Source organism: Vulpes lagopus, chromosome 5 (assembly GCF_018345385.1).
Source record: "Vulpes lagopus strain Blue_001 chromosome 5, ASM1834538v1, whole genome shotgun sequence".
Lineage (NCBI taxonomy): Eukaryota > Metazoa > Chordata > Mammalia > Carnivora > Canidae > Vulpes > Vulpes lagopus.
In genome coordinates this window covers 80291389-80435567 of record NC_054828.1, presented here as the reverse complement: position 1 = coordinate 80435567, position 144179 = coordinate 80291389, and the positions used below count along the sequence as shown (strand labels likewise).

Below are 144179 nucleotides of genomic sequence, written 5' to 3'. Positions count from 1 at the left end.
AGCAGAGTGACTTTTTTCTGTCAAAAAAAAAAAAAAAAAAAAGAAAAGAAAACCAAACAAACAAAAAATAACACACTCAAGCACAAGGACTTCACTTCTCGCAAAGATCTTTTTTTTGGGGGGGGACCCCAGAAGAACCCCTCACCCAAACCTCCGTATACACAGAGTATCACTTTGTTTTCTTTTCCCTTTCAAAGTTTGGACATTAAGTAATTCTAATGAGTTGTTATTCTTCCAGCAAATCACAGAGTAGTTGTACAACTAATAATTGACAACTATTTGCTTTAGAGAAAAGGAATAGGTACCCCTAGGACTACCCACACTTACTTGAACCTTTGATCAGGATCGGTGGTAATGTTTTTGTGACTTGTTCTTTGGCCAAGAATCATTGTAAGACAGGAAGCCATCGTTCCCATGCAGAGTGGGGCACATATGATGAAATGTAAACAAAAAGAACCCTTCCTGACACAAAAAGGTGCCAGGGCATGTCTGCATCTATAATGCTTTAGTGCACAAGGGTGTCCAGTAGGGCAGAGATGTACCCGGCCCTTAGAATACGGTGGCGTCGACAGCCCAGGTCTGGTTGAAAAAGACAGTAGACACGTCTTGATAACAAGGATATAAATATAACTAATGGAACATGCGCTAGATTTGGGGAGAAACTCAGAGAACTAAGAAAACAAGCAATCTGCATATCATTAAGTAAGGGTAAACCCGCAAATAGAATCCTTTGATTTATTCACACACCTTTAATGTCAGGCACGGATGACTTGGGGCTATAGGCTGTTTTACTTCCTCTCCTGGTAATATTTCATGCTTCGTAATGATTATTAGAAATCCTGTTCTTTTTGCCTTTGTCAGGCAAAGAACCAAGCTTAAAATTATGGCACAGGTAGAGGGCTTAGAAGTAAGTGATTCTTTTTCATTTAAGAAAGCGTGTCACCCCAAAGATGGGCAGTACCTCTTTCTGCTTTCCTTCCTTTGTCTCTGACGTTCCCTCAGACCTCCTCCACCACCTTCTGTACAGTATCTTAGTAAGATTCAGATATATTCATCCGCAGTGCCTTTGGCCGTTGAGCAAATATCACACTGATATTTGAAATAGAAATGATGCCATCAATTGGAGGAGAGACTTTAATATAAAGGGAGAATAATTTCTCATGAACATGAACCCTCTTATTCACTTTGCACCTCTGCATCTTCGCTAATGCCCGTCTCTCCCCTCCCTCCAGGCACCCCCTCCCACCCTCCCCTCTTTCCTGAAGATCTGCGGAGCAGGGCCAGGGAACCGCTTTGACTGCAAGTCCCACCTCCTCAGAAAAGCTCCCCCACCTCTCACTCCCCATTACACAGAGCCCGCCCCCACCCCCAGCCTAATGGTGAATGGTCTACCCTCTTTCAGGTCTTAGCTGTGCTGCTGCACCTTTGCTGATATATTTGTTATGTGTGTCTCCTGCCTCTCATTTCAGTGCAAGCTGCAGAAGGGAGAGACTGTGTCCCCTACATCCAGGCTTGTCTCTAACTTTCCATCCACCTAGTCAGCCCCCACTGAATGTTTAAGAAAGGTGGGAGCAGCCTGCGGTGCCTACAGTAGCTGGCTTTTCCTTCTTCAGGATTTGGTTCTTTGCAGGTCTGGACCTGCAGTGATGCTACTTTGTGTCTCCCCTACTCTTGTACCCAAGCGAGCTTTGCAGAGAAGGTGGGTTCCACCTTGGAATGAAATGAGTCATTTGTTCCCATCAGGACAACTGCCACAGCATGGTGTCAACTCACTCTTGCCTTTGGTAAATTGAGTTTGTCAGTGCTCAGCCACACAGCTGAGTGAAGTGTTGTGTGATGCGGGCTGTCTCCTGGGAGAGACAAACTGGCATAAACCACATCCTAATGGGATCCAGAAACAAAGAAGCGTGAATGAAGTGTTAATTGCATTCATAAAGACATTAACAAAGGAATTAAAATGGCAGGAGCTTCCGTCCCCCAACTCAAGATTCAGAGAAAAACATGTTATCCAAAGAATGTTTTAACAATAATCATCAAAGTTTGCTTGCCCACTACAGAGAGAACTCTCAATAAATATTAACTTCTCAAAGGACAAACATTTTTTTTTTGTTCATTATCTTGAGTACATTAACTAGCAGACAGTTTATTCTAGCCCACCTCCAGTTCTTTTCTGGGTCCTTGCTGCCTTTGTATGATTTACGTTTCCGGAGAATCAAGAGGCATTTTCAATGCTGCTTCATTAACCATAAGGATGTCTGTTAACAGTTTAAACCTAATCAATCCTACAGTTCTTATTGGAGCAAAATACTCATTATCTGGAAGCTCTTTTGCTTTCTGAAGTAAAATTATAAGAGTAGGGGTTTATTCACAGTCCTTCTCAAATAGTCCTGAGATATTCTGCAATGTTGGCGACCTGGTGCTACCGCCCTTGGCAGGGCCCCCAGCTGCAGACCAGAGGGCTAAGCTGGCAAAAGGTCAGAGGGCTGCGTTCGACTGAAGATGGGTCACATTGATGAATATCACGCCTGCCTGATGAAGTCAAGGCCACGGATTTGGGGTGTTGATGGTTCTTCTCATTTCACTCAATTTCACCTTCACAGACAGCTCCGCTAATCCCAGCCAATCACTTTGCATCTATGTGCAACCAGTGACCGAGGGACAAGGTAAGAATCAATGACTGTCATCTGGAAAACAGTGACCGGAAATCTCTATACAGAATGGGAATGACGGAGTGTGCTCCCCGAGAGTGCCTCCTGGAATTCACGCGGCAACTGCATGGGACACACGGAGCAGACACTCCCACCCTCATTCTGCAGATAAGAAAATGAAAACTCAAATTCACTCAAACCCCGGGATTAGGATCCAGGTGTTTTTGATCATCAGACTGCTCTTTCTATACTGCAGGCGTCTAACTCTCCCGGGAGGTCATTTGATTCTTGCAAGAATCCTGTGAAGTAAGGCAGGCTGTATAAACAAGTGGGTTGATTTGCCAGGAGCCATAGCCATGCAACCAGAGGAGCAGGTGCTCTCAAGCTCATGCCCGGAATTTGGCGGAAGCCACTGGTTCCCTAAAAAAACTGCACTTTTTTTCAGTTTTGTCTAAACCATATTCATGGATAGCAGTAGGTTTAAAAGTGACAAAATGTTAGTGTGTTGTGTGGGGAGACTGACTGACATGGCTCAGTCCCAGGAGGGGGGCTCAGAGGTGCAGGTGGCCCCTCAGGAGTGCTTACATCCTGTCTTCATGATCAGACCCACTGAGTCTCCGGTGGCTTCTACTTCTGCTGCAGATGTTGGGAGCATTTTTTTCCCAGACACATGTGCATTATATTTAGGGATATCATAAAACCTAAAATAAAAATTTTTTGATTCAGTGCTGTTTTGTCTTTAGTTGTGCCTAGTGTCCTACTGATCACCATACACTCAAGAGGCGGTTGTCTTTACTTCTCATTAGAACACATCGTCTCTGTACTTGATTCTCTAATTTTCAAGTAATGGCAGATTTAGCTTCAGGGTAGACATGTTACCAAGTTGTTTAAGAGTCTGCTCCAAACAGCACTTAGAGCTAATTAGCTAGAGGTTTTATTAATATTACTTGTATTTACTATGTATCTATTTTCATAGTTTTTTTGGTCCTGGTTGGAGGACCTTAATGTTGCTTCTAAGATGGGAGACTAGTGGGGTGCCTGGGTGGCTCAGTAGGTTAAGCACTGGCGTTCGGCTCAGGTTATGATCCCAGGGTCCTGGGGTAGAGCCCTAGATGGAGCTCCCTGCTCAGTGGGATCCTACTTCTCCCCCTCCCTCTGCCTGCTGCCCCCCCTGCTGTGTTCTCTCTGTGTCAAATAAATGAATAAAAATCTTAAAATAAGATGAGAGACTAGTAAATTGTAGTCTTACTTGTCCATGGCTGGGAGTGGGAGGCAAAGATGGCAAAGACGCACAACGGGAAAAAAAATCAAAGCTTCTAGTTGGTCAGTTACATATTCAATCTAGATAGCTGAGGTTAAAGCTTTACTTTTTTTTATCCATATCAGAAAGGCTGAATATTTTTCCTCTGAATTCCCTTGATCAGAATACATAACTTTCAATTGCTTACAAATGCTGACCAGGGACATGAAGAAGTCTGATGCTATAATTATCTACTGATATTCCAAACACCTAGGTAACCATGAGATAAAAAATCTAGTCTCCTAAATTATCTTCTTTTTATCTTGACATTTGGGTATTGAGACATAGCCTGAGATGCCATCTGAATACTGGGGACAAAAAAATCTTTCAGACACTAGTTCATTCTATTCATGTAAAAAATAAGAGAATTAGTTCACATTCCTAAGTCAAAATTGTGTCATTGTCATAGGGTGATCATTTATTCACTTCTACTCAAGGCTACCCAAGTGGATGAAGTCCTCTTAGAGGGCTGTACTGGTCATTATGGTGGTTACTAGCCATAGCTGGCTATTTCAATTAAAATTAATTAAAAATAAATAAAATTAAGAGCCGCCTGGGTGGCTCAATTGGTGAAGCATCTGCCTTCAGCTCAAATTATGACCCTGGGGTCCTGGGATCAAGTTCTGCATTAGGCTCTCTGCTCAGCAGAGTCTGCTTCTCCCTCTACCCCTCCACACTGCTTGTGATCTCTCTCCCTCTCTCTCATTCTCTCTCTCAAATAAATAAAAATCTTAAAAAAAAAAGAAAAGAAACCAGACCTTTAAAAATAAATAAAATTAAGAATTCAGTTCCACATTCCAAGCACTCCATTGCCACAAGTGGTTAGTGGCTACTGTATCAGAGACTGCAGATTTATAGGTTTGCCATTTTTGCCACTGCAGAAAGTTCCATTGAACAGAGCTGTTCTAGGACGAACGATCTGAATTCACACAGACCACAGAGAGACGTCCTATATCTAATCATATAGTTATTTGTAAAACAATAAAGTTTCAGTCGCAGTGACTTGTGAGACCAGGTTGCTGGTGCCTGGGCATCAGGGAGGGGGTGGCCTGCAGCCTTCTTTCTGAGTGCAAACGGGCCTTGTGTGTCATGGGAGACGATGAGCCAAATCTCTGGAGAAAGGGCAGGTGCAGATGAGCCATTTCCATTTTCCACTCCTGCACTCCCAGAACCTCGAGTCTAGACCTGCCGCCAAGTCACACTTGCACGGAAGCCCAAACCAAAGCTCGTTTTAGATTAATTTTCTGGCGGTTATTTCCTTGCAAAATCTATCTTGTGCCTTTGATTAAGGGCTTTCTTTCTTTTTGCCATGAATTTCAATGCATCTGAACCTAGCAGTGTTTTCCGCCAGCCACGATATTTAGCATAGGCACTGACCAAAAGAAATAAGGCTTTGGACAAGCCAGAATTATAACAGAGACTGAATTATACAATTCAGAGCTCCTGGACTGGCCGTCTTTAGGTGAATGCCATTCGTGGGCTGATCATCATTGCTAGTCGGCAAATAAACATCCATCAGCTGGAGAAAAGTCTCTTCCTAAGATGGAGAAAGTGAGAACAATCTCTAGTGTTCACTGCCTTAGCCACTTTAAACTTAAAAGTACTGGGGCACCTGGGGGCGTCTGCCTTTGGCTCAGGTCATGACCCCAGGGTCCTGGGATTGAGTCCCTCTTGGGGGGGGGGGCTGCTCAGTGGGGAGCCTGCTTCTCCCTCTCCCTCTGCCTGCCACTTTCCCTGCTTGTGCTCTCCCTCTCTCCCTTCCTCCTCTCTCTCTTCACCCCATCAGATAAATAAAATCTTAAAAACAAAAACAAACTTGAAAGTACTAAATCACCAAAGATATCCTTGTCTCCTGTGTATCTCTCTCTCTCTCTGCTATACATATTCAGAGATCAAGTCATGGTGTTTCTATAAGATTGTTCAGTCTTGGGATCCCTGGGTGGCCCAGCGGTTTAGCGCCGCCTTCGGCCCAGGTGTGATCCTGAGACCTGGGATCGAGTCCTGAATTGCGCTCCCTGCATGGAGCCTGCTTCTCCCTCTGCCTGTGTCTGCCTCTCTCTGTGTCTCTCATGAATAGATAAATAAAATATTTTTAAAAAAAGATTGTTCAGTCATTTGCAGCAAGCACATGAGAAATACATAATTATTTTATCACATAACTCATCTTATTCAGGCTTATTGGGAACAGGTTTTATTTTCTCAATAGACTGTAAGCCCCCTGAGGCTGCCGATCATACATGTTTGCATCCCATAAGCCCCTGATATGGTAGGAGGTGCTCAGCACCTAGGTTCAAACCCATCAGTAAGTAACTGTTGAACAAATTAATGAATAAGTGAGATTCCTGGTAACAAATTTGTCCTGCCTGCGTTAGGGTAACCTTCTGCTGACAGCTATAGAAAAGGGGGCAGGGTACCTGGGTGGCTCAGTCAGTGAAGCATCCAACTCTTGATCTCAGCTCAGCGCTTGATCTCAGTGTTCTGAGTTCAAGCCCCACAATGGGCTCCATGCTGGGCATGGAGCCTGCTTTAAAAAAAAGTGGGGTGGGGGGTCAGGAAGCAGAGATGCAAAACTTGAGGAGAAACGCAGATTGTGAGCTGATTGAAAGTGTATCACTTCAAAGCTTCCTTTGAATCTCCATAGGGTTGTTGTGGGACAGAAAACATCTTTTTAAGGGCAACTATGTGTTTCAGTTGTGCATTTGGCCTATCTCGTTTCCAGAACTTCTTCTCCGACTTTCCATCCAAAAGAAGGGAACCTAAAGGTATCCTGTTAACTTGTATTGTATTGTTTTGTATTAACAGCTGAACGGCACAATCTTGGAGCTAGCAGATGCTGAAGATGATTGACACCGTTGAGCCCAAACCCATGCACCTCCAGACAAATGGAAGGAAAATTAATCCTAAAACAGAAGTGACCACAGGAAAATCTTGTAATCCACCTCCGTATTTCAAATCATCCCTGAAAATCCAGGTCCAACTCAATCGTCAACATTTCCAGGAAAAGAGAATCTGAGTAGTATGTGCAAGGCCATCAAGGGGAGTTTTAAAAGATGTACGTTAAAACCTCTTTCGGGTTCTAACAATGCCGGTTGCTAACAAATTTTGTGATGTAGCTTTTTAGGTCATGCATCTTTAAATCACTGAGACTCCTATTTGTCTCTTGTTCCAACTGTTTCCTGGTGTCTCTCTTGCCGAAATGGTTTCAATTAGAGCCTGGAAAGGCTTGATATCGAACTCTTGCATGGTGCTTGCCAACATGGGAATTGGTTTTAAACATTGCTGTTTTTCATCCAAAAATAAAAATCCCCCCTTCTTGCTTTTGAGTTAGAAGAGATTATTCTCAGACAGGCGTTTAGCTGATTTTTAATGTCAAAGAAACTTAATTTGCAAACTCGTTAGAAACTCTTTAGTAAAAGCTGCCTAGTAAAACAGATGATTAATACTGGTAAGCTCTTCATTTGCATATTAATTAGTCTCCATACTCAACTAATTAAAACTGCACTGCCTGTTGGAGGACTTTTCTCTAGACTGGTGGTCTTGTTTCTATGTACAAGCTTGTCTTTTAAATAAAGGTACTAATTATGTCTGTCCTTTCCTAATGTACTCATTTCCCCTCTGTGGCACTTAGGACTCCTCGGGAGGTCATAGAACCTTCTGAATCAGCCATTTCATTGGCCCAAAGATGACTTATGTCCTAGAATGTGTGTATTTCTTTAGGTTGTGATGGGAAGAAAACAGTTGGATTATCCATGACTGGTAATAATTGAAGATAAATAAGAAAGACACTAAATTGTGTCTCAATATTTGTTTTCTTAAATCCTGCTCTGTAAAGGTAGCTGTCCAGTGTAACTTTTTTTTGATATTTAATCTTAGCTACCCTAATAATTTATTCTACTTTTTAATTTTTAATAAAGAATTATTGGGTGGGGGGGTCACCTGGGTGCCTCAGTTGATTAAGGGTCTAACACTGGCTCAGGTCGTGATCTCAAGGTCCTGGGATGAAGTCCCGCATTGGTTGGGATCCCGGTTCAGAGTTCAGAGGGGAGTTTGCTTGTTCCTCTCCTTCTGCCCCTCTCTCAACTCATGCTCTCTCTCCCTCCCTCCCTCTCTCTCTCTCAAATAAGTAAAAGAAATAGTCATAAATAAAAAGAATTATTGGATGGGTAAATAGGCTAATCTGTTTTAGAAAATTATGCCTGTAGAAAGCTCAGTTATTGGAAACACAAGACCCTTGTTCTTACTGGAAAGAATGCATTTCCATTGTAGGCAAAACAAAACCAACTAAACAAACAAAATACCTATGTAAGTGAACAACCTTTGAGTAGAATGCCCTCAAATGAGAGTCAGGAGAAATTATATTAGTCCCAATAATCAAGAGACATTGGTCAAATAGCTGAACTTCTCTCTCATCTACAACAACCAAAAACTAAATACTCATCGAATGTCTACATCAGGCATTGTCCTGTGACATTCTGTCCCCAAATTGAGTTATGTGTCACTCCTAGGTTCTTCCATAACACCCAGACTTTATCCTTTGGATAGCCCATATCTGGCAGTACTATAATCAGATCTTTATTTTTTCAAACCCCTTACTGGATGTTTCTCTACGGCAAGGCCTTTGTCTTGTTCATTATTATATCTCCCTGTGCTTATCACAGAGTCTATGCTATAGCATGTGGTAATTAAATCATTGCTGAATAAATGAATAAACAAGTAATACATAGCTACAATAATAAATAAGTTATGCTTCAGTATCTATTATTACATAACAAACAGCCTCAGGACTTAGAGACTAAAAACAATAATTTATTATTTCTTATGACTCTGTGAGTTGACTGGAAAGTTCTTCTGCTCTTTTACATGAGCCCAATCATGAGTTGGGGGTCCCTAAGGGTTGGGCTTGGTGGGGATAGCAGAGAGTTTAGAATTTTCTCTCACTCTCAAATTTTGGCTCCTTGGACTTTCTAATATGGTGGTAGCAGTGTTCCCATTAACAAATCCTCGCTGAGCTTGCATCAAGTGTGCAGACATCTCATTGGCCAAAGAAAATCATGTGGCCAAGGCCAGAGTCCGGTGTGGGTGGGGACTGCACAAGGGCATGAGTACTTGGGAGGCCCTGAATGTAATGATCAACCACGACATGTCTCTACCTTAAGGGAGCTCCTAATCAAGGGAAATGATTGAGCATATAACTTACCCAATGTGGTAAATGATGTACCAGAGATATCAACATACTGTTAAGGACATAAGTACAGACAGCATTAGGGACAGAAGATCTTAATTTTGGTACACAACTGGTACACAACCTCTCTTAGGTAAGCTATTTACCTCCTAAAAGATCGGTTTTATAAAAATGGTTATTGGCCTTCTTGACATTTGTTGCAACCAACTTACAATATGGCTTCCTCATCTGCAAAATCTTAAAAAGCACAAAACTATATTTATTAGACTTCTTGCAGCTGAAGATCTTTATGTGACTTGGCTGCAACCAATCAGATTCACACCATGCAAGCCCATGTTGGGAATTGTGGGAAAATAGGCTTGAAGGGCATCCACTGTTGACTGCCATGATCTAGCAGCTCCAGCATAGCTGTGGGGCCAACAGTCCTCATTGGAGTCATGTCCTGGCTGCACAGCTTTGATGGAAGGCTCTCAAAGTCTACAGCAGGGTGGGGTGGGGGCAATGTCCAGAATCCTAGTACAGTCGAGGGTGCAGTTCCCATGGCAGCTTGGTTCCATGGTGGTGTTTGGGGCGCCATTATTCTTGAGGTCTTGTCTGAAGCTTGCTCACTGAGGCCTTTCAGTACTTTTGTAGGTACCAGATTCCCTTTCTGTTTAAAATAGCCCAAGTAGTTTTTGTTTTCTTCACTGAACCCTGATGGATATATCTCCTTCCAGGATTATTATGGAGTTTATGCAAGATATTTTATATGAAAGTGGATGGCACTTAGTGTGTACTTAGTAAATACTAATTTTGTTTCTCTTATAATTTGTATACAAAAAAGCACAGATGAATCATCCAGATGTTTGAAATCATCCAGATTCTGATCACTCTCTCTTTCTCTTAGCTTTTCAGATGACATGCAACACAATCTTTAACCAAAACCTAGTGTCAGAGCACCTGGGGAGCTCAGTCAATTGTGCGTCTGACTCTTGATTTGAGCTTGGGTCATGATCTCAGGGTCATAGGATTAAGCCCCATGCATCCGGCTCTGCCCTCAGCATGGAGTCTGTTTGAGATTCTCTCTCTCTGCCCCTCCCCACCGACCCCCCCCCAGCCTCTCTCTCTCAAATAAATAAATAAAATCTTAAAAAAAAAAAAAACCCTAGAGTCACACCAATACACAAACATAAAAATAGAAATGCAAACTATATCATTCTTTTATTCATTCTTCTAACCAAGTCTAATGGACTATGTATTAAAATTAAGTACCTGATCTTAACCTTGAGCAAATCATTTTATCTTCCTAGGCCTCAGTTTCCTCACTTAAAAAAATGAAAGATTTAGAATGTATAATTTCTAATGTTTCTTCCTTCCTTGCTTTAAAATCGTATATTCTTTATATTAGTAAACAATCAACTCCCAATTCTGAGCTATACACATGCAGCTCCAGTTTGTGTCAGGACAAGAGCCTTCTATGGAGATTTGAGATTGGATGAGAAGAATTGATATGTTTTTATCTACTCGTTATGTCTCAGATCAACTAGGACTGCTGCTCCCTTATCAATAATAATATGCTTTCTTGACCAAATGGATCATGGATCTGACCTTTCTAAACACAATTCCTCCCTGTCTTCCGCTTTTAAGAAAGCACTACCATCATTATCATCATTGATAACATTTATTCAACAATTACTATTCATCAGGCACTTTATATTTTCTAATACACATGATTTATTGACCATGTAACATCCACTGTGCTTTATGTATTTTTTTGATATCATGAAACTGAGGCTAACAGTATTTAAACAAGTTGCCTGGAATCACGGAACTAGTAAGTGGCAGATTTAGACTTGACCAGGTTTATTTGAACTGAAACATTCTTTCTTAACCACTGCATTAGATGGCCTTTCAGTAATAATAATAATAGTAGTAGTAGTAGTAATCACAATAGCAGTAGTAGTGGTTTTGAAAATAGTGTTATTTTTGCTCAACTTTTTTTGAATATTTATTATATGCCAAGTACTCTGCTCTTTTATTCATATTCTGAATTCTCGTAATTTGCAACCAAAATTTTTTATAACCTAAATAGTTTACAATCCTATCATAAACCTCATTTTATAAATGAAGAATGGAAGCTTATTAATTTCAATTGTCTTGACTAAAGTTTTTCAACTTGTCCTTGGTGTAGCTTAGCTGAGAGCTTAGGGAGTATGGAACCAGAGTGTTTTTATGTGTCATGCCTTATTGCCTCCTGTTTCCTCTTGTGACGGTATTCAGGAAAAAAAGCCTTGACTCTACCTTAATTTAGGGAAAACGTAAATTGTCTACATATTTAAAAGCCTTATAAGTACATACTTGTATTTATAGGCAACAAGTAAATGTGATGCTCCCCATAACTGACTCTGCCCAAAAGCATGCATAGACACCATGATGCCATAGCTGGGAAACACAAATAGTGAGACTTGTTGGAGGGAATGAACAGCACAGATGGAGGGAATGAATCAGTGATCTATATATGTGAAAAGAGCTGTAGTCTGGATACATTCTCCTTTTTCTCACATTGGTATGAAGAACTATAACAACCCTCTTCATTATCCTCCCAGAGCTGGAGTTTCTAACCCTGTTTCTAACAGGGTGGTGGTGATTATATTTCTGTTTGATTTTTTAAAAAGATTTTATTTATTTACTTGAGATAGAGAGCTAGAGAGTAAGAGAGAGGGAGAGCATGAGTGGGGGCAGAGGGAGAGGGAGAAGCAAGCTCCCCACCAAGCAAGGAGCCTGATATAGGGCTTAATTCCAGACCCCAGGATCATGACCTGAGCCAAAGGCAAACGTTTACCTGACTGAGCCACCCAGGTGCCCCTATATTCTGTTTTAAACATAATTTCTAATGTTATATAGATTGTGTGTTTAAAACTCTTTTAGGGCAGGAGGGAAGGCATGGTCATTTTAAAATCCGAATCAATCTTTCAAGTGCCTACTAGATTTAATAAGGAGAAAAACTGTAAAACCAGGTAATTAATTATTAAACACCTAACAGACAAATATAGTACCTGTGGGCAGAGAGGTCCTCTCCTTTGAGGAGGTAAAAACTAATTGCAAAAACAGAGTTGCTGAGAAGTCACACTGGGAAGCATGGGGTGCACATAGCAGTTGTCGCTTTCTGTGTGTTGAGCCACATTAAAAGAAAGGTGGAGATCTAAGAAAAAATATTTAAAACCCCTTGGCGAATTTATTCAATAACTACACATGAAAAAGAATAGGTGATAATGAGAGCCAATGAGAAAGGCAGTAAGAGGATGTCTGTTCTGGGTTGCAGGGAGCTCTGTGAGTCGTGAAGTTTTCAATCCCTGAAAGATCAGAGGTCTGGCACTTAGTACATCCTCAAAAATAAAATTAAAATAACCAGCTAGAGGATCCTTGGGTGGCTTAGCAGTTTAGCGTCTGCCTTTGGCCCAGAGAGTGATGCTGGAGTTCCCGGATGGAGTCCCACATTGGGCTCCCTGCATAGAGCCTACTTCTCCCTCTGCCGGTGTCTCTGCCTCTCTCTCTCTCTCTCTCTCTCTCTCTCTCTGTCTCTCATGAATACATAAACAAAATCTTTTTAAAAAATAAAAAATAAAAAAAATAAAATGAAATAACCAGCTAATCAATGATGGATGCATGACTTTTCCCCCCAAGTTTGAGAAAAGAGAAATAATGTTTATATTCTTAAACATTATTGACAATTGTGCCTGTTATGTTTATGTCTCCTGCCCCCAGAATCACTGTTGAGGTCCTAACCCCCAAAGTCATGGGATTTGAAGATGTGACCTTCAGGAGGTCATCGGGGTTAGAAGAGGTCATGAGCATGGGGCCCTGGTCTAATGGGATTAGTGCTCTTGTAAGAAGAGACACCAGAGAGCTAGGGCTCTCTTGCTGGCTGCACAAATAAGAAGTCAGGTGAGGACATAGCCAGAAGTGGGTCATCTGCAAGCCAGGACAAGTGTTCTCATCAGGAGCCAGAAAGGTTATCACCTTGATTTTGGACTTAGCCTCTGAATTGTTAGAAAATGTTGTTTAAACACTTAGTCTGTGATATTTTGTTATGGGAACTCAGCACTTAACACCAAAGTCCTTAGATATCTTTAAGTCTTGCTCTACTTGGGAACACATATAATTATACCATAGTGTGTATATAAACATGAAGACCTATCCATCTATCAATGTACAGACATACTATGTATGTCTATATCGATATATTTATATATATATATACACATATATACACTATATATTGTAAACTGTGTATACACATAATATAGAGTGTATTTATATAATATATATACATTTATATATAAATATTGGTCATTTTAATGTTTTATTTTTTAATAAGTAGTTAACTTTCAATGTAAAATAACTTCCTAATTGAATGAAAATCGCACTATTTTCTGACTTGGGGTCACGTCTGAGAAGTTGGCATTTAAGTCATAGGGCCATAACCAGGCCCTACAGTCAATGTGGTTGTACAATACCCAACATGTAAGCAGCATATCAAGTAAGAAATTCAAATTTCTATAATACGGGTTAGGCACAAATCCACATATTACAGCTCACTTTTTCTTGCTTTCTCTATTTTTTTTCTCTCACTTTTTCTTTTATCTTTGTATTGGGCCTTTGGGATATATAATAGATAGAAAAAACAAAACCCACAGACCAGGTGGTCCCAAGATGGGATGTGCTGAATGCACTATGGGGCCGCCATAGCAAGAGCTTGCAGAGGAGGCTCAAAGCCCTTGGGCCTGCTTCCCGAGGTTAAGTTTCTGAGACTAGAGAGCATCAGAAGATGTAATTCTCTCTCTCAGTGTCAGTGTTCCTCACAATGAATACAAACCACTTCTGAATGTCACATAGAGTACCAACAAACCCCCAGGTAGGAGAGCTCTCCCTTCACCTGCAGAGGCAGCCCATTCCTTGGGTATATACATAGCCAAGAGTTGAGAGATTTTTCTAAAATTTGTTGTACAAATGAGTACCTGGGAGCATGGAAAATAAAAGATTAGCAGATTCTGGAGACTAGGGTCCGTTCTCAACTGTAATTATCACCTGTGATCCTGAGTACATTTCTTGATCCTTCTGAGACTTTCTTCTTCTCTGTAAAATGGGGCAAATCATTTCTTCTCTACCTACTTCAGTGAGTTGACCTGAGAAACAAGTGAGGTACATTTGGGTATATGAAATCCTTTTGTGAAATATAACATCCTACACCGGGGGAGGCAACCACTGGCCCACAAGCCAAATCCATCCCACTGTATATTTTTGTATGACCTGCAAACTAAGAGTGGTCTTTACATTTTTAAATGGCTGAGAAAGAGAATAACATTTTATGACGTGAAAATTATATATGATTCAAATTTCAGTGTCCATACAAATGAGTGTAAATGCATATTATCTGTGGCTACTTTAACACTATCATGTCAAAGTGGAGTATGGCCCACAAATCCAAAATATTTATTCTCTGGCCCTTGACAGGAAACCTTTGCCAGCCCCTGCTGTATACAATTCAAGGGATTATTCTCTTTTTATGAAATGGGTGCACTTTTATTTACAAGGTTTTCCCAAACAACCTGGCCTGCCCTCATTGAAAGGTGAGCGCTGACCCTTTTCTAGCCATAAAGTTGGGCATGCCCAGCAGTTTCATAACATCAGGAGAAGTGGTGCAGTAGGGCACCATCAAGAGAAGTGGTGTACAGGGCAGGATGAAAGACCCTAAAGATACCATAGTCATAGGAGCAGAACCTTCTCCATGGCAGGTCTTTATAAATCCATAACTGTGGTCTTGGATGATGGGGGGAAGATGTTGAGAGATGACTCTGCATGATACAATGACATCAGTGAAAATGGATGGCACAGCATCATAGCCCTACTCAGGGTGGTCCTGAAGGATAATCAGGAAAGAAAATCACTGCAGAAGGCAGAATTTCAAGAGGGACACCAGTGCATTTTTCTCAGAAGGAGACGTGGCCTGAGGTCAGGATCTATTCTGTTTCACAAACAGTAGCCAGTGATGATATGGTTGGATGGTCTGGGACTAAGAAAGCACAAGATTGGAGGATTGATTGCAAGAAAGTTTGGAGGAGTGGATGGTAGATCCCTGAGAATGGTCCAGAAATGTGAGACTATCAGTGTTCCATGTAAATGTTTACCCAAAAGTCCCTTCCAAAGTGGAAGATTTTAATCAGGTGGCCGAAATTATTTATTTTCTCTGCAAGTTAGTCACCCTCCTCCCCCAGGTACGCTAGGGCTTGTTCAGCAGGATTCTGAACCACCATCACTGGCTATGATGGTAGAATCAGAAATATTCCTAGGGATAAAATCATGAACTGTCCTTCTCTCCTGCCATTGGCTCTTGCCACTTCTGAGTGCCAAACTTGCTCTCAGGTCTGCCAACATGGGAATATGATGTGGTGCCATATTCCTCAGAAGCCCATCTGATATATCCCTGTTCCCCACTGGTAACATTGAACTCCAGCCTTCAAGTAGGGAGTCAGAAATCTGTCCTCTCTGGAGTAGATCTATGCTCTGAATTCAGAATTATTTTCCCTGTCCACCAGGATTCTGCCCCTTTATTAGACAGAAAGATGCCTGATGTATCGCCATGGCATCCCACAGAGCATCGGTTCTGACCAAGGAATTTGCTATTCTCTGAAAGAAATAAAGCAATGAGACTCGCGGGATTTATTTCTCATTACCCAGAAGCAGCTGGCCTTATAGAATAGTAATGACAGCTAACATTTACAGATCTTCCTTGACTTAGAGTGGGGTTATGTCCCAATAAATGTATCGTAAGTTGAAAATATCGTAAGTCAAAAATGCATTCAATACACCTACCCTTTCAAACACCATAGCTTAGCCTCGCCTACCCGAGGCATGCTCAGAACACTTATATTAGTGTACCCCTGAGCAAAAGCAGCTAACACACAGCCTATTTTATAGTTAAGTGTTGTCTATCTCATGTAATTTATTGACTACTGAAAGTGAGAAACAGAAGCGCCGCATGGGACAGAATGGTTGTCAGTGTACCAGTTGTTCACCTTCATGATCACGAGGATGACTGGGAGCTGCTGTTGCCCAGCATCACGAGAGGGGACCATACTGCATGTCCTTAGCCCAGAAAACGATCAAAACTCAAATTTCAGAGTATGGTCTCTACCAAACGCATATCGCTTTTGTACCATTGTAAAGTCTAAAAATTGTTCAGTAGAAGCATCATAAATCAGAGACCATCTGTATATTCCAGGGAATGTTCTAAGAACCTCACATGTGCCAACTCATCTAACCCTTATAACAGCCCTGTGTAGCAATTACATCATTATACCAATTTCTCAGAATGGTCAATAAATTGCTTCTGGTCACCCAGTTAGTAAGGGGGGACTGAGATTTGAATCCAGATAGTGCAGCTACAGAGCCTGTGCTCAAAAACACTACTATATACAGCCTACAACAGAGGAGTGGAAGGGTACATCAAAGGCCCAGTTATGGAACCTCAGTAGAAACTGCAGCAGGTGAGGTTGCAGTGTGGCCTTGGGAGACAAAGTTTATTTTCTGAACCAGCAGCCGATATATGGTGCCATTTCAGCCCTGGAGGAGATGACCCTATCTGGGAATCAGGAGGGTAGAAGCAGGAGTTATGCCTCACTACTACTTGTAAAATTCCACTTATGCTCCCCATAACTCAGTGCCCCACTGATGTAGAGAACTTAGAATCCAAAGAAGGAACAGTCCTGGGGGAGCAAGCAATAGTCCCACTGAATCAGAAGCTGAGACTGTTTCCAGGCCATTTTAAGCTCCTCATGACGATGGTGAACAGTCAAAAAAGGGAGCTCTGCTGTAGGTCAGGGTGCTTGAGCCCCACTATTTAAGGGGAATATATCAGGGTTCATTTGGCCTTAAGTGGCAACGACAGCAATACATTAAAAGTGATCTAAATCTTAACCACGTAAGTCATGGGAAGGCTGATGGGAGGCATCCAAGGGTGGATCAATGGCTCAGCAATGTCATGCGAGAAGCAGGCTCTCTCCAGGCGGCCACTCCTCCATCCTCAACGCTTGGCCACATCTCTCCGTGGCGCCAAGATGGCTGAGGCCCAGCCTGGAGGGAGGAAGCGGGGGAAGCAGAGCCAGACACAAGTGGGCAAAATACAGGGGGGCTTTTAGGACAGTGAAAATACCATGGGATTCTCTAATGGTGGATACACATCATTATACATTTGTCCAAACCCATAGAACGTGAATCCCCAAGAATGAGCCCTCGGGTAAAGCGGGGACTCTGGGTGATAATGGTGTGTCAGTGGAGGTCATCACACGCAACCAGTGCCCCACTCTGGTGGGGTGTTGGTAACAGGGGAGGCTGTGCAGGTACCGGGCAGATGGGGAATCTTTGTACCTTCTTCTCAATTTTCCTATAAACCTAAAACTGCTCTAAATAATAATAATGATAATAATAAAGTCTTTAAAAAAAAAAAAAGCCAAGGGATGGCAGAAAATGTATTTTGCAGCTGGCCCCAGCGGTTTCCAGGCCAGCAGTGCTTTGTGGCAGCATCAAGGTCCAGTGCTGGTGGGGTGCTGGCCCAGGCACCCTCTCAGCTGTGCAGGCAGCCCCACAGGCTGTGGCTGTCCCTTCCCGCCTCCGTTCATTCCAGATCCTTTTCTGGCCCTGATTCTCCAGCTGTCCCAGTGAGTCAGTGAGCTACCAACACCTCTGCAGCATACCTTTTTCCTGCTTCTATCCGCAAGAACCAATTTCTGTGGTGTGTAGCTAAGAAGTCTGACTGATAACACAGCTAATCAGTTTGTTGAAAACGAAGAGGGGTTTTCTCTTTTTGTTGCGGTTCTTTTTGGCATTCCCCAGAGTTTTTAAAAGATGGCTCGAGAATAAATATACTTTACTGAAAGTTGTAGACTTTACCAAGTCTCTACGGTAATGGGCCCTCTGCAGTCAGAGATTCAGTTTCAGTTTCAGGAGAATTCAGTTTCAGAATTCAGGCCAAAACCATGTCCTGGGAAAGGGGTACAGCTGCTGATAAATACCACATGTACTTCATATGAGTACTTACTATGAGCCAGGTACTATGAAAAGTACTTAAGTATATAAAAGTACTTTACTTATAAAAAAAGTATTTTGAAGAAAAGGATTCCTATCAGCCCTATGAAGAAGATATTCCTGTGCTGTCTATGTCTGCAGTTAGGCAAGCTGGTTTGGAGACTGGTCACACTTGGTACACCCGGCAAGTGACCCAGGTCTGTCTAACCCCAAAGGCCCCAGACTCTCTCCCGTGTACCAACCATTATTTTCATTTCTTTATGCGATCAGAGGGCAAGACCAGAACTTTTACCCTACCAATCCACAGAAGACTGCTCAGCCATAATTGAAGTTAATGCTAAAAGCAGCTATTTTGGAGTCCATCCAAAGGTTTTTGCTCTGGAAGGACCATAAAGGCATTGGTCACTGTTTAATGTAGAACATAGTCCTTGGCCCAGACACTGAGGTTTACCTGGAAAGTGTGGCTGCAGGCCATGTGCTCATTTTAACTCACTTCACCTGCCGTGTCTCCACTCCTTCATGGAGCATGTCCACCCACGGGCCCTGGAAGAGAACTTCCCACCCCCATCGTCCCTGCAGCCGAAGCAGACGTGCTTACTACTAACCGCTACCACCGATGGGCGATGGACAGCTTGCCCAAAGGCCCGATTTTTTTTTTTTTTAATTCATGAGAGACAGAGAGAGGCAGACACACAGGCAGAGGGAAAAGCAGGCTCCAGGCAGGGAGCCTGATGCGGGACTCGATGCGGGGACCCCAGGATCATGCCCTGGGCTGAAGGCGGCGCTAAACCGCTGAGTCACCAGGCTGCCCAAGGCCACCAATTTTGAGACAGACCAGCCTGTGGCTCATGTGGCCTGTGTTGAAAAGATGGGCCTCTCAGAGAGCTGTCGTAGGAATCAGGAATTGGGAAACGGGAACAAGGAATGAGTTAGAAGCGGAGCTGAGGGTGAAGGGCGCCTGATGCCAAAAGGATGAGAAAACTCACACAGAAGCTGATGTTACAGATAGACTAGACAGATAGAATCTATGCTCTGGAAAACCGAGGGTCGGGAGGCTGGTTGGTGGAGAGAAGATTACCAAGCAGATGGGCAGAGAGACACTCAGAAGCTCTGAGGGAGGACGAGGAAGGGGAGAGAAGTGGGAGAAAGCAGAGATGCCGAAAGAGAGACCTGGCCTCAGGCTTCTGGGACTTTCTGCATTTCCCAGGAAGTTTTGGGGGAGATCTGTTGTTTACAATCACATGATCCTGTTGGAAACTCTGCCTACTATTGAAAAAGGAAGCTTGCAAACTAATTTGTCTTTCATCATTTTGGTTTTACTCCATTCTTCCTCCTGTGACCTGATGAATGGTTCCAAAGGCCGGAACCCCGAATGTGATGAAATGGAAGCAAGCCCCTGGGATCCTCCACAGACTTCAGAAGCAGACTCTGAGGGATAGAACCTGATTACGTGGTGCTGACACGGGGCCTCCGATAACCCCTCTGCTCCTCTCTGGGGATTAAAGGCAGAACTGAGAGCGTTTTATGTTCTTTATAGTCTAAAAGCAGAAGCAAAATGGAATTCTTTCTTTCTCTTTCCATTTCAGGACTATGAACTCAACGTGTAGGTCCATTTCCTTAGAAAAGGTATCGTTTTCTGATTCAATAACCTGCTATACTTAGGCTAAGGTGGTCCAGACACACACATCTGGATCATTCGTCTGCCATGCCAGGCAGGTGGTGGGTGAGAAAAGATGCAGCGGGCTGTCCTTTTGCTATGGGCTACCTGGAAGACTAACATGTTCCTCCTTCACATGATGTTGCTGCAGACCCCAGGCATCAGCTAACAAAGCTGAGGGCCTCTCTTGATTTCTGAGCCCACAATACTGACCTTCTGGAACAGCTCAGAAGCTGATGGAGACACAGAGGGTAGGTAGTTCCATCTTGGGCTGTGTGGCTTTCAAAGCTTCTTCAACCAGTCCACAGAGCCACGTCTCCCACCTCTTCCCTGTTTCTTTCCCCTCTTATCTGCTACTGTCTTACTTTGCCTCCATAACACAGAACGTGAGTTGCAAAGAAGGAAATTGGGGCAGTGGGGAAAGCCCCGGACACAAACTTCTTGTGCTCAAATCTTGCCTGTGCCACTTACGAATAGATCTCTCTCAACCTCAGTCTCTTCACCTGGAAGATGTGGATACTAGAGAGTTCGTATTTGTAAAGGGTCTTGGAAAGTTCCCAGTATATAACACACCCTAGAAGCATTTGCTAAATCAGTAAACAAACCTGCTCCACCGAAAGGAGACGCCTCCCCTACAGAATAGCCAGGCTGGCAGAAACAGAGCTTGGCTTCAAAAGACCTGAATTGTGTTTCTTATTATCAAGTGATTTTTTTCCTTGCAGGAAATTTCCATTTGCTAATTAATCTTCACTAGGCCAGTGACTATTCTAAAGTAAGAGAGTGTTTCAAATTATTGGTAACTTGTTTTTAGAAAAAAAAAAGGAAATTAAATACAGAAATGCACCATTTAGGTCAAGGTTAATTAATTGGCAATTGAGAGCATAGAAATCAGTGACAATGCAGAATGGAGGACTTGAGGGAGTTTGCGCCAAAAGACCTGGGCTGAATCCCAGCTCTGCAACCTTTCAGGGGACCTTTGGCAAGGCCTTGTCCTTCCCCAAGCTTCAGCATCTGCAAAATGGGGACACTAGTACCCAACTTACAGGGTGGCCCTGCGGATGTAGCATAGTGCAGGCCACAGAGTATGGCACTTACTGACTCAGCCGTTTGGGGGATTTTTTTTTTTAACATTTTATTTATTTATTCATGAGAGACACACACAGAGAGGCAGAGACACAGACAGAGGGAGAAGCAGGCTCCATGCAGGGAGCCCAATGGGGGACTCGATCCCAGGACCCTAGGATCACAACCTGAGCCCAAGGCAGACACTCAACCACTGAGCCACTCAGGTGCCCTCTGTGGTGTTTGGGTTTAAACCCCTTCAAACTTTCACTCAAAATGCATTTTTTTTTTTTTTTTTGCTGAGCAATATTTCATCTTGGTCATGGGCACAAGTTTCCAAGAGGCATGTACTCAGGAATAGGTACATGCCTCTTCCTTGAATGTCGACCCCCTGTGCACATATTTGTCTGTGTGCTGGCAGCATGTGAGTCCTTTGGTTTCCTCATACTTTTGTCAATGCTCAGTGTCAGCAGACTTTTAATTTTTGCCAGGTGATAGGTGAAAAGCCACATCTTAATTTTCGTTTCTGCATAAACTGAGATTGAGCATGTCTTTGTATACTTGTTAGCTATTCTAATGTCCTATTCTGAGAATTGTCTAGACATATGTTTTGCCCATTTTCCTGTTGGGTTTCCTGTTTTTGTTGTTGCTTTGGAGTTGTTTCTGGTCTATTTTAGATATGGTGGACATTGGAAATATCTTCTTCCAATTTATCATCTTTTAATTACTTTTGTTTAGATTTTCCTTATTGAACAGAAATCCTGTGGTGTACTGAAGGTACCAAACTCAACTCAACTCCTGGGTATATTGACTTAACCCTCCGTCTCTATGGCCAGTCAGAAAAAAGCAGCATACCTATTTTTGGACATAAATGCTATTTATCTCAGTCGTGACTGTGTTTTTACATACAATGAGCAGCATTCAATAAAAAATTAGAAGACACACAAATATCAAAGGTTAACAATATTACTAAGACAAAGCAATCAAAGATCTTGACTCAGAGATAACCTAGATGGTCCAACTATCAGGCGAGGATCCTAAAGAACTATAATTAGTGCGCTTAAGGATCTAGTGGGAAAGGAGGACAAGAAGTAGGAAGGAATTTCAGCAGAGATAGAAATCATAATAATCCAAAGTCACACACATTCTATCTTTACTCTTCTATTTTCTTAAATTACTAAGACTTTTTCTTATGTTTATTTTTTTTCTCCTCTCTCAATATTTTTGTTTTGTTTCTCTCTTGATTTGTTTTGATATTGTGGTCGGTTTGTCAACCTCTTTCTCACTTTTTTGGCATCCCTAGGGCTGAGATTAAGAGATGAAACAAAGTTTACCCTCTTGTCAGGAATCAGAAACCTCCTCCCATGCCTCAGCTGTGATATTCAAACTGTGAGAAAGGTGGTTTCAGTGAAAATATCAAGAAATTACCCCAGAGCTTGAATGGAGGACCTATATGATTTTTTGAAAAGGGTTAATTTGTTTTTTATTCAAGTAGAATATCTCATTCTCTCAAAGGGCCACAAAATGGAATACTGGTTACATGTAGAATAATATTACTAACAGGCAGTCAGATTGGAAAAACAAAACAAAATAAAAGCAGTTCATCAGCCAATAATTACTTGGCCTATAATTAAGTCCATTTTTTTCTCTCAGTAATATCAGACACTATGTGTTATGTCCATAGCCATGTACCCTGAAATACTCAGATTTGGATCACATATTTTAACATTTACCAAGCTTTGGTTCTACTGCAACTTTTACATAGCTTATATTTCCCTCCATTCATTTTGTTAATGGTTTTGATATATCCTAGATTAGGCTAAAGAATGATTGCCAGAAGAAATGGAGGGTTGGGCACCTTAGTCAGTTCTACTCCATCTTGTTTCATCACTGGAAATCAAGAAAGTTGGACCCTTGGAGACAGGACACTGAGACACCTTCCTGCAGGCTATTTTTCCATCACATACTGAAGGCATGGTGCCATCAGCCTCTCAGTTTTTAAAGACTTTCAGAAATGTTTGAGGCCAGAAAAAAATTCCTCTAATACCAAAAGAAACTTGTATGTTTGATACACTAGGATGGGGTAATGGGACTCCAAAGGAAAAGTGCTTAGGCTTTGCAAATCCTAAGGCAGCCTTGGACACTCATAGTCATGATCTACCACCCACTTTGTTGTTTATCTACTGTGTTCTTTTTCTTGTTAGTTGAGAGCATTGGTTGATAAAGTACAATGGAGAAAAACAGAGAATGCTAATGTTTAATTCTGGAATCTATGGTGGAGACCATCTAGTCAGAGTTTCAAACTGTGCCTAAGACGCAAAGGATGGTTGAGGCACGGGGCTCTGGTCCATCCTGCTCCCATATATACCCCTCATCTCCTTTCACTCTCTGTTCTTCCTGCCATCAGAGTAGCTACTCTTGGATATATTTTTTAAAACATTTTATTTATTTATTCATGAGAGAGACACACACACACACACAGAGAGAGGCAGAGACACAGGCAGAGGGAGAAGCAGGCTCCACGCAGGGAGCCTGATGTGGGATTCGATCTTGGGTCTCCAGGATCACGCCCTGGGCTGAAGGCGGCACCAAAATGCTGAGCCACCAGGGCTGCCTCTCTTGGATATATTTAATGTATTGAGACTCTCCATAAAGTTTTGTTTGGAAACAAGAGTTCAGGGGCACCTGAGTGGCTCAGTTGGTTAAGTGTCTGACTGTTGATTTCAGCTCAGGTCTTGGTCTCAGGGTTGTGAGTTCAAGCCCCATGTTGAGCCCCACCTGGGATGTGGAGCCTACTTTAAAAAAAAAATACACTTCTGGAAAGAGAGTTCACTGCTGAGCATGAAAAAAACCACTGGCCTATCTGACTTCATCATTTTACTGATGAGTGCTCTGAGGTTCACACAATTTCAATAAGTTACCCAAGACCTCCCAACCAGCTATGTAAGCCAGGTTTTCTGACTCCTAGTTCAGGACTCTTTCTTTAGGCAGAGCAAGTTTATTCCAGAATCTGACCTATTCTGAGAGGGTGTGACTGCTGCCTTTGGGGAGCATGTGGTTTTTCACTGGAGTCCTCATGAGGTGGTTCTATCACCCTTCCAATACTGAACACCTGCCCATTGCAACTGAGCCGAGAAGGCTGGAGTTCTTTCTAGAAGCAGCTTCCTCTCTGAGGGCATGAGACTAGGGTCTCCTTCGAAGAGCAGCTCCAAGCTTCCGGATTCAGGCACTCTCAAATGATGTGCCTCCAGGAAGTGACCATTAAAGTTAAGGATAATTTGACTTTCACCTGAGGATTTGTAGCTGAGCAGGTTTTCAGGGGCTGCAGATAATGGCCTCAAGGGCCAACTCATTTCCTTGATTTTCAATCATCAGTTGAGCCAAGTGAACAGCCGAAAGCTAAAGCACAAGACCCTAAGCAGTGAATTCCTCCCTCCCCTAGGTAGGAGGGGACTGGGTCTGCTAGGATCAGAAACATGAAAATGTGTCCATCAGCACTTTGCCGACTAGAAACCTCTGGGTATTTTATTTTCTACACCTCTAAAACAAACCTTTAATCAAATAAATATTTATTTAAGTTTTGTCCCACTAGAGGTAGCTTTCAAAAGAGACACCTGATATAAAACAAAACTGCTGTTATGTTGTTGGTATCATAATACATTTGCTCCTCCTTATAAAAATAAAGTTTTGGTCAATGAGAAATGAGAGGCAACTGCCACTTTAGAACCAAAGTATGGGGATGGCTGGATGGCTCAGCGGTTGAGCGTCTGCCTTCGGCTCAGGGCATGATCTCACAGTCCTGGGATCCACCCTCATTGGGCTCCCTGCAAGGAGCCTGCTTTTCCCTCTGCCTGGGTCTCTGCCTCTCTCTGTGTCTCTCATGAATAAATAAATACTTTTTAAAAAGTGAACCAAAGTTTGATAAACATTGATAATTGCTGGAGTTCTGAAGAATAAAGAAACTGCTGAGCTCTCAAACCCCAAACCAAGCAAATAGAGCACCTGCTTTTTAAAAGAAGCAATCCAAGAGAAATTCAAATTTCAGATGGGCCCGAGGTAGGCTGAGTGATGGGCCCTCAAAGATCCATATCCACACCCTAATCCCTGGAAGCTGTGACTGCTACTTTATATCAAAAAGGGGACTTTTGCAGATGTGATTAAATTAAGGATCTTTCTAGAGAAAGATTATCTGTGGTATAGGAAGAGGATCCTGGGTTATCCAGGTAGGCCCTAAATATAACCACATTTGTCCTTGCAAGAGGAAGGTAGAGGGAGACTTGACCACAGAAGAGAAGGCAAGGTGAACAGGAAGCCGAGATAGGAGTGATGTATCACAAGCCACGTTTTGTGGCAGCCACTGGGACCTGGAAGCGGCTGGGAACAGATTCTCCCCTGAAGCACCCAAGAAAGAGGCTGCTGACAGCTTGAGTTTAGCCCCGTAAGACTCTTTCAGACTTCTGGCCTCTAGGACGGTAAGAGAGTAAATTGCTGTTGTTTTCAGCCACTACGTTGGTGGCAATTTGTAACAGCAGCAATAGGAAACTAAAATAGGACTCCAGTGACTTCACAAAATTAACCTAGAGGCTGAATATTTTTCCTCTTCAATCACATTAGTTTTTGCAAGCTTAAACCATGGAACGTAGAAATATCTAAGGGAAAGGTCTTGGAAGAACACAAATCAAAGAGTAAATGTTCCAAATGGTATTTGCTCCCTCAGCTTTTCTATCATCCCATTCTCCAGCCCTCCCCCTCCCAACACTCTCCATCCTGAGTTCAGGGAATCATCCAGATGCACCCTCCAGGTGACTTCTACGTGTCTGACTCGCCAAACCTCCATAGTTTAACAAAAACATCCCGATGGTCCTTGTCAAGCTACATATGGTCTGATCGTTAATAACTATATAACTGTCAGCTCATAGATTTTTATACACATCCGTTCTTTTATTCAACAAATACCGACTGAGTGCCTACTCTGCCCGAGGCACTGTGCTAGATCCTGGCACACAATAAACGAGGTACATGTGCTCACACACACACCCCGTCTTCTCACAGATTAGTAAAGAACCTGGGTTGAAGCAAGGAAACCACAAACTCATAGAAGTACTGCCTTCGGTCAAATGCTGTGGCAGAGACAGGGAAGAGGGGAGCCTGCCTCTCTTTGGAAGTGGCATTGGGGTTGTAAAATGAGCTCACCTCCTAAAAACCAAGTGGGGGTGAAGGGAGCATCCCGCAGACAGCATTCAAGGACCCAGGTGGGGGGAGAGCTTTGTCTGTTTCAGGGACAGAAACAAAACCCCTCTGGGCAGAGCAGGGTGGGAGGGGAGGTCGGTTGGAGAGGCAGGCAGCCCCCTCACCCTCGATGATATGGGGGTTGGGGGTAATGGCAGAGTGCCTGGTGCCTTTTCTCCTAGCAAACAGCCTGGAAATGTCAGGAGCTGAAAAGTGTCTACCTCAGCAATATGCCAATAGTTGAGGCTTTACCAAGAGAGATGCGCTCTTTAAATTTATCAGAACATCCTCTAGACAAGCACTTGAACACATTATCAGTTAACGCTTCAGTGCAAATTTGCTTTCTGGACTCCTTTCCTTCATCCAGCACATTTTGCAGTCCCTCTTGTGTCAGATGACCCCATTTGGGGTGCAGTGTGTGCCCTGGGTACCGGGGCTAGTAGGCCCTGGCCCTGCCCTTGTGGAGCACGGTGGAGGTAACACACTGTGAGGGCAAAACAGCAGAGAGCAGAGGCAAGTGGCTCAAGGAGCCCCCAGACAGATCTGGGTGAAGGAAGAAGGTTCCTAAGAGGGGTGGCCCTTGAGCCAGGAACTGAAGGATGTATGGGAGTTGGCCAGGTTGGGGTACCTGTGGAGGGGACCCAGGAGCCACATTCCAGGCAGAGGGAGGCCTGTGGAATTAGCACCCCGGGGAGCAGGGGAAGCCCAGTGCTTAAGAATGAAGGATATAAGAGAGGGTGACAGAACCTGAGAGACTCCTAACTCTGGGACATGAACAAGTGTTGTTGGAAAGGGAAGTGAGCGGGGGATGGGGTGACTGGGTGACGGGCACTGAGGGGGGCACTTGACAGGGTGAGCACTGGGTGTTATGCTATATGTTGCCAAATCGAACTCCAATAAAAAGACATACAAAAAAAAAAAAAAAAGAGAGAGAGAAAGGGAGAGAGAGAGGCCCGGATGGGTAAGCCCAGTAGGGACCTCACTCTAAGAACAAAGAGAAGCTGTTAGGGTTATAAGCAGAGGGGCATGGCGTTAGGTTTGCATACCAAAAAGAGCACTCCTATTTTGGTACAGAGAATGAGATCAGAGGGAAACAAGATTTTAGGTGAGAGAATATCAAGGAGGTGATTATTGGCATTCAGGCAAGAGATGACAGGTGGCTTGGGTGAGGATGGTGGCAATGAGGACTGCCTGACTGCAGAGCCCCTTCATCTTTGCATTTACACTTACAATTTAGCTTAAACATCAAGTCTTATCAGTGACATTGTTCATATGCTGGGTATGATTTTTATTCTTTTGCAAAGGAGGAGCATATTGTTTTGTATATATGTGAAATTAATTTCAGTTTCAAGCTCTCACTCGTCTGGAAGTTGGCAATCTAATTTTAGTCAATTGGGGGGGGGGGTTTCCACCTCCTTGGTGTTGACCTGAATTTAGGGGTCAAGGTATGCTGAGATTCTGTACAAGGCTGGTGTAGGGTGAACAATCTGGTCTCCTTGATCACTTTTTACAGCAGAGTCCTTGGTCCCATCTGACCTATGGTCAGAGGTTCACCCGGGCTTCTGCTGTACCCTTTTTGTACCATCTTGAAACCTACTTGTGTCCCCTCTTCCCTACACCATGTCTGATCTGTTCTCTAACAGAAAATGTTCTGCGTCTTCCAAAACAATCTGGCTGTGGACAACACTCTAAAGCTGTTTCAATCTTGCCATCCATATTAACATTCCACACGTCTCTCTTCTGCTCTAGAACCACACGTGGTGTATAGGACCAACAGATTCTTATTGGATCTCCGAGACAGAGTCAACAGATATCTACCTAGAAGGAAAAAATGATTGTATTTGCTATTCATATACATCAAGGGTGAGGCTACAAGCATGACTCAGATTTTTTTGTATGAGACAGAATATGGGAAGAGAAGCAGGTGTAGGGCAGTGGGCTGGATTCATGAAGTCACTTTAGTGCATGATGTGTTGTACATACTCAAGAAGAGATATTGAGGATGGGGTTGGTAATGGGAAGTCCAAAGTGTGGAAAAAGCCCAGGATTGAGAACACACACACCTACACACACATTGAGAACACACACCTCTCTTACAATGAAAAAAAAAAAAAAACACCTTTTTATAGATGGGCATGGAAGCCACAGCACAGCATGAGCTCCCCTGGAGAACGAGAGAGAGTGTAGAGTGAAATGGGAAGAGGGCTTCAGGAAAACAGTGAGGAATATTGAAAAATTAGATAGGAGAACCAGCAAAATTGCCATGGAGGTGAGAGCAAAACAGGGAGAATGGCATGAAACCAAAGTCTCAAGAAGAGACTGTTTCAAGTAGGTGGGAGTGGTTAACAGCCTTAAGTGCTACCACCAAGAGGTCAAGTAAGATGAAAACTGGAAAGTTTCCTTTGGATGTCAAAGTTATTGGTGTTCCCATAAAGAGCCATTTGGTACAGAAAAGGCAAAAGACAAACTGGTGCGAAGCGACTACCATGAACACCTGGGGTTGCCACTAGACACAGCAGAGGAATCATGCTTTTGTTGGAGGACTAAATTAGCCCTGTGGTAAGGCTACTCCAAACCCACTCCAGCAAAGCCTAAGGAAAAGCTTCAAAAGGTCAAGCTGATGCACAAATAGATTAACTGCCTGCTAGAATAAAATCTAATATGCTTTAGCTAAGACAAACTCCAGTGCTCAATAACCAAACTTCACAATTTCCAGCATTAAAAAAAAAAAAAAAGTATATAAGAGAAAACAGGAAATTGGGACTTAATCAGGAGAAAAATCAATCAATACAAAAAATCTACAAAAGGAAGAGATAACGGAATTAGATTGGCAGACAAGGACTTCAAAAGTTATCATAAAAATGTCCATGTATTTGAGGGAAAACATAAATATAATGAGAAGCAGAAGCTGTAAAAAATGAAAATCTAATCAATCATATGAAGATTTCTTTTTCAGTAAACCTCCCCCTCCCACACTCCCCAAAACCTGTAACTAAGTAAGCCCTGCAGCTTCTTTCTATGAAAGATACTATTTCAGGTAAGTTTCTCCTTTGGTTTCCCCATATGGAAGAATTTTTAAATGATCTTGGGGATATCATCTATATCCTGAAGGAATAAAGTGACCTTACAGGAGCTGGGGTATCAGAGAGATGGGTAGGACTGCCAGAGAGTTCCAGCGCACTCCTGCCCAGAACTGACATTGTAGCAAATACAGGACCTGGAGGTCTGTCTCTGTGCACCTGCATCGTGGTCCATCTGAACTTGAGGTCTAACAGTTCCGAGCCTCTTACAGACAGGCTCTATCTTTTTTGTAAAGATTTATTTATTTATTTGAGGGGTTGGGGAGTACAAGGGGAGGAGCAGAGAAAGAGAAAGTGGAAGAGTTGACTCTGCGGATCACGGAGCCAGACGTAAGCCAGATCTCAGGGTCCTGAGATCATGACCATGACCTGAGCCAAAATCAAGTGTCAGTCTCTTAACCCACTGAGCCACCCAGTACCCCCAGAGCTCTTTAACTGCTGGCCATTTTATCTTTTTTTCCCTCCTTTTAACTATCTTTTGAGAGCTTTAAAGGCATTTTTTAAGGTACCCTTAACATTAAAAGAGAAACATTAATGAAAGGGAAAGCATTAACATTCAAGAGCTCATTTGAGATATTTTTGAGTCTTTAGCATGGCTATGCTGATTAGAGGTCAAATGGAGCATTTTAGGGGTAAAAGCAGAGGGCTGAACCTTCTCACCTAGCTCTGCATCCCCATCAAGGAGGTGTAGGTCAACTAGAAAGATATTCATCCCATAAACATTGCCCTCAAAGCTGAATTTTTCAGATGTGAAATCTCTCATATCATCAGCCTTTTCAAGTTTGTCCCTATGATGGAGAATGCATGGGGTTCACATTGCATTGGTTCAAAGATCACTCTGTTCCTAAAACACGACTACCAAGTGTCAGCTTTACAACTGTAACTGCTTGGACATATTTTTATTTAGAATCTTCAACTGAAAGCTCATTTATTTCTGCACTGCCCCGTGCCAGTAAGGGAATTAGAGATCCTGTTTTTAGCTATTCCCTGGATGAAGGAAAATAGAAACGTGGGTCTCAGTTGAGTGCACCAAGCTGCCATGCTTATATTTGGTGCCAGCTGGTCACCTGTTGGCAGGGCCAGAGAAGAGCCCCAGGACGAAATCCATCCTTGCCTTCTACATCCAGCTTCCAATAGAACATCTCCATCAGAATGCCCACTCCCCCTGCAAGCCACTCCACAGAAGAGGAAACCTCTCTGCTTAAGTGATGTCTAGTTATCAGCTTGTATTTTAATAAACAACAAATTAAAAACTTAAATGAACTTTAAGGCAATATCTTCTCATTATATGTTGTTCAAAGAGACACCCATCTCCTTGCAACAGAGCATGTTTTTATCTCACAGACATACAGCTGGGAAAAGCCAGGATAAGAGTGAAGACACAAACTCCAAATGATGGGGATCTTTATTCAAATACCTCCATTATCATTTCTATGGGTTTATTTTTATGCCTCAGCCATTGCACTCCTAACATCCTGCCTTCTTTTACCTACCTTAGTTCTTCCTTTGACCCTCCACAGACAGGCGAGGGAGGAAGATGGAAAGGAGAGGAAAGCTGGTCACCCGGACACTGTCATGATGATGACACATCATTAGGAACACAGCCATTTGACAGACCAGGCTGAGAATACGTCACTGATGACCTGGACAGAAGATTGTCATCTCCCATTATCATCTGAAATTTAAAAGTACCTCCTAAAAAACCGTTTGCTGCTTTGTCTGCAAAAGGTGCTCTGAACAGTAAACCAGAGACAAAACAGCCTTCAGTGGGTTGGTAGAGGACTTAAGGAGGTGTGAATTGTAATTAGCCATATGCTAGACGTTCACAGCCCAACACGAAATATGCCTGATGGTGCGGGATCTCTGTGGCCCAGTTTTATCAGGTCAAAAGCAGAATGGCTGTTGGGTGAGGAATCATCCACAAAGGAAAGTGACAACACTATTCCATTCTTCAGCTTCAAACACAACAAATGGGAGCTTGTTCTGCGTGTGCTTGTGATTGCAGCCACGTTGCTGAGTTATTACATAGACCCAACTAGAGCCCCTGGCTTGGGAGACAGGCAGGGAAGGTCTACTGAACTAATGCCCTAATCTTAACATCATTGTGGATTTGGGGACATGTTTACTCTGTTTACAGAGGAATCAGAGCACAGATGTGTTACAAAGATAATATTGTTCTGTATTAATATTTCCATGTGAGAAAAAATGCTCAGAGATGGGACCTACCATCTGAGAGTGGTCTCTGGTAGTTTTAAAAACCAAAAAGGCACAAATTTTTGAGAACTGGGTTTTCATGTACTCTCTACCAACCCTGTGACTTTTGTGATGTTCCTTTATCATCTTAAACATATGACCTAGGGGGCGCCCGGATGGCTCAGTGGTTGAGCATCTGCCTTTGACTCAGAGCGTGATCCCAGGGTCCTGGAATCAAGTCCTGAATTGGGCTCCCCACAAGAAGCCTGCTTCTCCCTCTGCCTGTGTCTCTCTTGAATAAATAAATAAAATCTTAAGAAAATATATGGCCTAATCTCTGATAGCCTTACATTCATCATTTCTATCATGTCGGGGCTGGACTTGGTGATTTTGAAAAAATAGTATTCCAAATGTGTGTATGAGTATACCCTGTCCTGTACCCTCATTTTCCTGAGAAAAACCATTCACTTGCATTAGATTTGCAAAAGGTCATGTGACTACAAAAAGGGTGATGGAAGCATCTCAGTCCTGGTAGGAGTGGAAAATGAAACTGAGAATATTCAAAATCCTGTGCTGGAATAGAAGATTGACAGGAAGATCTGATTCGCTGTGTTTGGCTGTGAATAGGACATTCTCCTCATGCAAATGAAGGCTGATGAAGAGGAGTTTATATTAAAATACATTATAATCTTTTGGCTCAAATAGCTGTATGCCAGTAAACGAGGGATTCATTTGGTTCTGATGATCATGCAGATTCTTTTTGTGAATTTATGTATTACTGTAACTTTCTACTAAATGACTTTCACTACCGGGAGATAAAAGACATTTGGCTACCTTCTTCTTAAAGGAGATAAACACAGGGACAAGAGCTCTTAGACTAAAGATTGACTGGATTGCAAAACCCCCTTTATGATTCACTTAGTCCACATTGTTAGTTTGGATTTGGGGTTGATTTCATGATCAGATATATAGAGCAAGTGTGCAATTTCCATAGTTTCCAACTCCTCCTCCCTCTCCACCCAGGCCATCCAGAATTGCAGCTAAGAAGGAAGTCTTCCCTGGAAAGCAAGTGCCCAGGCAGAGGGAGAGGGAGAGGCTCTCCTGGTTTAATGCCATATTCCTCACACCCAGAACACCACCCAGTACAGAGGAGTTGCTCAGCAAGCGTTTGTCAAATGAATCTAATGCTTGCATTTTCGGAGTTTAGGATTGGCGACCTCTCTTCTCTGAGATTGAGTAGATCAAGGATCTCACCCTTGATTCTCTGAAGTCTACTTTGGCTTCCTATTTTCTGCAAGCAGCATCAATTGTTGGTTTCAACTGGAAGATCCAGTTGTGATTAACTCTCGATATGCAGGTTATCTTCCACTTTGGGCAATACTCACCAGCTAAAGTGTGTAGGCAGTTTCAACAGCAGCCAGATTTTAATCCTGGGCACCTTGGAAGCCTTTGTCCTTGTATGGGGTAAATGTTCATCCATCCTACTGCACTGTTGTCCCAGTTTATCAACCCCATGGGTAAAGCAAATTCATCATTTCGGGCTGTACTCCCTTGTTGGCTAACTTCCATGTAAGAAATAGTAGCAGCAACCCCAGAAACAGCAACATGGACATTTGCATTAAAGTTGAGCACTTAGGAATGAATTTGTTGAATTAAATGAACGTCCTATTATCTAAGCTCAGTGCCTCTTGGGACAGACAGCATGTAAAATTGGACTCTCAGCAAGCAAAACACTCTACTATCTAAATTCAAAGACAACTAATGGCAAATTTCCCTCATATTTCATATTCTACCATAACCTCCTGAATTTTAGACTTAACTCTATTCATCCTCTTTTCTTGTTTTATTTTATTTTTTTTAAGATTTTTAAAAATTTATTTATTCATGAGAGACAGAGAGAGGGGGAGACACAGGCAGAGGGAGAAGCAGGCTCCATGCAGGGAGCCAGATGCAGACTCGATCTGGGGTCTCCAGGATCACGCTGAAGGCGTGCGCTAAACCACTGAGCCACCCAGGCTGCCCTCTTGTTTTATTTTTAATTTAAATTCAATTAGCCAACATATAGTACATCATTAGTTTCAGTTGTAGAGTTCAATAATTCATCAGTTGCATATAACACTCAGTGCTCATCACATTAGGTGCCCTCTTTAATGCCCATCCTCTCTCTCTCTCTCTCTTTTTTAATTGCAAAGGTTTAAGACATGGGAATGGCCAATTTCTCCCCATTCATTTAGGTTTATTTTAGTATACGTTTGTCATCCACTCAAAGATGGTTTTAAATGACAGTTGTTGGTTTGGGAGGCTAGTTGACCGAGACATGTTCATCCCCCTGCCAATTCCATCTGCTTTTTGCTTCTCCTCCCTCAGTCCTCTTGCTCCTTCCACCCAGGAGGGAGGCTTTCTTGTGATCCGTTTATTCCCATCATATTTGCTGTGTTTATATCATCTTAATGTTGACAGAGGTATTTGTCCTTTGGTTATCTTTATGAAGGTACGTTGCTGTGAAGTACTAACAATGAAGGATTATCACAGCATGAAGGTTTATGCAGAAGGAAAAATGTTCTTCAGATTTTTAGAGAAGATAGTAATTCTCAGTACATTTAGGTGGGTCTAAACACTGATTCCCGAGGACTTAAACAACACTGGACATGCATGACCCTTGTTACCTTGCAAATTTCAGTGGCCTTTTGGGACACCAAATTACCAACAGAGCAGAAGACAGGATACAGTGGTTAGGTGCGCAGCTTTTAGAATAATAACTTTAAAAAGATTATAATGATTGATTCTATTCGCCTCAGAGCTTTATATAATTTACCAAATTAAGTTTACCGTTTTTCTTCTCAGATCCCAAAAAGTATGTATTTGATAACCTATTCTAAACATTATTTTAATTTTTATTATCTAAAAAAAAAAAAAAAAAAAAAAAAGAACCTCGCGATGCTCATTACTCCTGCGTGATAAAGGATAGATTCAGATTCAGGTACTATAAAAGTACGGATGGAAAGGGCTTAAGAAAAAGAAAAATGAGAAAAAAAAACAGTCAGATGGGGAAAACAGGCTCTCAAAAAGGAACTCTTTGCTAAGAGCCACAGATGCAATACCTGGAGCCTCAGGAGAGCTTTAATTAGTCCTGCTCTTTCTTCCGCGCATGCCCAGAAGCTCGGCGCGGACTGTAAATTAGGGCAAGGAAATCCAGCAGGGGCCTCGGTGGGTTAAGGGGGGAGGGCAGGATCTTAAAGGGGCAACGGCCATTTAAAAGAGCAATGCCTCTCAACAGGACCATTCCGGTCGGTCGGAGGCCCTGCAGCCCACCTCTACCAACCTACCCCACCCTCCGCGTTCCCTACCTCAGTTAATAGTACCTCCGTTTTCTCAGTCATCAAGGTCAGAAATACAGGCGTCATTCCTGATTTCCCTCTCTTTTGCCTGTGCAAAATGCAGTCACTATCAATTTTTGAAATTTTACTTTAAATCTGACTTCACTTCTCCATTTCTATTATTACTGTTCCGGCTTGAGCCCTCAGGTCCTCATTGGTTTTTGCCTGGATCATTACAGCAGTGTTTCAACTGGTATTACATGCTCTTAACACTGCTGTCAAATCATCTTTTAAAAATCATACCACTCCAGCTTAAAACACTTCAGTGGTTCCCCATTCCTTGTGGGAGAAAGTTTAAGCTCCTTAGCACTGCATGCATACCTGGCCTCTATCAACCCATCAGGCCTCATTTCTGACAATCCACAGGTTGCACTTTCCGCTCTCATACTAGCCAACTGCTTTTAGCATATATGTCTGATGTAAGATGAATTAATATATAAATTTTTAGGAAGTAAGATGAAATACCCAAATTTCTACTCATATATCATACGAATATATAATGTTTTCATTCCCCATACATCATGATGTCAAAGAAAATTTTCAAGAGTTAAAAATATGACTCCCTTACCAATAGAGAATGAACCCATGTCAAAGATTTTAATTGATGAAAGAACCAGTATTATGGTAAAGCTGGTGCCAAGAGCAGTTGAGAAACTGGTAATTTCTAGGGAAAAAAAAAGCATGTTAAAATAGGATTTCTAGATTTGTACAAAACAAATGAATGTTTTATAGGGTAATGAAATAATAGATTATCTTTTCTATCGAACATAATCATTTACATCTCCACTGAACAGAAATCTACAAACTTATATGGAGCTGCACAGTATCTAGAATCCAACTTGTAGTAAATACAAAGTTAAATGGAGATAAATTCTCTTACAGAATTAACTAATCCTGGGATACCTGGGTCGCTCAGTAATTGAGTATCTGCCTTCCGTGTCTACCTTCTGCTCAGGGCCTGATCCTGGGGTACCAGATACAGTCCAGCATTGGGCTCCCCGCAGGGAGTCTGCTTCTCCCTCTGCTTGTGTCTCTGCCTCTTTGTGTCTTTCATGAATAAATAAAATCTTTAAAAAAAATCAAATAATCCTAGGGTGGGCCTGTTAAACAATGCTTCATTACTACATTGAAAGGATACATAGTCCTCCTCTTGCTTTCTTATTATTTCCACGTGCAGGTTAATTTTTCTTAACAACAGTTAAGCTTTTTTTTTTTTTTTTTTAAGATTTTATTTATTTATTCATGAGAGACACAGAGAGAGGCAGAGACCCAGGCAGAGGGAGAAGCAGGCTCCATGCAGAGAGCCTGATGTGGGACTTGATCCCTGAATTGGGATCATGCCCTGAGCCAAAGGCAGATGCTCAACAACTGAGCCACCCAGGCATCCCAACAGTTAAGTTTTTTAAATAAAACATTTCACATGACTTTTCTCCACCAATGTTTTATTTATTTTTTATTTTTAAAAAAAATTTTTAAAATTTTTATTTATTTATTAGATATATATATATAGAGAGAGAGAGAGGCAGAGACACAGGCAGAGGGAGAAGCAGGCTCCATGCAGGGAGCCTGACGTGGGACTCGATCCCGGGTCTCCAGGATCCCGCCCTGGACCAAAAGTGGCGCCAAACTGCTGAGCCACCCGGGCTGCCCTCCACCAATGTTTTAGCACCACATCAGTAATTTCTTGAGTCACCTTATGAAATATTCTGGAATATAACATCTTTATGTCCTCCTATGTTTTCTCAGATAAAGCATTCTTAGAATTGTTGGGGAGAAAACATTTTCCTCTTACCATTTGAGGTTCTTTGGCTCGTTTAATAATAACAAAGCTAGATTAACAGGAGAAAAACATTTAATTTCATGCATACAGGGAATATGATATCCAAGGACAAGTGGGGCACTTGAGGCCTATATGCTATCCTGAAATAAGGAATGGAATAGGGGCTTGGAGTAAAAGGTGAAGGGTGATTCATAGGACAGTAAGAAGAGCAGATAGTTGGTAATTACGTTTGTCTTGCCATTCAGATAAGTCTTTCAGATAAAAAAAAGTTATCTCTTAGTAATCATTCTCTTTCTGGGTTAGGCCTCCTATCTAAATTCTTTTAGGTAACTTAAGGAGAAAAAAATGTTTCTTGAGTCCACTGTACCTCTATGGCCTTCTGCTAAAAATAGTCAACATGCTGAAGTGACACATTTTGGGGAAACTTGTTCTGTATACCTTCAGAATCTTGTGTTGGTAGGTTCCTATAAGTTTGAAAAGAGAATAGGTGTATTAAGTACCTATGAACATTAGAGAAGAGTGTGTAGTTATGTAGATGCTAATAATATAGGAGTAACTACCAAAATAATAATTAATAATAATAATAATAATAATAATAATGCAATCTGTAGGTCCCCAAAAGAGCAAAAAGAGAAGGGCAGGATAAAAATGGCTTTTAGAGCCCAACAGATGGCCAAAAAGGAAAAGAAGGAAAAAGATGGCAAACAGAAAACAAAATGAAATGGTAGAAATAATTCTAAATATATCACTCACAATAAATATAAATGGATTTAATTCACATGTTAAAAGATAAAGACTATCAAATTGGATGGACAAAAAGATCCTCCTTCCATAACTATGCCTAGAACATAATGAACACAAAGGTATGAAAATAAAGATTACAAGGAAAATAATACCAAAAGAATCTCTGATGCAGCAATATTAACATTAGACAAAATAAAAATCAAGACAAAAAGCATTAAAGGGGAAAAGAAGTATTTGATCATGATAAAAGAAATGATTCAATTGGTAATTTTACAAACCTACAAAAATAAAAAGAACGTGATAAAAACTGCATAATGATAAACATTTTGGAAGATTTTGACACAGTTATTAAAAACTGATATATCCAGTGGAAACAAACATTACTTGAATACAATTAACAAGCTTGATCTAATATATAGAGAACCTTACACCCAAACAAATGGAGAATATTTGCTATACATTCAGTCCATTTTTCTAAAATGACCGCATACTTGGTCCCAAGAAACCTCAAACAATATCCAAGATTTAATTATCATCTCTGTTCCCAAAACATTTAAATATTTAAAGTACCATTCAAAAATAAAAGGATGGTTAAAAACAGCAATAACATTTAACTTGGAAAAAGAAAGAAAGAAAAGAGAGAAGGAAAGCAAGCAAGCAAGCAAGCCTTAACAAACAGTTCATTGGTTTAAAGAGGACATTATGTCATGGAATATTTCAAACTAAAGGCAACAAAAGCCACATGACCAAAGTTGTAGGACAGAGCAAGGAGAAATGCATAGCCTGAAATGTAATTATTCTTTAAAAAGTAGAATGAAAAGCAATTAAGCTAAACTTTCAAGTCATGCAGCTAATAAAACAATCACACAGTAATAAAAGTAAGGAGGAATTCACATAATCCATAAAATAGAAAGCAAAGAAACACAGGAGAAAAGCCACAAAATAAAAATGGGTCTTTAAGAAAAAAAGAGAAACCTCTAGCACGACTGGTACGAGTGAAGAATAAACAATATTAACAATGAAAAATACGGCATAAACAGAGAGAGAGCATGATTTTATAAACCCTAAGAGAACAAGATGAACAAGTTTATCACAAACCAAAAAAAGTAATTTAAGAACGGAAAGTCATAAAAATGTGCGCAATCTATCTCCATAATGAAGGGGATCACCCTGCCAAGGAAGCCAATCCAGACGGTTTAAGGGAGGGTTTCACCACACTTGCACCCCCTGCGAAGCGCTGTGAGCTTACTGCCAGACGCAGACGGGGCAGGCAGGTAGGAAGAAAAGAAAGCCGTGGGCCTGCCTCGGTCTCCTAGATGTGAGAGCCTGAACCAAACATTCTTGGTCCCGTCGTCAGGGCCTGGACCGCGCAACACTGGGCGGCTCGGGAGGCGCGGAACGAGGGGACCCGTTCCTGGGCGCGGCCCCCCTTCCCCCCCTTCCTGCCCGGCAGACGCCGGGTCCTTCACCCCGCGTGGCGCCCCCTCCTGCCCCGCCTCCACCCGCGCTCTCCCGCAGTTCCTTTGCCCCCGGGCAGATTTCTCCTCGCAACTGAATCTGGCGGCTTCGCGAGGACTTCTGGACCCGTGACCCCCACCGAGCTAGCACCGCGAGGGCGGCGCAGGACCGCGGGCCAGCGCTCTCCTCCCGAGGCTCTAGCACGGCCCCCCCACGCCGCGCCGCCGCCAGGTCGCCCCGCCTCGCGCCCCGCCCCAAGCAGGGCCGGGGTCTCCACGCGCGGGATGCCGCAGCCCCAGCGCACTCCCGCTGCCCTCGCCCCGCGAGGGCGCGCACCCCGGCCTCGCCCGGACCCACGGCCCCGCCGGGAAGCCCCGCGGTCCGGGCGGCGGCGGCAGCGCCCCGCCCCCGCGCCCGCGCCCGCGCCCGCGCCCGCCCCTTCCCGCGCTCGCTCCGGCTCCGCGCTCGCCCCTCCCCGCCCCTCCCCGCCCCGGCCCCCGCCGCCGCGCCCGCGCCCGCGCCCGCGCCCGCTCCGCGCCGCGCCGCCGGGGCCGAGCCGGGGCCGAGCCGGGGCCTCCAGCCATGGAGGTGGAGGAGGCGTTCCAGGCGGTGGGGGAGATGGGCATCTACCAGATGTACTTGTGCTTCCTGCTGGCGGTGCTGCTGCAGGTGAGTGCCCCGCCCCCGCCCCCGCCCCCCGCGGACCCCCGCCGCAGGCGCGCAAACCCCGGGGGCCCCAGCCCCCCGCCCCCCGCGCGAGCGCCCCGGGGGCCGCAGCGAGCCGAGGTCGCCGGCGGGCCTGGCCTGCGAGCCTGCCCCCTTGGGCGGTTCCGCCCGGGGCCGCCACCCCGCCACCCCGCCACCCCGCCACCCCGCGCGGGGGAAGGAGCGGGGGAGCTGTGCTTCAGCCTCGTAGCCGGAGGACAAACGGAGCCCATTTCCCCGGTTACCTGCGAGACGCGGGGAGTGCGCCAGGGGGTTGTCCTCACCTGTGGCTCCGGTCACCTTGGAATCCGGGGCCCTGGGAGAGCCCGGCCCCATCCCGAGCGGCCTCCCTCACGTCTGGGGCTCCGCTCACCGTCTTTTCCTGGATTCCAGGGGGCTTCCTGTTCCAGATGCTTTCCGTGAAGAGGCTTTATTTCCCTCGGGTGGAAGTTCTGCTGGGTCATTCTGCCCAGAGGCCAGCCTCGGGCCGAGACTTTTACAAGCTGAATAAGGCCGTCTACGACGTGTGCTTGTAAAATAGAATCGTGTCTTGGTTGCACAGAATTCTCAGACTGCTTGCCCACCCCAGCTTAAAAATGTAGGTTTTAGAATGCTCAAGGTCACGATAGATAGACTTTGCCAGGCAGGAGTTACTCCTCCTTTGCCAGCTTGAATGGGCCACTGAGCATCAGTTACTTCTCCCCATACTGTAAAGGCGTTTCATTCACACATTCTTTACTGGTATCTACTGTGAGTGAGTCCTTGTACCACCCCTTCATTCAACACCTGTTTAGTGAGTGCCTACTATGTGCTTAGCAGGGGCTACAGTGGTGGACAAAGCAAAGCCCTTTCTCTTGAAGCTTATCTTCTGGGGGGTTGGGGGGAGAGGCAGGCAGACAGTTAAACGAGTACAATGAACCTGCAATGATAATTATCCTGGGGAAAGTATAGGGAAGTCATGAGTCTAACCGCCACTCCAACCAGTTGCTTAAATCCCACATAAGGCAACTGCTCAACAGGAAGATGGGGGTGGGGAAAGGTACAGGCTGTCTTACTGATTACTTTTTCCACTAAAATATTTGCAAGTTCAGCCGATTTTGTCACCAGCCAGAAAAGCTATTCGAATGATGGACTGATAGAGGTTGTCAGTCCTTTTTCTAGCAAAGCCAGTTGTTAGTTCATAAATCTGCAGTATTCTGAAGTTCCTTTATGTTCGTTGTTTCAGCTTTAAATGTAATTTTCATGTGGGGAAAAAGTATTTCCTAAATCACAAAAGAGTGAACAGAATTGTATCCATGATGCCTGATGTTCATTTATAATACGTTTTCTTTGGGAAAATTCTTTTTCTTTCCTCTTCTAACCAAGCATCCCAGAAATATGACTCCTTTTCTGAACAGTGCCACCTCCCATCCCTGTACTCCACCTGCTGTCATTATCTTCTTACAGGCCTAGACAGGTATCCACACACAGAGAAGAAGTTTATCTTGAGGGAGTGCCGCCTTGGAAGAGCCACTGATCTGAGTTCAGGACCTGTTGTTTCCGTTGCTTACTCTTCTTTATGATTGACCCAGTTGGTTAGTGTTTATTTTATTATTTTTTTAATCTGTTTTTTTTTAAGATTTTTATTTATCTATTCACGAGAGACAGAGAGAGAGAGAGAGGCAGAGACACAGGCAGAGGGAGAAGCAGGCTCCATGCCGGGAGCCCGACACAGGACTCGACCCCCGTCCTCCAGGATCACACCCTGGGCTAAAGGCAGGTGCTAAACCGCTGAGCCACCCCGGCTGCCCTGGTTAGTGTTTAGTAGCAAAGAGCTCTAAGCCTGTGACTGACTGTCCACTGATGCCTGCCTGACATGTGGTCCGTCTTTGCCATCAAAGAAGAACTAGATCTTTTTTTAAATTTTAAATTATTTTTTTTATTGGAGTTCAATTTGCCAACATATAGCATATCACCCAGTGCTCATCCCATCAAGTGCCCCCCTCAGTGCCCATCACCCAGTCACCCCAGCCCCCCGCCCACCTCCCCTTCCACTATCCCTGTTAGTTTCCCAGAGTTAGGAGTCAAAGAATCAGTTCTTAAGAGTGTTGGGGGACACCTGGGTGGCTCAGTGGTTGAGCGTCTGCCTTTGGCTCAGGGCATGATCCCGGGGTCCTGGAATTGAGTCTTGCATCGGGCTCCCCACAGGGAGCCTGCTTCTCCCTCTGCCGGTGTCTCTGCCTCTCTCTCTCTGTGTCTTTCATGAATAAATGGATAAAATCTTAAAAAAAAAAAAAAAGCGTTGGGAATAAGTGATGTTTATTTTGTAGGTGTGGGCTGGGAGGCACCCTGTAGCTGCATCTATCCCAACAGGGTAGATGGGTCCATCCAGACAGAAGTGAATCCTTCATAGTGGTACCTGTTTATGAGGACTTAACCACCCCATTGAGATACATGATTCAGGTGGTCCTGAGGTCGCCCATGGCTATCCTGGATATGACAGTGACATCACCAAAGATCTCTCTACCAAGTCTGTTGTCGGAGATGGTTTCAGCTAGGCTCCGCCTGTGGAGTGGGAGTCCTGGGAGCCTTATTACACAGTTGTAAAACGATGCTTTCATTATCTTGTGGAGGTTGCTTCTTCCAACAGAGGAAAAAGTAAGAAGCCCTATTCAGGGTAGGCTCAGGTGGGAAGTTGATGTTTGCTTTAAAACCCAAAGCCCTGGAGTGCCTGCTGGCTCAGTTGGTGGAACCTTGATCTTGGTGTTGTGAGTTCGAGCCCCATATTGGGTATAGAGGTGACTTAAAAAAATTTGAAGATGAAACCCAAAGCCCTGGTGTACCGTTGCCCAAGGAACGAACAGACCACCTGCGCAGCAGCAGTGCCAGGGAGAGGGAGCCCTGCCAGGGAGCCCTGCACATTGTAGATGGGATTGCCAGAGAGAGGGGTCAGCCAGACAGGGAGCCTCTGCTACAGCAGGAGCCTTTTCTGCATCTGTGGTTTGGTAATGACTAACCCCAGCTGAGAAACACAAAACTAGAGAGACAGAGATAGCAGGTTTTATATCCTTTCCTTTATTTCCTTCTGGGGCCATTATTATTATTTTTAATTAAAGGTTTTAACTGCCTTTACTTCAGACATATCTCAAGTTCAAACTAAAAGAACAAAACCTGAGGACGCCTGAGTGGCTCAGTGGTTGTGCACCTGCCTTGGGCTCAGGGTGTGATCTGAGGGTCCAGGATCGAGTCCTGCATTGGTATCCCCTTGAGGAGCCTGCTTCTCCCTCTGCCTGTGTCTCTGCCTTTCTCTGTGTCTCTCATGAACAAATAAAATCTTCAAAAAATAAAAGTAAAAAATAAAAAGCACAAAACCACATTACAAAGCCAACTCTCAGGGTCTTTAGGTTAACTGTTTTCACGGATTATTGATACCATCTTGGAGCTCATCAAAAGTTACCTCAATATCCAGTTTCCTTCAGCTAGGAGACTTAACATTCACACTCTTTGTAAACACAATCTTTGAAATCTCTATAGTGGTCAGCTTTCAGATACATGAGGAACAGATGTAGATTTTGTAGAGGTCTCTTTATATGATGCAGATGCCTCTGATAATAGTGATAATGTGGTTTGAAAGTACATAAGCAAAAATCTAAAGGAAAAAATAAGTGCCTTATGTAAAAATAGTCTTATGAACAAGCGGTAGTGTTTACAGTTTTGCAGTTAGTGAAATTCTCACTCTCCAGAAATGTGTGCCTTCCCTTGGGTAAGAGCTATTTGTGGTATTTAAATATGAATTATTCTGTGTACTTTGTTTCTATTTCCTGACAGTGATTCAGGGTTGACACCATCATCATTATTTGATGTTTGTGTATGTGTGTGTTTGTTTGCCAGGCTGTCTGGAGGAGGAGTGTTGGAATACAATTCTTTGTTTTTGGATCCCTTTAGACACAGAGTGAAAATGGATCCTACTTCTTTGTTCTAAGCTATAGACTCCAGCTCCTTCATTTTCCTAGGGATCACGAATCACAGATTGTAGTATAATTTGCACAGGGCCTAAAACATCCATTAGCAAACAAGAACCTGTAACCCATAACAAGCATTAGTTTCACCAGCAAAATTGTGATGTCACTGTGAACCAGAGCTTGAGGTATGTATGGTCCTCAGGTGTCCTGATGTGCATTATTTTAATAGAAACTCTTAATAACCCCAACCTTATTTATCAGATCCAGTGCATTCAAGTCATTTACGCAATAAATACCTTCTTTAGGAGGTCGAATGATTGACCAGGTAGTGTGCAGAAGAGGAGAGTGCATTAGTCAACATGTGAAAAGATGTTTACCTTCGGTAGTCATCTGGGACAGGTGTATTAAAGGACTATGAAATATCATTTCACACTTATTAGATTAGCAAACATTAAATAGTCTAACAGTACAGGTGTGATGAAGATGAGGAGAAGCAGGGACTAGCAGTTTAGAGAACAATTTGGCACTAACACAATTAAAACCCAGCATTGGACTCCTAGTGTACATCATCCCGCTGTCTCTTGAACATGTGCATAAGGATGTTATGCACATCCAGGATGTTTATTGCAGCACCATTTGTAATAACAAAAGTTAGTAGCCACCTGAATGACTCTCAAAAAGGGACCAGATAATTAAAATGTGGTAGGAATTTGATAGAATATAACAGTTGAAGTAAATGAACCAAATCTATAAATAGCCACAGGAATGAATTTTTAAAACACGATGTTAAATGAAAAACAAAACAAAAAAACAGCCAGCGTGATGTGTACAATGTGATACTTAGCTCTTCATAAAAATTTGTAAAAACATAGGAAACAATCCCACATTTGATTTATGAATGTAAATGGACATTGTAGAAGTATAAACACATGGAGTGGAAGGCTCCACGCTCAATTCAAAAGGTTGGTTACCTCCAGGGGATGAAGGGACAGGTTGGGACTAGAAAGGCTATCAACGAGATTTGCTCTGTATTCGTAATACTGTATTTTAAAAATCGGAAGCAAATATAATAAAAGAAACCAGTTAGTTGTGTGGGTGGGTTGATGAATTTTATTTTGTTTTGCTTCTCTGTTAAGTTTTGAAAAACAAAAATGTTTAGAAAAGAAGATGTCCATACTTAGAAGAAAATTCACCCTATGGGAAAACCCGTCCACTCTCCCATTGCTGTTCCTTTAACCAGTTAGCCTTGGAAATTGCGGTCAGTGAATTTCACAGTTAGGAGCTTGGGGTCGAGGGAGTTTTGTTCAGGGAGCTTTACTAAACTCTCTATAGAGCACTGTCACAACGAATGTCTCCTGCCTGCTTGCATCTGCCTCCGTGTCTTAATCTCCCCAGGAGATGCGTGGAAAGACTTCCTTTGGTGAGATAGCTCTAAGGTGGTCCCAACCCCTCCACCCTAAGCAAGTTCCTACAGGAAACATTAGTGAAGACCTCTCCGTGTTAGTCATTAGGACCAGTCCTTGTGCCTCAAGGGATTCTCTGTCAGCACCACCAGGCGTTCAGCCGGGATGAGAACTTGTGGCATCATCAGTTAGAGCTACTCTATCCTGACTCCAAGAACATCGAGCATCCACCATGGTTTGCAGCTAGTTTGAGCAAGTTTTATGCTGCCCTAACCTCAGATGTAGTACTCTCTGCCCTCAGACTGTGGCCGTGAGTTGGGGTGATAAACCGGGGACCCTTTGCTCGTGTTCTTCCATCACTTTAGGTGAATGGGGCACCATAGTTCAGAGAGACCAGAGCTACACTTGGCCCCAGTCTGTCCTCAGGAAAGCTGTTGTCTATAGACAGACACTGCCCCCTGGTGTAAGGCAGATGAAGTTGCAGACCAGATTTCCATCTAGGGCGGTTATGGAAATAAATGGAGCCTCCAGGAGCTTTAAGGAAGCTCCTCTGAGCCTCGAGCCTCGGGCATCTCAAGAATTGGAATACGCCTTGGAAAGCAAAGCTCAACACCTCTGCAGCGCCCACATCCCAGCAGCATGCCTGCCAGGGCCACCCACAGCACAGCTGCTTAACATGTGCCCTGACACAGAAGGTATTACCTTAATAAGACAGTACACACACACACACACACACACACACACAGGTCATTAAAATTGTGAAGACAGTAAGACCACCAGACTGGAATGCTGTGACTCTCTGCTGTGAGATGGCTGAGGGCGTCTCTGTAGATAGGTCTCAGTCATTACTGTGCTCTGGGAAATGGCTGGACCATGAGTGTCTAATTAATTTGTTTTGCAAGTTCAGAATTTCTTAAAGTTGCCCAATGCCCAGCAGTTGGTTGGCATTGTGTCAGTGTCACCTTGAGGTCTGCAGAATATGAGCTTGATTCATCCACACAGTCAGAGGCTGCCCTTAGGAGGGAGAGCCAGCAAATCCCAAGACACACACAGGAATCTCGTCTCTGGTTTCCTTAACCAAATATTCAGGCAGAAACAGACATCTGCACTTATGGGAATCATGTGATGCTCATCAAGTCATATACAGTGATTTGTACAAAAAAAGGAAAATATAGAAAAAAGGAAAAAAAAACCACCAGAACTTCGACCACCCAGACATGAAACATGCTCCCATTTCAGTGGATTGCCTTCCAGACTTTTTATTATACAAATGTGTACATTTGTCTTTTTTTGTGTGTAAATTTGTATCCTAATCTGATTTTTGTCTCTCAGTGGTATTGTGAATGCCTTACTGTGCTCATAAATGAACAACCACATATTTTCTAATGGCTGTAGCGTGGTGTTCCAACGTATGGCTGTACTATAATTTGCTTATTCTGTTCTCTCTTGTTGCAAATGTAGGCTTGTTGGTTCCTCTTTTTCACAGCTCTGAAACCCATGCACTTGGGCGGTAGTCTTCTCCTACTTGGGTGTTGACTACACTTCCTAAGCTCAGATTTCTCTTGACTCCATTGCTCCCTTTCTCCCCAGATGTTCTTTCTTTCAACTTTATGGGTGGTATAGAAATGTCAACTTCCTAAATACCCCTTCCTTTTACTTCAGAATTTTTATCCTGAAATTTTTGTTCTGAATGCTCACCTAGCATTATAGTTTTCCACAACGTCCAAGAAGAAGACATCTCTACCCTCCTTCCAGGGATATTCTCTGATCTTTGTTCTTGATTCTATATTACTCCATTTCATTAGTCATTTCTAATTTAATCTTTTTGTTTTAAAGATTTTATTTATTTATTCATGAGAGACACACACACAGTGAGGCAGAGACTCAGGCAGAGGGAGAAGCAGGCTCCATGCAGGGAGCCCGATGTGGGACTCGATCCTAGGACTCCAGGATCATGCTCTGGGCCAAAGGCAGGTGTTAAACTGCTGAGCCACCCAGGGATCTCTGTTTTTTTTTAATTTAAATTTTGTTAGTTAACCTATAGGGCAGCATTGGTTTCTGGAGTAGGATTCTGGGATTCATCACTTACACACAACACCCGGTGCTCATCACAAGTGCCCTCTCGTCATTTCTCATTTTTTGTCTTTCTGCATGACATGATGTCCCAAAGAATGGCTTGCGTGGTAGGTTTAGGGGTATATGGAAATAGTATTAAATTGCATCAGCTAATAAAGTGACAGGGTTATTCCCTCTTTAGTTCTTCCTTAATCTGCCTTTTATCTAAGAGGAAAGTCTTGTTTGGTGCTAGCACTTTTCAATACATTTGCAAATATTTCTGTCTGAGCAAAGGGAATGGATTAGAAATAAGGCTTAAAGAAAGCTCAGACCTTTCTGAGCTTTCTGAGCAGAAAACATTACCCTGTTGGAATTTAATAACTTTATTCTGGTTTTAATTTATTTACTATACCTTTTCATTTAAAACTTCTTTTTTAAGTTCTGAAACATTTCAAACAAAATACAGGAAATAATGTCATAAACATACGTATATCTACTTCCAGATTTGATAAGTGCTAATGTATCATGTTTGTTCAAGGTGGTGTCAGTCACAGTTCAGCCAGAGAGGCAGGAAGCAGAACTCCTGGGATGGGGACACATGTAGGTGTATATAAATGTGTGTGTTTATCATATATATTTGTATATATTATTATGCATGTAGTCAATGAATTATTACAGAAATTTGACCATATGCAATTGGGGGAGCTGGCTAAACAGTCCCTGTGAAGTTGCTGTCTTTGTGTCTGATGTTAGAGCTTGAGTCTGCAGGGAAGGCAGTCTGGAAGGGAAACTGACCTGGAAGCCATCAGAATTGACTGGAAACTGTGTCATTCTCACTGCCTTCAGCCTTGATGAAGCACCTGCCTTTCATTGTGGAACTCAATGCACACCTAGCCCAGGAGTCAGAGATGCTGAGGGAGGGTCCAGGGGATTGTGGCTCAACTGCAGGCTCAGCTGCCCTGTTCCACCAACAAAGTGAACCAACAAAGAAGTGGCAGTGTATGGGAGGCACAGAAGCACCTGCCCCAACCTTCTGAGCATAAAAAGCAAGAATGGCTGCTCCTTTGCTTTCACTCCTCCCCCCAGATCTTGCTTGAAAATATCTCCTGTGGCTCACCTTTTTTTTTTTTTAAAGATTATTTGTGTGAGAGAGAGCAAGCGAGAGAGAGAGAGCAAGAGAGCCAGAGAGCACAAGTGGGGGGAATGGCAGAGGGAAAAGGAGAAACAGGCTCCCTGCTGAGCAGGGAGCCCCATGTGGGGCTCAATCCCAGGACCCTGAAATGACCCGAGCCAAAGGCAGATGCTTAACTGACTGAGCCACCCAGGTGCCCCTCTTGTGTCCTACCTTACATAAAAACATATTAGGCAACACTTGGGATTATGACATGGTGTTTATTTTTGTAGTTCTATTTGACTGGTCATATCTCTATTGGTATAAAATTGTATTTCCCTGCAAATTTGCTTAAGTTAAAATTTTTAAATTGAATTTATAAATGACGTATCTGATAAAGGCTTAGTATCCAAAATATATAAAAAACTTCTAAAACTCAACACCCCGAAAATGAATAATCCAATTAAAAAATGGGCAAAATTGCAGCCTGTGTGGCTCAGCAGTTTAGTGCCTACCTTTGGCCCAGGCGTGATCCTGGAGACCCAGGATTGAGTCCCACGTTGGGCTCCATGCATGGGGCTGGCTTCTCCCTCTGCCTGTGTCTCTGCCTCTTTCTCTCTGTGTGTCTCTCATGAATAAATAAATAAAATCATTTAAAAAAATGGGCAGAAGACATGGATAGACATTTTTCCAAAGAAAACTTACAGATGGCCAACAGACACATGAAAAGATGTTCAATATCATTGCTCATCAGGGAAATGCAAATCAAAACCACAATGAGATACTACCTCACACCTGTCAGAATAGCTAAAATCAACAACACAAGTAATAACAGGTGTTGGCAGGAATATGGAGAAAGGGGAACCCTCTTGCACTGTTGGTGGGAATGCTACTGGTGTAGCCATTCTGGAGAACAGTATGGAGTTTCCTCAAAATTTTGAAATTGGAACTACTCTACAATCCAGCAATCGCACTACCAGGTATTTGCCTGAAGGATACAAACATGCTAATTCAAAAGGACACAGCCCCCCAGTGTTTATAGCAGCATTATCTACATTAGCCAAATCATAGAAACAACCAAGTGTCCATCAATTGATGACTGTATAAAGAAGATGTGGTGTGTGTGTATACACACAATGGAATATTACCCATAAAAATGAAATCTAATAATTTGCAGTGACATGAATGGAGCTGGAGAGTATTATGTTAAGCAAAATAAATCAGTAAGAGAAAGACAAATACCATATAATTTCACTCATGTGAAATTTAAGAAACAAAACAAATGAGCAAAGGGAAAAAAAAGAGAGGCAAACCAAGAAAGAGACTCTAAACTCTAAAGAACACACTGATGGTTACCAGAGGGGAGAGGATGGGGGATGGGTGAAATAGGTGATGGGGATTAAGGAGTGCACTTGTCAGGGTAAGTACTGAGTAATGTATGGAAATGTAGAATCCCTATATTATACACCTGAAACTAATATTACACTGTATGTTAACTGACTGGAGTTTATTTTTTTTAAAGATTTTATTTATTTATTTGAGAGAGAAGAACACAAATGGGGGAGAGGGAGAAGCAGATTTCCTGCTGAGCAGGGAGCCCAATGTGGGACTCTATCCCAGGACCCTGGGATCATGCCCTGAGCCAAAGACAGCTACAACTGAGCTACCCAGGTGCCCCAACTAACTGGAATTTAAATAAAATTAAAAGACGGTTAAGTAAATAATAGAAAATAGAAAATGGGTACATAAAACTCTTGCAAGGGGGTAACCAGATGACTGAAATTTGGGAAAAACTGAGTGAGCCCTGTAATACTTCTTCAGAGAACACTAAAAATACATTCTTTGCTTTCCTGACTCCGATTGTCTTTTTTGTTTTTGGGGGTTTTTTTGGCCTAATAACCCTTACAAGTCTTTTACTTCCTAGCTCGGGTGTCAAGCAAGCTTTTCTTTATTCTCCCAGTTGGAATTCCCATTCACTTTCTTTGTGTTCTCATTAACCTCATTTCTACCATGGCTAATACCGCACTTGTCAAAATCGGCCTTGTGTTTGCAGCTTTGTGCATATTTGTTGTCCTCAGTTGAATGTATTTGCCTAGAAGGAAGTAATTGTTTCTTATCCATCCTTGTTATCACCTGAGGCTCATAATATAATGTGTTGTAAAGTGTTGGTACTCACTACAATTTTTTAAGAATGAAGCAGAAGTAACAGAAGGAAGATGGTCAGGTGGTGGTATTCCCATTTTATTTGAGAGAAAAGATTGAGAGGGAGGGAAAAACAGATGCAGATTAAATCACTGTTTACCCAAATGCTTAATTTGTCCAAAGTCTTAATTAGTGGTTGGAACCAGGATTAGGTCCTGGAATTACTAGGTTGTCATCCATCATCATCTATTTTTCCCCCTACACCATTCTGTAAGGAAGTAGTTTTGTAAGGATACAAAATGTATCCTAGGCTGTTATGTATACAGTGGTATGTTGGGTTAACTTGGAAGGATAGAGAAATGTAAGTTAGGGTTTCTTTCCTTTAAGATATGAGAAATCATTAACAAATTAGAATTTCACTATATCTACAATGTGCAGAATAATATTTCCCCCGTAAATAGTGCAGCCACCCAATGGATGCTTTGGAAATTAAGAAAGGAGCCATTGGTGTCGTCAGGAGTGGCTTGTTGAAGATTTCAGAGGGACTGAGCTTAAGCTGAACTTTGGAGCTTGGGTTTAAAGAGAAATGGGAAGGTCGTTTCAGATGGAAAACCATAAAATTGGAAAAAACATGTAGAAGAGAGAGTGGCCTGTACCCTTGCCCACACAAAGTGTGGTCCAGACCAGTAGCCTTTACTCATGAGAACTTGCTAGAGATGTGGCACTGGGTCTCCCCCAGGCTGTGGGATCAGAAAAGTTTGGGAAGCACTGATAGATACCATTTGTAAGGGGCTGTACAGTTTATGGTTGGGTGAAGAAACATCCCATTTGACATCCCGAATAGGTTAATTAGATCCCAATGAATTAGATCAAGAGGTGGACTACTAGCATTCAATCTCACTGAAAGAAAACATGAAGTTTGGAGAGGTTTTGATTTGCTGTAAGTTTACTAGAGCTGAGGTTCTGAGGAATAGAGATTCCATGTACTTTTTATACCATGTGATGAAAAGTCACATTTGGGGATTTAAGTAGGCTAGGACAGAAAGCTTGAATGCAGATTGGGTGGCAGTTGGATCGTACAGTGGAGATCCGGAATGTTAGGGCATTTGTCACTTACTCATTAATAGGTTTTGGCCAGAAGAGCTTCATGAGGAGCATCTCAGGGAGACCAATCTGATGGCATTATGTGGATGAATTAGAGTCAGGAAGAAGCTGGACTTGAGACATCACTAATTCAGAGGCAATAACTGAATATATTTTTTAAAGATTTTATTTATTTGACAGAGAGCACATGTGTATGTGAGCACTAGCTGGGGGAGCAGCAGGCTCTCCCATGAGCAGGGACCCCAACTCAGGGCTTGATCCCAGGACCCCAGGATCATGACCTGAGCCAAAGGCAGACAGACTCTTAGCCCACTGAGCCACTCAGGTGCCCCAATAACTAAATATTTTAAATTTTAAAAAAGTGGTATTGGTAAGTCACCCAACAAATATTTATTGAATACCCAATTTGTGCTGGGCCCTGGGCGCTTGGTCCTGTAGTTCCTGTTGTGCTCATGTAATGCTACTGGTTGAGTCAATTACATAACTGAGTCGGAAGTGGTGCAGAAAAGACCCAACAGTAATGACAATAAAGTCATCTTTGATTTTTCCCGTTTTTTTTTTTTTTTTTTCCTTTCTCGGAGGGAATCTCTGGCCTTGAAGTCTGGTGACTCCCATTCTTATCCTGGTTTTGCTATTATTCTACATGACCTTGGATGATTCACCTAATTGTTCTGTTGCCCATTTTTCCTACTGAAAACATCAGCGTCATACTTACCATGACTTCACAGCACAAGGTATTGTGATGAGATAATTTATTGGGGGCATTTTTGGTTTCCGGAGCATTACATTATAATGCCATTGACATAAAATCATTTTTGAAAACTTCACTTTCTGCAACTTCAAAAATTTCATTCCCCTAGTGCATTTTTGTCACTTTTCTTATCATAATGATATTGAGAGGGGGGAAAAATGTAGCCATCTGTGGCACTTGTTCTTTCCGGGAGGTAGTGTTGAAGAAGATAATGGTCTCTTTGCGATGTTGTTGGCCTCACTCCGAAGGAGCGCGGGTGGTGGTTTCTGATTGTGGCTTTAAGGCCCATCTGCTGATGGATGTGGTCATTAGACAAGAATATGTGGGTGAGTGTGTGCGTGGTAACTGGTAATAGCAGAGACATGATGGAGAGAGTATTTGGACTCCAGGGAGAAAAGCGTGTGTGTGTGTGTGTGTGTGTGTGTGTGTGTGTGCATGAGGGTGGGGTGGGCCCCGGGAACATTGTGAGGGGTGGAAGGAGGGCAGAGAAGATGAGAAGGTCCAAGTGCTCACTGAGGCTACAGGTTGCTATGAATAATACTGATTAGGTTTCATTGCTCCCTTCTGTGAATTCGAGTATGGATCAGCACCACCTCTGTGTTTCTGAACTGCTTTCTTTTTTTTTAATTTTTAAATTTAAAATTGTAATTCCACCAGAGTTAACATATAGTGTTATATCAGTTTCAGGTGTACAATACAGCGATTCAACACTTTTTTTTTTTATATCTCCCAGTGCTCGTCACAGCAGGTTCCCTTGGAAATCCCCATCATCTGTTTCACCCCGCCCTTCCCTCTGTTGACTGTCCTGTGTTCTCTGCAGTTGAGTCTGTTTCTTGTTTGTCTCCCTCTTTTTTTTTCTTTGCTCATTTGTTTTCTTTCTTAAATTCCAAATAGGAGGGGATCCCTGGGTGGCGCAGCGGTTTAGCACCTGCCTTTGGCCCAGGGCACGATCCTGGAGACCCGGGATTGAATCCCACGTCGGGCTCCTGATGCATGGAGCCTGCTTCTCCCTCTGCCTATGTCTCTGCCTCTCTGTCTCTCTCACTGTGTGCCTATCATAAATTAAAAAAAAAAAATTCCACATAGGAAATGACATCGTATGGTATTTGTCTTTCTCTGACTTATTTTGCTTAGCATATGCTTTCTGGCTCTGTCCATGTCCATCCTATTTTATGGCTAAGTAATACTCCATTGTGTGTCTGTGTGTGTGTGTGTGTATCCCACATCTTTATCCATTCGTCAGTCAGTGGATACCTGCCTGCTTCCATAGTTTGGCTAATGTAGATAATGCTGCTATAAACATTGGGATGCATGTATTTTCAGACCTTCTTTCTTTCTTTCTTTCTTTCTTTCTTTCTTTCTTTCTTTCTTTCTTTTTTTTTTTTAAGATTTTATTTATTTATTCATGGGAGACTCATGGGACACATTATTATTTATTTATTCAGGCAGAGACACAGGCAGAGGGAGAAGCAGGTTCCATGCAGGGAGGCTGATGTGGAACTTGATCCCAGGACCCTGGGATCATGCCATGAGCCAAAGGCAGACGCCCAACCACTGAACCACCCAGACGTCCCTCAGACCTACTTTCTACACATTGTAGCTATTGCTGAGAATGGTATTTCCCATGAGGAAACACACCTCAGATTAGAGGACCCTTTGAGCATTTCTTCTCTTACCTAGACTATTGCTTATCTTAGAACAATCCAGATAAAAATATGATGTGTTAACATATTTCCAGCAAGTACTTTGAACAATGCCTGGCACATAACTAGCATTAAAGAAATGTTTGCTGTTGTTATTAGCATTGCATCCTGGTCATTTATTCATTCATTCACTTGTTGAGTGTGTACTATCATGTATCTAGAAGGTGAAGTGTTTGCTTTGGAAGCCCAGGGCTGGATCATACAAAGATCCTGTCTTCAGGGACAGAATGTTCCAGTAGGAAAAAATAAGATGAGCAAACACATAAATATAATGGAGTGAAGGAAAGGATATGTCTCTAAGAAAAGTCTAGGATGGTGCTTTTGAGGGGTGAGCAGAAGCAGGAGAGGGCTTCTGGAGGGTCGGAGAGAAGGGTGGGTGGGAGGAAGGGAAAGGTTCAGAGACTCTGCTGGACCCTGCAAAGTGCTTTCCAGGTGAAGTGAATGGTAGGAACAAAAGCAGAAAATAGCATATTTAGAGAGGAAATAGAACAAAAATAGTTTGTTTTGCCTGATTGAAGGCTGTGTTTTGAACATGTGTTTTGCCTCATCTCCAGCATTCCCTTGCCCCATAATTTTTCACTTCTTTACCCATCAGTTAAGTTCAGCAGATTGTAAGAAGGAGGGGAAGTTGCTAAAACCATGCAAACGGCTTTGCAATTCTAGTGGCTGCTAAATGTGCTATCTGTGCTTGTAATTATTAAGGTTTTTATTTTTATAAACTCCCTCCTGTTCTAAAACTTCCTTGATAGTACGCAAATGGAGGCCAGGAAGCAATATAAATCCAGAAACATGATTTCCTTTGTATTCTACAATAAATCACCCACGCAGACTGACCCTCGAGAGGCCCACCATCATTCGCCTCAAAATAGACAGGGGCTGCCTTACATCCTCACAGCCTTTCCCTGAATGCAAGAATCACCCACCTTGGGTTTTACATTTGCTTTCTGCTCTGACAAATACAATGTCACGACTTCTTTTCTCTTTCCTTGACAGTAATTCTGTCATCTGCCTGTGATAAATCATTTTGCCTTTGGTGTTTTAGCTTATCCACCCAACAACTGAATATGCCCCTATGGAGTGTGGTGGAAGAGGCTCTAGGTTCACCAATAGTGGGGGGTGGGGGGACTGTTGAAGCTATTGGCAAGTCGCCAACTCTTTGTTCCTCAGTCAGTGCATCCATCCAGTGGGGCTGTTACTATATGCTGTGGAGAAATCACAGCTTTGTATTTTGGAAACACTTATCTGCTTAAAGGTATTTTAAGATACCAGGTTTGTGGTTAATAGGGATAATTTCTAAAAATAAGATTATCTCATTTAGTGAAATAATTTGCACTGGAACAGACAAATTCTGTGTTTTCCTAATTCATCTGCAGCTTGAAATCATCATCCAACAATGAGAACTAATATAAATGGAAATTCCTGGCATAAAAAGGCTGCAGAGGGCGCAACAGCTTATAAACCCAATTGTGAATCACTATCAGGCCCAGAACAATCAGAAGCAAGTGGCATATGTGCTTAATAAAATTTTGTGAATGATTTTTTTTTTTTTTTTTTTTTTTTTTTTTTGCTGTGGGAGTGCAACAATGTTTAGATTGAACAATGATTAAGTAGAGCTAAGGGTTATAAAGTGAGTATCCATTACTGGGATTTTGAATTTCTTTACATTTTGTAAGTTGTATACTGTTTTTAAAATAGTACCTACTCAGGACGCCTGGATGGCTCAGTGGTTGAGCGTCTGTCTGCCTTTGTCGCAGGGAGGGATCCTAGGGTCTAGGTTCGAGTCCCACATCGGGTTCCCTGCATGGAGCCTGCTTCTCCCCCAGCCTGTGTCTCTGCCTCTCTCTCTGTGTCTCTTATAAATAAATAAAATCTTTAAAAATAAAATAAAATAGTATCTACTCAAGTACATATTATGATTACCTGCTTTATTTTATTTTTTTTTGATTACCTGCTTTAATAAAGTATTTTCGTTGGTGTTCACTCTCCTTATATATATAATCTATCTATCTTTGTATATGTTGTCTCTGTGTTTTTTTCTGTTTATGCTCTGTATACTCTTATGCTCTTTATATATACATTGTATATACTCTCTTCTCTATATGCATATACTCTCTATATGTTTCTTTACTATGTATATATATGTGTGTGTGTGTATATATATGTGTGTATGTATATATATATATTTTTCTCTATATATAGGCTGTTTTCTGAGACATTTATGTCACAGTTGGTTTTGTTTAGATTGTGAAGTCAAAGCCAAGATACTCTTGGGCTCTTGTGCCTGCTTACCTGAAAGGAGGGTATAGTGTTGAGGGGAAATAGCTGGAATGTCAGTCTTCCAAACCAGAGCCAGTAGTATCCCCACACACACACCTTCTCCAGGGTTGAACCAGCTGTGTGCTGTTTCCTGAGCATCAGAGGTATCTCAAATGTAGAAGAAAATTCCCTCCGCCACCCCGAAAAAGCCTAGGGTGCTTTACAAGTAAGATCGCTGATGACTCTGTCGGTGGTAGATTGGGAAGCTTCCTTTTCATGTTTCTCTCCTTCGCTTCTGACCCGTCTCATTTCTGTGGCTCCTAGAAACACAAAAGGCGGGAGACTGGCCTCGTGAGGCCCGCAAGCCTGCTGATTGTGATTCCAGCGGCGATGGCTCTGTGTGTTTGCTCCTTCAGCTCTATGTGGCCACGGAGGCCATCCTGATCGCGCTGGTGGGGGCCACGCCGTCGTACCGCTGGGACCTGGCCGAGCTCCTGCCCAACCAGAGCCACGGCAACCTGTCAGCAGGTGACGACCGCGCCCTGGGGCACTGGCTGCTGACGGCCAACGGCAGCGAGGTCCGCAAGCACGTGCACTTCAGCAGCAGCTTCACGTCCATTGCCTCCGAGGTAACAGCAGACGGGGGTGCTTGGGGGGGATGGCAAAACAAAGGCAGGCCCTTCTGACGGCCAGAGGAGCGCTTCTCCCCGTCCACACGGAACTGTTTCCTGTGCTGGTGTTTCAGATGTCAGCCACATCTTCAGATGCTGTCTAGTGACTTTGAGAGTTCAAGGAGGATGTCCTGTGAGAACACATCCTCTTTCCTTCGGGCCTTACCAAACTGGTGAGATGAAGTAAGATGCCAACTCCAGCAGAGCCGCATGCCCGTTATAGTTCCCTTGAAAAAGTGAATCCAAACTTGCATATTTTTTTCCCTTACCTACCCCCAAGTTAACAAGGTCAAGAGAGGGAGATGCTATGGCCATGTACAACACCTGCAGCCCTGTGCGTTGGGCCAGTCCCGTGTGGAGGCCATGTGGGGCCCGGGGATGGTACAGCACAGGATGCACATGGCACGGCCTCGTGGGGGCAGGAGGCTCTATGTTCAGGGCAGGCTTTGTGGTCGATATGGTTCTGCTGAGGAAGTGCCTGCTGAGGCAGCCTGAGGTAAAAGGTAAGGACGGTGCATGCTGAGGCAGCCTGAGGTAAAACAAGCTGAAGATAGATCATCTGGTAAAGAAAAGCCTTGGGCTAAGAGGGTCAGGGCTCTTGCTCAGGTGGCAAGCATGTGTTTTGGTTGTTAAAAAGTTGGAAATACCCAGTTCTTTGCGTGCTTCCAACAAGCTGCCCGTTTGCCTGCTGCCACCAGGGTCCAGGCCTTGGAATCAGGGAGCCAGTAACTATGAGATTGATGCCTGGTGTGCAGGGGGCCTCCACAACCCTCTCCAGCAGTTAGTGTGGACTGCCATGCTAGTTAGCTCCCCCCATATCCATTTGGCTGCTCCCCTGAGGGCTACCAGAGGGCCTGCCAGATGTCCACCCTCTTCTCTCTGTGCACGTGCATCGTGTGTGTGTGTGCCTGCACCATGGCATCAGCTGTCTTACCTATTGTTGATTATTTTCATTATCACCGTTTGAGTGGGACGTGCTGCAAACAAGAGACATGAAGGCAGTATTTGCCTGGCTTTCTTAAGAGTTTCCATTCGAAGGAATAATTACTGGATTGATTTTTCGAGCAACTGCCCAGGTGGTATATTTCTATTTGACAACAGTCCAGTCATGTCGCCCCACACTCAGGACCTCCAGTGATTCTCCCACTGGACACAGGAAGCTGTGAAACACATTCCATACCAGGTGGTGCATTCAAGACCCTTTACCCTCTACAGCTTGGTCCAGCCCTATCTGTACTTCCCTCTGCTACCTCTGTCCCACACAGGCCCTGAGCACTTGGCCCACCGGTCATCTTGGTAGGTGACTAACCTTGGCATGCCCTCACCTCACCCTTGTGTCCACCTGGTGATACACTAACCTACCCTCTATGGCTCACCTTGACTGTCTTCTTCCCTGGAAAGTCCTTCCCAATCTACTCCCCTGAAGAAGTAAATATGCTTGTTTCCACCCCACTAATGTCTTATTTGCACTCATGTTACATACTTTAGCTTGTGGTTCAACTCTATTTTTTAAGTCCTTTGAGGTCAGAAACCATGATTTGGTTATCTTTTTATCTCTGGGCCTATTGGAACACTACCATCATCACAAGTACTAACCAAGTACCACCACCAATAATCTATTGAAATAGCAAGTGACATTGTGGAATGGTGACTCCATGCCAGGCATTGTGATAGTTTACAGTACTAAACTCATTTGTTTTGTATTATTTATTTTTTATTTATTGTATATTTTTTTTATTGGAGTTCAGTTTGCCAACATATAGCATAATACCTAGTTAACTTTCAAAATGATTTTGTGAGATAACATTATTTTCCCCATTTTACAGATGAAGAAATGGAGACTTCTTGAGGTCAGGTCATCTTATAGGGGCAAAGTTAGATTTGAACCCAGATATGTCTTTTTTTTTTTTTTTTTTCCCAGATATGTCTTAACTCAGGGGCCTATGCTCTTAATTATTGTACGTTTTGGGAACCTATCCAATCCAAGTTGGTATGCACATTTCCTAGTTCCTTTTGATAGGTAATAGTAGCCAAAGAGCTTAAATTTTTCAAAATTTGAAGTAATTTCAAAGTAATGGAATTTTTAAGACTCATGCAGAGAATACCCTTATATCCTATAATTTCATTTATCATTACCATCTCAATTTTTAAAAAAGATTTTATTTATTTATTCCTGAGAGATGCACAGAAAGAGGCAGAGACACAGGGAGAGGGAGAAGCAGGCTCCCTGCGGGTAGCCCTATGCAGGATTCGATCCCGGGATGCGGAACTCAATCCCAGAATCCTGAGATCACGACCTGAGCCAAAGGCAGATGCTCAACCACTGAGCCACCCAGGTACCCCACCATGTCAATTTTTTAAAGCCTTTTGAAAGTTCCATATACAGTACTGTTGTTCTTTTATGCCCAAATACTTCAGCATGTATTTCCTGAAAATAAGGGCATTTTCTTATATAACCATAGTAATCAACTTGAAGATATTTAGCATTGATTCTGTAGTTAAATAGGGGCAACCCGAGTGACTCGGTGGTTTAGCACTGCCTTCAGCCCAGGGTGTGTGATCCTGGAGACCCGGGATTGAGTCACACGTCAGGCTCCCTGCATGGAGCCTGCTTCTCCCTCTGCTTGTGTCTCTGCCTCTCTCTCTGCGTGTCTCTCGTGAATAAATAAATAAAATCTTAAAAAAAAAATAGACCACCTGTACCCAGTTTTGTCACTTGACCCAATACAATCTTCAATAGCATTGATTCCCCATCCTGTACTCAATTCCATTTTAGGGTCACATGTTACATTTAATTGTCATGACTCCTTGGGTCTTCTTACCTTCAGCTTTTTCCCTTTTATGACACTAATACCTTTGAAGAGTACATAACCCCTCTCTTTTAAAAAACAAGAATGTTCTTCATTTTGGGTCTGATAATTTCTCATTAAGGTTGTGTATCTGAAGTCAGAATAGTAATAAGTAACGTTGTGTCCTTCTGGATCACATCTGGGCATACACTATCCCATCTGCCCCTTTTCGGTGATAATTTTGATCATCCACTCTAGGAATTGCTTGATTTCTCTCTTGTACAGTTAATATCCTTTTCATTTAAGGAATAAGTAATCTATGGAGAATCACTTTAAGATTATGCAAAGTTTTTATTCCTTATCAGAATCTCCCCACTCCAAATTTAGCATCTTTGGATGATTCTTTTGTAAGCCAAGCTAGATTATGATGGTTGCAAAATGATTTCCTTACTCTAGCACTTCTCCGTATTTACCAATTGGCATTCTGCCTTTGTTTTTTTTTTTTTTTTTTTTTTTTTTTGAGGTGTGATTGACCTATAACATTGTATCGCTTTCAGGTATACAACATGTTTCATGTTTGAATGCACTGCAGGAAATGATCACTGTAGGTCTAGTTAACGTCCACCACCATATATAGTTAACATTTTTTTTTCTTGTGATGAGAGCTTTTAAGATGTACTCTCTTAGCATTTTAGCATCTTTTTTTTGCATATTTATGCAATTACAATATTATTAACTATACTCACTATGCTGCACATTACATTCCCAGGATTTATTTTTTTATAACTGGAAGTTTGTGTCCTTTGAACTCCCTTACCCATTTTACTGGCTCCCAGCCCCTGCCTCAGCCACCACCAGTCTGTTCTCTGTATCTATAAGCTTGGTTGTTTTGTTTTGTTTTGTTTTTAAGATTTCCATGGCATTCTGCTTTCAGCTGTAAGCAAAAGCCCATTCTTCTCCCTCATCTGTTTGTATACCTGCCTATCCATATCCATCTACCTACCTACCTACCTACCTACTTACCTACCTATATATCTATCACTAGTATGTACTTAGAGATTTCTGTTCTTTTCAATTACTTATAATTTCTTACGTTTATTATTTTGGTGCCCAAATTACCCCCAGGTTACCATTAGGGACTTCTTCAAGCTGACTTTTGTGTCCTTTTTTCAAAACAAAAGTTTTTGAGATGATTGTAGATTTACATGCAGTTGCAGGAAATAATACAGAAAAATTTTGTGAACCTCTATGCAGTTTCTCTCAATGGTATCTTGCAAAATCATAGGATAATATCACAGCCAGAATAATGACATTGATATGGCTAAGACGCAGAACATTTCCATCACCACAAGGGTCCCTCATGGGGGTATGTGTGAGTGTTTGCATGCGTTTAGCCACAACCACTTCCCTTCCCTACTCGTTCCACATCCCTGGTAACCACTAACCTGTTCTCCTGTACTTTAACTGTGTCATTTCAGAATGTTATAACAATGGAATCATGTTGTGTGTAGTCTTTGGGGATTGGATTTTCTTATTCATCATGATTCTCTACAGATTCATCTCAGTTTAATTGTATTACTTTACTTACGTAGTAAGTTCTGGAATCGAGTAGATTGATTCCCTTTTATTCTTTCAAAATTGTTTTAGCAATTATAGTTCTTTGGGCATTCCATATGAATTTTAGAGTAATTTTTTCTATATCTACAAAAAATCTTTTTGGGATTTTGATATGAGTCGCATTAAAACTATACATCAATTAGAGGAGAACTGGCATCTTTGCTATGCTGTGAGTACTGTATGTGTTAATAATAATAATAATTAGAGATTCTTTGATTTCAGTGTTTTTAGTCTTTAGCATCTAAGTCCTGTACATACATGTTTTGTTAGATTTACACCTAAATATTTTCTTTTTTGGAGTCTTGGTAAATGGTATTGTGTTTTAAATTTTGATGTGCACATGTTCATTGCTAATATATAGACATATTGATTTTTACATGTCAATCTTATAGCTGAACTCACTAGATTTTCTAGATAATCACGTCAAAAATCTCCCTTTCCAATCTGTATGCTTTTAATTTCGTTATTTGCCATATTGCTCCAGCTAGAACCTCCAACACTGTGTTGAATGTGAGAACTGACATTCCATGTGTGTTTCCAGCTACAGGGAAGCTTCATTCAGTTTTTCACTGTTAAATACAATGTTGCCTGTAGGTTTTGTAAAAGTTCTTTATTCAGTTGAGAAAATCCCCAATTCCAAATTTTTTTTATTTTAAATAGGAACTGAATTTTGTCAAATAAATCAACTTGCAATTTTCTACATCAATTGCAATGATCATGTGATTTTTTTTTTTTTTTCCTTTCTACTACGGTGGATTGTCTGGATTGACTTTGAATATTGAGCCAGCTTTGCCTCTCTGGATGGTATAACCTCTTTATATATGGCTGAATTCTGTTTGCTGTGTTTTGTTAAGAATTTTTGCTTCTGGGGGATCCCTGGGTGGCGCAGCGGTTTGGCGCCTGCCTTTGGCCCAGGGCGGGATCCTGGAGACCCGGGATCGAGTCCCACGTCGGGCTCCCAGTGCATGGAGCCTGCTTCTCCCTCTGCCTGTGTCTCTCTCTCTCTCTCTCTCTGTATGACTATCATAAATAAATAAAAAATTTTAAAAAAAAGAATTTTTGCTTATGTATACACACAGGATATTGATCTCTTATTTTCTTTATTTTTTTTGAACATTTATGTGGTTTTGGTATCGGATACTAGCTTCATAAAATGAATTGAAAAGTATTCCATCCTTTTCTATTTTCTGGAAGTGATTGGGTAGAACTGGTGTTAGTTCTTCAAATATTTGGTGGAAATCTCCAGTAAAATCATCTGGGCTCTTTTTTTTTTTTTTAAGATTTCTTTTTTGGGAGTTTTAAAATTATGAATTCAATTTTCTTAAAGGTTATAGGGATATTGGAGTGATTTGTTTTGAATTGTGAGTGGTGACAGTTTGTGCTTCTCAAGGAATTAGTCCATTTCTTCTAAGTGGTCAGATTTATGTATAGAGTCCTTCAGTGTATCACTTTATTATCCTTTTGATGTCTGCAGAGTCTGAAATGAAATCTCCCCTTTTATGACCTGATATTGGTAATTTGTGTCTTCTGATTTAATTATTTGTCTGTCATACAGATTTGTCAACTTTACTGATCTTTTTAAAGAACCAGGATTCATTGATTTTTTTCCCTATTATTTTTCTATTTTTAACTGTATTGATTTTTGCTCTTACCTTTATTATTTCCTTTCTTCTGCTTGCTTTGGGTTTCTTTGTTTTCTTTTTCTTTTTTCTTTTTTAGGTTATAGACTTGCTAGCCTAGATTTTTAATGAGTTGTCTTCTTTGCAAATATAAGTATTTAGTGCTATAAATGTTCCTCTCAGGACTGCTTTAGCTGTGTCCCACAAATTTTGATATGTTGTATTTTTATTTTCATTTAGCTCAATTTATTTTTTTTCTCCTAAAGACTTCCTCTATGACCCAGCAATTATTTAGAAGCCTTTTATTTAATTACCTGTGTTTAGAGATTTTCCTATTAACTTTCTGTTTCTGCTTTCTAGTTTGATTCCATTATGGTCAGAGGACATTGTATGATTTCCATTCTTTTAAATTTGTTGAGATTTCTCTTACAACTCAGGCTCTGGTCCTCTTGGTATATGTTCCATTGACACTGCAACCAACTTCTGCTGTTGGGTGGAGTGTTTTATAAATATTGTTTAGATCCTATTGGTTGATCGTATTGTTGATTTCTTCTGTATCCTTACTGATTTCCTGCCTAGTTGTTCTAGAGATTGTTGAGAAAGGAGTATTTATGTCTTCAATTATTATTGTAGATTTGCTGAATTCTCCTTTCACTGTTCACAGTTTTTTCTTCATATATTTTATAGCTCTATTGTTTAGTCTGCATATACTGGTGATTGCTATGTCTTCTTGGTGGATTTACTTTTTTTAAAAAAATCATTTTATAATGTACCTCTATGTCCCTGCTAATTTTCTATGTTCTGAAATGTGGTCTGATACTAATCTAGCCCCTTCTGCTTTCTTCAGTTAGTGTTGTTAGCATGATATGTATTTTTGCCTCTTTTACTCTCACCTTTTGTACTCTTATGTGTGAAGTTCGTTTCCTGTAGACAGCATAGAATTGGGTCAAACTTTTAAATCCACCCCGTCAGTGTCAGTCTTTATTTGTGTTTTTAGATAATTTACACTTAATATAATTATTTATATGCTAGAAATTACCTCTTATAGTTTATTATTTTTTGTTGTTTTCTATTCTCTGGTTTTTTCTTTAATTTTTCCTATTTTTCTGTAGGTTACCTGAACATTTTTTAGTATTTTATTTTGACTTATAGTGTTTTTAAGTGTATCTCTTTGTATCACTTTTTTAATGATTGCCTTTGGCATTGCATTATATATACATAATTTCACAGTCTACTGATGTTGTCAGATCTCCAGTTTGAGTGACATACAGAAATTCTACCTCAGTTTACATTCCTTTGCCGCCTTCTGTTTATAATACAATTGTCCTAAATATTTTCCGCATATTCTTAGAATCACATTACAGAGCATTATGTTTGCTTCAACCATCAAACATCATTTAGAAAACTCAAGAGAAGGAAAGTCTGTTGTATTTATCACGACTTTTTCTTGTAGAGTTCCGTTTTCCTTCCTGATATTCCAAGATCTCTTTTTTATGTTTTTTTTTCCTTTTTTTTTCTTTTTTTTTTTTTAATGATAGTCACACAGAGAGAGAGGCAGAGACACAGGCAGAGGGAGAAGCAGGCTCCATGCACCGGGAGCCTGATGTGGGATTCGATCCCGGGTCTCCAGGATCGCGCCCTGGGCCAAAGGCAGGCGCCGAACCTCTGCGCCACCCAGGGATCCCTGTTTTCTTTCTTTTTAAGAGAACTTCCAATGGCCATTGTTTTAGGGTAGTTGTGATGGCAACAGAATCTCTTAGTTTTCCTTCATCTGAGAATATCTTGGTTTCTTCTTCATCTCTTGTTTTCACTGGTAATAAAATTCTTGGTTGACAGTTCATTTCCTTCAGCATTTAAAAACTCCAGTGCCACTTTCTTGTGGCCTCCATGGCTTCTGATGAGAAATATGCTGTTATTGGATTTGTCTTTTTCCTATAGGGAAGGTGACATTTCCCTCTTGCGACTTTCAAGATTTTGTAGTGTTTTAGTCACTGGTGTTTAGAAGTTAGACTATGATGTTTCTTGGTGTGGATTTCTTCAAGTTTATCCTCTTTGGGATTACTGAGCTTCTTGGATCTGTAAGTTTATGGTTCTTGACGAATTGAGAAATTTTCAGCTATTATTTATTCAAGTACTCTTTTTTTTTTTTTTTTAGCCTATCCCTTCTCCTTCCCTTCCAGAACTCCAATGACAAAAATATTAGTTCTTTTGTTATAGCTCCATATATTTCTGAAGCTTTGTTCATTTTCTTCTGTCTGGTTTTATCTTTGCTTTCATATTGGATATTTTCTATTGTTTTATTTCCAAGTTTATTGATTCTTTCTTCTGTCCCTTTCATTTTGCTGTTGAACCCACACATTATATATATATATATTTTTTTAGTTCTAAATTTCCATTTTGTTCTTTTTAAAATATATTCTCTTTATTTGGTGAGACTTTCTGTGTTTTCACTGAGTCTCTTGACATCAGTTTCGAGCATGTTTGTAGGTGCTCATTGAAGCACTGTTAGGATGGCAGCTTTAACTTTCTTCTCAAATAGTTCTGACGTCTCCATCATCTCAGCATCTTTTTTCGTTCCACTTTGAGATTTTATTTCCTGGTTGTTGGTATCACAAATTATTCAGGTATTAACGTGAAGTCAAGGGGATTATGTTAAGTGGTTCTGGGTCTTAGTTAAATCTTCCTGTTTTAGCTGACTTTCTCGGACATAGCTCTGGCAGAGGGAGAGGAGAGGGGTGCCTCATTACTATCTCATGGTGGTGGAAATCCAGTCTCCCCATGTGATTGCACTGGCACCAGGGGTGGTGGTGGTGGTGGTGGTAGTGGTTGTGGTGGTGATGGTGATGATATGGAGGGCTCCTCACTGCAGGTGGCACGAATGAAAGTGCTGGCTCCCTGCTTGTCTTTTTCTGACACATCCAAATGGAGTGAAGTGCAGTGACTTGTTACTGCCCAGCTGGGGAGGATATTTAAGCTCCCCACTTAGTCTTTGTTCCTGTGGTTGGGGTGTAGCCATAGTTTTATTTGTTTGTTTTTGTTTTGTGGTCGTCATTGGCTGGAATAAAGCAGTTCTTGTCTAAAAGTGTTCTGTCTTGCTGGGCTGCCCCTTTCCTGGGCCTCTGGCTGGAGAGAGCAAGCTTTGTTGGGGGTTTCTTTTGTCATTCCTTTTAGCATTTCTGAGTTGCTGTCTTCTCCAGCACCCAGTCTCTGGTATGTGAGGCAAAGAGAAACCCTTTTGATGTGTCTATCACTTTGGGGTTTCTTTGAGCACTTAAAACATTTTTGGCATAACAAGATATTCCAGATTGATCTTTCACACCCCCTCCCATCCCAGCTGTGGAATCAGCCATTTCTCTGAAAGGCTCTTGTTCTGTTTATTACACCCATTGGATTTTGCAGTGGGTGTGAGCCTTAGGTCTGCCCTCCAACAGGTCCGTTACCACATTACAATGAAAGTGGATCAAAGGCCAAACTCTGCCACATGTAGAAACATTTATTAACACATTTCTTATCAGAGAAGCACAAAATAAAATATCTTGCAGGCTTGAGAAGTCCTAGCTCTGTGGTTCTGAATACTTTTGCACAACAGGTCACTACAGAAAAATGCCAATTTTCCACAGGGATGGTACTGCTACCTCCCCTCCTCATCAGCATCTAGCAGGCAGACTCTTCCAGAATTCATATTGTCTCAGGAACAAGGAGGGGTTTCAGCCCTAGGGCATCACCCCCATATAAAGAATACAGAACACACTGATTATCTCAGAGATTCACAGATGGGAAGTGAATGTCTCTAAAGTATATTGAGCTAATTCATGTATTTTGAGTATCTTTAATTTTGTCAGAGAAAGCCCATTTTTTCATAGTCATCACTGCTAGTCAGCAGGCCACTATTTTAATCAGATAGAAGCATAGCAAGCATTGTTGAAAGAGACCGTGATGACTCAAATCCTTGTAGGAGCTTCCTTTGGAGAATGGGCTTTCTAAAGACAAAGACAGTGCAGCCTCGACTAGAATGCTCATATACCAGGGTGGAAGCTAAGTAACATTTATCTAGAATATCCCACAGTATGTGCTTCATACTGTGAAGTAAATCAGATACCATAGCAACACTGTGCTTCAGCACAGCAAACCTCAACATAGTTCAGTGGAATTGAATTAAATTCCATTTCCGCTAATGAAATCTATCATTGGGAGCCCTTTTACATATCACCAGAGGGACACCATTATTAGCAAATATTCCTTGAGCAGCTACTACTTGCCTGATGCCAGAGAAAGCCTTCATACAAGCCACAGAGGGAGAGCGCCATTGGACCTATACTCCAGGACAGCACACCTCCTGTGCTGGCACCCAGGGGCTTACTCTTCATAGGGCTCCCTGGGGGCGGAATATGGAGAGAAGGGGGCCCAGAGAGCTAGCTACTGCTCCCCAGATACAGAGTTAGTAGATGCAGGAGAAATGGGCTGGAATAGCTTCCCCAGCAAGTGTTGACGATGTTTAAAGCAGCTCTGAGAAAATAAAGGATGATGGGCCAAGACAGCCTCACCTTGTCCCCCTGGACACCGCTGAGGCGCATCTGTGAGTCAGTGTCCCTGTTGCCATCTGGCTTCATTGTCACATCGTCTCTTCTCTCCTTTCTCCTGGTCCCTGTCATTTGTCTTTTGGTACCTGTGTTTCTCTGTGCACCGCTCTCCTATCTGAGTCCCTGCCTTTCTCATCTGCCTCTCATTTCTTTCTCTTTCTTTTCTCTGTGTCTCTGTCTCACCAGCTATCTCTGTCTTGCCCTTTTCTCTGTCTCTTTCTCCCATGTTTCTGCCTCATTCTCTCTGCATATGTCTCCCTGGTTTTCTCTTTGTCTCTCACCCTTTCTTCCTCACCCCCTCTCCCTCTTCCTGTTACTCATCTGTCCTTTCTCATTCCCGAGTTGCACATGTACTTGGATATATATGCTGCTATGCATCTGGATTAGATGTCTATCATTACAGGTTTTTTTTTTTTTTAAGATTTTATTGAGAGAGAGAGCATGAATGGGGGGAGGAGCAGAGGAGAGGGAGAAGCAGATTCCTACTGAGCAGGGAGTCTGATGTTGGGCTCAATCCCAGGACTCCAGGATCATGACCTGAGCCAAAGGTAGATGCTTAACTGACTGAGCCAGGTGCCCCAATTATTATAGATTTATAGATCCTGCTACTTTCCTCCCCCACGAGAGAGGCGCACATCAGGTTCCCATTCCATCAAGAGGTCAGACAGTTATCTACCTCAGGGGTGGTTCTCAAGGCACAAGTATTCTCTGTGCAAAGAATGATCTTCAGTCTCCAGCAGGTACTCCAGGATGTGTCCAGAACAGCGGGTCGGGGTGGGGTCATCCAGCTGCACACTTGAGGGTATCAAGGCACCACTGCTCTACAGGATCTCCAGGGCATGCTCCATGGGGATGCCAGCATCATGATTTGGGATGAATTATCTTTGGAGCGTCCGGATGCTAAATGGGCTGCTTTCAGCCTGAGTGGGCTCATGATGCTTTGCCAAGGTGGCCGCTCTATGGATGGAGGAGTACAGATGGCACCACTGGCTGCACAGTGATACAGAAGCCCAGAGTCCTCACTGGATCCTCAGCTGCAGTGAGACCATTCCAGACCAAGAGTTTGTGGGTGCAGATGAATTTTATGAGGCTCGGTAGGTAGAGGACAGTGAAGAGGCAGGTAACTGTGACTACCTTTTACTTTGCTCCTGTGTGAGAGGCTGTCTCCCAGATACCCTTCCTCATGTGCTGCTTAGTTAGTCTAGCCCATAACCCTATACTGAATGACTGGCATGTAGACAATTTAAAGAATTTGCCCTAAATCACGTATTTAATAAGTCACTGGTCTGGGTTCAATGAGATTATATTCTTTCCACTATCCCAGTAATTTTCAAACTTTATCTTTCTTAACAATCAGAAGCCTTTAGGTTTAATGGTATCTCAGTGGCATTTCAGTATTTAAAAGAACAAGGTACTTTGCTGCTGTCAGTGAAGAGGAGTGGGGTCCAGGGCTCCAGTACCTCTCCAGCCACTGCCAGCCGTCCTCTGCAGCTTAGAAGCACTTACACGCAGAAACAGGGGAGGAGCTGGCTCCACCTGGGAAGAATGGAAGCAAGTGTGGGTCAGTGGATCGATGGGAATGAAAGTTGGCCAAGTGACCTTAGCACAGTGGCACATGATACATACACACTGAATGGAAAGCCAAGCAAAATAAATACTCACTTACCCCGGGCTGTCCATCCCCTGCTTGGATCTGCCTCTGACAGAGTGAATTCTAAGGAAGAAGGGCAAACAGTCATAATGTTTGTATTGTGGCTTGCAAATGAAAAATATCAGAATGTGTGGGCTCAGAGTAGCTGGCAACTTAGTGTCACACAGTAGATGGAGGAGCCTGGCCACAGATTCCCTGGCCTTTCCACTGTGGCATGTGACCAAAGAAAAGAGGGAATCAGCCTACCTGTGAATCTGTCATGAGGTTGTCTTCCCCAAGGTGATCCTGCAACTCTCAGGATATTGATATCCATCTCATGAGGATCCTGGCTGGCGGTCCCCCCAGCCCTCCAAAAAAACAAAACCCCAAACCACACAAGTACTACCAAAATAGTGATGATCCCATTAAGCTTGAGTAATTGTCAAGCCCAAAGAAACTTAGCGGTTTACTGATTGAGCCAAAATTAGACAAGGAGACTTAGGTCGGATGAGCAGCAGCCCCCGTGTTCCACAGAGGTTCGCCTGCATCAGGCCCAGCAGCCAGCTGCCCTCACACTGATGGTGCCACTGGTGTCTCTCCTCCGAATATATCCTGGCAGAGCCAAGAGGACACTCGTCTGCTTTACATTTTTAGAGCAGATCTCATGTTTTCCCCGAAGTCATTTCATTTTATTTTGGGGTACAAATAAAATATCCAGCTTGTGTACCCTTGTGCTCACCACTCAGGCAGCGTGAGTCCCATGTGAATTCCCACACTCTCCTTCCTCCTCCAGCATCAGGGCTCCGTGTGGGTGGTGTTCCAAGTCCTGGAGTGGTTCGAAGCAGGTGGTATGGGTGGCTTCCAAGTTTCCCGCTGCCACTACCAAAATGACAGCAGAGGGAAGACTAAAGAGAGTGGGGATCAAGGAGCAGCCCAGGGCCCCAGTGCTGGATAGGCTGGCAACTGCAGCCACTCTTTAGCCAATGCGTTTTTAGGGGCTGCTTGCCTCTGTGGCCCCAGTCGAGCTCATCTTTGTTTCGGTGGATGTGGTTCCCAACCAAACCCCTCATTAATTTCTCAGCATTAATTCAGTTTTAATTACCTGTGTAATTTTTTGGTTGCTCCTCCAAATCTCCAAAGTGGTAATATTGAAACTGGTACCTGGACTTGTCAGGTAACTTACCCATTAGTTGGTAAATACTCTTAATATACAGATTTGTAATATATTGATACTCTGTGGTTTTTATTGATAATGTTTGGTATAAAGTAAGAGTTTAAAAAAAAAAAACAAGTGTAAAGCCCATTGACCACTCACATACTCATATAAAATCCCTGAAATAAATATCAGGATAGGACCTGTAGAACCATATGGTTTAAGGGGATTGTGTTAAAAATGCATATTTTAAAACTCCTACTCCCCCCTTTAAACTCCCCCCGCTCCCACTTGCACACATACCTTATTACATTCAGGTCGGGCCTTGCAGAAGTTATTCATGGAGGGTTTGGAGAAGGGTGAATAAAAGGTTATGTAGATGTGATTAACTTGGTATTAATGCAGAAAAGAACCCTTCTAATCTAGAAGTCTTGACTATTTTAAAATGAACTAATAGCCATTGGGGTGAATTTATGTAGCAAATTGCTATCTGCTGTATTCAAATTATTCCCCGAGCTCTGACTCATTCAGAAAGTACCAAATATCACGGAGGCACACAATTATCATGCTTAATTAATGTTTGCAACCAAAAAGAGTAAGGTTGGAATCTTTAATACCATCGTTGATATTGAAGAACTGAAATTGACTGATTATTATCTTGAGATTAATATATTTTCCCCAAGCCATACCCTGGGGTCAAAAGACCGAGTATTAAAACTATTTGAAAAATTCACTGCAATAATTGCTTTAGGGGCTAATTTTTTTTAATGTCTTGCTTCCTTATGCCTGTACTACTGATTGTTATAGTCTGCACATTTCACCCATTAAGTGGTAATTCAGAGTGACAACTACATTGAAATGAAGCAAGTTAGTTAATCACCATGAAACCATCCCTGAAATACCCTGTCCAACTACTCCCAAGTCACTGGAGGCCTCTGATTACCTGATTTTCTACTGAAGTGAGATTTTTTCTGTACGAAGCTGTAAATATTTTTATGGGAATTCAGGACTGTGGGGGCTGTAGTTTGGTTGGAGCTTGTTATTAGAGCAATCAGAATCTGCCAGAGAGCAGAAACTGGCTTGCTGGTGGCACTGTGCAGATTCCTCAGGGATGTCCTGCAGGTGCCCGGTGTGGGGCAGGCAGGACCGTTGCTTATTCCAGCCCTGGAGCCTCCAGGTACTGACCAGCTGAGGGTCTGGGGTGGGCTCTGGCCCTTGTAATAGGACTTGGTTTTCACCAAAGCCAGACTGGGGGTGACAGAGAACTCTGTCAGGAAGCACCTGCACAGTTTCATCTGCCCGTTTTGGCTGACCAGTTTGGACTGCTGGGGGAAGAAGCTCCCTTGGTCTTCCTTTATCTTTATGATCAAGTAGGCTGTGCCCTGGGGTCTGCAGCCCCTGTAGGGAAGTCTGTTGGGTCTAGTGGTAGACACCAGGCTCGTGAACCAGTTCACCCTTAGAAGAGACACAGCAGCCATGCATGGGACTTGGGTGCCACTCAGAGACCTGCCATGGCCCCTGCCATGGCCCCTCCCTGGCCTGCGGTCTGTGGGTTGTCCATAGCAGTGTTCTTACTCCTCCATGCTTCTCTCTCTGGGGGTATCTGTGGTCCAGTGGAAGTGCTTTCAGGGGCCACACTTCTTCTGTTTCACTGGCTTTGGGAAGTATGTTTCAGTGACACAGATTCTCCCTTTCTAGCTTAACATAAAGGCTGAAGATAAAGCCAAAGTATTCTATATGTCAGATAGAAGAAGGGAACCCCTCTGATTCCAGAACTCCCTCATTCTTCCTGTCCTGAGAACACCACTCCTGGGTGACTAGTATGGCAGCTCCTGCCCTGCCTGTCCATAAACTCCCAACTCGATCCGTGAGGCCATGACATTGAGATGTTGCAGGTGAAGATGCCTATAAACCATAGTGCCCACTCTTGTTACAGAAATAACTCAGCAAATACCTCATTAATGCTGGCCCCATCAGGTAAGCACTTAGACACAAATATATCCTTAAGAAGCTCACTGCATTATATGGGAGAGACAAGTGAACATGCAATTCACTGAACATTGTATTGAAGGCAACAATAGGGAGAGATGATAGGATGAAGAAGGTGGTCAGCTCCAGTGGATCACGCAGGACCTTGCAGGATATATAGGAGCCAACTGGGGATGAGATGGGGCTGGGATGTGTGTGGGCAGATGGGGCACAGCCTGAACCAGTTCCTGGAGGTGCCAGGCTTCATATAGAAGTGGAGTGATGGATGTTTGTTTGCTGTGGGGAGCCATGCCCTCCCTTGGGCTCTGCATGGCAGTGGCCCTACATTATTCACTTGTGTTTGAGGCCTTATTTACATTCACCTACTGTGGGCCAAAACGAGGACTGGCATGCCACAGCCTCTGTAGGGAAGGGAAATGACCCACTGCTTGGAAAAGCTTAGGGTACACGGTTTTTATTTACCATTCACTGTCCCTTCCATTAGAGGGGTCTGTGGCTACAGCATCTTTCTCAGCTCCTAGTCTGTGAAATGTCCCCATACATTGGCAGGGGATGGGGAGAATGGACAGTTCAGGTCACAGGCAAAAAAAACTGGAGCAGACAGAGTGGAGAGAGTGAGGAGGCTGCAGCTGGCTCCCGCTCTCACAGCCATTGCAGTACATTGAGCTCCATAGAGACAGCGCCAGGGCAAGTGAGAGCCAGACAGGCACTGGGCGACTCTGTGCCTCGCTGAGGAAAATAATTAAACATGGGCAAAGGAGATCCTAAGAAGCCGAGAGGCAAAATGTCATCATATGCATTCTTTGTGCAAACTTGCCGAGAGGAGCACAAGAAGAAGCACCCAGATGCTTCAGTCAACTTCTCAGAGTTTTCTAAGAAGTGCTCAGAAAGGTGGAAGACCATGTCTGCTAAAGAGAAAGGAAAATTTGAAGACATGGCTAAGGCGGACAAGGCCTGTTATGAAAGAGAAATGAAAACTTATATCCCCCCTAAAGGGGAAACAAAAAAGAAGTTCAAGGATCCCAATGCACCCAAGAGGCCTCCCTCGGCCTTTTTCTTGTTTTGTTCTGAGTATCGCCCAAAAATCGAGAGCATCCCGGCCTATCCATTGGTGATGTTGCAAAGAAACTGGGAGAGATGTGGAATAACACTGCTGCAGATGACAAGCAGCCTTATGAAAAGAAGGCTGCTAAGCTGAAGGAAAAATATGAAAAGGATATTGCTGCGTACCGAGCTAAAGGAAAGCCTGATGCGGCAAAAAACGGAGTTGTCAAGGCTGAAAAGAGCAAGAAAAAGAAGGAAGAGGAGGATGAAGAGGATGAGGAAGAGGAAGAAGATGAAGATGAAGAAGAAGATGATGATGATGAATAAGTTGGTTCTAGCGCATTTTTTTTCTTGTCTATAAAGCATTTAACCCCCCTGTATACAACTCACTCCTTTTAAAGAAAAAAATTGAAATGTAAGGCTGTGTAAGATTTGTTTTTAAACTGTACAGTGTCTTTTTTTGTATAGTTAACACACTACCGAATGTGTCTTTAGATAGCCCTGTCCTGGTGGCATTTTCAATAGCCACTAACCTTGCCTGGTACAGTATGGGGGTTGTAAATTGGCATGGAAATTTAAAGCAGGTTCTTGTTGGTGCACAGCACAAATTAGTTATATGGGGATGGTAGTTTTTTCATCTTCAGTTGTCTCTGATGCAGGTTCTACGAAATAATTGTTGTTCTGTTAACTGAATACCACTCTGTAATTGCAAAAAAAAAACAAAACTGGAGCAGAGACTGACAAATTTGTGACATTGACAGAGCCAGTGAGAAGTTGCTCAGGGCAGAGGCTGGATATGGATCTGAATTCTCAGAGTTAGTGTAAGAGGAATTCTTTTTGCTTTTTCGTTTTCCTGATATTCACGACCAATTTAAGAAGCATCTTATAATGTGTGTTCTAGTGCCACAGGGAAGGGATAGTGGAGTGCTGTTCAGCAGAGGGGGAAAAAAGCAGACAAGCTGGGGGTGCATTTTTGTGTCATGTGGGTATACTAGGATGTCACATAGTGCATCAAAGTTCAATAAAAAATATAGAAAGTTTAGGGGCTCCTGGTGGCTTAGTCACTTGAACATCTGACTCTTGGTTTTGGCTCAGGGCATGATTTCCTGGGCAGTGGGATGGAGCCCCGCATCTGGCTCTGTGCTCAGTGGGGAGTATGCTTGAGATTCTCTCTCTCTCTGCCCCACCCCCCAACATGTCTGTGTGCACACTCTCTCTCCCTGTCTCTGTAATAAATAAATAAACCGTAAATAATATATAAATTTTAGGTACTTGTATTTATAACATATACTGTGGAATACAGTAAATCCCTCCTTCCCCCAAATAAAACACTTTGGAAGTTGATTATTAAGTACAGTATACTGATCTCTGCACCTTCAGCCTTCTCACGTTCCCAAGCTCACGGGCCACATGACCTTAACTTCCTATCTGACATAGGACTTTCTTTTCCTCTCTTTGCCCTCTCCTTTCCAGGAGCCCCTGATTCTGTTACCCTAAGCCAGAAAGACCTACATGTTTCTAGTGTTCCTTCGAATACTGTTGATATAGCTTCCTGGATGGAACATGTGAAGAAATAGTATATGGTAACTGCTGTGCTTTGAATTTAACACACTTCAATGTAGTGTTATGTATCACTGGTTAGCTCCAGAATTCTCAGGCTTAATTAATTCAAGCATACAGTATTCAAAGTAGGCGATTTTGAGACCGATGTCAGCATCAGGTACAGGCTCTCTGGTTTACTCTAGGGTGTTCCTGTCTGATCTATAGCTGCATCATCTAGAAAATGGGAATAATAATGATAATACCAATTATAAAAGGTGGTTGTTGGGATTAGGGGAGAATACTATGTGAAAGTTGGTCGTTTTTTTTTTTTAAGATTTTATTTATTTATTCAGAGAGAGAGAGAGAGAGAGAGGCAGAGACACAAGCAGAGAGAGATGCAGGCTCCATGCCAGGAGCCCGATGCGGGACTCAATCCCAGGACTCCAGGATCGTGCCCTGGGCCAAAGGCAGGCACCAAGCTGCTGAGCCACCCAGGGATCCCCAGTTGGTTGGTTTTTAATTATCTGGTTGTAAAGTACTGAGCCTTCCCATTTGATGCATTTTTGGTACCTGTTTTTCATCACTTAGATGTTAATTTTGTTTTTAGGATTGTAGAAGCATGAAGTTCACTTTAAAGCAATAATTATTATTTTTTAGATTATCCTGTTTCTGCGATGTCAGAAATATGACTGCTTTGACTTGTGACATTTCCATAAAGCTGAAGGTTTGATGATTTCAAGGGAGATGCTAAAAACACATTTTGTAACTTCCTTTAAAACTTATCTTCTAGCTTTACTCAATCTGTGACTGATCTGTTTGGTGTCAAATGATAGCTATTTATGGATGGCTAAACCCAAGTCTCTATTTCCAGCTTGAATCCTTTTTCTTCTCTGAGGTCCCAACCCTGTCCAAGCTGGCTTGGATCACCATAATGACCTTGATGGGTCTATTCCAGTCTTGTGTTGCAGCTAGAGGACCTTTTCTTGACATATGGAATACTTCATCCCTTTGTGGGGGTGCCATCTTATTCTTAGCCTCTGAGCAGTAAGAATCCAAATATTAAAAAGCCTCATGGATGCTTCACTACTTCCATGTCAGTAGTCAACACTCTTCATTTCTGCTGACATGCCTTTTTTCATCCTTAAGAGCTGGATGGCTCTGCATGGCACCAGCTGTACCATATTGGAACGCTGTACTCAACACCCGTGTTCACCATATTTATGTTTCTTTCATCTTTTATTCTTGAGGCACCTGCTGCTAGGGTCTGATTTTCTCTCAGGTCTACTTTCTTTCGATGAGTGAATGATTGTGTCTTTGCCTTTAATATTATCCCGCTAAAATCCTTTTTGAAAATACAGTATAATAAATGCCCATTTTATGAACTCAGTGATTGTGGTAAGTGTATGATCAAAAATAAAGATGTGGGTTAGAAGACAAAAATAGACTTAGCTAGGTCATCCTAAAAGACTGAAAATATTGTATTTTTATATTCTTCCTCTTCTGTTAATGTATGGGAATAGAAGATTTCCAGCTTTTTCAATTTGCAAGTGATTTTTTCAGTTTGAAATGAATTAGTATAAAAAGAACATGCTAGCTTTAGAATTTGACTTATCATTAAAAAATAATAGGAGAGTCATCCCTTTAATAATCTCTAGCCAATTAAGGGTTTCAGTGACTTATATATTTATGAATTTTATAATTTAAAGCTTCACAAAAAACACATTTTTTGGAGAATGTAACAGCCATCATATTTAGTTTTATTATAGTTTAGTTTCCAATGTCCTGGTGATATCCTGGTTTGGATTTTACTTTGGTACTAAGTGTTGACAAAGACACAAGAAAAATGTGCTAGCAGTTGAGTCTAGTCTGGTGGAAGACCTCTTTTCAAAACTTTAAAAATAGGTTACACCAGTACACTTCTCAAATACTGTTGGGACCACTATCATAGTGTATCTTGTCTGAGCTTTGAGAAAATAGAACTCTTCAGATCACATAATAGGTATGTGATAAATATATAAAATATATTTGAAAAGTTTTAAAAGTTGGAAGCAAAACATTTTTTTTAAAAGATTTTATTGGCCACAATAGCCAAACTGTGGAAGGAGCCTCGGTGTCCATCGAAAGATGAATGGAGGGGCAGCCCGGGTGGCTCAGCGGTTGAGCGTCTGCCTTCAGCTCAGGGCGTGACCCTGGAGACCCGGGATCGAGTCCCACGTCAGGCTCCCTGCATGGAGCCTGCTTCTCCCTCTGCCTGTGTCTCTGCCTCTCTCTCTCTCAGTGTCTCTTGTGAATAAATAAATAAAATCTTAAAAAAAAAAAAAAAAAGAAAGATGAATGGATAAAGAAGATGTGGTTTATGTATACAATGGAATATTACTCAGCAATTAGAAACAACAAATACCCACCATTTGCTTCAACGTGGATGGAACTGGAGGGTATTATGCTGAGTGAAATAAGTCAATCGGAGAAGGACAAACAGTGTATGTTCTCATTCATTTGGGGAATATAAATAATAGTGAAAGGGAATATAAAGGAAGGGAGAAGAAATGTTGGGAAATATCAGGAAGGGAGACAGAACATAAAGACTCCTAACTCGGGGAAACGAACTAGGGGTGGTGGAAGGGGAGGAGGGCGGGTGTTGGAGGGGAATGGGTGACGGGCACTGAGGTGGACACTTGACGGGATGAGCACTGGGTGTTTTTCTGTATGTTGGTAAATTGAACACCAATAAAAATTAATTTAAAAAAATAAAAATAAATAAAAATAAATAAAAGATTTTATTTATTTATTGATGAGAGACAGAGAGAGAAAGAGAGAGGGAGAGAGAGGGAGGCAGAGACAGAAGCAGGCTCCATGCAGGGAGCCCAACATGGGACTTGATCCCGGGACTCCAGGATCACAGCCTGGGCCGAAGGCAGGTGCTAAACTGCTGAGCCACCCAGGGATCCCCGGAAGCAAAACATTTAAACCAAAGTCTCACATATTAGGGGATGATGCATATGGAAAGCTTGTTGTAAACATATTGTCCTAAGTCCTTGAGTTGACATTTTTGAGTCCGCCATACCCAGTTTACCTAGATTTGTCAGAGAGTTCTGCATTCCAGCTTCACATGCTTTAATTTGCTTTTTTAAAACTTGACAGTGCCTTTAGATTTTTCTACCCATTCCTGAATGTATTCTAGGAGAAATAAGGAAGGTTACTACCCTAGTCAGCATTGACATGAAGAAGAATTACTAGAAATTTCCTTGATACATGAAGCTGGCAGCCTGATAATAAGAATTTGGAATTTGCCGGTCAAACATCTGGTGGGCTACTACTTCCTAAAACTGCCATCCAAGTTGGCGGCTTTCCAGTTGTTGGAAGGATGATTATTATGGCCTTTATGGTGGATTTGAGAAGTTCTGCAAATGTGGTCAACAGAACAGTTGATTACTGGCAAGACACATCAGCCATTTTTTGTTAATTAAGCATAAAACAGATCAGTATGAGCTTAAACATCTTGGCCATATAAACAGACTAGCACAAATTGAGGTATAGGATAATCAAAGCTAAAGGTGCAGTCTATATTTTAGAGATATGAAAACGCCAAAGCAAACACTAATACCATAAAAAAAAAAGTTGTTTGAACTTCAAGGTATTAAAAATTAGTACAATGAGGCCTTCTTTATTGGCCATTGTAGGAGAAGGAATATCCTTGTAAGAAACAGTCCTCTATTTTGTAGGCCAACCAGATATCTAAGATTTGATTTATTTTTCAGCCTTGAAAGTATCACCAAAGACATTTTTCATGAGTTAAAAATCTACCATAGAACTATTTATAATCCAAAATAGTTAATTTTTCACAAAATAAAATTTATCCTTCAAATTCCAGAGCCCTTCTAATCTCTTATGTGAAACTTTACAATATATTTTACCCTATTCTTTACAAATCCTTAAATCTTCTTACCATGATTTATTTTTTTGCAGACTCAGGCCATACTTACTGTAGAATGTGGTGACCAGGGATCTTGAGGAGGTTCAAGAATGTTTGGAGTAGGGTACTGGGAGAAGTAAATTGGAAGAGTAGGGAATCGGAGGACATAGCAAGTAGGATTTTAGAGATAAAGCAGCTATTGAGGATGACCAGGTCTAAGACAGGGGTTCTTAACCTGATTGCCTATGAGAATCATCTGGAGAACTTAAAAAATATGACAATGCCCAAGTCCTACCCCATTGTTCTTAGGGACCCAGGCTTCTCAGCTTTTAACTTAACCATATCTAATATATGGCCCTTATTCATCATGGTCCCAGATAAAGCTCCAGCTTTCATGTGGACATTCTAAGTAGTAGGATAGAAAGGAAGAAGAGGCAAAGAGTAAATCACCTGTCTCTTAAGACAAAGTCCTGGAAGCTGCCACATGGTGCTTTTGCTTACATTCATTGTGTAGAACTTGATAATGTGTCATACCTAATTGTGAGGGAGATTGGGACATTAGCCTTCAATCTAGGTAGCCATATGCCCAGCAAGCATATTATTACTATGGAAGAGAGAAAGAATGGTTATTTCAAAACAAGCAAGCATCTCTATCGGCTCTAGAAGGGCTGTGGATTAAAAAAAAGAGAGGGGGGCGTGGATTACCCTGTCTGGTAATATGATCTTCAGGCAATTTGACGATTTTGGAGTTTGATTATCTTCTCCCATCCAGGCTCTCAGGTCCATAGGTGTAAAAGGAAAAGCAGCCTCCAGGTGAGAGGGATCCAGTTCACTGGATGATTTCTGCAGGGGATCATCAAGTTTCAGTTAGGGCAAGAATGGGAAGTACAGGAAAGTTAATGATGTAGGGAATTTTTCTTATGATGAAATTATTTCTCTACCCACCATCCCTCTCTGTCTGCCTTTTCTCCTTAAATAGCACATATTCCATTACTACAATAATCACTCCTTTGTGAATCCCCACAATGCCCCCTGCTGCCTCTCTTTATAGTACTTCTGGGAAGTCCCCAACTCAATGTAAGCTTAACTTCCACCATCCTCCTCACAAAATTATTAACCACAAAGCTTAAATGTGTATTCACCAAGGCTTGGCAATCCCGCAACATTTCCCTTGAATGGGTCACATTCCACTCCTGAGAGGAGTGTCTATTCTATTCCTCCTGAAACTTGAAATGACCCCTCCACTTCTGCTCTCCTTCAGCTCATTTGATACTCCAATAAAACAGAAATGAAGCAATCGGGCGGGAGTTTCTCGCTGCCTACTTCTGAGCCTACATCCTGCCTTCCTCTCTTATTCACCTTACAGTAACATCTCCCAGCTTCTCTGAAAGGCTGACCTCTGCTTTGTACCCTCAACCCCATCCCAAGATATTTTTCTCCTGCAAGGATATCTTCTCTGTCAGCTCGCCCTCATCAACATGAACATGGGGCCCAGTCTTGAACCTCTTCCGTCTCTCTAGGTTCATAAACCCTCATAACCTCTTTCTGGAGCTCAAGGCTCATGTCCAGATAGCTGCTTGGCATCACCACCTGGGTATTCTCTAGGCATCTCAACCTCAGCAAGTCTAAACAGAGCTCTTTTTTTCCCACCACATACCAGATCCCCACTTGCCACCTTCTCCATTTCAACAGAGGTCATCCACTGAGTGGCCAAAGTTATAACACCTTAGGTGAAAACCTAGATTCTCCATCCCTCACCCTGTGTCATTCATCAGCAAGTCCTGCCAGTTCTACCATAAGGTTAAAGTTCATCTGTGTCCTAGCTTGCCAAAGATCTCAATCCTTTTCAAGTCTGCGTAATATTTTACTGTATGTGTATACCATACTTTGGTTATCCTTCATTCGGCTTTTGTGAGTAGTGCTACCGTGAACAGAAGGGTACAAACATTTCTTTGAATCTCTGCTTTCAGTTCTTTTGTGCCTGTACCCAGAAGTGGAATAACTGGATCATATGGTAATTCCATGATTAATTTTTTAAGAAAAAATGCTAAAGGGACTTATTAAAACCCATCAACTTATTGGAGAAAAGGACTGTTCATTGATTGCTTCATATATGTCCTATAGTATGTTAGGCATCAGAGAAATGGGAACGGATGGATCACGGCTCCTTCTCTCAGGAAATGCAGGAGTTTAGGAGAAGGAACGTTATCACCAGATGCATAAATGAAAGTAGCTCTTATATACTATATTTAGTGCTGTAATAAGATATAATAATAAGTGTTATGGGAGCACAGTAGAAAAATAATGATTTGTAGTTTGTTTCTGAAGACAAAACTTCTTTGGAGTTTATCGAAGATAGGTAATCTACCACATTTTGGTTAGTAGTGGGTAATGCAGTTGAGAATTTACAGTGTACAAGTTTTGGTTGCACATTTTTTTTAATAGCTAACTCAGTCCATCTACCTTTTCTGTGATCTCAATGTCTCATCTGTTTTTTCTTCCCTTAGTGGTTTTTAATTGCTGACAGATCTTACAAAGTCAGTGCAGCAAGCTCGTTCTTCTTCAGTGGTGTGTTTGTGGGAGTTATCTCTTTTGGTCAGCTTTCAGATCGCTTCGGAAGGAAAAAAGTCTATCTCACAGGTAATTAGTTAAGCATGTTCATGAAATGAATAGGAGGACTTATTTCCCTAAGGTTCTTGGGGAATTGCCATGTTGATACAGAACTGATTTTTATTACACTGGCAAGAAGCTACACTGCCGCCAGAATTGATGCTGGCCAAGCGTTTTAAAGGGACCAGCATTATACTTGACGGAGGCCATGTATTTGCATCATTTTAGAGATGATGGTGCTTTCTGCAACTCCCAAATTCTAACTTAAGCCATGTTTCTAAAGAGAACAGAGACTGAGCCAGTGTACTAAATCCATTTCCGTGTATCTTGTATGTTGGTTCATTTCAAACATGCTCTATAAGGCCCAGCATAGTTCTCTTGACAAGCTGAGCATGAGCTGGGATTTTTCTATTTCCAACATTATTGTGAATAATTGAAAACTGTGCATGCCTGGCAGATGCCAACTTGTAACAAAGAGAAACCTTAGTTTTTCTTTATAGTTTTTAAGAGAACATTTTTTTTTAAGATTTTATTTATTCATGAGAGATGCAGAGAGAGAGGCAGAGACAGAGGGAGGGAGAAGCAGGCTCCCTGTGGGGAACCCAGTGCAAGACTCGATCCCAGGACCCTGGGATCACGACCTGAGCCAGAGGTAGATGCTCAACCACTGAGCCACTCACATGCCCTAAGAGAAAATGTTCTTAATGAAAAAAGTATAGCTTAGGAAATTTAAGTTTACAAAGGTTTATCTTTACAAATGTAAAATGAGTATAATTTATTACTTTGATCAAATGCTGTTTTACATCTAGGTTGTTGACTACTGTTTCTCTCATTCTAGGTTTTGCTCTTGACATCTTATTTGCTATTGCAAATGGGTTTTCCCCCTCCTATGAGTTCTTTGCAATAACTCGCTTCCTGGTGGGCGTGATGAATGGAGGAATGTCCCTGGTGGCCTTTGTCCTGCTGAACGAATGTGTGGGCACCGCCTACTGGGCACTCGCAGGTACTGCTTCACTCCATGCAGATAACAGACTGTGAGCTGCCCCAGAAAACCTCACAGGGAACCAGTTTAATCCCAGAGTCTAAAAATGCACTTGGACTTGAAGCACTCTATCTAAGCATTACATTTGCTTTCCAGAGTTTGTTCTGTATGACCTTGCACAAGTCATTCTATTCGTATTTCTCTCCCCTGGAGCCTGCCTCCTGTAGATGGTGAGCTTGCCTCCCGTCCTCACAGATTGCCTCCAGATTATCCCGAGAGTCTTTTTCCTCAGAAGGGTATTACCTGTTTATACCTTAAACTGAAAAATAGTGCGGACATAAGAAAGCCTAGGCACTTCTTTTCCAGCACCGTGTTTTTTATTAAATATTTATCTCATGGGTATTGCGGAGGAACAGCAAGTTGGAGGGACCAGATGATGTAGGGCCTGTGCTAGGCCAAATGAGACATTTGTTTTTATTTGAAGTGCAATGGGAAGCCAGTGAACGAATTAAATAGTGGAACAATAGCATCAGGTGGGATGCAGAAAGATGACCCTCGCAGAGGTATGGAGAATGGACCATTGGAGGGTAGAGGAGAAATTGAAGGGCCATTCGGGAAGTAGTTGTGGTTCACCCATGAAACATGATGGGGGCTTGCTTAGACAAGGTAGGGGGAGACGAGCAGGGAATACGGCCAGTTGAGCTGGATTTTGGTGGAACAGTGACTTACTGAAGGATCAGAGCAGGGAGAGAAAGGAATTGAACCTCACAGCTTTGCTTGAAAACTGGGTGGATTGCTGGTACCATTGACAAAAATGAAGTCTAACCTGCTGAAATGTAGTTTTTACTAGTGCACACTGAGCAAAAATAGCAGACTTGAAAATTATTTAAAATAAGCAGACTGGAAATCTGCAAAATAGGATAAATATGTAACAGCCCATAAGCAGTTATAAAACCCCTCCAGAATTACAACATGCAAAAGCAGTGATTTGAAATGTTCACTTTTTAATTAAAATTTTTAACCAAATAACCTACAGCCTTAGCACATCTCCATCTCCACACCTTACCTCTGTTGTCATTTCTAGGCATACATGTGTAGCTTCTTGCTGAACATAAGATATGAATGGTCAGTTGGACCCTCAAATAAAAATTATTGCTTTCTTTTACCTAAGATCTTCATCTTCTGGGACCTCTATCTATGGTAATGTCATCACAGAATTTAAGGTTATTCAACTAGGGTGCCTGGTGGCTCTGTCAGTGAAATATCTGCCTTTGGCTCAGGTCATGATCTCAGGGTCCTGGGATCGAGCCCTGCATCAGGCTTCACACTTGACATGGAGTCTGCTTGGGATTCTCTCTCTCCCTCTGCCCCTTCTGCTTGTGCAGTCTCTCTCTCTCTCTCTAAAAAAAGTAAAAATAGGGATCCCTGGGTGGCGCAGCGGTTTGGCGCCTGCCTTTGGCCCAGGGCTCGATCCTGGAGACCTGGGATCGAATCCCACATCAGGCTCCCGGTGCATGGAGCCTGCTTCTCCCTCTGCCTGTGTCTCTGCCTCTCTCTCTCTCTCTGTGACTATCATAAATAAATAAATTTAAAAAAAAATAACTTTAAAAAAATAAAAAATAAAAAAAATTTAAAAAGTAAAAATATATTTTTTTAAGAAAAAGGTCATAATTTTTTTTAAAGATTTCATTTAATTTATTCATGAGAGACAACAGAGAGAGAGGCAGAGACACAGACAGAGGGAGAAGCAGGCTCCCTGAGAGGAGCCTGATGCGGGACTTGATCCCAGGACCCTGGGATCATGACCTGAGCCAAAGGCAGATGCTCAGTAAGGCGCCCCACATTATTTCATCCTAAACTAACAACCACCTCAAGAAAACTGAGGCTCAGAGAAGTTTAGTGATTTGCATGAGATCACACAGCAGCAGGTGGCAGAACTAGGGTCTGAACTCAGAAACAGTCCCATTCTGTGGGCCGTTTTCCTTTTGCCTACATTGTTGTCAGTGGATACTAAGTGCTGGGAGCTGTTCTGAGCAATGACAGAAAGTGTTATTCTTGGAAGCCAGGTGCTGTCTGATGCACAATAATGAAGCTATAATAGCTATTGATTATCTTAAATTCCCAGGGAAATCATAGTGTCCCCACTCCCTTACTCATCAGACCACATGTTCTGATTGGGTGTTCTGACATGCTGGCCATCCTGCCACTTCAGCTCCCCGTCCTACTGCCCCCTTTTCCTCACTGGGGGTACAGAATGTACAAGTCATTATTGCTAGAGAATTGATCACCTATTGGCAAGAACACAAGAACACATTTCTTTCACAGAATTGTTGTAGAAAGTTCTTGTAACAAGATCGACAAGGTCCTGTGCCATGGGTTCCCCACAGAAGCCTGCCTTTCCCTGGAAGGGTAGAGAGAGGACTGGAACAGCAGACAGGCTCTGCAGTCAGGCACACAGGGTACGGTCCCAACCATCCTATGTGCAGCTGTGTGTCCTAGACAGAGGCTCCTAACCTCTGTGCTGTTTCCTCTTTGCATATGGCCCATAATGGCACCTGCTTTATAGGACATTGCATGTAAAAGGCTTAATGCACAATAAAAATAGCTAGTATTACTACTGGTAGTGTTAGAAAGTGTGTCAGAGGTATAAATTCACAAGTATATTGGGCAAACAAGTGGACATAATAACCATCTCAGCACTTCGAAAAGCATAGGATTTTTAACAATCCCGTGGTTGTTTTTTCCTGTCAGCATGCTGGCAAAAATCCATGTTTCAGGGAGGCAGACAAGAAACAGATAGCTGTGAAATATCATGTATCTGGTGCTGATACACGAAATAGGGAAAGGCAAGAGGGAGAATTGAAGAGCACCCTGGGATTTAAGATGAGGATTTGAGGCACAACTTTTGTGAGAAGTTCAAGTCCCAGTACTACGATGATCTCATCACCTAAAAACCTTATCATCACCCAGCAAAACATCTTTCTAAGCTTCAGCACATGTTCAGGTGGACCGCAGGAGAGCATTCAGTGCAGAAAGCACTTGGGCAAATGCTTAAAATTCATCTTGACCACACGTAGTTTGTATTTTTCACCTTTCCTTTCTCCTTTTCCACTCACTCACTGGCCTCTCTTCCAGTTTTAGCATCTATGGTCAGTATTTGTGGAGGCCTCGTGTTTTCTGCTGATACCACCCGAGGATGGTGTTGGCTCTGTGGCTTGGATTGGAAGGGATGGCATGCATGGTGCATTTCTCTAGTAACAGGTGTCTTTTCCCTGAATTAGGATCGATTGGTGGCCTCTTCTTCGCAGTTGGCATCGCTCAGTATGCCCTGTTGGGATACTTCATCCGCTCCTGGAGGACCCTCGCTGTTCTGGTTAATCTGCAGGGAACAGTGGTCTTTCTCCTATCTCTGTAAGTAGTTTTTCCTCATACAGGTTTAATTGAATAAGCAAAAGGAACATCTTAAGAGGATGTGGGTCAGTGAGCAGCGTTATTCCCTTTCAGGAGTTTGCCTGAACTGACTTTGGTGAAGAGCTAAATCCCGCAAGCGCTCCAATGCTTGGCAGCTGCCAGGAAGAGAGATGCTTAATTAATTCAGAATGCAGGTATCCCTTGTTTCAAGTCACATCTCCATAGACTGTATTTTAACATTCTAGTTGTTGCCACAGGGTACCAGTTTCTTTTGTAACATAATGCCTCAAGCCTAAAGATCTTCAAACTGAATCAGATAGGGTGCTACGTGTCCGACTCAGGTATGAGATTGCAAATATCACAGTCCATTCATATTGAATATGTAGCAGCAACTATCCATCCAATAGGTGACTCTTATCTCAGGGCCTCTAAATGGTTGTGGATGTGGGAACTCTTAGATGTGGGAGAAATCCTTAGGGTGGATGGACTCAAAGCAGTAAAAGGGTGATTCCCTGGTCAAGGGCAGTATGCTCTAAACAACTTGCTCAAATGTCACACTGTGGTGCTCTAAATGTGTAAGGCGAGCTACCAACTTAGAGCTGTTTTACCAGTTCTTTCTTCCTGTAGCAAGTACTTTAATTATATTATTAATTATATTAATTATTATTAATGTTATTAACAGTGTTATGTAATAATATATTATACAATATAGAATAGAAGAATATTACTTATTAACATCAGCCCTAAATAGCCTCAGGCTCCAGTAACAATAGAACATATTTAAGACAAACTTACAGAGTTCTCCATAGAATTAACATTCAGTACTGACCATCTCATTGGCACTTAGAAACCCAGTTTCACTCATAAATACTGTACTACATTCTGATCTTTAGTCACAAAGAAATAATGCTATTTCCTTTCTTATTTAATCATTTTAATGACGTGTTTAAGAAGTTTGGCTTTTTAGGGGTGTCTGGGTGACTCAGTTAAGCGTCTGCCTTCTGCTCAGGCAGAAGGGTCCTGGAATCGAGCCCCATGTTGGGCTCCTGCTCAGTGGGGAGTCTGCTTCTCCCTGTCCCTCTGCCACTCCCCCTGCTTATACGCTCTCTCTCTCCCTCTCTGTTTCAAATAAATAAAATCTTAAAAAAAACAAATGTTTGGGGATCCCTGGGTGGCTCAGTGGTTTAGCGCTTGTCTTTGGCCCAGGGCGTGATCCTGGAGTCCCGGGATCGAGTCCCATGTCAGGCTCCCTGTAGGGAGCCTGCTTTTCCCTCTGCCTGTGTCCCTGCCTCTCTCTCTCTCTCTCTCCTTGTGTCTCTCATGAATAAATAAATATAATCTTTTAAATCCTTAAAAGTTTGAGTTTTTAGCTTTATTTCACCAGAAGTTTTAACGTGCTTAGGAAAGGCTTTCTCCTGAGGTATCAAACCTCTAATTTTAATCATTAAAATCTTTGGAATAAATAAAATTTCAGCCAATGGTACCAGCTTCTGTGCCATAAAGTAAGGGACATCTGTAGTAGAATTTTCCTTCAGATGCTTCTTTAGTAGAGTCGTTCTTTATTCAAGTTCTACTAATTGAGGTTTGGTGGATTGAGGATTGAACTAAAGTCTGTTTTTGTATTCTCTTTGAAATAAGAGAATTAAATGTAAAAATGATTGTAATAGTGGGGCTCCTGGCTGGCTCAGCAGAAGAGCACAGGACTCTTGATCTCAGGGTTGTGAGTTCAAGCCCCATATTGGGTGTGGAGATTATTTTAAAATGAATAAACAAGCTTTAAAAAATGAATATAATATGGGACACCTGGGTGGTTCAGTGGTTGAGCATCTGCCTTGTTCCTGGAGTCCCAGGATCAAGTCCTGCATCGGGCTTCCCCAGGGAGCCTGCTTCTCCCCCTGCCTGTGTCTCTGCCTCTCTCTGTGTGTCTCTCATGAATAAATAAATAAAATCTTTTAAAAAAGAGAGAATATAATAGAAATGGTTTGCCTATACTTAAAAGAGCAAAATGTATTAAATGTATTTAGTTATGTGAATTGGAATGAGATAATTCTACCAGAAAGGGAAACTAACAACCTTTTATTAGTTCATGTATTATAAATTTTTGCAATAAATGGGTGCCTAGTATTGTCTTTGAATTAATAAGCATTCATGTAAATGTGGGCAGATAAATGAATCTTCCTTTTTTTTTTTTTTTAAAATTTTTTTTTTATTTATTTATTTATGATAGTCACAGAGAGAGAGAGAGAGAGAGGGGCAGAGACACAGGCAGAGGGAGAAGCAGGCTCCATGCACCGGGAGCCCGATGTGGGATTCGATCCCGAGTCTCCAGGATCGCGCCCTGGGCCAAAGGCAGGCGCCAAACCGCTGCGCCACCCAGGGATCCCTGAATCTTCCTTTTAAATGGCTAATACGTCTCTTATTAGAGCAACTTCGATGGATGGCATGAGCTGTTCTGCCTTTCTTTCCTGAATGTAGTCTGAGTTTGTTACAGCCTAGTGCTAGGTGGGGACGTCCACACCCTAGGAAATGAATTTAGGTCAGGAAAAAATAGGAAGCAGAGAGAAAAGAGCATATACAACTGAAACACATATTTATTCCATTAGGCCTTCCCACAGTCAGCCTTCAGTGTATCTTTTCGGATCGTCTCCCAGCTGGTTTCCCAGACCCTGTGCTCCAGGCACGGCAAGCTGCCTGTAGTTTGGCATCAGCTTGTGCTGTCCTATCCGGGCCCCCTGCTTGCTGCTGCCCCTGCTCCTCCAATACCCTGCTCTCCATTTCTTCCTATTTAACTCCTGGCCTTCCAGGTTTGTTCAACTGCCACCCTCTGCAAACTTTACCCCATCACATCTCCAACTACACATCATTTGTTTTTGTTTCTGAATTCTATAGCACTTACCCCGTGTGCCTCATGCCCTTTGGGCAGTGCTCTTATTCCCACTCACGTGGGAGTCTGTCTCTTTCTGCCCCAGGACCTCCCTCCCGATGGCTGCAGGCTCTCTGCTCCGTTACATGTCCCCCAACAGTAAAGCCCAGGGCCTCCCGCACAGATGATCTTTCCTATCTATGGGACAGGTGTTGGCACAAAAATAGCTGGAATTAACTTTCAAGATTAGCTGTCAGCGACATAAGAATAAGTCATGTTATTTTAGAGTCATACCTTGGGTTTTTTTGTCTTATTAGAAATATTATTGCAGTGCTTAAAAATTCCTCATTTTCACAATACTTGAATTTGAACAGTTTTACTCTAAAAATCAGTGCCCCCCAAATTTACAAAGATTTCTCGCCTTCTAAGAAATTCACAGGACATGTTTTGAGCAGAGGCAAAGTTGTTAAATTAGCACTACAGCTTCCAAAGGTGGCCCTAGCACTGTGGAGGGGGCAGCATGTTCAAGACTGCTTTTTCTTTTAAAAACACATCCTGTGGGGCGTGTGGTGACTCAGTCCATTAAGTGTCTGCTATCTGCCTTTGGCTCAGGTCATGATCCTGGAGTCTGGGGATCGAGCCCTGCATCAGGCTCCCTGCTCAGCGGGGAATCTGCTTCTCCCTCTCCCTCTGCTCCTCCCTCTGCTCATGCTCTCTCTCACTCAGTCTCTCAGAAAAATAAATAAAATCTTAAAAAAAAATAAAAATTAAAAAATTAAAAGACACATCTTGCTGTTTGCTGTGCAAAATCTGCATGTGTTAGAATTTCTCTTCCCAAATCCACCCATTGGCAGCGAGTGAGCCTTTGTATAATTTGCCTTCTCCAAATGTGGGAACATTTGGGGTCAGGTTTGTGTACATGTCAAACCCTTTCCCTCGCACAAACAGTGTATTAACTCAAGTTTCCAAAGCTTGACTATCTCTCAAGTATAAAAATGATTTATAAACATTTACCAGTAATGTAAATATTTATAGAACAGTTATTTACAAACATTTTAACAGTGATTAATGCTTATCAACAATTCTGAAAACAGGGAAATTTGGAGGAGAAGGACAGTGACCTAAGTTCCCCAGAGATAGTGATTGTTAGTATTTCCGCTCTTTCCTATCTCTTTTCTCTCACCTCCCCACCCCCCTCAGTTTTAATTTTTATTGCAATGGTCTTCTGGTATGTCACTTATTTTTCCTTCCCAGGCATACTCTCTCTATTCATCACAGTAGGCTTCGTTTATGTTCTTTGTATTTGCATTTAGACGCAAACAGTTGGTTTACATGGTAGCTCATAAGCGGCCCAGTGGAGAGGGTCAGTGGGTCCCCTCGATGATCAGCAGACCTAATTTCCAACAGAACAATATTTTACTTGATTATCTACTTGTGTATTAGTAATAACAATCAAGTGGTAATGAAGTTGCAAATCAAGGGATTTTTCAGGCTGTTGTAGAAGGCCTGTGTCCCTGCTTTTGTTGACAATCAAATGCACGAATGTGCACAAATGTTCTCTCCCCACTAGCAAAGCTCTCAGAGGATTCTTGCCTTCTTGTTTCCTCTGAGCACCTACTGCATTGCTCGATACAAAATGAAAGTGCTCGACAAGTGGTTATCGATGGACTGGCCATCAATGAAGTTCCAGATTCCTTGGCATTTGTTGCCACTTCACCATCCTTTATGGAAAGGCATGGAGAATTCTAAAAGGCATCTTCCACAGCTGGTGGTACTTATAGAAGTTTCATTTTATGCAAATAATGTCACAGTAGATCAAAAGATACTAAATGCTGTATTTAGTAAATAAGGCATCTCTGTTCCTGTCCAAGTTTGTCTTTGGCAAGTCCTCTAGACCTGCACACAGAAGTGTGAAGAGGAAAAAGACACATCAGAGAGTTAAGTCTTAAAACTATTGGAAAATATCAGTGGCGATATAATTGTTCAATACTTTGTAGTTAGAGTAGGAAACAATTGTTTGGTACCTGGAAGTTAACCAGGAAATGACTTTTATTCTTTAAGGTCGTGGGGGACAGGAAATATCCTGAGGACAGAGTGTGTCAGTTGATTCAAGTGTTTTGAAGCAGTAAATGCTCGAAAGTAGTTGAGATGTGATAAACCCTGTTTAATTTTTATGTAGTCTTAAAATAATCTCTGCCTTTTTAAAAACATATCACTATGTTAAAAACATTTTTTTAAAAAATTATTTTTTCTGATGAGACAATAAAAATTGTGAGGCTTTGTCAGAACTTAACTACCTGCTATCTCTGTAGTATTATTTTCTTTTTTTTTTTAATTTAAATTTTAAAATTTATCTATTCATGAGTGACAGAGAGAGGCAGAGACACAGGCAGAGGGAGAAGCAGGCTCCATGCAGGGAGCCCGACGTGGGACTCGATCCCAGGTCTCCAGGATCACACCCTGGGCTAAAGGCAGGCGCTAAACCACTGAGCCACCAGGGCTGCCCCTCTGTAGTATTATTCTCACACTTTGTTAGGATTTAGAACCCTCTCTCTGACCTGTGCTTTATGAAAAATTTGTATAATTCATTATTTTAGGTTTAACTTGCCATTCATCTGTTAAAATTTGTTTAAAAAATAAATGCATACTGCTTACCTTTTTTCTTTTTTTTCCACTACTGTTTTAGAAATATGTTCTTGGTTTCCATTCCATTCATAAAGCAGGCTACTTTTTAACACTGGCACACTGTTGAAAGTGGCCCCCTCTCTTTTTCACCTGTCATTGGGAGAGTTGGTTTGAAATCTCACATGGGGGTCACCTGGGTGGCTCAGTTGGTAAGGGGCAGCCTTTGGCTCAGGTCATGATCCCAGGCTTATGGGATCTAGCCGTACATTGGGTTCTCTCCTCAGCGGGGAGCTTGCTTCTCCTTCTCCCTACACCTGTGCCTACCCCTGCTAGTGCTCCCTCTCTCTGTCAAATAAATAGAAATCTTAAAAAAAAAAAAAAGAAAAAGAAAAAGAAAGCTCACATGGATTCTGGTTGTGGTGAAGGAATCCACATATTCCAAGGTGAATTCTCTCCTCCCCGTGCCCATGTTCCTCTATGAATACACAGCCTTTAATGACATCTCTTTCAGATTCATTCCTGAATCACCTCGTTGGTTATACTCCCAGGGTCGGCTGAGTGAGGCTGAAGCCGCTCTGTACCTCATTGCCAAGAGGAACCGCAAGCTCAAGTGTACGTTCTCACTAACACATCCGGCCAGCAGGAGCTACAGAGAGACCGGAAGTTTCCTGGATCTGTTCCGTTACCGGATCCTCTTGGGGCACACGCTGACCCTGATGTTCATCTGGTAATTATATCTAAGGGCTGTTGTCTTGATCCTCACCTCTGGTTGCTAAAAGGGCTGTTGATATTATGTTCCTTCTACGGAGTTACAGAAAATTTGACCTGATTTGTCAGCTTGAAGTTGTTTTCATAAGAACACATCTTATCTCCTCTGCTTTTGCAGCATCCTCTCCTGGTCAAGGAGAAACCCATGGTTTACCCATGGAACGTTTACTGAACTTGAGTAAATAGACAGCAGAAACACATCTTTGCTCCTGAGTTCTTCAATGTAAATATTTAAGTACCCGCCCACCAACCTCAAGGGAAAAAAAAAAAAGAGGAAAGAAAGCATATTAGAAGAGTTTCTAAATAGGAGCTTAAAGTACCTCCCTTTGGTTTTAGCAGCAAGTGGTCAGTTACCATGCTGTAGTTGTAGTGCCCTGGGCCGTACTTTGTGTGGCATTTCCACTTGCTAGCTCACTCACTCACTCCTGGGGGTGGGTAGGCAGTGGTGTTCCTTGCACAGATGGGATCCTGAGAGTGTGAAACGATGGACTCAAAGTCACATGTACAAATCAGTGAATGAAGAGATTGGCATTCTCTGAACCTGATTTTCTTGTTTACCTTATTTCTTCCTGCCTCTCAAAATGCTCTTAGCATTCATGCGAATCACACTGAATGATTCAAGATGGTTCCACTTAAAGCATGAAGTGCAAAGGAGAGAAATGGATGGGCAGTGAAGAGAATATATGAACTGCATGTGTGTTTTAGTACTGTATAGGCCTACCACATTTTATTGTGCTTCTCAGATACTGTGTTTTTTACAATTGAAGATTTGTGGCAACCCTGTATCAAGCAAGTGTACTGGCACCATTTCCCAACAGTATTTGCTCACTTCATGACTCATTTTGTTAATGCTCACAATATTCCAAAACATTTCCAGTATTATCATATTTGTCATGGTGATCTGTGATCAGTAAACCTTGGTATTACTATTATAATTGTTTTGGGGCACCATGAACTACACCTATATACGACAGTGAATCTAATAAATGTGTGTTTTCTGACCATTCCACTGATTGGCCATTCCCCTGTGTCTCTCCCTCTTTTGTCTCTCTATTCCTTGAGACACAACAATATTGGAATTAGACCAGTTAATTAGGCCTACCATGATCTCTCTGTGTTCAAGTGAAAAGAAAAATTGCATGTCTCTTACTTTAAATCAAAAACTAGAAATGAATCAGCTTAGTGAGGAGCCAAGACCGACCAAACTAGGCTTCTTGTGCCGGTTAGCTGAATTTTCAGTAAAAAAAAGCTCCTAAAGGAACTGAAAAGTGCTACTCCAGTGAACATATGGATGATTAAAAGCAAAACAGCTTTATTGCTGATATGAATAAAGTTTTCATGGTTCAGATAAAAGATCAAACCAAGCACAATATTCCCTTAAGCCAGAGCCTAATCCAGAGCAAGATCCTAATTTTCTTCAACTCTCTGAAGGCTGAGAGAGGTGAGGAAGCTGCAAAAGAAAAGTCAGAAGCTAACAGAGGTTAGCTCGTGAAGTTTAAGGAAAGAAGCCATCTCAATAATATAAAAGCACAAGGTGAAGCAGCAAGTGCTAACAAAGAAGCTGCAGCAAGTTATCCAGAAGATCTAGCTAAGATAATTCACAAAGGAGGCTACACTAAAAAACAAATTTCCATGTAGATGACACAGCCTTCTTTTGGAAGAAGATGCCGTGTAAAACTTTTATAGCTGGAGAGGAGAAGTCAGTGCCCAGACAGTTTGACACTTGATAGGGGCCAGTGCAGCTGGTGACTTTAAGTTGAAACCAGTGCTCATTGACCATTTGGAAAATGCTAGCTACCTTAAGACTACACTAAATCTACTCTTCCCATGCTCTCTAAAGGGAACAACAAAGCCTGGATGACAGCACATTTGTTTACAACATGGTTTACTAAATATTTTAAGCCCATTATTGAGACCTACTGCTCAGAAAACAAACAAACAAACAAAAAAGGATCTTTCAAAATATTACTGCTCACTGACAATACACCTGGGTGCTCAAGAGCTCTGATGGAGATGTACAATGAAATTAATATTGTTTTCATGCCTGCCAACACAACATCTGTTCTGCAGTGCATGTATCAAGGAGTCATTTCAACTTTTAAACCTTATTATTTAAGACATGCATTTCATAAGGACATTGGTGCCGTAGATAGTGATTCCTGTGATGGATCTGGGCGAAGTCAATTGGGAACCTTCTGGAAAGGATACATCTAGATGACATTAAGAATATTCATGATTCCAGGCAGCCTGGGTGGCTCAGCGGTTTAGCACCTGCCTTCGGCCCAGGGCATGGTCCTGGAAACCCGGGATCAAGTCCCACGTCAGGCTCCCTGCATGGAGCCTGCTTCTCCCTCTGCTTGTGTCTCTGCCTTTCTCTCTTTCTCTCTCTGTGTCTCTCATGAATGGATGAATAAAATATTTAAAAAATAGAATATTCATGATTCCTAGGAAAGGGTCAAAATATCATCATTAACAGGAGTTTGGAAGAAGTTGATTTCCAACTTTCATGGATGACTTTGAGGGGTTTGAGACTTCAGTATAGGCAGTTACTGTAGGTGTGGTGGAAACAGCAAGTGAACTAGATAGAATTAGAGCCTGAAGATGGGACTGAAATGCTGCAATCTCATGATCAAACTTGAATGGAGGGAGTCACTTTCTTACAGATGAGCACAGAAAGTGGTTTCTTGAGATGGAATGTACTCCTGGTGAAGATGCTATGAAGACTGTTGAAATGGCAACAGAGGAGTTAGAATATTACATAAACTTTGTTGATACAGCAGTGGCAGGGTTTGAGAAGATTGACTACAATTCTGAAAGAAGCCCTGCTGTGGATAGAATGCTATCAAATAGCATCACATGCTACAGAGAAATCATTCATGAAAGGAAAAGATCAATCGATGTGACAACCTTCACTGTTGTCTTAGTTGAAGAAATTGCTCCAGCCACCCCAGCCTTCAGCAACCAGCCCCCTGCTCAATCAGCAGCCATCAGCATGGAGGCAAGACCCTCCCCCAGCAAAAAGATTATGACTTCCTCAGAAGCTCAGATGGTGGTTAGCATTTTGTAGCAATAAGATATTTTAAATTAAGGTATCTACATTGTTTTTTTTTTAGATAATAATGCTTTTGCACATTTAATAGACTAGAATATAGTGTAAACATAACTTTCATATGCACTGGGAAGCCACACAATTCATCTGACTTGCTTTATTGCAATACTTACTGTATTGTGGTAGTCTAGAACCTCACCCACAGCATCTCCTAGTTATGCCAGTACATTCTGCTAGGGTGCCATAATTCGGGTCCATTGTTAGGGTGTGAACATCATACTTACTGGCTTGAAGGACTGTTGTGCTGGTTGGTATGCATTTGCCATGAAGGCAGCGTGGAAACCAACCTTTTTCATGTGGGAATTAAGGAGCATAATCTATGAAAGTGATCTTAGATAGAAAGCTGTAAAGAACAGCAGATTGAGAGGAAGATGCTGTGAATATATTTTTCTATATCATGGTTCTCTTTTTCTATGCAGCCAAGCACTGGCTGCCACCTGTATGGTTAGAGGCCAGGGCCACACCAACTGCTGCCTTCTCCACAGACCCAGAACAGTGCTGGAATATCACAGATGCAGAATAAATGTGGAACAGAGGACATAAGCTTGGAGACATGGAGATTAAGGGAACTTTTAAAAGCAAACCTGACAATCTGGCACAGAAGCTGATCATTTGAGGATCTGCCTATCGCAGACACTTAGGAAATATGTTCAGGTGCTTTGGGCTCTATAAAATTCCACATTTGCATGTCATATAGACAGGCAAACTCACTGCCTACTTCATGAGGATAATTTACTTCTTGTTTTTAAAGTTTTTTGGGGTTTTTTGAGGCATACTAAGTTTTGGATTCTGGCCTTCAGGGGATAAAAAACAGACGAACAAACAAACAAAGTAGACTGGGAGCCAGGGAGAATATCCCTGTTTATTTTATATTTTACACAGCCAAAAGAGTTCTTCTCAAATAAACCTCTTCCCCCTGGGCTCCAAATGCTAAAATATGCCATAATAGAGACAGTGTCATTGCACATAACTGCTGTTGTTTTTGAAGATGCCATAAAACTCTTAAGTCTTTTCTGTGGATCTGTCATCGAAGAAGGCCCTTACCAGGGAGTAAAATGATACCTCTGTGTTTCACATCTGTTTCTTTGGTTATTTCCCACACTAGTACTTTTTTTTAAATAGTTCTTTGATGCCCTAAATATATTGTTAAATATTTTGCAAGCATTCTAAATTTTTATTGAAGCCCATAAAAAGGATTGAAATGATTTTAATAGCTGTAATTATGCATCCCAATGTGACCCACTTGCCATTAAGGAACCTCGTGAGCAGAGTCCCTGCCTTGGGACCATAGTCCCTCCTTTCCCATGCTCTCCCACCACTGGCAGGTTCTGCATGCCTCTCATGTCCTGAACTGGCTTAGTTTATTTGTGTCTGACTTGCTACTATTCAAACTGTGTTTAAATATGTATGTGTGTTTCCATGGCTGGAATTACTTCACTGGGATATTTATTTATTTATTTATTTATTTATTTGGGTTTTGTTTTGTTTTTGAGAGAGAGGGAGCATGAGAGCAAGCAGAGAGAGGGGTAGAGGGGCAAAGAGGGGGAGGGGGGAATCCCAAGATGCGAGGCTTGGTCTCACAACCCTGAGATCATGACCTGAGCCAAAATCAAGAGTTGGATGCTTAACCAACTGAGCTACCTAGGAGCCCCAGGATTTCTGTGTTCAGTGCAGAGTAGTCACACACTGATACACACAACACATGGCAGAAGAGGGTGTTTACTGCAGGTAGAAAGGATTTTTAAAATAGTTTAGAAAGCTGCATGGGTTTAAATTGTTTACCTTACTGCTTGCAGACAAGCTGCTAGGGACAGGGAACACAGACAGCCCAGTGTCACCTTGCATCCTCACACATGATGGCCTGGCTCCGACACTGCTCATCATCCTTAGTACACGAGTGACAGCTCCACCCAGTGAGCTGTAGCAGGAAGTAGCTGCTGCCACTGGCTCATTTGCCAGGGAGGGATGACCCACTAAGCAGTCCATCTCCAGCCCTTTCGCCTCCTCCTGTCTCTCTCCTGTTCCCTGCAGCCCCTTCTTAATAGCCCTGGACACATGACCCACTTTGCTGTTTTGGCAGATATGGAAAGAAAGCTTTCCGTCTTCTGCTTGATCTCCTGATAGCCGTAGCTCATCGGACGTTTTCTAAGGAAACTAAGGGAACCAAACAGGAACTTCCCTGTAATAAACACCTGTCAAGCTGAATTGCAAAAACATAAAAACTGAGGGATTTCCAAAGCCTGCAGTACATTTTGTAGAAATGTATGGTTTACAAAATGTGTTCATAGACTAGTAAAGCCTAGTTTTAGGGTTTTGCTTTTGTTCATTCTGTTCTGTTTCATTTTATTTTCAATAATTCCATTTCCTAGGCACAGACGTTTGTTTGTTTCTCTGTCTGAGAAAGCCCCAGCTTGGAGCTTCAGGATGGCACTTTGTTGGGCTTATGAGCTCCCGGGCTCCTCAGTTCCTGGCCCATGGGAGGTAGGATCAGTACCTGGCACAGTGCCTGCTGCCTAGCAGGCTCTCCCCAAGTGTTGCAGCAAGAGCATGCAAAAATAGACTGACGGCTTCTCAAAGGGTCCTTCCTCAGCTGCTCCTCCTGGAGGATCCAGCCCCTGCTGGGCTCCTGGTCTTCTCTTTCCCATCTGGATGTTGGCAGCATAGACACCTGGCAAATGCTGGGCGAGTTGAGAACCTGGTCAAGGGTTGGAGGGCCAGTCATTTCTGGCCTGCAGGTGACCCACTGGCCATCCAGTCGCTTCTCAGCACTCGTTCTCAATACCATCCTCTGTTGGCTTTCCCCTTGGGAGCTCTTTTCTTGAGTCATTTTGACAATATCACAGCAGTCGCCTGTGGCAAGTGTTCCATAAACTGCCGGATTAAATAAAGCGAGAATAGTCATTGTCTTCTATTAAATGCAGATATGCCTGATGAAAGGACAGACAATGTCTTTGCCCTTTTGGGAGCCGGCCGAAAGCATCTAGCTGTAGCTCAACGGCCCCTTTCATTTGTATTTTTTTTTCTAGTATAAATGTAGATTGAGATAGGAAGGTCACTGGGAACGTCAAGCTTATTGCTTTAGACAGATGACATTATACTGAGCTAGTGATTGAATCTTCTCTGGCAGATTCTCATATGCTTTTTCTGTTGGCTTTCTTGTCTCTTATCCCCAACTGCAGGTTTGTGTGCAGCTTGGTGTACTATGGCCTCACTCTCAGCGCAGGCGATCTAGGCGGAAATATTTATGCCAACCTGGCCTTGTCCGGCCTCATAGAGATTCCCTCTTACCCTATCTGCATCTACTTGATTAATCAAAAATGGTGAGTATAGATGAATATGAAATGCAGCACATAGGGTACACACATATACATGCCCTTAAATCCATAAGTACTTAAGTTCTGTTGTCTTTGTCCATAGGCAGTATCTGCTAAGTGCTTCGTGGTGATTAGAATGCTTTTCAGAGCAAATGCAGTTGGAATTCATTTTTTAGTTTGGTATTTCTTGGGTTTCGTGTTTATGAGTTTTTCTGCAGGATATCAATCCAATATGGAAATACACTACCACTGGAAGGTTTTGCATAGTCTGTGTGTAATCTGAGAGCCCCAACAGATAAGGTTATTGACTCTCTGGAGATAGAACTCCATGGACCCAGCCCCTATCATCTAGAAGTCCTTACACAAGGCATAGAACTGGAGGACCTGACAAGACTTTTTGTAACCTCTTAAGGCCCACTCGACTTTGTAGAGGGGAGGAATGCATCCTGCTTTAACAAAAGCAGGCAGTTGCCTGCCTGTCAGCAGGCAGTTTAGCAATGCTTTTTAAAAGCTCTTTTATAGAGCACCTTTCTCAGTTTCCTTAGGTCACTTCTGTTACTGAGCCCCTGACCAGGGCAACTGAGCATCCCACTCAGGGTGAACCAGCTGGATTGTGCCATTTCTCATTTTCCAGAAATCCTCATTTTAACCCAAACAGCATTCCTTTTGCGTGATGCACGGTGCTATTGTCGTGGATAGCGGGCTCAGTGCGTTTTGAAGGGCAGGTTGGGATTCTGTTCAGCTGAAGGCTTTTCTCTGGGAGCGGTCCCGGTCATCTCCGCTGACCCCTCTATCAGTGACTGAACTTGCTGTCATCGCAGTCCAAGAGCCAAGTCCGGCTGCATATTCAGAAATCTGTCTGCATCACCTCTAGGGTGCCAGACATCCCTCATTTGTGTTGTCGCAGCTTCTGTGCATGCCTCTGGTGACCACATAAGGTTTTAGAAGGATGCCATCCCAGGGAGTAGCCTGTATGGCTTTGTATCCCTACTGCCTGCCTAGCATGGTGCCTGTCCGTTGAAAGGCATTCAGTACTGATGTTAAATGAGGTGCCATGAACTGGAGACTCACATGCTGTCCCGTTTCCCAGCTGTAGTTTTATGGCTGTGCCAGGGGATGGCTTTGACAAGTTAGCTTCCATGTACTTATCCTTAAACTAGGACTTATAAAATTCTCTGGCAGAGTTGTTACAAAGGTCACAAGCACTACCAGAGTTCCTCCAAGGGACCTACCACGTCATAGGCCCTTAGGGAGGGGAGGCTTGTTAATGCCAGTCCCCTTCCCCCAAGCCTCCAGCTCTTCTTTGGAAATTATAGTGTGTAACACACATCACTTAATTCTGACATACTAGCAAGAAATGTCTTTCAGTTTGTATTTTTAAGAGAGAGAACTTTGTTTTACAGTGTTTAAAATTTGCGATGACGTGGATGGAACTAGAGGGTATTGTGCTGAATGAAGTGTCAGAGAAAGACAAATACCCTATGATTTCACTCATATGGGAAGTTTAAGAAACACAGCAGAGGAACACAGGGGAAGGGAAGGAAAAAATAAGAGGGAAACAGGGAGGCAAACCATAAGAGGCTTTTAACTATAGAAACAAACTGAGGGTTGTTGGAGGGGAGATGGGTCGGGGGTTGGGGTAACTGCATGATGAACACTGATCTCTGCCTCTGAAACTATTCATACTGAAACTATTCATACACCGTATGTTAATTCATTGATTTTTAACTAAAATTCAAAAAATGAACTGCTAAAAGATTCATGTAATGAGGAGAGGAAGTAAGCTGGAAGATTCCGCTCTCCATGGTTCATTTGCATCCTCCGGGAGATGTAGAGCAGAGCACATGCCATACAGGTTCATAGTGAGGATTAAGTAAGATACCCAGTGGAAAGCATTCAGCACTGCCTGGAACACAGTGAACCTCACAGAGATAGAATGATTCTCTGTTCTTTTCCTGCACACGCCATTCCATTCTGCCATCCAGCTGGTTTTCCCTTGTTTTGTGATGGTTACGTATTTTATGTCCTGGTCAGTCACATTTGCCACCCATTCCTTAAGCAACGATGAACATATATAATGAAACCAGGGACATTTCAGAAAGAAGGTTCAGGAGATGAAGCAGATGAAGTTATAAGATCCTCGAGAGAAATGTGTCATTTCTTTCTATTGTTTAGGTTTGGTCGGAAGCGCACATTAGCAGCATTTCTGTGCCTAGGAGGACTGGCTTGTCTTATTGTAATGTTTCTTCCAGAAAAGAAAGGTATGCCTTTCAGAATTCTACAGAAGGGTTTTGAACAGCACTTTTATTACAATGAATCTCAATATAGTAGAGAGATTACCATATGCCATGCTTCATTTCTGTGATTGCATATTATTTAGTGATTGTGTGGGGTATAATGGGCCAGATTCTTCCCATTGCCTAAACTATTCTCTGAGTGAATAATGTGCTTAGAGGTGCACTATTAATTCTTTCAGGCGATTAAGCTACCATCTGGGGTGTCTGGGCTGCGGTACCGGTGATGTTAGAGTTGTTTATTTGATGATGGGGAGGATCATTTAGCTCTGCAGAGAGAGGAACTCCATCCAGGGCTACAAATAGCACTCCCCATCCCAGCCAATCACAGATCAGAGGTCAGAGCCGCTGATTCTCAAAGGCAGCCTTGGCACCCTCGGCATATCCATCCATATTCCCACGACACCCTGATGGTAACAGCATAATAAGAGTGATAGGGACTCCTGGGTGGCTCAGTGGTTGAGCATCTGCCTTCGGCTCAGGGCGTGATCCTGGAGTTCCAGGATCAAGTCCCATATCAGGCTCCCCTGGGGGGGCTTGCCTCTCTGCCTGTGTCTCTGCCTCTCTCTGTGTCTCTCATGAATAAATAAGTAAAATCTAAAAAAAAAAAAAAAAGTGATATTAACTGTTGGTGACAACTGACATTTTCTCAGTATTATATAAAGTATGAACAAAACATCTTTAGGAAATCTGGTGTTTTTTATATATTTGTAGCTTTGCTGTGCATCCTCATCTAACTTGATTTCTGCCCCTCTATAGAAATTATGTAGACAGTGATGGTTCTTAATCTTTTTTTTTTTTTTTGCTCTAGCACACCTAAGGAAGCTAGCTATTGTGTCAAAGACTGATTTCTGGCAATAAAGAGTGGATTATAACACACTGCAGCTGGGGCATATGGTACAACAAAATCCCTCCTTTGGGGGCTTTGGGATCTTAATAGGCCTCCATCCTGGAGCTTTTACTTCAGTGCGAATCATTGTGAGGCAGTTTATATAAAGTTTGACAGCTGCTAGAAACACAAGAATTTACTTCCTGACACAACGTATCACATATGAAACACTCCTTTGATCATTGCTTCTCCTTGAGATTCAGTTGTAGCAGTGTCTCACTGAAGACCCCCAAGGCCACATATTCTAGTTCTGTAACCCTCCAGAACACTTGCTGTGCTGCTGGTTGCCATCTCAAGTTCTATGCCTTGAGTCCAGGGGACAGTTTGCTCCCCACTGTGGATGTGACTCATATTTAGAACAACCTTATAGTGATTTTCATGGAATCACAGAAACTAGAAAATTCAGTAAGTTTGCCTAGTTCTTATTCTCCAAGGAAATCATCACCTCTGCTAGTGCCAGAAAAGGGAGAGTCCTCAGCTCTCACCTTGCTGTGGGTTTATAGAACCAAGCACCCAGTTCTGTTTGTCTGGGATAGGCTGTATGTAGCAGGCTTAGAGTCATAGGTTGAGATTCAGATTTTGTTTTTCCTAGGCAACTTGGAAATTCAGTTTCTTTCTTTCTTCTTTCTTTCTTTCTTTCTTTCTTTCGATTTATTTATTCATGAGAGACACAGAGGCAGCGAGAGAGGCTGTAGCAGGCTTAGAGTCATAGGTTGAGATTCAGATTTTGTTTTTCCTAGGCAACTTGGAAATTCGTTTCTTTTCTTTTCTTTTTTTCTTTTCTTTTTCTTTTTCTTTTTCTTTTTCTTTTTCTTTTTTTTTCTTTTTCTTTCTTTTCTTTCTTTCCATGAGAGACACAGAGGCAGCAAGAGAGGCAGAGGGATGAGCAGGCTCCATGCAGGGAGCCCGATGTGGGACTCGATCCTGGGATTCTGGGATCATACCCTGAGCGGAAGGCAGACACTCAACCACTGAGCCACCCAGGTGTTCCAGTTGCTTTCTATCTGTAATAGTCCTGTATTCTCTTTGTTGCCTGTAAAGAAACATTTTTCCTTGTTGCCATAAGCACCCCTGTAACCTGTCACACCTCTGCCAGCCTGCCCAGTTAATGTCTTTCTTCCTGCCATATAGCTGTGCACTTCAGGGAAATGACCCCCCAGCCCAACACTGTGCACATGGCCCTTTCTACAAAAGCCCAAAGTGAAAGGAGATGTGAACTGTGTGGTCTCCATCCAGACCCGTCCTCACTCTCTGCTCACTTCAAGTCAGTTTTAAGAGAGAGAAGCTCAAGCCCTTTTTTTGGCTGTGCCCCTGGGTGGACAGGGAATAAGGAACAGCTAGCAGGATATCTTTCATACTCCAGGAGTATGTCTCAGCAACTTGGTACCTCTGTTATACCTAGAAAAGTAGACATCTGGTCTATTTTTGAAGATTTCTAGGAAAAGAAACCTCACTGTGTCCCTTAGAAAATTCTATTTTTAATAGCCATTAGAACGGGCCTCTTCCACCACAACTGAGCCCATTTCCTTTCCTTTTAATTCACCACCAGAGATGGAGAACAGATGGCCGGTCCCTTTTCTTGCATAATCCTTTCTATATTTGCTGGGAGTGTTCTTAAGTATTCCTGAATCTTTTCTTCATTGAGCTGAGACAATTTGTTCTTTAAACTTTCTTTGAACCTTTCACACTTACTCCTTAGAACATTTCGACGGCTCAGTTTTAAATCTGTTTTTTCAAAGTTCTGAACCTTAAGCTACTTCTTATAAAAGTTCTAATAAATATATATTAAGAGAGAGATCTAATAGTTTGAAAATCTCTGTTAGCATCTTGTGTGAGCTTGGAGACCACACATCTTCTCACTGCTTTTTGTGTCCATTTTCCCTTACTTTTTCTCACTAAACACATTCACTGTCTTCTTTCTGACAATGTAGATGTCCCAGTGCTGGCTGACTTTTGTTTTGGTACCTGTGTATGATTGTGGTTCTCTGTGTCTGAGGCGCAGGCAGACATATAGACAGGTACACCTCTAGAAGAAACAGCCAATAAACTAGAAAACAGATGCTTTGGCATTCCTTAACTTGTGGTTTATAGTTATTAGGCAAAGTAGCCTGCCCAGTGCATATTTGCACATTGGTTGGCCTCCAAGTAAATGTTCTCCCTGGGGATAGTTTACCAGGTGGCCACTAATATTTTTCTACAGATTTCTCATCATTCATTTTACCTGATTTCTGTCCTTGCTCAAAAGACCCTAATTAAACCTACAGTACTGTCATTTATAAAGGTTAACTATATACTGGGTTCTCTTCATATATATATAGAAGATAATATGTAATATCCCCATTTCATACAGTAACTAAAGTTCAGTTGGGTCAAGTAACTTGTCTGAGTTTGCATAGCAAGTAAGCAGCACACCCAGGATTCAGATTTCAGGTCTTTCTGACTCTAAAATCAGTGCTGTTTGGGGGAATGCTGTTTTGCCCACTTAGAGTTTTATAACTAGAGTATTCATTGCACATGGTGAAGCTCTTGTCTTAGAGAATTAATACCGACTAATTAGAGCTGGTTCTTAACTCTTCAGTAGGCAGGTCTGATGGGAATTGGCCAGGGTTCAAGAACCCAGATTGTCAGAGTGACACTGAGCTCTTGTTGGCAAGGTCCTGGCAGTTGTGGTCCTGCCAGAGACCAAGTACTAGGGAGTCATAGCACACAACCAGATAAACAAGTTTCACAGGTGAAAGAGTGCCCTCAGATCTCTACTCTGAGCTCCTTTATATCTCATTTCTTTTATCAACCTCTGTCCATTTCTTATTCACTTGACTTCTCTAGTGCTTGCTATATACAGGATGCTATTCATAAATGAGACCTAAACCCTTGACTCAAGAGGCTTACAGTCTGTTAGGGAAAATGAGTGATTAGAGAACAACAACAACAACAATAAAAGTCAGAAGGTACCATATGAGAATTGACAACAAAATGCTATGGGGACTTTAACTTCAGACCACAATCTTAATGGAGACCAGCTTTCCTCCTGTGTTAGACAACTGTAAACCCAGACAAACTCTAAGAAGCACTGTCAGACACTGGACAAGAGGCTACACAGGACAGACAGTGATCCCTGATAGGAAGGAAATAAAGTGCTCCCTAAGAGTTACATAGCTTAGCATCTCTGAGCCACTGTACAAAGACTGGGAGCCCAGCAAATCTCAGTGCTTTACTATATTGAAAAGACAGTATTAAAACTTGAGGAGGCCAAGATTTCAAGAATTGGCTGGAAAAAATACTGAAAAGGAATAAGATACAAAGAGGAAGAACTCCAGATATCTGCAGAAGGGGCCTCCGAGTCTTTGGCTGCTTACTGATCTCTGTATGAGTTTGAGGAAGCTACTGAGGTCACAGAGGACCACCAGGAAGCAGCATTCAGAGCAGTTCTTGGAACCCAAGGCCATGCCTAGTTTCTTTTCAGCCAGATATGCTGTGCTAGGTAGAGACTTCCTGGGTCAATGTAGCCCTACACACTAAAGGCTGTTCTATGCTTGCCCTCAAAGTACTTTAAAAGTCTGAGAAGGATGAAGTGATTCCAAATAACTTAACTGCATCCCAGAACAAAGAGCAACAGTATTTAAAGGAATACAACAAAATCCAGCACCTAACAATATAACATCCACGTTGTGTGGCATCCAACCAACATTACCAGGCAGGAAAATACCACCAGCAACCAGGAGACATATCAATAGAAACAAAGCCAGAAATGACCCAGATCAAATGAGGAGACAAGAACTTTAAAACAGCTATTATCAGTTTGTTCCACATGTTTAAGAAGATAGAAGAAAGTATAATCATCCTGAACGGAGAAGTAGAGGATATAAAAAAGACATCGTGTGACATCTAGAGATGAAGCATACATTATATGAAAAAAAAAATGCAGTGAATGAGATTACCTAGAGAAGAAAGGATCAGTGAAAAGACAGAACAAAAGAAAGTATGCAAAATGAAGCAGGAAAATATAATTGAAAAAAAAAATTGAAAAAAAAATTGAAAAAAAAAAAAGAAAATATAATTGGATGAAAAGTTAACAAAAAAAGCTTCAATGAGTTGTAGGACAATACCAAGCCTAACATATTTGTAATTGGAGTCAAAGAAGGAGATAGTCAAGAAAAAATTACTTGTAGAAAAGATGGTCAGATATTTTTGACATTTGATGAAAGCTATAAACACATAACAAGAAAGTTTGTTCATTAAGGAGATGTAAACAGTCCTGACTGTGCAGGCGTCTACAAAATACATGAAGCAAAATTGGATAGAATTGAAAAAATAGACAAATCCGAAATTACAGTTCAATATTTCAGTACCCTTCAACTATTGATAGAAAAATCAGACAGCAAAACTACAGATATGAAGACTTGAACTTGACCTAACTGCCATTTGTCAAACCCTCTACCCTAACACAGCAGAATGTGCATTCCATCTGAAGGACACATGGAACATTACCAAGTGTTTGGGCCATAAAACAAGTTTCAATAAAATGAAGAGAATTGAAATATTCCAAAAATAGTTATTTGATGAGAATGGAATTAAGCTAGCCATCAGTAACTGAAAGGTATCAGGGAAATCCTCATATATCTGGATTTAAAAAACCACTCTTCTAAAAACCCACAAGTCAAAGAAGAAAGGAAATCACAAAGGAAATTAGAAAATTTTAATTGAACAATAATTAAAGTTTAACATATGGAAGTTTGTGGGATGCAGTAAAGCGGTGCTTAGAGAAAAATTTAATTGAAAATGTCTGAATAAAGTTGTCTTCAAATTAATGATTTAAGCTTCTTTCTTAAAAAAAAATAGAAGACAAACTTTAAAAAATGACAAGCACAAAACAAGGACGAGGAAGCAAATAATAAGCAAAAATCAATGAAGTAAAAACAGGAAAACACTGGGAGAAAAAAAAAATCAATGAAACCAAAAGTTGGTTGTTGAAATCCATAAAATCTGTAAACCTCTAGCCCACATGAATAGAGGATAAAGAGAGAAGATGCACATTGCCAATATTGGGAATGAAAGAGGGGAACCTATAGTATCTGTCGCCATTTATAAGGGAATATTGTGAACATTTTTATGCCAGTAATTCAAATTGGGCAAAAATGGATCACTTACTTGAAAGATACAAGCTACCAATGTATACTCAAAAACACAATTAACCTAAATAGCCCTCTATCTATTCAAGAAATTTAATTTGTAGGTAAAAACATTCCTACAAGAGAATTCCAAGCCCAGATGGCTTCACCAGTGAATCCTGTGAAACACTTAAAGGAAGAAATAACACCAATTCTATATATTCTCCCAGAAAATAGAAAAGGAAGGAATACTCTTCCAACTTAATTTGTGAGGTCAGCAATTATCGTGATGCTAAAACCAAACAAAGACTTTACAAGAAAACTGTAGATCAGTATAGATGCAAAAACCCTGAACTAAATATTAACAAATTGAATTCAACAGTGCACAAAAAAGGGTAGGATGTCATGACCAAGCAGGGTATATGCTACCAATGCAGGGTTAGTTTGACATTCAAAGGCTAATTGGTGTTATTCACCATTTTAAAAAGCCAAAAGAAAAAAAATCATATGATCCTGTCAATACAAGTATAAAAAGCACTCGTCAGAATTCAATATCCATTCATTATAAAAACCATAAGAAACTGAAGTAATTGATAAAGGGCATCAAGGGAAAGCCTACAGCTAATATCACATTTGATGGTGAAAAAGTAAATACTTGCTCCCTAAGATCAGGACAAAGGCAAGGATGTCCATTCTTACACTTCTGTGGACATTGTACTGAAATTACTAGTGAATATGACAAGGCAATAGAAAGAAATTAAAGGGATCCAGGTTGGAATAAAGAAGTAAAACTGTTTTTATTCACAAGACTACATGGTTGTCCCCATAGAAAATCCTAGGGAATATACAAAAAAATCTACTAAAATTAATACATGTGAACACTTTTATTTCTATATATTAGCAACAAACAAAACTGAAAGAAAATACCATTTATAATAAATAAAAATGAAATATATTTAGGGGCAAATTTTACAAAATATATTTGAGACCTGTAGAGAACTATGAAATACAAAACATTGATGAGAGAAAGTCAAAGAAGATACTAAATAAATGAATTGGTGGTGATTAATAATTAATTAATAATAAGTATTATTATTACATAGAGAAATTACCATGCTCAGGGTCAGAAGATCTTGTTTAAGGCATCAGCTCTCCCCGAATCAGTCTATCTTCAGCACAGTCAATCTCAATACAATTTCCAACAGACTTTTTGTGGAGAAAAAGATTGACAAGTTAATAACAAAATTTTTTATGGGCATGTAAAGGATCTAGAATAACCAAAATAACTTTTATCAAGAAAAAGAAAGTTGGAGGATTTATCCTACCTGATTTTAAAACTTACTACAAAGTTAATCATTATACTATATTGCAGATAGGAATGGCTGTATAGATAATAGAATTTAGTATGAAATAAACCCATGCATGCGGTCAGTTGGTTTTTTTGTTTGTTTGTTTGGTTTGGTTTGGTATTTATTTTATTTTTATTTTTTTGGTTTATTTTATTTTTTGGCCTGAGATTTTGATCACTTATTAAAAATGTTTTATCCAATTGTAACATACATAAAATTGCACACAGTCAATTGATTTTTAGCAAAGATGACAAGTCAGTTAAATGAGGAAAAGATAATCTTTTCACCAATTGGTGCTGGGATAATTGGATGTCCATGTGCAAACAATTTTACATCAATTTGCTTGTCACATCATATACAGTAATTAACTCAAAATGGATGGGAGACTCAAATGTAAAGGCTAAAACTATACAAGCTCTATAAGAGAATGTAGAAGAAAAACCTTACTGCAATTTAGGCAAAGATTTCTTAAATGAGACAGAAAACGAAAAAAAAATTATTAGACTTCAAAATGAAAAACTTTTGTTTTCTGAAAGACATAAAGAAATGAAGAACAAGGCACAGACTGAGAAAAATAATTACAAAGCATATACCTGATAAGGACTTATATCCAGAATATAGAATTGGACTCTTGCAGCTTAATAATAAGAAAAAAATTGGGGGATCCCTGGGTGGCGCAGTGGTTTAGCGCCTGCCTTTGGCCCAGGGCGCGATCCTGGAGACCCGGGATCGAATCCCACATCAGGCTCCCGGTGCATGGAGCCTGCTTCTCCCTCTGCCTGTGTCTCTGCCTCTCTCTCTCTCTCACTGTGTGCCTATCATAAATAAATAAAAATTTAAAAAAAAAAAAAAAATTTAAAAAAAAAAAAAAAAAGAAAAGAAAAAAATTGGGCAGAAGATTTGAACGGACGCTGCTCCAAAGGGACAAGAAAATGGTCAATAAGCATGGGAAAAGATGTCCAGTCATTTGACATTAGGGAAATGGAAATCAAAACCACAATGAGATATATACCAGTATGCACCTGTTAGAATGGCTAAAATTAAAATTAAAATTACCGTCATTGGCAATGATGAGGAAGAACCAGGCTGATAGAAATGTAAAATGGACACTTTGAAAAACATTAGTAGCTTATTTAAAAGGGAAACTTGCACTTGCACTTGCACTCACTTTTTTTTTTTTTTTTCTGTTGGAGCATCTGTAACTTTCAGCACACACTGGTTTGAAACAGAGGTGTACCCCGGACCCCTTGTCAGCACCCTCTGACAAGGACCTTGACACTCATGCCTGTATTTCCAGCTCTGCTTGGCCCAGCATGGAACATGCTTAGCCTGCACACACGGAGGGGCGAGGGGATGGGGAGCGTGGCAGCATGGAGTGCCTGGGCAGCTCGAGGACCAGGGTTTGTTCTGACTCCGGGCTGTACGGGAGTGTACCCACAGCAGGTGCTCGGTGCATGTGCGCTGAGTGTGGCTGTGCGAAGGGAGAAAGGCACACTACTTCAGGGGGTCCTAGGAGGGGCCTGGGCTGAAGGGCAGACAGTGCAGCGGGGCCCAGGGACCTCCAACCAACGCATCAGTGAGGGCTTCCTGAAGGAAGCGGGGTCTTGCTGGGCCTTGACAGGTAGAACTTGGCCTTGTGAAGGGGGGACCAAGGGGGCAAAGACCTGCTACAGTGAGGAGGAGGCAGGCACACAGGCTATAGAGGGGGTTCGTGAGGCTGAAGATTCAGAAGGGCCGTGGATGCAGCTAAGGCTCTTGAAAAGTCCTCTCTGGATTCTGGAACTGAGTTCTTAGCAGAAAGGTAATGGGATTAAAGCAGTGCTTTGGAAAGGCCACTCTGGGACAGAGGGGAGCAGCTGGGGACGTGGTAGAGCAAGCAGGAACTAGCTTTGGAAAGCAGAGGAGAGAGGAGGCCTGAGCTGTGACAGCCCCACAAGGGGGAGATGAGGGACACCATAATCCTCATCTTCGCCAACAAACAGGACCTGCCTGATGCCATGAAACCCCACGAGATCCAGGAGAAACTGGGCCTGACCCGGATTCGGAACAGGAACTGGTATGTGCAGCCCTCCTGTGCCACCTCAGGGGATGGACTCTATGAGGGGCTCACATGGTTAACCTCTAACTACAAATCCTAATGAGCATTCTCCACCTATCCCCCGGAAGGAGAGAAATCAGAAACCCATTCATAGGATTATCGAGTTATATAAACTCACCATTACCTAGTGAATCAGGGACGCAGATTTACACAAAGACTTTGATGCAAATGTTCATAGTGGCTTTATTAATAATAGCCCCCAAGTGGAAGGAACCCAAATACCCATTGGCTGAAGAATGGATAAACAAATTGTGGCATATTCATACAATGAAATATTGCTCAAGAACAACAACAAAAGAATTGAACTCTGACCTACCAATATACACAACAACATGGATAAATATCAACAACATTAAATGCTAACTAAAAGAAGCCAGACACAGAAGTCTACAAATTAAATTATTTTATTCATGTGAAATTTTAGAAATGGTGAAACTATAGTGACAGAAATTTGTGCATATATGTTATTTTTCTTTTTAAAAAAAGTGTATGGAAAGCAAATAATTTTGGGGAGTTTTTTGCCCACCTGTGTATCATAGCAAAGAGCATACTGCTATCTTAAAGATATTTAACATATGCATGAGCAACCAGAAATTTTCCATAATCACTCAGTGAATGAAGCAGATAATTTTTTAAAAAATTTGTTTGCAAGAGAGAACATAAGTAGGGAGGGGAAGAGGCAAGGAGAAGCAGAAGGAGAGAGAGAGAAGCAGGCTCCCCGCTGAGCAGGGAGGCCATTGTGCTCCCTCCCAGGACCCTGGCATCATGACTTGAGCCACAGGCAGGTGCTTAACCAACAGAGCCACCCAGGCACCCCTGAAGTAGACAAATAAGTTGAATTTTTACTATTTGAGGTCAGTGAAATATGACTATAGCATACTGAGACTTTTTTTTTCTGGCAACCTCAGATGGACTCTGAGAAAACTTTCAGATAGCTGGTTCTAAAAATGATGTCCTTAGAGCTGCATCATTGGAATAAACTTAAAACCTCTCACATTCAGTGCTATAAAGGATACGGGTGTTTTGAGAATTACCTTTTTTCCCCTCACCAATAATTGAGTTTAGTTTTCCTTTTTAAATTACCTTTTTTTTACCCAGTCACTTTGGACATTTGCTGGTAATAGCCAGTAACATCTGATTTTATTTTCAGATAAAGAACCAAAGTCAGGAATCAAAGGAACCAGCCCAGTGGCTGCAAAGCACTCCTGAACATTGACTCAGGATGACCAACAGCCCAATAGCTCCCCAGGCAGGAGCCCCAGAAAGGATAAAAAATAATTTTCTAATAAAAAGAGCTATCTGACATTGATACGGGCTACCTTGGGATAAGGTAATCTCCCCCAGGTTCAGGTGGTGACTGCAGACTCCATTGTCAGGACCACAGGAGAGAAGTTTTTTCAGGCATCTGATGAGATGTTAGGCTGACATGGGTGCTCTGTGCATACGTGGCTGGACCCTGGTTCCCCACATGGGTTACAGCTGGAAGCCTCCTGAGCTTTACGTGAAAGACTTCTTCCAGCTCTGGATCTTGTGGGTGTTTGGATAAAAGCCTTCTGTGGTGTGCCATTTGAATTCAATTTTCGGGATAGCAATCCCCTAACCTGTTGTTAAAGATGTTACAGAGTGTTGCTATACAGCTCTGAAAGATGCCATCATGTATGGGTTGAAAACAGTCCCAGAGATCATTTGCAGTAAGGCAAATGTGCATATTCATGTTTGCTTCAAAGCTACCGAATACCTCTTCCTGACACACTTAAGTTTTCTGGAAAATAATTGATGAATTGCCCTTATAATTGTTATAATGGAAGTGATAGATCTCAGGCGCAGACATACATCTTGGAGTAAACGCTAAAGACAGAGTTCTTTTTCCAGAAGCATTTATGGTTTAAAATAATATATTCAGTACTTAAAAAGCTAGCATCTTCTTCCAAATGGCCTGGCAGAAGAGGAGAAAGCCCCAGATGGTCGGGTTTGGCAGTGCCTGGGCCACTGTGTTGAGGACACCATCTTTAATGTAGATGAAGATTTATTTCATAGTCCAGCCGGGAAGGTGAAGCATATTGTAGGATGGGGTATTTAAATGCCTCCTTCCTTAGAAGTTGAGAGAGCATGAACACAGATTCTTTTTCGCTAAATAATCCCTATTGCAGTCCTTCTACTTATTTGTTCAACAAATAGCAAGCACCACGGAGTATTGTACTATGGGAGACGGTGCAAGGGGCACAGATACAAACGAGATACCAGCCTTCCCCTGAAGTATCTTGAAATATATTTTGGGCAGATGAGATGGAAGAGGAAGCAGCTACAGGAGTGTTTCTGAAGCATGGCAGTTGAATAGATCAGGGACTAGAGATAGTGGAGGTCAAAGGAAGGAAGGAATATTGCTTTTGAGTTATTTAAGGGAAGAGTGGTTTCTATGAGCCATGCAGGCAGCCCCAAGGAAGGGGACAAGTGTATTCTATTTGGCAGAAATGTCAAGGAGGATGAGAGGAAATTACTTTGGTGATTAGGACCTCGCTGTTGACCTTCAGGAGAAGGACTTTGAGGAGAGCATGCTCTCAGAAGCCAGATTGTAGTGAGCTACAAGGCAGAGAAATTGGGGAGATGGAGGATTGGTCACTCATTGATGATGTCTGCCGGTGAAGGGGAAAGTACAACAGAGTCAATGAGATTTTTTTTTTTCCTCAGAAGGAAAAATTGTTATTTTGAAAGCAAAGGCTAGTGTGTTATTGAAGGGAGAGGTTAAATATGTTTGAAAGGGAATAATTACACTGTAAGACCCCAGGGAGGATAACGGTAAGCAAGGAAAGAACCACAGGACAATCAGTAGTATTTTGATAGGAAAATGAACAGCCCTAGTATGTGTTTTTGCATTTTATGAAAAGATGTCACATTAGGAAACAAATAGCATTAGTGATCAATAGATTCAAGTAAGAAGTTGAGCAGGAAGAAAGATTAAAAGTAGTTGCACATTTAGAATCTTGTTCTTTAAAGAACGTGAACAATTTATATCCTCTGGTAGTAATTTAACAGGGTTATTCCATGTCTTCCAATGGAACACCAAGAAATGCAAACTGAAGAGAGTTGTTTTCCTGGACCTCGTCTCTGCCTCTTGTATCCATCAGACTTACTCTGTACCCGTGCCAAGGCTTGTCTTGCTAACCACCATTTCACCTCACTGGTTGTTGAACAAGGTTGAGAAAGAGAGGCAAGGAGCCCCATGGTGGATGCGACTTAACGATCCCCATGAAGCTTGCTTTACTGCAGGGCAGAAGTGTTCCAAGAGCCCTGTCATTGAGGAGTAAGCAATTTTCATCACCCATAATGACCACCCTTGTGGAAGATGTCATGGGGACAGCCAGGACACTTGGAAAGTATTCACGTGTGTGTGTTGTGAGTGCCTACCAAGCCTTCTGAATGTGTATTCCGTCATACCCCCTCCTCCCATTTGAGATCAATATTCATGCCTCTGGCTCCTTCAGAATTAACTATGCCATTTAAAGAAATTTTTCTCTCTCTGAAGGACCTCACAGGTGTCACCTTTGTGCTCCTCAGACACAGGTGTGTTTGCGGTGGTGAACAGCCATTCCTTGTCTCTGCTCGGGAAGCTGACGATCAGCGCTGCCTTTAACGTGGTATACATCTACACCTCCGAGCTGTACCCTACCGTCATCAGGTGCGCCTCCCACATCCTGCATGTCTTGTGGGTGCTTGCAGCAACAGAGGCCCAGTTCTCATTCCACCGGGTCCATCGTTAGCGTGCGCCAGCAACAATTCAACAAGCAGGTGTGAGCCCCAAAACTAACTGTGTAGATGATACTCGGGCTACTTGGCAGAGAAAACATAGCTGTAGTTTGGCCTGAGTTCCCTCCTGTAAATCGTACGAGAAGTACTGTCCACTGAATGCATCCATCACCCAGAGAGTGCTCGGATGCCATTTTGATTTCAGTGGACTGGATTTGTTCAGTCACTCATCCTGTGTCAGGTACATGACAGGCAAGGGGATGAGTCCCTGTTCTCACAGAACCCACATTTTAGCTCAAAATAAGACACATTTTTAAAAAGGTACTTCCACCCAGTAAGAAGTGAAGATGAGGTGTACCTATTAGTTGTTAAATGTGGTTTCTAATGTGTAGGACATGCTTGTGTCAAAAAGAATATATGAATTTCCCCTCATAAGTCTGAAAACAAAATGTGAAGGGCAGGGATATACCTCAGTCTTCTTAGAACTGGCTCTCTTGGCCCTGAAAGTATTCCCTAGCTCAACATCTCCCTTGTCTTTTTCAAGATCATTCCAGATGTTTTCCCTCATCCATGCAAACTTAATGATTCTTTCTACCTATTAATTTAAAATCTCTTTCCCTCCAATTTTTCCTAGGCTGTCTGTTATTGGCTGGTCATTTCCTAATTTCCTCTGACCTGTTTTCTCTGGCTGCTGGCTGTGGTACTGGGGGTGACCATTTTGTCCAAACTGGGGTGTTACCAACAATTGGGCTGGGGTGAAAGGGTGATGGGTGGCCATCCCAACTGCATCCACTCTCATTCCCACTTCTTCCCACCTCTTCCATGTCCATACTCCCCAGGAAGGTAATGTTCCTGGTTTCCTGAGAATATGTGCTCAGTTCCTAGTCATATGCCTGACCCTTTAATCGTCAATTAGTTGAAACTAAATAAATGGGCAGACATCTCAGATAATAAACCCCTGGCTCTCCATGAATATATTAGTTCATAGGATATCTCACACACAAAAACCCCCAAGAACATCTGACAAAGAAATACTCACATGGTCATTTCTGTATTGTCCTCTGTAATAACTACGGTGTCTAGTATTATTAACCTCATGTGGCTATTTAAATTTAAATTAATTAAAATGAAGTAAATTAAAAATCCACTTCCTCATTCTCACTAGCCACACTTCAAGTGTTCATAGGTGCGGGCATCTAGTGGCTTCCATATTGGATAGTGCAGTTACAGAACATTTCTAGCATTTCAGAATGTTCCAGTTGGCAGCACTGCTTTAAAGGAGCCTGTGTTCCCTCCACTTTGGGATTTATTATTACTATAGGCCCTTGTCCCACAGGGTCTTTACATTCCCTTCCTAAAACTTTACTAATGTTTCCCCCTTTTTTATGCCTTTCAGGAATGTTGGACTCGGGACTTGTTCTATGTTCTCCCGAATTGGTGGGATTATTGCTCCCTTCATCCCCTCACTGGTTGGTTTGTACCTCCTGGTTTTGTTTTTCTAGATTCTCTGCTTTGGAAATGCTTGTGCTTTTGAGTAGAAAGTGGTAATAGGGGTACCTGGGTGGCTCAATTGGTCAAGCATCTGCCTTTGGCTCAGGTCATATCCTAGGGTCCTAGGATCGGGCCCTACATTAGGCTCCCTGCTCAGCGAGGAGTTGGCTTCTCCCTCTGCCTCTCCTGCTGCTTCTGCTCTCTTTCAAATAAATAAATACATTCTTTAAAAAAAAAAAAAAAGGAAAGAGAGTAGTAATGAACAGCTGCTACTTAAGATCAGCCTGACCAAGTGTAAACCTTATATCTTTTAGATTACGTATCCCTCAGGGCAGATGAGGTGTTACCCAGGATGCTTTTACCCTGAAGGCTCTGAGAGGTTGCTTATCTACATTCATTGTGGAGAGTTAGCAACAGCCAGCTTGCCCCCTCCTAGGAAGTCACCATTCATAAGTTAATCAATTAGTGAATGTTTATTAAGCTTCTGCTGTGTGCTGGGCCCTGTGTTGAGCTCTTCAGCACACATCATCTCGTGTAAGCTTCACAATAACCATGTGAGGTGGGCATTGGTATTACCCTTTATTAAACATGAGAAATTCTTTCAGAAACAGGTCAAGTAACTTGCCCAAAGGCACACCACTCAGAAAAGAAAATTGGAAAAGAAACATGCCTGACATGTGTCTGTTAAGAGTTTTTAGCATTTTCTAAATTTCATAGTCAAAAGAAAGGGGATAGACTTAATGGCAGCCCTTAAAGTCCTTCCAGTCTTGAAAGGTTCGGATTCAGAGATGGAATCCATGGAGCCGCTGCACCTGTCTCTGCTTGGTCCGATCTGTGGCCCTTGCAGCCAGAGTTCATTAAAGGGTGACTAGATTTGCTGTGTAGACAACTGTTCTCCCCACTTCCTAGCATGCTGGCAGGTTGGGTCCAAGGACCCCGGGAGGGGAGGTTCCCACAGGACCAGCCAAGAGGGTCCTTGGCTTCCTGCAACATGAAAATCAAATGTGAGCCAGCAGGAAGTGAAAGCAGAGTTTATCGAAGATCTAGAGAGAGCAGATACAGATGGAGTGACTGGGAGGCTCAGAAAGGAAAGGAGGGAGTCTCATCTTTGTTCAGGGGGCTGGAGGTGGTCTGGTGTACGTGTCCTCTGAGGCATCCAGGGACTGGTTAGAACCGAAGACAAGGGCCCCAGTGTTATTCCTTGGAGCCAGGGGGTCTTGGTGTGGAGATGTCTAGATGTCTAGCTCCCAGTAGTCTGGAATGTGCATCTGATAGCTTCAACTGGTCATTCTCACCTGGTCCTTCCTTAGACGTTATCTGTTCTAGAGAAATCATTAAGTGTTGGCCCCTCACAAAGAGGACCTATGCTATTTGCATTACAAGACCTGTGTCAATCGGAGAAGGACAAACATTATATGGTCTCATTCATTTGGGGAATATAAAAAAATAGTGAAAGGGAATAAAGGGGAAAGGAGAAAAAATGAGTGGGAAATATCAGAAAGGGAGACAGAACATGAGAGACTCCTAACTCTGGGAAACAAACTAGGGGTGGTGGACGGGGAGGTGGGTAGGGGGTGGGGGTGACTGGGTGACGGGCACTGAGGGGGGCGCTTGATGGGATGAGCACTGGGTGTTATTCTATATGTTGGCAAATTGAACACCAATAAAAAATAAATTTATATATATATAAAGACCTGTGTGAAGTGGAGTGAGGGTGCAGGTCCTAGCAAGAAGAGAAGCCGGAAAAGCAGCAAAGGGCAAAAACAGCTTTTTCTCTCATGGTGTCCCTTTGGTTTTCCTGTCTCACCGGTACAGGAGGATATCTCTGAAATGCTGCTGTAGCCTTTTCTTTCTTTCTGTCTTTGAGTTGCAGTGTACTTCCTTTACATAAGTATCTCTTTCCATGTTTCATGCCTAATTTTACACTATAAAACCATTCTCTAATATAAATTAGTTCCATTCTGCCAAGTGTGTCAGACATTAGGTGTTTAAATCTAAAGATCTGTGACTCTGCATGGTTCTCCCAGAACATTCAAATACCTAGTACTGTGTCTCTCTTCCTGCTCAGTTGAAAAGCGGTGAGAGTGCTGTGTCCCCTTTGCTCCAATGACACACCCACAGTGTTGGACCTCTCTGTGGGTTCCAGAGGTGAGACTCCCCCTGTCCACCTCCCCCCCTCCACCCGCCTTCTCCATCATCTCTTTACTTCTGAAAAATCAGCAACCCATTATCTGAGAGGATATCCTAACTAGTAGCGGTTCCGATCCACACAATGTGGAAGCCCAAGTGAGAAGATCATAAAGCTAAGCAACTCCTGTATAGGAATTCGAGAATATTAGCTCAGAAGGACCCTAGAGCAACACCCCAGTTGCTCTAGAGCAACAGTTTTCTATGTTATCTTTGAACCTGTTTGTGTTTAAAGAAACAAATTTTCCTGAGAATGTCTTCTGGGTCTCAGAAACGATGTTGTATCACCATGTTCAGTTCAGGTTGTTTCCAGACCACATGGATATTCTAGGGCTCTTGAGGCTTTTCTTTTTTTTTTTTTCGGGGGTGGAGAGTCCTACCTTTAACCCCTGTCCTTGAGGTATGATGCTGAAGAGGGAGAGCCAAGATTTTGTCTCATGGAGTCACAGAATGAATCTCACGGATAAAGGAGAGCAAGTAAAGTGATAAAGAGTTTTTATTAAGCAAGGATACAGAAAAAAAAGCTCTCAGGAATGAAAGGGGTCCTCATGAGGTTGCCACTGAGGGCTTTTAGGGTTGGTCTTTTATTGAAAGCTAACCAGGGAACGTAAATCTTTTTAGTGTCTCCACCGACAGCACCTTTGTGTAAGGACTAGTGATAACATCTTTAATGCCTTACAGTTTTTTAGGGTTTGGTTATTCTTTGTTGGTCACAGATGGCTGTCATAAAAAAGCACCCCCCCCCCTCAGATACCTAGGGCAATTTATCTCTTGTTTCCTTATACTTCCTCATTTTTGAGATTTCTGTGAGCCTGATCCCGCAGTCCCCTACCTATCCCTCCCTACTGCACCCCACCTGTCCCTTACTCGGTGCTAAGTGAGTCAGCCACCGTATATGGGATCCTTTCACTGATTCCAGTGTTGAGAACTTTAACATTTATTGTGAGTATTTGGGGTGTTGCCCAAGCCAAGAGTATGTGGAGATCCCTTGTCTTAGAAGTGAATCTCTAGCAGTGAAAGCAATACCTCCCTCCCCTACTGCTTCTGACCCGCATACCTTGGCTGCTTTCTGTGTACCCACTCCCACTTCTGCGTGCCTGAGCAGCCACTCCATGGCTTTCCAGGGTAATTCGCCATGGGGAGAGAAGTGGCTTGTAGTGGATTCTGGTGGGAAGGCATGAATTGGGTAGTAAACACAGCCATCACTCGGTCATAAGACTGCTGATTGTCACGTGGCGGGAAATGGATACTAATTTTTTGTGTGTTTCTGTTCTGTTCCTTGCCCCCACAGAGGTATGTGCAGGGGTCTCTACCCTTCGTTGTCTTTGGAGCCACTGGCCTGACTTCGGGCCTCCTAAGTTTATTATTGCCAGAAACCCTTAACAGCCCATTGCTTGAGACTTTTTCTGACCTTCAAGTGTATTCCTATCGGAGGCTGGGAGAGGAAGCGTTATCTTTACAGACCTTGGATCCCCCACAGGTATGGCATAGTTCTTTTGATCATTCAGTTGTACCACTTGGATGATGATAGTTTTCTGGGTGTGGGGGAAAATGTTCTGGTTAGATTTTACAGAACTGAGCAAAACTGTTGAAAAACAAAGATATGGGATAAATAGCAGCTGGTTGGTTTAGAGGAACAAAGACAGCCAGTGAGTCATTTGCTCTCTGGCTTTATTGGAACACGGCAGGGTAAATTCTTTGGAGAGTAGATGTCATGAAAGTGCGTTTGTCAGTTGAGTGTCAGATAATAATTTTCATTTTAGAAATGTCGTGGCATCATGTGACCATCCTTTTCTCCTTTCCTGTCTCAGTCTGTTGACAAGGACAACACTTTAGGCAGTGAGAGTGAGGAAGAAGAGGAGTTTTTTGATGCCGATGAAGAAACCCAGATGATTAAGTGAATTGCCTCGGATTCCCCCTCCCAAACAGATGGTCTCCTTGTCTCTGGCCAAGGCAAGGTTTTCCAGGAAACCTAAGAGAGTGGTGGAAGTGCAGGCTTGAACGTACGTGGAAGGTACTCAGCATGGGCTCATTTTTTCTAGGCACAGAGGAAGCTGGGGAAGGGATTTCATGAGAGAGAATATGACCATTCTGAGGGTACAGTCACTCTTTAGTCCAAAATTCTGGTTTATTTCTGAACCATGACTTCTGGCCAGAGAGCTCAAAAACACATGCCGGAGTGGAAAGCTAATTTGAAAAAAAAAAAAAAAAAAGGAAAGCTAATTTGTTTCTGGAAGTCTGATCATGTTGCTTATCCTTGATCATGACCTAAAGGCAGACATGTAAAATTTCTTCGCACTTCGAAGTGGGATAAGATAAACCATCCTTAAGATTTCATCCTAATACCATATTTGACGCCTCACCAGGAGTCTCCTGAGGCAGACTGCTGTTCACCTTTCAGTTTTGTGCCAGAGGAGGAGCACCGAGAGGTGATTGATTAAATGTACCCCAAGGCCTCTGGCTTTCCCCTAACTGTTGAAAGGTGGGTCTGCCCCTTGGTTTGCAGGCTGAGGGTTGGCTTCACCTCCTGCCATTAGCTCCAGAGACCATCCCCTGGGAAAAACCAACTGTACTGATAACGATTTTCTCAGAGCCAGAAGTGTGGCCGCAGAGCCCTCTTAACTCCCTTTGACATTCCACTTGTATCACCTCCTCAGTTCTGAGGTGCACCTCCAGGAGGCCCCACCTCAGATTCTAGTACCAGCAAGTAGCTTCAGAACTGTGCTCAGTAAGGAATGAAGTTCTGTAAAGGCGGAGGGCAGTTACAAAGTGACACGTCAGACCCTTGAAGAGGTGCAGCTTTTAGAAGGAATAAAAGGAAACCATCTGTCACGAGTTTTTGTTTGGTCTGTTGGGGCATTGTGCAGGGAGGGGCTTTTAACATTTAAGACCTTGAACACTTCCAATCTCAGATCAGTCCCTGCTTCTGGAGTCCGAGTGGAAAGCAAGTAATTTCGGAGGAAATATTGTTTTTTCATGAAGTACCACCAACTTTCAAATAAGTCTGCCACACTTCAACTTCCAAAACCATGTGCTGGAAGTATCTGTTTCCCTCAAAACTTGAACACTCTCTCAAAGTTGAAGTATTAGCCTGGAGTCAGCAAGCTTGCACAGCATGGCTTTGGGCCACTTTCCCAAGGGGGAACATTTCTGTGTCTTCAGGATTTCCCATTCTACTAACTCTCACAGAAAAGGAAGTTGCATCGGAGATGAAGGGAAGACGTCATTGGGACTGCTTCTGGATGTCTTGTTGGCCTTGCCCCCGGTTGACTCTGACCCTACCTACCCCATCCCCTTCCACATCAGCCTCTTGGTTTGCACTTTGTCAGGCTGTACCTTTGTACCTGTTAAAGTATTTTTATGTCCTTTATGCCCTTGGCTATGTTTGGAGCTCTTCATAAATAGGGGCCATCTTTATTGCTGTTTGTTTCTATCTACTGTGCCCAGAAGAATATGGACTAGACACAAGAAAGACCTAATAAATATTACTGTTTCTAGACATGGAGAAAACTAGGGAACTCCTTGCAGTATCATTTGTATAAATCCCAGGCAAATCTGACCCAAACCCCCAAACTGTGGAATCCTGCCTTTCTCTGGCAATTAGAGAGACCCTGCCCACCACCAGGGGAGGAAGAGATGAGGAACTTACAAGGACTCTTAGAAGCTCTTCTTAATGATCAGGAGGTAAAAATAAAGCAGTGAACTAGCATATATGTGCTCTTTAGTCAGAGCGCTCTTTGCGTTCTAAGAGCAATACATCCCATTGCAGAAAATTTGGAAACCAGAAGTTAATAAATTTGTCACCCAGAGGCAGCCAGTGTGATAGCTTCATTCTAACTGAAGACCGGTTGGGAATCCATTTCTCTGTTGTCACTGGGGTTCTCTCTGTCTCTGGCTAAATAAATGAGGATTCCATTAGTTCCCTCCCTGGGTATCCTGCTTTCCCAGCTATGGGGTGGAAGAAAGGAAGGGGGGATACACATGTTGCTTACAAAGGCCAGGCAGGCCATCAGCTGCCCATGTCTGTTGTGTCACTAATAAGGTACTTGTTTCTTTCTAGATGGTCTTTTGGCAAAGTTTCATAATTACTGTTTTTTCATCCTATCGCCTTTTATAAAGACAGATTGTTTTCCTTTTGATATTAAGTGTTGAAGAATAGGATTGTAGAGAGTGTGTACATGTGTATATTTGCACTGACGAAATTCTTAGAAAGCTTTGAATTTATAGGTAACATAATTTGTGCAGATGATTTTGTAAAAAGCATCCTTTTTATTTTTTTACTCTATTCAAAATTAAATGTTTTTCTCTTCAAAAGCAGCAAGAAAAATGTAAGACACATAAGAAACCCCCAGTTTCTAGAGTCAAAGGTCTTAAAACAGCTTGTCCAGAACCTTGGTACCACACTGATTTGTTAAAAGAAACAGTGTTGAAGTTTCCTGATTTGGTGAGTTAAAACATTGCCCATTGAAAATGCAGTATTTGTCATTTGGCTGCTTTCAAGCAATATAGATATTCTTTAGTATTTAAAAATGAACAAAGAGGGGCCCCTGGGTGGCTCAGTCGGTTAAGCATCTGCCTTTGGATCATCAGGTCATGATCCTGGAGTCCTGTCATCAAGCCCTACATTGGGCTCCCTGCTCAGGGGGATGTCTGCTTCTCTCTCTTCCTCTGCCTACTGCTCCTGTTGTCTCTCTCACTGGCTCACTCTCTCTCTTTCTCAAATAAATAAATAAATATATATATATATATATTTTTTTAATGAGCAAAGAAAATACAACAAATAAGGAAATGAAAGTTTTAGGGACATTGATTAAGTGATTTTAATCTAGGTAGGTATTTTTGTGGAGGTCAATTTGATGAAGAAACTGTTAGTAGATTTATATTCTTAACAAGAACATGGAAATAATTGTCACTGGCAAATCAGAATTAAAGTACGGTTTTCCAATAGGACTTATTTTCCACTACAAATTCTTATTAAATCATTGGTTCTGGAATTTGAAAGATATCTATAAAGGATTTTTTAACTAAATAAAGTGCAGATATTTTGGCTTCCTATAATTTAGGAAAGAATCACAAATCTTAGGCCTTTTGTGTTCTTAAAGAACGTGTCAGGATGTGTAGTGGCATCTTTGGCAAACTGGACAAATAAGAATCTGCTAGAAATTATGGATGGTATGTGGTACCAGAACTGTAGCAAAGTAAGGGAGTCATGACAGATAGGGCACAATAGGCAACTATAAAAATATTTTTAGAGGGAGAAAAATGCAAAGATAATGGGTTGTCAGAAAATTCATCAACGTAGTATATTAAAGGAAAAAGAACTTGTGATTACCTCAATATATATGTGAATATTATTTGGCAGAATTCACCTATTCAAAATAAAAGCTATTAGCAGATGAAACTTCCTTAGTAAAATAAGGGATATTGTAGTCCATGTGGTGAATTAGCACAGTGTCTCTGCACCTTCCTTAGGACCTTGGCCTTCAAACTTTCTTGATCATGACCCATAATAAGAAATGTTTACTTTATATATATATTTTTTTTCTCTTTCTCTCACCCCTTATATATATAATGTTTAAAATATTTTAATATATCTGTGTATATGTGTATATATGTTTATGTATATATTTTATTATATATAATATATAGAATAATATATATTTTATATATAATATATAATATATATTGTTATTATATATTTTATATATATATATAAAAGAATAAGTGTTGTTTTGGGATGCCTGGCTGGCTTAGTCAGTAGAGCATACAACTCTTGATCTCAGGGTTGTAAGTTCGAGTTCCACGTTGGATGGAAAAGATGACTTAAAAAAGAATAAATACTGTTTCATAGAAGTTCTATATATGTAGTATATAGTTTTATATATATTTTTTTGGGGGGGTACCAAATTACTTTATTTGAAGGAAGATACAAATGAAAGAAGTAGATGTTTTGGTACAACTTATAGAAAAGTATACATAAAACTTGAATGAAACAATATTCTTGCTAGGCACACTGATAACCTATATTCTGTTTTTTTTTTTTTAAGATTTTTTATTTATTCATGAAAGACACAGAGAGAAAGGCAGAGACATAGGCAGAGAGAGAAGCAGGCTGTCCGCGGGGAACCTGATGTAGGACTCAATCCTAGGACCCTGGGATCATGCCCTGAGCTGAAGGCAGATGCTCAACCACAGAGCCACCCAGGTGTCCCCTGTTTCATTTTCTTAAATACTATTTGTTTTTTTTTTAATTATTATTATTTTTTATTTTTTTTATTTATTATTTATGTATTATGGTCAGAGAGAGAGAGAGAGAGAGGCAGAGACACAGGTAGAGGGAGAAGCAGGCTCCATGCACTGGGAGCCCGACGTGGGATTTGATCCCGGGTCTCCAGGATCGCGCCCTGGGCCAAAGGCAGGCACCAAACCGCTGCGCCACCCAGGGATCCCCTCTTAAATACTATTTGTGATTTCATAACCCACTAATAGTTTGCCACCTGTAGTGTGAAATCCACCGTTTACTACTGTGTACTGCAGAGACTTTAAAGCTAAAATGTACATTTCCCAAAGTCCCTTCAGCTAGGATTCCATCCTGAGCCAAAGGCAGATGTTCAACCACTGAGCCACCCAGGCGTCCCAAGAACAAGATTTTTAACATAGAACCTGGCAAAATAATTCTAGTGTTTATATGGAAAGGTAAAGATCCAAAAATATTTAGGACAATCGTAAAAAATAAGAGCAAGCAGAGGGACTTGACTCTCCATATAACAAAATTTATAAAGAATCTATAGTATTGGTGCAGCAATAGACAAGTAGAACAATTGAACATAAGAGAGATCCCAGAACATGACCAAGCATATAAACAATTTGGCATTATTAAAGATGGTATCACAAATCAGTGGGAAAAGAGCAACCTATTCAATTATGAATGTGAGAACTACTGCGTTTCCATATCAAAGAAGATAAAATTAGGTCCTTTCTTTTTCACCATAGCAAAAATAAATTCCATGTGAATTAAAGACCTAAACAGAAAAAAGCAAAACTTTAAAACTATTAGGGATATAGGAGAGGGGTGCCTGGGTGGCTCAGTTCAGTTGAGCATCTGACTCTTGGGTTTAGCTGGGGTTGTGATCTCCAGGTCAGGAAATCGAATTCCACTTTGGGCTGTATTCTTAGCACGGAGTCTGTCTGAGATTCTTTCCCTCTTCCTCTCCCGCCCCCTCGGCACCTCCCACCACTCTTGTGTGCACATGTGCTCTCTCTCTCTCTCCTCCCTCCCTCTCTTTCTCTCTCTCTCAGATAAATACATAAATAAAATCCCTTTTAAAAAAAAAAGTTATATAGAAAAATATTCTTATGACTTTGTGAGATAGATGGATTTCTAAGACAAAAAGTGAAAATCACAAATCATTAAAAAAATTGATAGTTTGATTATATCTAAACTTAAATTTTCCTTCTATATGACCAAATATACCACAAAGTTCAAAAGAAAGCAATAATTTGGGAAAAAATATTTGCAACACCTATTAAGAGATAAGGATTAATATTCAGAATGTATCAAGAGTAAGTACAGCAAATTACCAACATCAAGAATAAAAGAATAGACATCACTAAGATCCTATAGGTGGTTAAACATTATAAACAACTTTATTCAGTAAATTTTATAATTTAGATGAAATGGAGAAATATTTTGAAAGACACAAACTGCTGAAGCTCACCCAAGAAAAAATATGTAACCTGAATACCCTTTATCTTTGAAAGAAATTGAAGTCATGGTTACAAGCCTTTACACAAAGAAAGTTCGAGGCCCAGGTGGCTTTACTTGTGAATTCTACCAACTATTTAAAGGAGTAATGTTACCAATTCTACATAGTCTTTCAGAAAATAGAGGAGAGGGAACATCCCCCACCTCACAGAAAGATCTAAAAAACTTACAAAAAAGCTACTACAACTGAAAAGTTGTGCAAGCTGGGGCTCCTGGGTGGCTCAGTTGGTTAAGTGTCCAACTCTTGCTTTTGGCTCAGGTCATGATCTCAGGGTTGTGAGATGGAGTGTCTTATCAGGCTCAGCACTCAGCAGGGAGTCTGCTAAAAATTCTCTCCTTCTCCCTCTGCCCCAGCCCCCATTCCCTAGCTCGCTCACACTCTCTCTCTCTCAAAAATCTAAAAGTTGTACAAGGAGGTGTAGATAGTTTAGCAAGGTGATAGGATGTAGTCCATATGTAAAAATCAGTTGTATTTCTATGTCCTAACAACAAACAATTGGAAATTAAAATGTATGTCATTTCAGCAGATTACAAGCAAAGCCATAAGAATTTTATAATTAAATTGCCTGGGTGTAATTCAGAACCTTGTCATTTACTAGATGTGTAATCTTAAGTAACATTTAAGATTTTTCTTTAAAAAAGTGCATATCAGAAAAGTAATAGGAAGTTTACAAAAATGTTGTTAGGCAGTTCACAGATGAAAAGATGCTCCACTTTACTGAAGGGTCAGAGAAATGTAAATTGAAATGACATTAAGATATTGTTTAAAATCCATTAGATTGATGGGGGAAGTTTAGGAAATCAAACTTTAAAAATATGAAGAAAAAAGAATTCGCTTATATCTAATAGAAGCATAAATTTATTCATCAACTGGATTGTTAATAGTGAGGCAGGTTGAAAATGTGCATATTCTATGATACAGAAATTGTGCTTCTGTGTATTTATCATAGAATGGTTTTCAGTTATTTTTGACTAACCCATTATAAGAAAAGTGTTTTACACTATGACACACATAATACACACATCTGTGTACATAGCCATATACATAAAAAAATAAAGTTTTGTAAGATAATCCTTACCCTTTGTATATACATTGCTTTGTATTTTATAACTTATTTCACTTTAAAATGAAAAGAATGTTGATAAAGACACAGAAGAGTGATTTCATAATTCATAAGCAAGTCAAAACAGAGCTGGTAAAAGTAAAAAAAAAAAAAAAACTTGGTAAGCTTAGTATTTGCCTTACTACTTGCCTGATGCATGTGTGCAAGGAGATGTGTATAAAAATTTCCATTTAGTTATAAGAAAACAATACCATTAAATACCTTCTGTAGGGGGATGTAAAATACCTTCAATTTTATACTCAGAGAATGGAATGAATCAGGAGTTTTATATATTGAAGTCTCCACACTCTTGAACAAAATAATGTTCGTGAGTTTTTGCTAGACCAGAGTCATGTCATGATTAAATTCTTTAGTGAGCAACTGGAGTACTTGCTAATTGTAGAGATTCAAATATTTTTAAGCCATAGTTACAGTCAAGATTGATACTCTGTGACAAGAAAATAGAGAAATCTCATTGTTATTCCCATATATCCCTCTCTGTAGGGTAAAAATTCTCTTGAAAAAGAGCTTTGCATCTGTGGGAACATTTAGACAACTTCTCAGCTGAGACCCTAGAGCTCTGTCATACAGAGCTTAGAAGAGATTACTTATTTATTAAAAAATGTCAAGGACAGATGTAGCCAAATTAGTATTAAAATAACTTCAGTCCAGACCCCACAGAACAATTGGCTTTGAAGAGAATAGATTCTGATGGAATTGCTTTGCCTCAAAATATAACTTCAAGAAATGGAATGAAATAATTGTATAAAATGGGCAAAAAGTACTCAGCTCAGAGGAGAGTTTAATAAATGAATGATTTACCAAGATGTGGGCAGAGCTTCCAGAAACCACAGAAGAGGAGTCAGTATGCAGAAGAAAGGTCATTGATAACAGTGGACACAGGTCAGCCTTCTGGGGCTCAGCGCAGGTGAGGAGTGGATCCAGAGAAGCAGACAGGAGTTACTCAACACTGGGAGGCACTTGAAAGTTGGTGAATATCTGTCACATCAGATCATTAGGGTTTTAAAATCATGGAGGTTAAGCTGTTCTTGCAGGTGGTGATACAACAGACTCACTTGCTTCCTAGAACCACTTTAATGATTATAGATGCGTTTCATATTACCCGATGTTTCCTCTCCTGTTTGCTATTGCCGGCGGCAAGCATCCATCTAATTTTGCAGCACGATCAAGTTATACGTTTATGGATATAAACGTTTATGGATACGTTTATGTAGAAAAAGAGGGACTGGAACATGTGTTACACTGCCTACAACTGGAGTGGGCTCTGCTACTCTTATATCCCCCACACACACACTAATTTCCTCAGTGAGCACTAAAGAAATACTGGTAATCTCAAGGGTGGCATCTCACCACATTGCTGATCCTTTTGGGGGCAATAAAGATTGTCATCAGCAAATAACTTAAAGCCTCATGTCTCCCCCCCGCACTAATCCTGATAACAAATAGAAAAACAGTGATCTGAAATGAACTGTTATGTCTATAACATGCCTGCCTCTAATGCAGCATAGATTGAAAAGCGCAATTCACAAGTTTATAAGGAAGAAAAGTGGCAGAGAGCAGTAGTTCACTTTCAAGTAATCTTCCCAAATTACTTACTGTAATTAATTTTTCCATTATAGTTTCCTCTGAATAGACACTATAATGAAGGGAGAGGAGGAGAATGAAGAGTATTTTGCTTTTATGGGAAGAATGGCAACAGGAAAGACCAGTGGAAAGGAAATGCCAGTTCTACTAACCTTTCCATAAAGACTCCCAAGGTCCTTTTTATTGCCATAAGTAATAGGGTGTCATGTTAGTTTCCTGTTGCTCTAACAAGTTACCACAAACTTAGTGGCTTTAGATAACACAAGTATATTCTATGATAGTTTTGGAGGTCAGACTACTTCAGGAACTAAAATGAAGATGTCAGCAGAGCTTGTTTCTTCTGAATTTTCCAGGGAGAACTCCATGCTTTGTCTCTTGCAGCTTGCAGAGGCCACAACAAACCTTGGGCCTGGCCTCATCACTCCAATCTCTGCTTCTGTGGCCACGGAGCCTACTACTTCTTCTGATCTGCTTCTGCCTTAAAAGGGCCCACCTAGATAATTCAGGCTAATCTCCCCATATCAAGATTCTTACTATAGTCACATCTGTAGAGTCTCTTTTGCCATAAAGGGTAACAGTCACAGGTTCTGGGGATTAGAATGTGGATGTCTGGGGGCAACTATGTAGCTTATCACAGGTGTTTTAAGTGTGCGTTGTCAAGGGATCCCAAGTTGACAGGACTTGCTGGCTCAGTGTATGACTGTAAGTTTTCTAGAATAACCTCATCATTTTGCTGGAGAAACTAGACTCAGACAATGGCTAACACCTTCAAATGTACATTTATTGTTGACCTCACTGACCCCATTGGCTAAGCCTGAAGTTTTTTACTTATTGTTTGAAAGAATGAACTGCTTACAAAAGTATTTAAATCTACTAAAACTTTTTTTTAATTTTTTTCTACTAAAACTTTTTGAGTTTTATTTGTTGCTGTGTCTTATCAGTTTCCAGGAGTCTCATATCAAAATCAATTCTATTGTTAGTTCTTTGTCATGTTTTATGTTTGTTATGTGCTCTACTTTTGTTATGTGCTCCTACTTTTGTTATGTGCTCTTAGGCATCCTATATTTTTCCATTATAGTGCTTATTGTATAATTTAATAAATGGTGATGTCTTCTCTAGGCTGCTCATAGGCCATAAGCTCTATAAAAACAAGGCACATGGCTTTCTTTTATTTTAACTAAACGCCAATTGTGCCAGCCCCCACATGTCCTAGTCATTCAAACGTTTTTGAAGGTATACATGAATATCTCACCACTCCTCCACATCAACTCCTCCACATCACTGTATTCAAAAGCAAAAAAACTGTATCTTATTCACTTAGTAACTAAGAACTGACACAGTATTTGTGACAGAGTAGGAATTTAACATTTTAAACCAATGCCCAGACAGAAGACAGTCAAGATTATCTTAACTGGTCTGTCAAGTAATGTACTCCAAAGAGATCTTATTCCTCAAAATTAACTTGAGAAGGGGTTTAAGGATTACTTATCTGAGAAAGCTACTTGGAGGTAACCTGAAAAATCTTCATTCCACTTTAACCATTTTGCTACCTAACCTCACCATTTTGTACAAAATTAGAATTAGGACAAGAATACATTCAAGAGAGAAATAATCCCCTTTAACCAGGTCTGAGACATCTATTGAAAATGGAAGTAAGCAAAGAAGGATTGATTATTAAATGATCTTTTTCACAAAATAACAAGAAATAAAAAGCGTTGGTGAGGCTATGGAGAAAAAGGAACCCTTGTGCATTGTTGGAAAAGCAAACTGGTACAGCCACTCTGGAAAACTATAGAGATTCTTCAAAAAATTAAAAACAGAAATGTTATATGATCCAGTAATTCCACTATTGAGAATTTACCTAAAGAAAATGAAAATACTAACTGAAAAAGGTATATGCACCTCCATTTTTATTGGAGCATTATTTTTTAAAGATTTCTTATTTTAGAGAAAGACAGCAGGGGGAGGGGCAGAAGGAGAGAGAAAATTCTGAAACAGACTCCCCACTGAGGGCAGAGCCAGACATAGGACACTGAGATAATGATCTGAGCCAAAATCAAGAGTGGGCTGCTTAACCAACTGAGCCACCCAGGCACCCCTGAAGCATCATTTACAATAGCCAAGATATGGGAACAACCTAACTAGCCATCCATAGATGAATGGATAAAGAAGATGTGGTATATATATGGAATGGAACATTATTCAGTCATAAAAAAGAATGAAATCTTGCCATTTGCAACTACTGGGATGGATGTAGAAGGTATTTTGATAAGTGAAGTAAGCCAGAGAAAAACAAATATTGGATTTTACTTATATATGGAATCTAGGAAACAAAAAACAAAAACAACCCCATAAATACATAGAAAAAACTGATGATTGACAGAGGGGAGGGGGTAGCAGGGTGGGTAAAAGGGGAAAAGAGAGTGGGAAGGACAGGCTTTCAGTTACGGCAGGAATAAGGCATGGGGTTGTAAAGTGCAGCATAGAGAATATAGCCAATGGTATTGTGAAAAAAATAATAATCTTGTCCATGTACTTACAGACTTTTACCAAAATACCATTCATCCTACTGAGTTACAGAATAAATGGGTTTGGTGATTTCTTTTTAACTGAGACATTTCCCTGCCCCCAGAGAGAGGCAATGTATTATCTAAAATCCTAAATTAAGGAATTTTTGGCACAACCATCAATGCTGTAACATTCAGGTCTCCTAAAATAATTCATCTAATGGAAACATGTAAAAGTTCAGAAATGGTGTCAGTTTGACTCCAGGCATTTGAGGGATCAGCATATTCAGAAAAAAATATCATTAGGAATTGGATCAATGTCTAGATTTTTGTTTCCTGGGTAACTGGGAAGCTGGCTCTTGTATGTTGACTAATTTATAAGTCACCTTTGATTTATCAGAGGAATGCTTTGTCAGAGGAATGAATACATACCTGAAAACAACTGGAAGTAAACCCTAAAGGAGATGTTGAACAATAAATAATTGCCTTTATTCTCCAGTCTGCCACATCCCAGAAGACGCTATTCATTAATTTATAAGTAGCTGCCCAAACATCTTCAAGCAGAGACAAATTTCTCACAGTGAAAGAATTTATTATCTTCCCAGTCCAGTCCACCTGGAGAAGGATGAGGCTTGATAAGGAGATGGCTGATAAGGAGAAGGGGGAACAGATCTAGGGAGGCAGCTGAGAATTTGGGGAAAACGTTTTTCAAGGAGAGAAGTTTGTGTTGGTTTTGTTTTGTAGAACAAAGTGTTTGAGTTAAGCACAACAGTAGAATCAAGTTTAGGTGACAAGGTGTCATAAAATGGCATCTAGTGAGGAACAGACTGGCTACCTGGGCTTTGTGTGTCTCAGTTTCCTTTCAAGCATTTCCAACCATCTCACATAGCTCCAAGTTTATCCTAGGATGCTGTGCACAGAACATCAAAAGATTTCCTTAACTAGTTTCTAGTATTTCAAAGATTATTTCAGGAGGAAAAAAAATCACATTTATTTATTCATCAAATATTTTGAGTATTTACTATGTGCTGCATTCTATTTTGGGTTCCAAGTTAAAAGAGATAACACGTATTGAGCATCATTTTAAAAATTTATATTCCTTGGCACATCTAATCCTCAGAAAGAAAACTATGGAATGTATGCTATTGATTCCATTTTATGAATGAGAAAACAAGCTCCAATTAAGTAACTTTCCCATCATGCAACTCATCATTAGCAAAGCCAGGATCATCAGACTTCACTTCTTAAGTGACTGCTAAGCTGTGAATTCTTGCAGGTTCTTGATTTTAGCCAGGCTGTTCAATGATAATGTTATTGGCATTGGGGATGGTAACTGCCATGCATCAAGTGTCCTGTGCCATGTCACCATGTTAAATGTACTTCTCAGAACGACTCCATTAGGGAGCCTTATAATCCCTCCTCTGTTGGTGAAAATAATAAATTTAGAGTCATTCAGTAACTTTCTCAAGGAAACAGCTAGGTAGTTGTGCTAGGTCTAGATCCCCTTTGTCTCTTGCCAAGATCCATGCACTTAATTATCCCTTCTGGCCTGCCTCCTGTGAAAGAGTTAATTGAAGGAAAGGGGGACACATCTCCTTCAAAGACTGTTTCCAGACAAGTTTCAGGGCAAGAACAGTAATATGAGAACAGACACTGGTGGAATCCTTATGAAATCAAGACGCAGACTTTGTATGTGTGGGTATGTGTGTGTAGTTGATATACAATGTTACATTAGTTTCAGGTATAAAAATTAGTGATTTGACAAGTTTACTCATTATATTCTGTGTTTACCACAAGTATAGCTGCCATATGTCCCATTATATTGCTATTACAATATCACTGACTGAATTCCTTATGTTCTGCTTTTAATTCCTGTGATGTTCATTCCATAACTGGAGGTCTGCATCTCTTTCTCCCCTTTACCCATTTTGCCCAACCCTCTGTCAATCACCAGTTTGTTCTTTGTAGTTCTAATTGTTTTTTTGTTTATTCATTATTTTTTAATTTATTTTATTTACTTTTTATTTTTGAGAGAGACAGAGAGAGAGCATGAGCAGGAAAGAGCAGAGAGGGGGAGAGAGAGAATCCCAAGCAGGCTTCATGCTCAATGCAGAACTGGATGCAGGGCTCAATCTCCCAACCCTGAGATCATGACCTGAGTCAAAATCAAGAGTTGGATGCTTAACCAACTGAGCCACCCAGGAACCCTATTCATTATTTTTCTAGATTACATTTATGAGTGACATTATGGTATTTGTCTTTGTAGTGTGACTTATTTCACTTAACATAATACCCTCTAGGCTCATCCAAGTCTCAAACGACAGGACCTCATCCTTCTTTATGGCTGTGTAATATTATACTGTATATATACAACACATTTTCTTTATTCATTTATCTACTGATGGACACGTAGTTTGATTCCATATCTTGGCTATTGGAAGTAATGCTGCAGTGAACATAGGGGTGCATATATCACTCTGAATTAGTAAATACCCAATAGTGAAATTATTGGATCATATAGTATTTCTCTGCTTAGTTTTGTGAGAACCTCCTTATTGTCTTCCATGGTGGCTGCACCAATGTACATTCTCACCAACAGTGCACAAGTGCTCCCTGTTCTCTATATCCTCACCAACACCTGTTGTTTCTTGTCTTCTTGATTTTAGACCAAGGCTCAGACATTTTGATTGGGCTCCTGCTGGCAGGCCATTTTAAGAGAGATTCTAATTAGTATATTTTAGAACCATTGAGATTTTTTTTTCTTCAGAATTAAATGAGTTGAGGAATTCATTTGTCAATAATATGAATTGGAAAGCTTGTCAAAATTGAGACTCCTTATTAATGGATCAAATCCAGTTATGATCTTGTAGAGGAGATGGAAAAGTTCTCCATGTCTCTAGGGTGCCCTTTGGGATTACTTTCATTATTCACTCTAGGGCTACTATTAACCTGCCATTCCACCAAGTACATTCAAGAAAGATTGTAGCTTACTGTGTGCCAGTCACTATAATAGACTTGGCATTGTCAACAATCAATGAGGGTTGCTGAAGCAGTTAGCCTTCCCAGAGTCTTTGACCTACATGGGATGTGGGAGGGGTTGCTTTACAGCAAAGGTGAAAAGGCCTGCAGAGACATTATAGTCTCTGGGATCCAAGTTTGGGAAAGCTAGAAATAGAAACGGATTTCTTTTTTCAAAGAAGAGTTTCTTGAGAAGTAAGATCTATGACTGAGAATTCTACTGGTGATTTTTTTTTTTCTACTGGTGATTTCAAGGGAAGTCTAAGTCATATAGCTTCTAAGCTACCCCTCAATGTATGCCTTTAATTATGCCAATAATTAAAATTAATTAACAGACTAAACCCTGTCATCTGGGGAAGAGAAGCTTGCTGCTAACAGCAAAGGGAAACAAACATTTTCTCTTATAAATACTCTCCCCTTATCAGATTAGCCACGATACAAAGCCCAGAGCAAACCAACTAGGCCCTCCCAACTGCCACCACTTTTTTCTCCCACATTTTTCATTAAACATTTTTATTTGATATTTAATAAATTTTAGCTTTGTAGTTCAAAATATTCCCAAAAGATATTTCAAGTACTTTTTATAGTCTTCACAATATCACATGAATGTGGTTTTAGAATCAGGGAGACTTACTCTCATTTTCTTCTTTAACATGAAATGTTGATAATGCCATTTTTTATTATAAGTCTGTTATGCTGATTACTACACAATATGCATGTAAAATTCCAACTGCCAAGTAGGAGGGCTTCAATAAATGGTACCACTGAGGAACTGCCAAGGATTTTAAAACAAGGACTTAATACACACATTTTTAAAAAACAACAACAAAAAAGGATGAACTCTCATAGTGCCATATTTTTTCCAAAAATGTCATTGATAAAAAATGTTTCAAGAAAACATATCTTCATCTGATCCACTGTATTTGCCAACTAATTATGTAGCTGAGGAGATAAAATTTTTGTAAAGCTATTTCCCTCTTCTTTATTGTACTTGAAGATCTGCATTTCCCATAGAAGAATGCCTGGAAGCTGCCTCCCTTTTCTCCCCCACCCATTTTTCTGAGGAGTCCTGGGTTGGGAGGAGGCAATAGCCTCCAGGTGGGGTGGGAGGGGTGGAAGGATTTTTAAAAAATCACTTCCTCTAGCCCTGCTCAACAGATCTTCATTCTTCCCCTTTTGGACCCAGCTTGGAGGGGTAAGTGTGAGAGAGGTCATTGGGAAGGATGTGTGTGTGTGTGTGTTGTTTCATCTAAACCTCTACAAGGGACCTGGGGAGATGAAGCCAGGATCCCTGGTTGCACCAAGATCTGGGCCACAGGGGAGAGAGAATGATCCTTGAGGATTCTTTGGATGTGCTCAGTGTTGTGCCCAAGATTGCGAATCCGAGAAACCACCAAGGAGCCGACACTGATGCAAACACACGAGGGTTTATTTACAAGCTCGAGCTTGGGTCCAAGTACACCCGACACAGCGGAGCAGAGACTTGGACCCCGAAGTGGGTTTCAGCTTAGTTTTAAGGGCTGGTCTAGGGGACCTTCAGAAGGGGTGGAGGAATTTCTCAAGTTCTGTTTACATTCTGATATGGGGCTTTCAAGCTCATTGAGCTCTGTTCTCATTCTAATAGGGGCTTCCTGCCCTTGGCTTGGGCTCTGTTCTTATTCTAATATGGGACTTTCTAGGGCTTTAAGCTGTAAACTGTTTTCTTCCTGTAACTGAATAAGGTAAACTTCAGCTCTTATTCACAGGGGCCTGGGATGGCTGTACTTGTGCTAACGATGAACTTAAAGTGGAATGGCCTTAATTTTCTTGGCCTCCACATTTCCCCCTCTCAGAGGAACCTAAGGAAGGACCCAATCATGGGTCCAGGTTGCTCTCAGAGTGAGCCAGGGGGAATGATTAAACCAGGATTCCAACCAACCTTGTTGCTGTTCTCGCTGCCATTTACGTTTCAGTGAAGAAGCAACATCCTACGCTTAAGGCAGCACATACCCCACGCCCACCCTTTGTTGTAAGAAGACTAAATCTAATCCGCTTCTATTTTGAAGGACAACCTCAGACTAGGGTCTAGGAGGTGGGAAATAAGTGAGAACGGCGCAGTCTTAGCTTTAGGGGATTGTCCTTGTCCGGTTGACTTTTCCATTCTGGAACAAAGTCCTTGAGAATGGCAGCCTGTGGGTGTAGTGGACCCAGGGAGTAATCCCGTCGACCTTGAGAGCAGTGGGAGTGGTCAGGATCATGATGTAAGGTCCCTTCCGGGGAGGTTGAAGTGTCTGGTGTTGGTATCTCCGCACGTACACCCAGTCACCCGGCCGATATCGATGGGGGCCCGGGGGTGGCCCAGTCTCGTAGAGGGCCCTCAGCTTAGGCCACACCTGCTCATGGGTTCGTTGTAACATTTGGAGGGAGAAAAGAAGTTGGTGATTATCCAATTCAGCAAGCACCTCAGGTTTTAAATTGGGGATAGTAGGTGGAGGAAGACCGAACATGATCTCGTAGGGAGTCAGTCCCATCTTCTATGGGGAATTCCTCACCCTATATAGGGCGAAGGGGAGGAGAGTCACCCAGTCCCCGCCAGTCTCCAGGGCTAATTTAGTTAAGGTCTCCTTTAATGTTCTGTTCGTCCTCTCTACCTGTCCTGAGCTTTGGGGCCTATACGCACAATGTAATTTCCAATCTGCCCCAAGTATTTGTGCCACTCCCTGAGAGGAATCCTGGGCGGTCGTCTGATCCAATTTTAAAGGAAAACCATACCTCGGTAAGATGTCTTCCAGCAGCTTCTTGGTCACAGTCTGTGCCATTTCATGTTTGGTGGGAAATGCCTCTGCCCATCCTGAAAAAGTGTCTACAAACACTAATAAATACCTGTATCTGTATTTTCCAGGTTTTACCTCAGTTAAGTCCACTTCCCAATAGGCTCCTGGGTGGTCCCCTCGCAGCCAGGTGCCCAGGTTAGATCCATGGGCAGTGGCATGCATGGCAGCTCGCCACAATCTGCTCGATCTTTGCTCGAGAGTCTTTAATAGTGATCTTTGCATGTCGTCTGAGGTCTTCCATCTTCCGTGTCCCCATGTGAGTACTCCGATGCATTTTGGATAGGACTCGCCGTCTAGTTCCTCTGGCAGGATGATGCTGGAGTCTGCGGCCCTCCACCAGCCACGCAAGCACTGGGTCATAGGCAGGTGTTTGATCCAGTGTAAGTCAGCATCAGTATAGTTGGGGGTGTCAGGCAGGGTCGGTGCCCCCGGATCGGGTAGCGTGGTTGCTAAGACCTGGGTCACCAAAAGGGCCGCCTCCTTTGCTTTTAAATCGGCCAGCCGGTTTCCCCTGGCTACTGGTGTGTCTGCTTTTTGGTGCCCTGGACAGTGGATGATGGCTAAGGCCTTGGGCAGCCAGAGGGCCCTCAGGAGTTCAGGAATCTCCATTTTGCTTTTAACAGTCTTCCCTCTGCGGTCAGAAGCCCTCTCTCTCCGTAAAGGGCTCCGTGGATGTGAGCGGTGGCCAGGGCGGACCTGCTGGCGGCGTAGATGTTGATTCGTTTACCTTCCCCCATGGTCAGCGCCTTGGCCAGTGCGGTCAGTGCTGCCCGTTGAGCCGACCTTCCGGCTGCCAGTGGCTCCGCCCACAGTTAACAAGGACATAGTAACACAGACAAACGTTTCCATGGTTACAGCTGCCCCCGCATATCTGACTCCTTCTCGGACAAAACTGCTGCCCACCGTGTACCAGGCGGCGTCTGCATTCGGCAGTGGCTGGTCCTGGAGATCAGCTCTGATTCCGTGCACCTGTGCCAAAATTTCTTGACAGTCATGCAGAGGGGGGTCCCAGTCTGGGTTAGGGAGACGAGAGGCACGGGGTATTGCAGCCCCTGACAGGGTCTGCCCCCAGCTTTAGTTCTATGTATATGGCCAGTCGGTGCTGGGCCAGCCCAGTTCCCCCAGCTTCTGCCCACGCTTGGGGAAATTCCTGCAGCCAACGGTCAATGTCAGTCATTGGGGCTGAGGGCGTTTGGTGGAGACGATATTCGTCTCCTAAACTCAGGACAAGCACCTGAATCGGGTGCCCCTCCTTGCTTAGGACTTTTGCCCCTTCGGGGTAGAAGCAAATTTGTGCCCCCATCTTGGTGAGCAAATCCCGACCTAACCACGGGCAGGGACACTCAGGGATGACCATGAAGGAGTGGGATACCCGGCCCGTGCCGAGATCCACAGTTCTTCGGGTAGTCCATGAGTACTGTTTGGTGCCCGTGGCCCCTTGCACCCATGAAGTCTTGTTTGCCAATTTCCCTTGGGGATGTAATAAAACCAAATGTTTTGCCCCAGTGTCCACTAGGAATTCAACAGGTTGCCCCTCCACTTTAAGAGTTACCCTGGGCTCGGGGAGGGGTGCCAAACCCTGAACCCCCTAATCGTCCCAAGTTCTCCATTTGCAAGATCTTGGCAGGGGCCTTAGATCTTTTCTTAGGGCAGTTTTTCACCCAGTGGCCCTCTTCTTTGCAATAAGCACATTGGTTTTTGTTCAGCTTAGGGCACTCCCGACGGGGACCAGGGCCATCCTCCTTACCTGTCCCTGAAGCTTCTTGACGTGCCTCCGTCTTTCTTGTGGGTCGTCCATGGTTGTGGCCAGCAGGATCTTGGCCAGGTTTCAGGTCTCCTAGTCACTTAGATTGGTTTGTTGCTCTTCCAGACTCTTTCTATTATTACAGACTCTTTTGCTACTATTACTAAGTCCTGCAAGGTCTTCTCTCCTAGTATCTCTACTCTTTGCAATTTCTTTTTAATGTCCAGAGTGGCCTGGTTTACAAAAGCCATGATAATTGTGGCCTTTGTTTCCGGGGCTTCTGGGTTCATAGGGATGTACTCTTTATGACTCTCTCTAAGAAGGCTGCTGGACTCTCATCCTTGCCCTGTCTCACACCATACACCTTGGCCAGATTGGTAGGCTTGCACACGGCAGCCTGGAGACCTGCCCCTAGAGTCTGGCGGTGGACCCGAGTCTCTCCTTACCTTCACCCGTGTTGCGCGCTTAGTGGGGTAAAAAGGGTTTTAGCCAAGGAGGGGAATTCTGGATCATGTCCTGCCAGGCCAGGATGTTGGGCACCAGGTCAGGGTGGCCGTCCGGTTTGTCCCTGAAGATCACGGCCTTAACCTGTAGGATAATAGGTAGGTGGAAAGTTCCTTCCTGGGGCCATTCCACATCAAAGGTTGGCCATTCTGATATGCAATAAATTTGAAATCTCCCTCTTCTTATGTAAACAGTTATGACAGTTAACAAAGACACAGTAACACAGACAAATGCACAAACAGTTAACAAGGACATAGTAACACAGACAAATGTTCCAGTGCAGCCGCGTAGACAGCCGCGTAGACAGCCGCGTAGACAAAACAGACACAGTAACCCGAAGGGCTGGCAGCCAGCCCTCCTTACAGATGAGGACCTCCTTCCTCCTTACAGACGAGGACCCCGTCCTCCAGGCGGGGGCAAGGGACGTCTCCTCAAGACCCCCAGTCGACGGCCCACCAGCGCATCTGCCTAAGCCAATGCCGACCCAATACAGATTGTAATTCCTACAGGTAAAAGTACAGTTTAGAGCTCTCAGAAAATATGCGCGCAAAAAGTGGGAAAAGTTGAGTGCACTCACCACCCGTGAAACCCTCCGGATGGGGTCCTGGGGGTTTCTCGGATCCCGGACAAGCCCCCAAATGTTGTGCCCAAGATTGCGAATCCGAGAAACCACCAAGGAGCCGACACTGATGCAAACACACGAGGGTTTATTTACAAGCTCGAGCTTGGGTCCAAGTATACCCCACACAGCGGAGCAGGGACTTGGACCCCGAGGTAGGTTTCAGCTTAGTTTTAAGGACTGGTCTAGGGGACCTCCAGAAGGGGTGGAGCAATTTCTCAAGTTCTGTTTACATTCTGATATGGGGCTTTCAAGGGCATTGAGCTCTGTTCTCATTCTAATAGGGGCTTCCTGCCCTTGGCTTGGGCTCTGTTCTTATTCTAATATGGGACTTTCTAGGGCGTTAAGCTGTAAGCTGTTTTCTTCCTGTAACTGAATAAGGTAAACCAGCTCTTATTCACAGGGGCCTGGGATGGTTGTACTTGTGCTAACGATGAACTTAAAGTGGAATGGCCTTAATTTTCTCGGCCTCCACACTCAGGAAGAGTGTGCTCTGAGTAAGATCTGAATTTAAATCATAAAAACCAATTCACTTTTTGCTCCTTTTTAGGTTGTTTTTTTATCCATCCTGGTTGTTGGTAGAATTCTTTGCTTATCATTTAAATTATAAAGCTTTGCTTGGGTGTGGGATGCCTGGGCGGCTCAGTGGTTGAGTGTCTACCTTTGGTGCAGGTCGTGATCCGGGGTTCTGGGATCCAGTCCCACATCAGGCTCCCTGTGGGGAGCCTACTTCTCTCTCTGCCTGTGTTTCTGTCTCTCTCTTTGTGTCTCTCATGAATGAATAAATAAAATCTTAAAAAAAAAAAAAAAAAAAGGTTTGCTTGGGCATGTCTAAATAATCTTGGCTCTTCAATTACATTGTAGGGAACACACGAGTCCTTTATTCCCTGGATTCAGGTATTGTTTCACTGGATGAAGCTTCCATTTTTTATTTAATTATTGATTCTGTTGTACTCTGATCTCTTCTGAAGGTACACCAGTTTTCTGCATTGGGTTTCCATCTTCTTTCCTTCATATCCATCACTTTCTCATCATTTTAATATTTTTGTCTTTCTTCTTTGCTATTATAGTAGAGATTTTTCAAACTTGTTCACATGATTAATTTGACTTTCAGGAACACAGATTCTTCTCTTGCTATTTTTAATTCTGTTTTAAATTCACTTCTGGTAATTGTTATATTTCTTATACTCCTTTAACTCAGTTTAGACAGATCCCTCTTTGTTGCTTTTGAAGATCATCATTCATTAATCAATTCCACATTTTCTTGAATTTTGTACACACCATGAAAACAGAAACTTCCTAAATCTTATTTCTTTTTTTTTAAAAAAGATTTTATTTATTCAGGAGAGACACAGAGAGAGAGAGAGGCAGAGACACAAGCAGAGGGAGAAGCATGCTCCATGCAGGGAGCCTGATGTGGGACTCGATCCCAGGACTCCAGAATCATGCCTTGGGCCGAAGGCAGGTGCTAAAGTGCTGAGCCACCCAGGGATCTCCTAAATCTTCTTTATTATAGTAAATCCTCCCATAAGTATTCTCATTCTCTGTGTCTTGAATGATGCTTTTCCTTCATGTTTTTATATTGTATAATATTTGCACAATTCTTTGTTCATATTTAGCTCACCCATGAACCAAAGGGTCAAATCTAGTCATGATGCTTGCCAGCAAATTCGTTGGATCCTTATTGGATCCCCTACCTGGATAGTATTAGAATTTTACTCCCTGGATTTTAACTTTGGGAGATGGCTAATCAAAGTTTACCTACTAATTCAATGTACCATGACTTTTGGGAAGGGTAACAAATGGAGCTGCATGGTATTCCAGCAAGGGAACTTTGTCTCCTCCAGGCCGGGTGAAGCCTCTGAGCCAGGGTCTGGTTTGATGAATTTCATTTTCTGCTTATCTTGACTGCAATCCCAGTTGGTCATGTGGCTATATTTAGATCCCTTCTAGGATATCCTCTTGGCTTTAAAAGGATCAGTGTCTGGTTTGGCTTCCTCTCATCTAGGGGCTTCCAAAGCAATAGCTGGGAACTGGGAACCAGAGAGGTGAAGCCTCTCTCCTTTGCTCAGTATCCTACCTTCTCCTTCCAAATTAGGGAATATTAAAGGGTTTTGGAAGAACCTATACTTACCTACTATACTATAACATATTGAGCCTTACCCTATCAATGCAGGGAATTGGTTCTTGGTGTCTTCCCATTGGTGTCTATCTGTAGTTTTTGACATATCAATAGTATCACTCCTTAGTTTCAATGTGAATCTAAAAACAAACATATTTTCTTTTCTCATTGGCCATTTCAGTTGATTTGGGGGTGAGCGTAGAGGAGTGATTTTGATGCCTGGGCTTATTTTGCCATTTGATTGGAAGTGGGCTGTCCTTCAGGGTCCTCTGCTCTCACCTTTCTTTCTACCATCAGGGGGATTTATTTATAGATACAGATGTTATTTTATTCACAAACTTAAAAACTCTCTATGGTTCCCCATTATCTGTGGGACAAAATTCATTTGTGTCTTCACGTTAGGCTCAGCCATTACCTGAACACTACTGACTTCTAAGGTCTCAAATCTTCTCACTTTCCTCCTTTCTCCAGCAACAACAAACTCCTTCCAGTCCCTTAAGTACCTTATATTGCAAATATATGCACACAAATTTTCTTAAAATATTGACTTAAGCCAACTTTCTGCTAGGCATTATGCTGGACCCTGGGAAAACAGTCTTTCTGAGAAATTCTACCTTCAAGGATCTTATAAGATTGATTGAGGAGGGAGACAAGTGTATCATTAATTACAATCCAGTTTTGATAACTAGTGTCCTGTCGGTTAGCAGGAAGCATACAGAGAATGCTTTAGGAAAATTGTTATGTTTCCAGGTTTTATTTTTTGATTGAGATACAATTCACATGCCATAAATTCCACTCTTTAAAAATGTAGGATTCAGAAGGGTTTTTTAAAGCATATTCACAAAGTATGTAATCATCACCACTAATTCCAGAATATTTTCATCACCCTTAAAAGAAACATTGTACCCATTATCAATCACTCCCCATTCCGACCTGCCCCATCCACTGCCAATTACTAATTTACTTTCTGTCTGTATGGATTTGCTTAATTATAGATACTCCATGACTCCTTTTGTATCTGGCTTCTTTACCTTAGTGGGTTTTCAAGGTTCTTTCATATTGGAGCATGTATGTGACAGCATTTAATTCATCTTCATTGCCAAATAATATTCCACTTTGCCATTGCCAATTTGTATCCATTAAAAATAATAGACCACATTTTATTTATTCATTTATCAGTCAGTGAATAATTGGGTTGTTTGTCCTTGTTGGCTATTATGAATAATGCAGCTATGAACATTCATGGACAAATTTTTATGTGAACATTAAGTTTTCACTTATCTTGGATATATATATAGGAATGGAGTTGTGGGATATATGACAACTTTAAGGTTTTTTAAGATTTTATTTATTTATTTGACAGAGCACAAGCAAGGGGAGCAACAGGCAGAGGGAAAGGGAGAAACAGGCTCACCCCAGAGTAGGGAGCCAATGTGGGGATTGATCCCAGGACCCTGATATTGTGACCTAAGCTGAAGGCAGATACTTAATCGACAGAGCCATCTAGGCACCCCTCTAACTCTACATTTTTGAAGTACTGCCTGGGTGGTTTAGTTAGAAGAGCATGTGACTCGTCCTCGGGGTTTTGAGTTTGAGTCCCATGTTGGGGGTAGACATTACTAAAATTTAAAAATAAATAAATACATTTTTTAGGTATTGCAAAATTATTTCCCAGTGTGGTTGCACCATGTCACACTCCCACCAGCAGTATATGAGAGTTCTATCTTCACATCCTCCCAGTACTTGTTATTGTCTGTCTTTTTCATTAAAGCCATCCTAGTAGATATGAAAAAGCATCTCATTGTGGTCTTGATTTGCATTTTCCTATTGACTAATAGCGTTAAGCATCTTTTCATGTGCTTATTGACTTATTTGTATGTCTTTGTTGAAATGTATATTCAGATCCTTTGCCTATTTATTTTTTATTTATTTTATTTTTTTAAAGATTCTATTTATTTACTCATGAGAGACAGAGAGAGAGAGAGAGAGAGAGAGAGAGAGGCAGAGACACAGGCAGAGGAAGAAGCAGGCTCCCTGTAGGGAGCCTGATGTGAGACTCCATCCTGGGTCACCAGGATCACACCCTGGGCCGAAGGCAGGCGCTAAACTGCTGAGCCACCCAGGGATCCCCATTTAATTGTCTTTTTATTGTTGAATTTTAAGAGTTCTTTATATACTCTAGATACAAGACCCTGTCAGAAATATAATTTGAGATTATTCTCTCACATTCTGTGGGTTGCCTTACATTTTGACAGTGATCTTTAGAGCATAATAGTTTTTAATTTTTGTGAAGTGTCATTTATCTATTTTTCTTTAGTTGCCTGTGCTTTAAAGTGTCATATCTAAGAAATCGTGCTATCCTTAGGTCATGAAGATTTACATCTATATTTTCTTCTAAGAGGTTTATAGTTGTACCTCTTATATTTAGGTCAATGTTCTGTTATAAGTTAATTTTATATGTAGTATGAGGTAAGGATACAGATACTTTCTTTTGTATATAGGCATCCATTGTCCCACACCATTTGTGAGAAGGACTACTATCTGCCATCTAATTGTCTTGACATTCTTGTTGAAAATCAATTAGCCAGACGTTTGAGATGTTTTTTTTCATGAGCTCTGAATTGTATTCTATTGTTCTATATGTCTATACTTATGCCAGTATCACAGAACCATAATTACAGTGGCTTTGTAGAAAGTTTTGATTAAGGAGCATAAATTTTTCAATTTTGTTTTTCTTTCTCAAGATTTCTTTGGCTATTCTTTGTACCTTGTATTTGCATATAAATTTTAGAACTACTGGTCAGTTTTTGTCCCAAAGGGTAGCTGGAATCTTTATAGAGATTGTGTTGAATTTGTAGATCGATTAGAAGAGTATTTCCATTTTAACACTAGTAAGTCTGTCATTCAATGAAAACGAGATTTTTTTTTTACTTACTTAAATCATATTTAATATCTGTCAGCATTTTATAATTTTCAGTGTATAAGTCTTACACTTCTTAGGATAGATTTATTCCTAAGTATCTTTTAAATTTTTGATGCTCCTATA

The 144179-nt window shown here is 41.8% G+C and overlaps 1 protein-coding gene and 1 pseudogene across 1 annotated transcript; both read left to right on the top strand.

Annotated features, from left to right (window-relative positions):
- Window positions 1-39295: 39295 nt before the first annotated feature.
- On the top strand, window positions 39296-121142 carry SLC22A15 (solute carrier family 22 member 15). The gene is made up of 12 exons (XM_041757413.1): window positions 39296-39442; window positions 56361-56573; window positions 80999-81131; window positions 81940-82104; window positions 85365-85494; window positions 91494-91709; window positions 98039-98179; window positions 100349-100434; window positions 113467-113587; window positions 115052-115124; window positions 118625-118813; window positions 119145-121142. Exons 1-12 carry the CDS (start codon window positions 39356-39358, stop codon window positions 119232-119234), a joined length of 1644 nt encoding a protein of 547 aa, XP_041613347.1. The 5' UTR covers window positions 39296-39355; the 3' UTR covers window positions 119235-121142.
- Window positions 72616-73436, top strand: LOC121492107 (annotated as a pseudogene).
- Window positions 121143-144179: the final 23037 nt, after the last annotated feature.

Coding starts and splice junctions, on each gene's coding strand:
- SLC22A15 (XM_041757413.1), top strand. CDS start 39,356: ATGGAGGTGGAGGAGGCGTTCCAGGCGGTGGGGGAGATGGGCATCTAC. Junction 39,443..56,360: donor TGCTGGCGGTGCTGCTGCAG/GTGAGTGCCCCG, acceptor TTGCTCCTTCAG/CTCTATGTGGCCACGGAGGC. Junction 85,495..91,493: donor GTGGTCTTTCTCCTATCTCT/GTAAGTAGTTTT, acceptor CATCTCTTTCAG/ATTCATTCCTGAATCACCTC.